The sequence below is a fragment of the Talpa europaea genome (assembly GCF_964194135.1).
Source record: "Talpa europaea genome assembly, chromosome: 9".
NCBI lineage: Eukaryota > Metazoa > Chordata > Mammalia > Eulipotyphla > Talpidae > Talpa > Talpa europaea.
The window spans coordinates 69,076,320-69,203,646 of NC_140076.1; the positions used below are offsets into that span (position 1 = coordinate 69,076,320).

At 51.5% G+C, this 127,327-nt stretch overlaps 2 protein-coding genes across 4 annotated transcripts; one reads left to right on the forward strand and one right to left on the reverse strand.

Annotated features, from left to right (window-relative positions):
• Nucleotides 1-49,069: 49,069 nt before the first annotated feature.
• On the forward strand, nucleotides 49,070-108,859 carry UNC5A (unc-5 netrin receptor A; the record flags this gene model as incomplete). Of its 2 annotated transcripts, XM_084243192.1 has the most annotated exons (16): nucleotides 49,070-49,139; nucleotides 94,386-94,607; nucleotides 99,819-99,962; nucleotides 100,230-100,333; nucleotides 100,468-100,648; nucleotides 101,334-101,501; nucleotides 102,075-102,239; nucleotides 103,223-103,411; nucleotides 103,519-103,821; nucleotides 106,333-106,420; nucleotides 106,610-106,778; nucleotides 106,902-107,135; nucleotides 107,272-107,421; nucleotides 107,500-107,664; nucleotides 108,288-108,466; nucleotides 108,694-108,859. In XM_084243192.1, 16 exons carry the CDS (start codon nucleotides 49,070-49,072, stop codon nucleotides 108,857-108,859), a joined length of 2,697 nt encoding a protein of 898 aa, XP_084099318.1. The 2 variants fall into 2 exon arrangements, with proteins under 2 accessions (XP_084099318.1, XP_084099319.1); XM_084243193.1 differs by lacking the exon at nucleotides 101,334-101,501.
• Nucleotides 108,860-110,019: 1,160 nt separating this feature from the next.
• HK3 (hexokinase 3) lies at nucleotides 110,020-119,401 on the reverse strand (the record flags this gene model as incomplete). 2 transcript variants are annotated; one of them, XM_084243489.1, is made up of 17 exons in its annotated part: nucleotides 119,245-119,401; nucleotides 118,902-119,056; nucleotides 118,691-118,810; nucleotides 118,500-118,595; nucleotides 117,528-117,627; nucleotides 117,253-117,436; nucleotides 116,618-116,773; nucleotides 116,235-116,468; nucleotides 115,612-115,772; nucleotides 115,354-115,493; nucleotides 115,148-115,267; nucleotides 113,212-113,307; nucleotides 112,940-113,039; nucleotides 110,885-111,068; nucleotides 110,656-110,811; nucleotides 110,250-110,483; nucleotides 110,020-110,164 (listed from the first exon to the last, which is right to left on the reverse strand). In XM_084243489.1, the coding sequence occupies exons 1-17, from the start codon at nucleotides 119,330-119,332 to the stop codon at nucleotides 110,020-110,022; spliced, it is 2,469 nt and encodes an 822-aa protein (XP_084099615.1). In that variant the 5' UTR covers nucleotides 119,333-119,401. The 2 variants fall into 2 exon arrangements, with proteins under 2 accessions (XP_084099615.1, XP_084099614.1); XM_084243488.1 differs by having other exon boundaries at nucleotides 115,612-115,907; nucleotides 119,245-119,347.
• Nucleotides 119,402-127,327: the final 7,926 nt, after the last annotated feature.

Genomic DNA, 127,327 nt, shown 5'->3' on the forward strand with positions numbered 1-127,327 from the left:
CTACTTTCTGTCTCTGTGAATTTGACTCTTCCAGGTACCTCATGTACCTGGAATCACACAGTATTTGTTCTTCTGTGACTGGCTTATTTCACTTAACATAATGTCCTCAAGTTCCATCCACGTTTTAGCATATGTCAGTATTTCCTTCCTTGTTAAGTGTGTGGATACGATACTTTTTGTGTCTGTCCGTGATCACTTTGCCTTCCCCATTGGGCTATTGTGAATAATGCTACTATGAATCATGGTCTCTTTGAGACCCAGATTTCAATTCTGTTGGGTATGTAGCCAGAATTGGAATGGTTTGATCATATGATAATTCTATTTTAAATTTTTTGAGGAACCTCCATACTGTTTTCCATAGTGGGGGCACCATTTTCCATTTCCACCAACAGTGCATAAGAGTTCTGATTTCCGGGCCTCCCCTGGTGGCGCAGCTGTTGAACACTGGGTTGCAAAGCTGCCCACAGCCTCTGTAGTGCCAGTTCGAACCCCGGCCACTGGTGAGGACCTCTCCTGATGCGCCCACTGCTCCCCTCAGCAGTGTATTTCCAGTCTGCCTGTTCTGTTGCCCACTCTAGCTCTGGTGAATTCTCTCACCCTCCTGCGCTTCTGACTGTACCCAGTGCTTGTATAAATAAATAAATAAATCTTAAAAAAAAAAAAAGTACTGGGCCTCCCCTGTAGGGCAGTGGTTGAGCGCTGGGTTGTGGGGCTGCCCGCAGCCTCTGCAGTGCTGGTTCGTTTCCCCGCTGCTCCTGGCCATTGGAGGAGGGTCCCACATGGCGCGCAGACCCCTCCTGCCGCCCGCTGCTCCCCTCAGCAGTGTACTTCAGTCCTTCTGCCTGCTCTGCTCCCCGCTCTGGCTCTGGTGAATTCTCTCACCCTCCCGCGCTTCTGACTGTACCCAGTGCTTGTATAAATAATAAATAAATAAATAAATAAATAAATAAATAAATAAATAAATAAAATCTTTAAAAAAACAAACAAAAAAAAGTACTATGGTTTAAAAAAAAAGTTCTGATTTCCCACATTCTCACCAACAATTTTTATTATGTTATTTTTTAAGTAGCCATTTTAATAGATGTAAGGTGATGCCTTAATGGTTTTGATTTGCATTTTCATAAGGATTGAGCACCTTTTTGTGTATTGATTGGCTATTTGTACATTTTCCTTTGGAAAAATACCTATTCAAATCTAAAGAAAAACTGTTTCTCTATTCAGAATACTTCTGACACCAAATGCGTGGGAGTTTTTTCCCCCACACCAACCAATTTTCCAGCTCTCTGGACACCGACTGGGTGTCATAATTTAATTCAATTCTGACACTAACAACCTGGAGTTAGTGTCAGACTCTACAGGTTAAGAACTCAGTCCCTCAGACTGCCCCCACTTAGATGTCAGTTGCAAGTAATGGGTCCTCAGGGCACCCACACTTCTGTCTGACTTGGCTACAAAGTCACTTATTGCCACTTAAGTTTAATAATTTGCTGGAATGGTTCAGACGCTGAGAGAAACATTTATGCACACTTGCTGGTTTACTACAAAGGATATATTATAAAGGTGAAAAAACACATGAAAAAGCAGAAGGTGAGATCCAGCAGGGTCTCAAGCACAGCGGCTTCTGTCATGGAGTTGAGGTGTGCTAACTCCCAGCATACCAATGTGTTCATCCTTCCAGAATCTCTCTGAACCCCACTGTTTAGAGTTTTTCTGGAGGTTCCATTGTTTAGGCATGATTGATGAAACCATAGCCAATTGGTGATGAACTGAAATTCCAGCCCTGATTCTCACCCTGAAGGTTGGGGGTAATGTGGAAAGTTCCAAATCTCTGATCACATGGTTTGTTTCCTTTGACCATCAGCCCCACTCCTGAAACTCTCTAGGGACCCACCAAAAGTCACCTCATTAACATGCAATTAGCATACATTCTAATCGTTTTGGAGATTCCAATTGACTTAGAAGCTTTTGTGTCCAGAAACTAGGATGAAGACCAAGTGCATATCTGTTTCTTTTATCACAAAGACAATGGCTCATTTTTCATTGATTTTTTTATTATTGAGTTATATATAGTTCTTTATACATTCTTAATATTAACAACTTATTAGATATTTGAATTGCAAATACTTCCTGTCATTTTACTCTATTGTGTCCTTGGATGCACAGAAGTTTTTTATTTTGAAAAAGTTCAATATGTAATTTTTTTCTTTTATTACCTGTACTTTTTGTGTCATAGCTAAGAATTTTTTTTAAAGATTTATTTTATTTATACAAGAACTGGGGTATAGGCCAGATGTGTGGGAGGGTGAGAGGATTCACCAGAGACAGAACCGGGAACAGAACAGGCAGACAGACTGAAATACACTGCTGAGGTCTGCTGCACCATGTGGGTTGCTCCCAACCTGCAGGGATCCAACCAGAACTGCAGAGGCTGCGGACAGCTTCACAACGCTGCGCTCAACTGCCTGTGCCACCAGGGAGGCCCATAGCTAAGAAATTATTGCCAAATCTAGTGCCATGAAGTTTGTTTGTTTTTTTTAAACTAACCAAGTTTATTTATTTATTTATTTGTTTGTTTGTTTGTTTGTTTGTTTGTTTGTTTATTTATACAAGCACTGGGCACAGTCAGAAGCGCGGGAGGGTGAGAGAACTCACCAGAGCCAGAGCCAGGAGCAGAGCAGGCAGAAGGACCGAGGTACACTGCTGAGGGGAGCAGGAGAGGTCTGCGCGCCATGTGGGACCCTCTTCCGGTGGTCGGGGAGCAGCCGGGGATCGAACCAGCGCCACAGAGTCTGCGGCAGCCTCGCAGCCCAGCGCTCAACCGCTACGCCACCAGGGAGGCCCCGTGCCATGAAGTTTTCTTCCAAAATTTTTATAGTTTTGATACTGGGCAATAAGGGGCACTAAAACTGGCCAAGAACAGTGCCCAAACTCAGGTCTCTGCCTGAGTTCTTCACCCGTGCGCACGATTGCAAGATCACTCAGGTTCAGAAAATAGCAGCAAAGCTGGGAACAGTTTCAATTGTTCAGCTGCCTGCAAAGCCTCTGAAATTTTCTCCTCTGAGGTTGGTCGCTGGAAGCCTCTCCACGTCCTTTGGAAGATCGGGAGTGGTGAGGGCAGGAATGGATAACCCTGGAATCACTCACTGAATCCTGGAAAACGTTGAGTAATCACCTAAGACCTTGAATCCCAGGGGTTGCTTCTGCAGTCCTTTATATTTCCTACCTGAACTTCCACCCCCACGACACTTTGTCCATATTTCTCCCGGGGCTATTCATCCTCACTAGCACCACTCTTCGGGGGTGCCACTTGTAACAGCCTTTGGCTTCAGCCCCTGACTACAGTTTTAGCTCTTTCAATGAGGTCTTTGATTCTAACCCTTTGAATTAATTTTTGTATATGGTGTGAGGAAAGGGTTCAACTTCATCCTTTTGAATGTGGATATCCAGTCCCCAACACTATTTGTTGAAAAGACTGCCCTTCCTTGATAGAATGGTTTGGCATCCTTGTCAAAAATAATTTGATCACATATGTGAGGGTTTATTTCTGCACTCTATTTCATTTCATTGGCTATATGTTTATCTATTTGTCGGAACCACTCTATTTTAATTACTGTAGCTTTGTCATAAATTTTGAAGTCAGAAAGTGAGACTCCAACTTTGTTTATTAGCTGCTGAGTTTTGCACTGTCTCCATAGTTTTGTCTTTTCTAGAATGTCATATAGTGGGTAGCCTTTTTAGATTGTCTTCTTTCACTTAGTAATTATGCATTTAAGTGTCCTCCATGTCTTTTTCTGGTTTGCTAGTTCATCCCTTTTTAGTGCTGAATAATATCCCATTGTCTCCAAGTATCACAGTTCATTAACCCATCCAGCTCCTGATGGACATCTTAGCTGCTTCCAAATTTTGGCAATCATGAATAAAGCTGCTATACACATTTAAAGTAGTTACTGGCATACTTGGATTAGTGTCAGTCATATTTATTACTGTTTTCTGTTCATTGTCCTTGTTGTCTGTTTCTTGTGTGTGTTAGTGTTCCACTCCTTTTCTGTCTTCTGTGTTTTTATTTTATAATTCCATGTTCTCTCCTTTCTTAACATATCAATTATACTTCTTGTTTTTAATTTTATTTGGTGGTTATCCTAGAGTTTGCAATATACATTTATAGATAATCCAAATCCACTTTCAAATAACAATATATCACCTTATACCACTTTCAAATAACATTATGCCACTTAATGGGAGTGAAACTATCTAATTCCTTCTTCCCATCCATTCTATCATTAGTGTCCTACATTTCACTTACCTATAAGCTATAATCATCAAATACATTGTTGCTATAATTATTATTATTTTGAACAAAGCTGTTATCTGTTAGATCAATTAAGATTAATTCTTTTTCATTTCACCTTCACTTATTACTTCATTAATGTTTTTTTTTCTTTATGTAGACCCAAGTTTCTGACCTATATCATTTTCCTTCTCTCTAAGAACTTCTTTTAACATGTCTTACAAGGCAGATTTAATGCTGACAAATTCTCTCAATTTTTGACTGAGAAACTTCTTATTTTTCCTTCACTTCTGAAAGATGATTTCACAGAGCACAAAATTCCAATCTGGTGAGGATTTTTTTCCCCCTCTCAACACTAAGTATTTTACTACACTTTCTTTTTGTTTGCAAGGTTTCTAGAGAGTTGGATGTAATTCTTAATTTTGTCCCTCTATAGGTAAGATGATTTTTATCACTCTGATTTCTTTCAAGATGTTTTAATTCTTGTTTTGTGAAGTGTGAATACAATATGCCTACATGTCTCTTTTTTGGCTTTTGTTCTGTTTGGTGTTTTCTGAGCTTCTTCAATCTTTGACATGGTGTTTGACATTAATTTGGAAAATTCTCAGTTATTATTGCTTCAAATATTTTTTCTGTTCCTTTCCCTCCTGTCTAATATTCTTATTATGTGTATATGACATCTTTTATAATTATCTCAAAATTTTTGGATATTCTGTTCTGGTTTGTTTGTTTAGTTTTGGAAGTTTCTTTTTCTTTTTTAATTTATATATTTTTTACATCATTTTTCATTTTTGTACAATATCATGTAGTGTTTCGCCTATATTTCCTTCTATGTATTTTATTGTTTCAGGTCTTATGTCTAGTTCTTTAATCCATTTTGAGTTGGTTTTGTGCATGGTGTTAGGTAGTAGTCAAGCTTCATTCTTTTGCATGTAGCAACCCAGTTTTCCCAGTACCATTTACTGAACACACTTTCTTTGCTCCAATGCATATTCTTTGTTCCTTTGTCAAAGATTAGTTGACCATAAATCTGTGGGTTTATTTTTGGATTTTCTATTTGATTCCATTGGTTTGTGTGTCTGTTCTTGTTCCAATACCATGCAGTTTTGATTCTTATGGCTTTGCAGTATAGTTTGAAGTCTGGGAGTGTGATGCCTCCATTCCCTTCTTTTTTTTTTTTCAGAAGAGCTTTGGCTATTTGGGGTTTTTGGTGATTCCATATGAATTTCATCAATAATTGTTCTATTTCTTTGAAGAATGACATTGAAATTTTGATTGGAATAGCATTGAATCTGTACATTGATTTTGGCAGGATGGCCATTTTAATAATGTTTATTCTTCCAATCCATGAGCTAGGGATGTCTTTCCATTTCTTTGTGTCTACTTCTATTTCTTTTAACAGTGTTTTATAGTTTTCTGTGTATAGGTCCTTTACCTCTTTTGTTAGGTATATTCCCAAGTATTTGATTTTTTTGTTTCAATCATAAAAGGAATGGTTATTTTGATTTCTTCTTCTTCAGATTTATTATTGTTTGTGTATAGGAAGGCCACTGACTTTTGTGTGTTGATTTTGTATGCTGCTACTTTACTAAACTAATTGATTATTTTGATTAGTTTTTCTGTGGAGTTTTTGGGGTTCTCTATGTATATTATCATATCATCTATGCATAATGATAGTTTTACTTCCTCCTTCCCTATTTGGATTCCTTGTATGTCTTTCTCTTGTCTTATTGCTTTGGCTAGGACTTCCAGTATTATATTGAAAAGCAGTGGTGAGAGTGGACATCCTTGTCTTGTTCCAGATCCTAATGGAAATGCTTTCAACTTTTCACCATTGAGAATGATATTTGCTATGGGCTTGTCATATACGGCCTTTATGATGTTGAGGTGTGTTCCTTGTATCCTAAGAATTTCAAGGGCCTTTATCAGAAATGGGTGTTTGCTTTGTCAAAAGCTTTCTCAGCATTAGTTTTGGAAATTTCTTTTAACAGGTTTTCAAACTCACTGATTCTTTCCTCAGCAGTGTCCATGTTACTGATGGGACCATCAAAGGCATTCTTCAATTCTCTTACATTATTTTCAGTGTGTAACATTTCTTTTTTTATTCTTTTATTCTTCTATTTCTCTGCTTACGTTCTCTATCCATTCTTGAATATTATCTACTTTCCCCATTAGAGCTCTTAGCATATTGATCTTAGTTATTTTAAATTCCCAATCTGACAATTTCAGCATCTCTGCCATTATCTGAGAGTGGCCTCGTGCTGTTCTTTCTCCTGTGTTTTTGCCTTTCAGTATGTTTTTTAACTTATCTTGAAAGCTGGGCATAATAATAAAAGAACTGTGGTAAATAGGTCTTTAGTGATGTGGTAGTAAGGTGTGGAGTGAAGGAAGGCTTTCTAAATTCCTGATTTATAAGCCTGTGCCCCTGGGCTGTGACCTTCAAAAGTGTCACTCAGTTTTCCACTCACGCACCCCCACCTTAGGTGGGACAGGAAGGCTAGATTGTGTGGCAACAGAATATTTTCCTCCCCCCACAATGAAAGCAAGATGGAACTGGAATTGGGTATTTTTCTTCTACGAGATCAGTTATCATCTGGTAAAATAGCTTCTTTTTGAGGACAGTCGGCTTATTAAGAGAAACAGAATGTTCTGGGAGATTTCAAAATAGCAGCTTCTTCCCTCCATTGCTGGAAGCAAGAGGACTTTTTTTCTAATCTTCACTCTAAGAACATGGTAAAGCTCCTAGAGGAAAAACTCACAAACACTGTGGGGGTTCCCCTAAGACTGTCCCCTCCCTGAGTTTTTAACTCTCAAACTTGTCCACCTTGAGCTTCCAGCAATTCATCAATTACAGCTTAGGCTTTCCTACCCAAAACTGGTTCCCCCAGAGATTTCTGGTCCTGGCTTTCTGCTCTAATAAATTGTGATTCTCTGTGTGCACCTGTCTGCCTTTCTAATTTTGGAGACAACAATTTGCTCTGTGACCTCCGTTCTCTGCTGGGTCTAAGAAGGGTTGTTGCTTTTCAGTTTGTCCAGCTTTTATCTCATCATGTGAATGGAAGAGATGACTTCCAAGCTCCTTACCAGAAGGTCTGGGACTTATCTCCCATCTTTACAAATTTTTATTATGGATATGTTTAAGCATGCACAAGAGTAGAAAAGACAGTATAATGAACTCATGACTCATCAACTTCAATGTTCACCATCATTCCACAGTTCTTGTTTCATCCAATTCTCTTTCACACACATTTTTAGTTTTAGCAAATGTACTTTGTTCTCTCTGTCAGAGGAGGCCCCACCCCGTGAATCCTGGGTTAGGGGTACAGTGGGGCATGACTGGCTCCACTGTGGGGACTCCCTGCTCCCACCATGACATCTGGCACAAGCTGAAACCAGTATGAGTAGATTTTGATGGCTGACCACAGCACAAGCCTTGGGGAGAGAGGTTTGCGGTATACGGGGCCCCAGAGCTCAGCATGCAGCCAGCTGGTGGCTTCTGACAGTGGCAGGGTGCTTGCTCCTGTAGCATCAGCCTGAGTGACTCCACTGAAGCCCAGGCTCCAGCAACTTGGACATGTACATGCCCTGGTTCCACTTGGGGCCCACCCCCAATGCAAGATTGCCAGGTCTGGGTGTGCTGGTGGGATTTCAGCTTTAATCCCGGCCTGGTTTTGAAAACAGACCAATCAGGTTTGAGTGCCCACCTGTGCCATTCAAGGTTTTGAGATCATTCAGGTATTGAAAATGGACCAATCAGGTTTGAAAGGCAGGCTCCTGGAAGGGGTTATAAGCTGGGCTTCAGACAGCTTCAGATACTCTCATCTGGATGCTCTACTTGAAAGCTCTTCCACATAGACCTCCCAGACCTTTGCAGCCCTCTGAGTCCTGAACTTCACATCAAACAGCTGCCTGATTGCTGCTTCTGCCTCCAGCTCTGCTTGCACATCACCTGATGCCTGGTGCTGCTGGCCAATGCCCGCATCTCTGAAAGAGATCTACCGCTGGTGCCTGATCCACGTTGCTGACTGCTGACCTGTGTCAGCACCACCTCCTGTTGCTGCTGCATCCAACACCATCCAGTCTGGCCTCTGGCATTGCCTGACACAGCCTCTGAATAGGTGCTGCTGGCTGCTGCAGCGCCACCTCATCAGCACCACCTGTGACTACCACCATGAGCTGGATCCAGGTCCACCGCTTATCAGTGTGCTACCAGCTCCAGGCTCTCATCTAAGGGACAGTGACATCTTGTATGGGCAGCTTTTGGCTTTGGACTACTGGACATTGTAGAGACTGTCCAGGATAGGAAAGCCAGTCATTTGCGGTCTTACCAATTCTTTCCTTTTCCCAATTTCCCTTTTGTTAATAAACCCCAGTGTCGCTGCACCCTGAGCTTGAGTCATGTCTTACAGTTGTAAGTGCATAGGTGAGGATCCATGAGCAGTGCCATCCCCCAGGCTTTGCACAGTTTCATCATTAGCAATTTCACTTCTAAGAATTTATATTTTTTTATATATATATATATCTACACATACATATATAAGCAGAATTAGAAAAGCAAGAGATTGGAAGTAATATGAAGCAACAAGGGACCGGTTAAATACACAATGGAGCATCCAGCAATGGAGAACCATCCAGATGTAGAAATGACCAAGGAATGGTGTTATACGGCAGCGTAAAACATTTCTCAAAATGTATTGCTAAGTAGGGGGGAAAACAAAATAAACAAAACAAGAGGCCAAAGGATCCATCCAGTACATCACCATTTGTATAACAAAAAGGGGAAAGGTGATGTGAACCTATTTTCTGGTAGGTGCATAAAACATCTCTAGAAGGATAAACAAAATGAGATAAGAGTGATTGCCTTTGCAGGCATTGCTGGTAGCTGGGAACAAAGGTGTGAGGGAGATTTTCATTTTTCTTTTGATTTTTGAATCATGAGAATGCATTACCCTGCTGAATGAATGAGTGCAATTTTTTTTTTTCTGAAGGAAGGAAATTCTCTTGCAGCCTGGAGGCTGGCAAGATGATGGATACGGAGACCCACACATTTATTGAATATTCATGCCATTGGGTTATCACCCCGGTGAGGTGTGCTAGTGAGGTAAGCAGTTCACACCCATTTCACAGATGAGGAAGCTGGGACTCAGAGGCAGAAGGAGCTTGGCCCAGAAACTGCATCCAGGAAGTGGCAGAACCCGCTTGGCACCCAGGTCTGACTCTGGCTGACAACCCAACCCATGCATGACTTCTGCATGACTATGACCAGAGCAGATCTGAATTGCTGGGTCTCCAGACATGAACTCAAGGTCCCTCGTGGGGGAGCCAAATCCACTATGCACGCCAGAGCAGCCACACCTTCAAGTTCATCCACTCCTTCAGCTGCTGAATTAATCCCAACATTCTTACTCCTCTCCCACCCCCCACACCTTTGAAAACAAGATCCAATTTAATTTAGGGAGGAAAAAATGTACAAAAGCCATAACACTCATTTTATCCCTTGAAACACAATCAGGCTGAAGGAAAGAATTAATTTTTAATTCATCTTAATTACTCAGAGAAATAGTCTATTGGCACAGCCTGGCCCGGGGATGCCCCTGCTGGATCTCTGCCTGCTATCAAAAGCACCTGACTCACTCCAGGAGTTGACCAGAAGGAGGAGGCTGGTGGGGTCAGGGCTGGCATTCTTGTACAGGTATCCTATGCATCTGTTATCTTCCTTCATCCCCATCTCAGATTTCTTAAAGCTGAGATTTATTCCTTAGAAATGCACAATGGGGAATGCTGGTTTACAGGAACTGCCAGACCATTTTCGACCTGGGCTAAGTATTGTTGACTACGTCTTCCTCATTGTTTCCCGTTTGTTAAGCAGAGGTTGATTGCACACCTACTATGTGCCAGGCATTTTGTGGGAGCTGGAATCCAGAGCACAGGTCCCTACCCTCATGGAACTGACATTCTAGGTGGAGAGGCTGGGAGAGACAGGGAGTAAACTAGTAAGCAAGTAAATACAATGATTTCAACTGGTGATAAGTAGAGAGCAATGGGTTGGAAAGTGATGGATAAGGGTTTGGCAACAGCAGACAGGGAGTCAGGAAAGATATCTCTAAAAAGGGACTATTTAGGGCTGAGGCCTGGAAAGAGCTTGCCAAGCAGGGGACATGGCAACTAAAAAGGCCCTGAGCCAGGGACAAGACAATGGTCTGGAAGTGAAAAGGCCAGTGCAGCTAGTATGACTGAGGCAGGGAGAGGGTGGGAGTTGATGACTTCGAATTTCATTCTTATACCAGGGAAAGCCATTGTATGCCCTGCATGCATACACTAGGTGCTCAGTCGGTGCTTGCTGATTGGCAGAAATGGCACCCCCTGAACGGAGAGCTTTTGGGAATCCATTTGCTGCCATTTTGTCCCTTCTTTGCTGCCAGGGAAATTCAGACAACTGCTAATGTCCAGGAAACCGCCCTCTGCCAGCCCTCACCAACACTGTTTTGATGTGCTAACAACTCTTAATGAGGATCCTAATGAGTCACTAAAAATGGCATCATTAGGTTGAGAACAGAACAGTCCACACAAGCAAATGTCCAAAACAACTAGATTAGCCAGGGAGCAGATACTGCCCCTTCCAGCCTGCTGGGCAGGCTTTCCCGTCACCCCCTGCTCCCTACTCCCTTACCCCAGCCCCAGATCCCCTGGTCCCAAACAAGCAGGGAACTCATTTTCTCCTTAGGTTATTATTCCCCATCCCAACACCTTTACAGACAGTTTTGTTGCTACCACATGAAGCTGTTATCTAGGAACTGAGAAAAAAGAAAAAAAAAAAAGTATAAGGATTTGCTTGAATGTAAAAGTGGTGAAGCCATTGCTGGAGGCTGGTCAGAGCGTGAAGTGCTAATGCATTAGGGCAGAGGTTCTAAAATGAGGGCTGCAGGCTAAATCTGACACAAGTATGTTTTATTTGGCCTACACAGCAGTTACAAAAAAATTTAAATCAGCTTCCTACATTAAATTACTGGAAGGGTTTACATAAAAAGTTGGATGTTCAGCTTTTCCTGTGTTTATTTTAGTACATAGTGTGGCAGTGCTGGGCTGGGGTTGGGTAATGACTGTCCCTTAGAGAAGGCATGCTCTATCCTCTTTGTCACAGTGCCCACCACCCCCCTAGAGCTCCCCAGTCTGAAGCCAAGTGTCAGTTGCCATTTATCATTAAGTGTGTCCAATTGATTTTCTCTTTGGAGATTTAAGAAGAGAGAAAATGTATGTCTCAGAACTCCTCTTTATCAAATCAAGAGGGAGAAAAGAGAGAGAAAGATCAAGAGAGAGAAAAGATGGGGAAGAGACTACTTCTTGAGGATGCAGAAACAATTCCCACACATTTAATATTCAAGCAAAGTATATCTGCCTCCAAAGAATCCACTAAGATGCCAAGATGCCAGGGGAACATGTCCCCACTCCCAATCCCAGCCTGGCTCTCTCCAACCACAGTTGCAGAAGACTTTGGCTCCTGCTGTAGGGATTGTCCTTTCTACTCTGGGGGCACTTTCTACTGCATGGGCAACAACAGAATCTACGTTTTCATCATGGAGAATTAAAATGATTTGCTTTGAGTACGCTACAATATAATGAATACCTTGAATGAATATTCTTTGTGAACCTGAAATTTACCATTTTTTTCATTTGAATATAGATTTTAAAGCCCAGAAACAGGACCTTCTTAACACCTTCTATGGCCCAGCAATGAAGCCCACTGAAGACATTTAAGACTTTAAACATCTGGGGAAGCTGGACACACTGGCCAGGACCTCACACATGGTCAACAGGCATTCTGGTGACATGCAGAAGACCTTTTTCAAGGTGCTCAAAAAGTGGGTTGGTTGGGCTACTTCTTATTATTTTGTTTTTAAAAGTAAGTCATGGACCTCCCCTGGTGGTGCAGGTGGTTGAGCACAGCACTGTGAAGCTGTCAGCAGCCTCTGCAGTGCTGTTTCGATCCCAGCCGGTGAGGGTCCCACATGGTGCAGCAGACCTCTCCTGTCTCGCCCGCTGCTCCCCTCAGCAGTGTATTTTGTCAGTCTGCCTGTTCTGTTCCCCGCTCTGTCTCTGGTGAATCCTCTCACCCTCCTGCACATCTAGCCTGTATCCCAGTTCTTGTATAAATACATAAATAAATCTTTAAAATAAAGAAACAAAAATCAGTCAAGTGTGCTCATGGAAAAGAAGTCAAATACTGCAAAAAATGTTATCATGAAAATTAGGTATCCCAAAACCCAGACTCTTGTCTCCTGGTTTTCCTTCCAGAGGCCTCTGTGCTCCCATGGAGCAGGAAACTGAAGTGGGTGGAGTTGTGTCTCACCCTGTCAAAAAAAAAAAAGGATATGCTCATGAAAACTGTGATCTTTTTTGGAATAAAGTCTTTACAGATGTAATTAGGTGAGGATCTGGACTTGAGGAAATTGTTGTGAATCATCTAGGTGGGTCCTAAATCCAATGAATCATATCCATATAAAATATCACAGAAAAGAGGAGATAGAGACTGGAGTGATGTGGCCACAAACCAAGGAATGCCAGAAGCCCCCAGAAACTACCAGAGACAACAAATAAGTTACCCCGCAAAGCCTCAGGACAGAGCACAGCCCTGCTGACACCTGGATTTCAGACTTCTGGCTTCCAGAACAACAAAAGAATTCATTCCTATTGTGTTTAAAGCCAGCAAGTTTGGGGTAATTTTTCTGGCAGGCACAGGAAACATATCTAGAGTTCCTGCCATCTCTACATATTTCTTCTCATTTTCTACATTCAGGGAGTGCACTGTGCCCAATGAACTCCCTCTGGCTCTTTTTTTTTTTTGCTGAATAGAATTGCTGGAAAATATGTCTCACAGACAGCTGCATGGTCTTCTGTATGTTACTGTTTTCAAACACATGCTCTATCACATGGAAGGACTGTTGACTGGTCCACCCCATCACTTACTGATGCCACTGAGGTTGTTCCCGGTCTTTCATGACTACAAACAACACTGAGAAGGACATCTTCTCCCACACAGGTGTAGACACCTGCACAAACACCTGTGCAAAAACCTACAGCGGAATTGCTGCAACCAAGAGTGTGTGCATTTCCCATTTTCACAGGTATTGCCAAATTGCCCTCCGAGGAGGTTATACCACAGATTCCTTTTTAAAAGAACATTTTTTTTCTCATTATAAAAGTAATCTTTTAGTAGAATTCTTAAGTGTGATTTGATTATACCCTGTAACCAAAATCTTTTCTAGCAGAACATAGTCAATGGGAAAATAACATCAATTACCTGAAATTTTCTTGCCAGCCTGGCTGGATTGGCCCTCTTCTGTTAAACAGTGGGTTCTTGTATCAGGCGTCTGCTTTTCTCCTGGGGCCTCTGTCGGGGGTGCAGGGCTTGAGGACTGGCTCTCTGAGCCCAGATGGTTGCCTGGGCCCCCTCCCTGTCAATGACTAATCCAGCCTGCCCCAATTTCCAACCCCCATGTTCCCTCTGCATGAAGGGGCAGAAGGGAAACAGAGCATTGCTCCTGCATCTGGACAGTCCTCTTCAATACCAAAGGTCCAACTTATCCTTGTTCTTTGTGTTCTTGGGCCAGGCTTTGACTCAGAGGAAAGTTCCCTGTTCCTTGCTATGATGAAGAAGAGGGTGGCCTGGTGCCCTGAGGCTCCCCCCAAACTCCGTCTTGCAGGCAATGGGGGCCCTCTCTCATCTTCCTAGCCTGGCTCTGTTGTCAACACTGATGGTCAGTCTCCTCTGGTGTACCTACCTCCAGGTCAGACCCTCACAAGGGTTGTGGGATTGTGGAGTGATCCTGAAGATCATAATGTCTGGTCCCTTGTTTAGGGATGGACAAACCAAGGCCCAGGGAATGAATTGACTGGTCCAAGGCCACACCCACAATGGTCCCCAATCACCTATTATTGAAAACCTTGAGCTCTTTCCATGGGATAAAGAAGATATGGGCCCCACCTTCTCCTCCAGCCTCATCAGCTACTTGCTGCCTCACCTAAAAGGCTTGAACAGATCTAAGGTATCTGAAGTGCACCTGCTGCTGCCTTCCATCGCACCTACCCCCAACACACATGAGGCTGTGGCACAAGTCCAGCTCACATTCACACCAACCTCTTCACCCCTTGGATTGGCCTGCTAAATTCCTTGTCATTTATTATGACTCAGCTCAGATACTCCCTTCTCCAGGAAGCCTACCTTTATTTTCCCTGTCTGCATTATATGCCTCTTCTTAAGTACCTGAGTACATCTCTAAGACCTCAGTTACCACATTTATTATGATTTGTTTGGGGTCTGTGTCCACGCCACCACACAGAGCTCTTTGAGGATTGAGAAGAAGCCCAAGTGGTCTATGTCTCTCCTGTGACACATGTTGGAAGAATGAGAGCTCAAGCAGAAGCTAGGTGACTGTGATGGACTAGTAAGAAAGATTCCTAGGGTGGGAATCAGGAGACCTAGATCACTGCTATATATTTATTATTTATCTGTCATTAGGCAAGTCTCTTACCTTGTTGAGACCTTCATTTCCTCATCTGTAAAATGGTGCAATTTGACTGTATTTCAGTCAGCTGTTGTTATGTAACGATTATAGACTCTGAGTGACAATAAGCATTATGCTGTTTCATGCATTCATGGTTGTCTGGGTGTTGGCTGATCCAGCCTGTACTCCACAGAGTGACTGATTGGATTGGGCTCTGCTCTGCATATTTCTCATGTTCTCTGGCTCAGTGGGGTAACCAGGTACTGTCTTCAGATGGGGATGCAGGGGCACCAGAGGACAAGTGGCTTCATGAAGTGGCTTCATAGGCTTGGAAGAGGCATGTTTGCTCATGTTCCACAGCTTGTCATGGTGCTGAATCCAAAGTTAAAGAACCAGGGGGCATTCAGCTTCTGGGGAGAAACTGCTGAGTCACACGAGAAAGGGTGTAGATACAGACAGGGTGCGAAATTGGGACCAACAAACCAGTCTGCCTCGGGCTGCCTGGCCCCTGAAGACCATGCAAGGCCTGGGAGGCCATGATCACTGGGATGGTCCGGTGTCTTCTCCTGTTCCTGCCAGTTCACGCCCTCCTGCCTGCTGAACTGCTTCCCCCCTTCTTCTGTCAGCCTGGGGCCAGGTCCAGTGGAAATTCTATGAGTACAATTCTGTCTTCTCCCCATCTCAGCCTGTGGTTTTCAGCCTGTAAAGAAACCTCTGCTAAAAGCTGCTCCCTCCTTCAGCAAAAGCACAACCGCCCACTTGTTCTCTCAAACCTGAAGCCTGACATTAGCCTCCTTCTCCTCCCCTTCAGACTCACACCAAGCCTGTGCATTTCACCTCTGAGGCCCCTCCAAACCCTGCTACCTCCCCCCATTTCTGTCTGTTCTGCCCTGGCTCTGGCTGGCTCATGTCTACCTCCCAGCCCAGAGTCCAGGCCCTGCCCCCTCAAGAGGCAATGCCATGCTGTCACCTGCGAAATCTTCATAACGGGCAGATCCTACTGTATCAGGAACACTTTGCTGGGTCCTTCCTGCTAACAGTAGGGGCAACCAGGCAGGAAATTAAAGCAATGAAAAGATGGGTGGGTGTTATAATCTGAATTGTGTCCCCCACCAAAAAAAAAAAAAAAAAAAGACATGTTGAAGTACTAACCCCCAGTGCCTTGTAATGTGATCTTATTTGGAGATCAGGTCTTTACAGAGGTAATTAAGTTACAGTGAGGACATTAGGGTGGGCCTTAATCCAATATGACTAGTGTCCTTACACAAAGGGAAAATTTGGACACAGACAGACATGCATGAAAGGTAGATGCAGGGAAAAAGCCATCTGCAAGAATGCCTGAGGCTATTAGAAGTAAGGAGAGAGAAATGGAATAGATTGTCTTTCATAATCCTCTGAAGGAACCGTTCCTGCTGACGTCTTGATCTTGAACTTCTGGTCTCCAGAACTGTGAGACGATTTCTGTTGTCTGAGTCCTTCAGTTTGTGGTACTTTGTTACTAGGCAGCCCTAGGAGAATAACCCAGTGGAGAAAACAAATAAACAAATCAAATGTTAGCACAGCCGGTGGGAAATTATATCTGGGAATCAATAGGGAGTAGTGGGGACTCTGGCAAACCAGGGAGCCCACGATCCAACAAAAGGCGGTTTCTGCAAATACCTGTGATGTAGGATTACAAGCCTGCTATCACTAAAGCAGACTTTTTAAAGGAACCTGGAACTCTAGATTTCTTTATGAAATCGCCTCATCTTTTAATATTGTTAAGAGGTACAAAACAAAATGCTACAGGTCAGAATTGGTCTGAAGGCTGCTAGTTGTGACTTTGGGCTTAGAACAGGGATTGACTGACTACAATCTACTATCCAAATTTAGCCCTACAGCCTGTGATTATAAAGTTTATTGGAACACAAAAGTGCTCATTTATTTACATATTGACTTTGGCCACCATCACGCTAAAGTGGCAATTGAGAAATTGCAAAAGAGCTGTTGGCCCTCAAAGCCTGAGATATTTACTCTCTGGTTCTTTGCAAATGAAGTTTGTCAAACCCATGACTTAGAGAAGAAATCCCAACCCTTCTTCTGGCATAAAATATCCACAGTAGTCAGAAATTCCCTTCCTTGTCTGCCACTACTGCTGCCTCCCCCCAAACACACACAATTACAGTTGACCCTTGACAACATGGGCTTGAACTTCTAGGTCTATAAATCTATAGGTGTTTTTCTACCTGTGGGTCTGCATTCAAGGATTCAATCAACCATAGATGCCAGTGACTGAATCCCTGGATGCAGAATTTGGTGTATTGGAGGATGACTAAAAATTATATTGGATTTTCCACTGTGCAGGGGTTGATGCCCCTCACTATTGTGTTGTTCAGGGTCAGCTGTATTCTTCAGAAGTCGTGGGCTTCTTTGGCTCCTGGAACAGTCCCTGAACTCAGGGGCTGTAAGCTAGTCCACACCATCTGTGCCATTTCAGAGGCCCGTCCTGCTGGTCTGATCCACAGTCTGATATTCTGGTTTCAGTTCCCAGGTTGTTCATAAGCACATGGTGTTCCTGAAGCTGCCTTTCCTTGCTCCCTCTTATGCATTCTTTGTAAGCAGCCATCTTGTTCTCATTTGTTGCACTCTGTGTCTTTGGGAGACTGTAAGCATCTTTTTTTTTTTTTTAGATTTATTTATTTATGCATGCAAGAGCTGGGCTACAGGCCAGAGATATGGAGGGTGAGAGGATTCACCAGAGACAGAGTGGGGAACAGAACAGGCAGACTGACTGAAATACACTGCTGAGGGGAGCAGTGGGCGAGTCAGGAGAGGTCTGCTGCGCCATGTGGGCTGCTCCCTGGTGGGCCGGGGATCGAACTCATGCTGCAGAGGCTGCGGATTGCTTCATAGTGCGGTGCTTAACCCCTTGCGCCACCAGGGAGGCCCCTGTAAGCATCTTGAGGGCAGGTAGAGCCTGCTCAATGAGCCTCAATAGCTACCTTGAGCATTGGGGCCCAGCCTCAGCCCACCCCACAGGCAGGGGCTCAGGCGAGAGGGAGGTACTGGGAGGGAAGAGGAAGAAGAGCTGAGATGGCAGAGAAAGTTTGTCTGTAGGAGCTGTACCCTCCAGGGTACTCAGCAGCCTTCTGATGCCCCCCAGAAAGGGTGCCAGCTCCTTGCATCCTCTCCCTCCAGTGCTCTGTTGGGAGTTCATGCTCCGCCAGTTGCCATCTCCAACAGATAAATGGAGTAAAAGCTGGAGCCCCTCTATACCACAGTGGGGCCCTATTGTCTCCTACTGAAGGGAGCTCATTTATTTATCCCCTCACCCATTCATTCACCTGATACATTTTCATGCAAGACCAACTCAGAAAAGCAATGCTCTGGGACAGTGGAGAAAACAAGAATGATTCACGCAGGGCCCCTGGAGGGAAGTGAATTGTACCAGCATGTTTCACTCCTTCTGCATCAGGTAACAGCCTCAAAGAGAGTTGAGTGCACCCCCCCTCCCGCCTTTGGCTCTAGGTTTGTCCATGAGACTGGCTTTGGGCCAATGGCAGATGGGTGGCAGTAACAGTTCTGATGTAAACCTCAGGAGGCACCTTGTGTCTCCTCCTCACTTTGCTGCACATGTCACTACCTGGGAAGAGCCCACTTGGTTTGTTGATCCAAGGAGATGAGAGATAGGTAAAACAGTAGCCCAAATCAACATAAACCCCACACCCCTGGATCAGTGACAGACACCTAGCAGCCAGCTGCCCAGCTGAACCCAAGCTGACCCCCAGGTCATGGGTGATAATAAACATGTTCCTTTCAGTCATTGAGTCTTCAGTGGATTGTCACACAGCAACAAGTAACCCAAACTGCCTCTGTCCTCAAGACCCTCCACCAGTTAGGAAACAAGCTAGGTCCCCAGGTAACCAGTATTAAAGCAGGAAGGCTGATTAACTTCTGTTTGGCATCTATGGTAGGTAGAATAACAGCCCCCCCAAAGATGTCCAGATGTCTAGATCTAATCCTTAGACTCTAGGAACAGGTTAAATTATTGGGTAAGGGAGATTTAAGATAGCAGATGAAACTAAAATTCTTAATCAGCTGACCTGAATATAAGGAGAGTAGCTTGGGTTAGCTGGGTGGGTCTAACACATATCAGGGGACCCTTATATCAGAGAGAGCAGGAGACCAGCTGGAACCCGAGAGATGGTGCTTGACCTGTCACTGCTGGCTTTGAAGAGAAGGAAGCGGCCACAAGCTTTAGCATGCAGGCAGCCCTAAGAACTGGAAAAAGCATGGGAATAGATTGTCCTTAAAGCCTCCTGAGAGGAAGGCAGCCCTGCTGACTCCTGGATTTTAGCTCACTGACTCATTTTGGAATTCTAATCTCCAGAATTGTGAGTCCCTAACAAGTGACCTTCCATCCCCTGCCAGAACCCTGCCTAATGACGCAGGGTGTGGCCATCAAAGAATATGCCAGTGGATTCTGTGTGGAAGTCAAGGGAATGCTTTGGGAAGGATGGCTCTTGATGTATTGTTTGCAGTTTCTCCACATGTGGGAATGGGAATCCAGGACCCTGGAAGCAGGAAAGGGGCCTGGGGCTATTGACTCTTGTCCCATAATCATGTGAGTGATTAGGTGACTTGCTCACCTCCCTGAGAGCTTTTTTGCCTGCCCCTAGAATGGGCAGTGTTGGGTAGATCTCCCAGGCCGCGTGAGGAGTGAAGCAGCTGGCAACTTTGGAAGCAGGATAGATGGTGGCTCCCGGGCCCAGTGGGACAGTACAGGGACAGAGCATTAGGATCTTGACAAGCGATCATCAATGTGCTTAGGGAGCAGTGAGCAGCTAGCGTGCCTGAACAGTAAGACCTGTGTCTGGAAAGATACATGGGGTCATGGCCCAGAGGCATTTAAAATTAGTGCAAAAACGTTTGGCTTCAATTCAGCTGGCAGTGGGCTGCCCAGAGGGTTTTTGAGCAGGGAAGAGAGACATGATCCAAGTGATCCAGAAGAAAGAGAGACTGAGAGAGACAATAGAGAAAGAGTGGAAGGAAGGGAAGGAGAGAGAATTTAGAAGGATTAGGATCGTTGGCAAGTTCCTTTGGAGAATTTCTCAAAGCCATCTGTGTCTTGTTTTCTTTGTGCAGAAGGGGAAAAGGAGGTAAATAGCACTCTGGAAGCACTGTATTAACAACTTGGGCCCTGAGAATAATTCTTTTCCTAGCAAATGTGTCTTTCAGCTACAACTCCTCTAACCAGAGTGGGCTGGGAATAAGCAGGTCACCGTGTTGAGTATTCTGGGAGGATCATCCCATCAGAGTTTATGGAATGGTGCTCTCTGTGGTTGTGCAAGGCTTAGCTGCTATAGGGACAAGGGAACAGAACAGATAAGTTTAGGGGGCCTGACTCACAGCTCTGCTCAACCTGGAATCCCTAGCCTCTTCCCTTCTAGACATGGAGGTGAAAGGACTTAGTCCTCAGGCTCTGGCTAACTAATATGCTTCCTGTTTTTCCTTTCAACAGGAAAGGGAAAATCTGAGCAGGTAAACACAATTACACAGAGCCACCTGATAAATGAAGTTGGTAGAAGCCATCCATGACTTGGTGACAGCATACTCCAAAAGGGCAGAAAAAAAAAAACAAAACACCATTCTCTTAATTTCTACTACTTAAAACCTGGCCTGCACAGAAAGGCCAGCCCATTAAATGCTGTTTGTTTTTTCTGGTCTACTATAGCAGTGACATCTGACTTTGGCATCTTTTAAATGTTGTCATCATTATTTCCTTAAGATGAATTATTTGGAACTCTTTTCCATACTGTTTGGGAATTTTTGTTTGCAAGAGTCAGAAACCTCATTAAGCTGGCTCAAGAAAAACAAAGGAAGAGAGAAGTTCAAGAGTATGAGCTGCAGCATCAGGCATGGCTGGATCCAGGTACAAAAACACTCTTCATCAGAATTCTGCTCCCTATCCCTAACACAGGTTTGTTTTCTCTGTATTGGTTTCACTCTTCAGTGGCTTCTTTTTCCTGCAGCTCCAGGTTTTTATTTTAGGCTAAGCAACTCCAGAAGAAAGGGAGTAAAGACTTCATTTTTCTTAGATGTGACAAATGTCCCAGAGTGGAGTCCTATTGACTTGTCCAGGGTCATGTGTCCACCCTGACTTCATTGTGTTGGGAATAAAAAGCTCTGAGTGGGTAAATATTAGCCAGGTGCCTGTCCTAGGTGCCTACCCCTAGGAAAGACGGTTTTAGCAGAAAAGTACCCCAGGCACAATGAGTGAGGAAAAAGGTGGATGCTGGGTGTGCCAGGGACCACCACATATTCATTCCTTATTTTCTTTTTCATTTTCAATAGTCCAGTGAACTTTCTAATTCAAGAACATACATGTCAATAAACCTGCAAGTACAATGAATCACCGCTAGACCTGGCCAAACTGACTGAGTTCTTGCTCACCTTCAGCTGGGAAACAGTCATGATGCAGCCCTACAGAGGTTTGGGCAGGAACACTGGCCCCTCCATTTAATGTAGTTGTCCCCAGAGCAACAGACAGAAGAGTCATTGAACACATCAAAAGGGCCCGGCCTTTTGCTTGTATAAGGAGTAATAGGGGCACAGCCCCAGCACAAGCAGGTCCTAAGGCTGGTGTAAGGAAAGGAATGAGGGAGATGCCATTACACTCTAAGATGGGTCCCTAAATAGGGGTCGAGCCATGTTATTCAGAATCACTTGGTTGCAAATGACAAAGATGAAATTCAGACTGATCAAGCAAAATAGTAATAGTAAAATTATTATTCATAATAAGTAAATTCTGGTTGTAGTAGATATAATTAATAACAGTTGATATATAATTGTATTTTAATAACATAATTGTATAATATAATAATTACTAATAATATTATGGATGCTATTATTTCCTGGCTCAGGTATGGCTAGCTCCAGGTGTTCAGCAGGTCTTCAGGAAGCCACAGATCTCATCTCACGTCTGTTTTCCTCTGTTGGCTTCATTCTTAAGTTCTCATCAGTATCAGACTGTAGGTCTCCAGCTCAGCAGTCCCAGTAGAAAGAGCAGACCCCCTTCCAACAGTCCCAGGATTCTCCTGGGTTGGACTTTGGTTCCCTATATAACTGGGGGAATGGGAGACACTGGCCAGAGCAGGGGCATGTGCACCCCACCCTTCCCGAGTGATCAGCTCCTTCCAACTATAAGGACTGAACAAGGGGGAGGGATGGTCCCATGGAGAGGGATGTTCCCTGCAGGAAAAAACAACAGCTGTCCCTCGTTCGGGAGGGGGATGGTGGGGAGCATTTGAAGAACAGAACAGAAGGCGGCAGCATGCCAAGCAGAGAGGAAGGGTGTTGCTGGGGGAGAGTCTGAGTGAGGAATGTGTGATGGGGGTGGGGGAAGAGGGGGGCCGGAGCAGGTGTGAGGGTCACAGATGGCAGAGGTCCTGGGTGGCAGCACCAATGGACAGCCCTGCGGGCAGTGCAGAAGGAGAGAGGAGCTGGGGTCAAAGGCCTGAGGGGCAGTTTGACACAGCTGTGGAGTCCTGTGCTCTCGGCTAGAGTCTGACACCCACACAGAGCAGGTGCCCCCTTCACTCCTGGGACTCTGCTGCCGAGAAGCTTCTGGTCAGTGACATTCCGGGCTGTTCTAAATGGCAGAGGTGAGGATGACACTTGTCCTCTCTCGGGAGGCTCACTGCTGCTACTCTGCAGTGCCCGCAAAGGGCTTCCTGTGCGTCTGGCTTTACTCTGGGGACAAGGACATGGAATGAGGGGAGACCCCAAGGCCCAAGTTCCGAGAACTCACTTCCTAATTGTAGCCAGTGACAGGCCCTTGCTATTTCCACTCAGGCTCTCACCGTGCCTGGCTCGTGGACAGGCGTGAGGAAACGTGTGTGGAATAGACAGCGCTTGGTGGCAATGGCTCTGTCTTGAGAGGAGCTGCTTGTAATCTGCCCCACCTGTAACTGGCTGGGAGGCTGTCACTTAGTCACACACCCTCGCTGGGCCCCCAAGTCCTCATTTGTCACATGAGGGGTAAGAGCAGCCTGTTCCCAAGTCCCCATTCTAACTCTAACATTCCCTGGCTCTCTGACCCGAGACAGCCACACTCGCTCTATCCCGTCTCCCGAGAGCTCCGGCTCCTACTCAAGGGCCCCTTTGTGCCCTGTGCAGAGCCAGCCTGGGCTGGCCTGGGTAGGGGAAGAGGCATTCAAGGCGCTGTAATTATTGTAAAGAGGCAAGTTTAAGTGTTTAGTTTTATGAGGTAGCCGGCCCACTCTGTCAGCAGAAAGCCACGCAGCTCCCTGGGTATGAGTTAATTTCCTCCGTGGCTCGTTTTCTCACCTGCCGTCATTTTTTCTCAGCTGCTTTATGGCTTTCGGAGCAGTGTGTAGTGGCAGTGGCTTCGAGCGCCGGAGCAGGAAGCCTCCCCCATGCAGGAGCCCACAGGCAGCCAGGCCCTGCCGCGGGCAGTGGAGCCAGTGACCTCTGCGCTGGATGGTGCTTGAAGGCAGCAGCCTAGGGGGAAGGCAACAGTGATGCTTCAGAGCCACACTGGCCCCAAGCAGGCCATGGCCCCTGGAACCTCTGGCCGAGCTTGCAAGGAACAAGCCTAAACTAAAACAATGGTCAGGTCAACCTCGAAGCTGTCCCGAGTGCCCTAATTAAAGAGTAAGAGACCTTCCTTACCCTCTGGCTCATAGTGAGCAAGGAGGGGTGTGGGGAGCATGCAAAGCACCAGCTTTGGCCTCAGACAGACCTGGGTTCAAATGCCAACCTTATCATTGCGTGTCACCTGAGCCAGCTGACTTTATCTCCTGGGCTATCATTTCCTCACCTGCACAGTGGGGATGTCTATGGCTTCTGCCCCATGGTGCTGAAGGGATGAAGGTGTGCTGTATATGCAGAGCACTTGACACAGAGTCTGCTCCCCACATGTTAGCTTGCTTTCCTGAACTGCCCTGTTGCTCAGAATGATTCTCCCACCACCCCTGTGGGCTGAGGGGACTTGTCCCCACACTGGGAAGAAGCAGGAGTCCTATGAGCAACTAGACAACCTCTGAAAGATGCCTGTGTCCACCAAAGCCAAGAGCAGCCTTTCAGTGACATCCAGCCCAGCCATGCATGTGGCATTGACATAACGAAGACCTATGGGGTCCCCAAACTAAGGATTGTTAGTCCCTCCCCAGGATGAGGGATTGGAACTCTAGAGAGATGTCCATGTACTGAGACTCTCTGGGTGCTTAGAAAGCCAAGCCAGACACCTGGGAGTCCCCAGAGGGCATCTTAGAGTCACAGCAAAAATGGGCTTGCTTCTTGAGGTTATAGACTGGCAGTTTTGAGACCCCATCACCTGATCTCACATAACTGGTACCTCTAAGGAATAATGGCGATAAAATAAAGGGAGGCAACTGGATATGCTGTAAGGAAGGGCTCTGTGAATTGGACCTGAGCTTGAATCCATTATTGCCCTTGAGCAAATATCAAATAATTTCATCCAAAAACTGGGGGAGGGGGAGAGCAGCTACTTTCCAGGGCATGTGTAGAGGATTAAATTAAATGAGTAGAACGCCTGGGCTGTCTTGCGCACACTGAGAATGCTGGGGGTGATATCCTACTCAGGTGCCTAGCAGCAAGGAGTTGGGACACCCAGGGTTTCTTCAAGATTCTGCTTCTGCTCGTCTTCACCCTTGAGCATATAAGTGCCCCCACCCCTGGCAGTGAATCTCTGTTAACCCCTGTGAGACTTCATTAAAGTTATGAATCCTCTACCCAGAAAAGTACACACATATAGCACCCCATAGATCTGGTGAGTGATTTCAGAGATTCTGGTCCCTCCTTTAATCTATCTACAAATCCTTTGTTAAGACCCCCAAGCAGATGTTTCCTCCAGCACTTTGTCTTCACCTTCTTTGTCTTCATGTGGGGGTGCAGGCTGAAGGTGGGTTCCATGTGGTTTACACTTGTCCTTTTCAGACCCAGAACTACCTGGATTCACAGACTGGCTACAATTAAGCAATGCCCTGCCCATATCTCACACTATAATTGGAAAACTGATTCCATGCCCACCTTCAGTAGCAGACCCTGAGTAACCATTCCGTCTAACCCCTTCTCCCGGCTGTGACTATGGGTTCAGGGATGTTCAGGTAACCCTCGATCAATGAGAAAGGAGAATAGTTGCAGAGTTTCTAGGAGAGCTTTTGGAAGCTCAGAAGACATTATCACCATTCACCTGAAGAATGTGGCATAAGACTGAAATGGCAGCAGTTGTTTTGCTACCAGGAAGGTACAGCCTGCAGCTGCTCCAGGTGGAGGGGTGGAATAGGGTCTGAGCAGGCAAAGGATGAAACTCACAACACAGAAGTCAGACAAGAGAAATGGAGCTGCCAGATCAAGCATACCTCCAGACTTGGAAACTGCGTAGCCCTTATGGTGTGACCAAGTCGCCTGGGGTTTCCTGTCACTTGTAAGCACAGAGTATTCTACTGGAAACCCTGGTAGACTGGATCAGAGAATAGATGAGGGGGGAGAGCTCAAGAGTTAGAAAGGTAATTCTTTCAAAGGCTATGGAAGATTGGAATATCTACGCATGCATCTGCTGCTGGGGAACCAGGAAAACGTCTGGCATGAGAGAGTTGATTTATTTTTCAGTGTTATTTGTCTGGGGAGAAGGACGTATTGGCTCCTTGGGGTTGAATTAATCACCCATTCCATTTAAGTCCGCAAAGTTTTCCTGAAAGCCAGTCATATTGTAAGCTCTCCGGGGAGGGATGAAAGATACACATACAAAAGGACTGTCCCCGGGGGGTGGGGGCATCTCCCAGTCGGATGAGGAAGACATAGATAAGACTTCGTGACACAGGCAAGATGGAATAAGTGCTCAGATCAAGATGGACCAGTGGGTCATGGGAGCCCAGGAAGAGGAAAATACAGGGCCCAGGGAAAAGGGATAGGGTCCCTTTCTCTGCTCACAAAGGCATGGCGCCACTGCCTTCTAGAGAGACCACCGTTTTCCAATTCATAAAATAATGCCTTAGGGGCTATTGCAGCCCCAGGTGCCAGGAGCATTCCAGCAGCTGCCCCTCTACCCTAGTCCTGAATTCTCCGAAATGCTGTGTTCTCCAAAGTGTGCGTTGAGGACCATAGCAGGAAGGGGGTTTTAGGAGGCACAAGGAATAGAGAAAAGTCATACTGTCTCAGTGGGGTGATGAGAAAGTACTTCTTTGCAGTTCTCTCTACAACCTTCTGTGGGGGACGAAGTCTCAGTTTGGTGCTAGCTCGCCCTTTGCGTGTCTCTAGCACCTGCTGACCTCCCTCTTAGCCAAAAGAAGGAGCAGGCCTCAGCCTACTGCCTTCCGCAGGCAACAGGCTTTGCTCAAATTTCCGCAGACTGTTTTGTTTTCATGGCATTTATTTTAGCAGTTGTCTTCTATTTATGGCAAGTGATATTGGCTTTCCATTTATGGCAGTGATAAAAAGCTTCCCTTTACATTTCATTTCTTTTAAGTCTTTTAAAGGGGGCTGATTGAAAGGCAAATATTAAGCAGTACAAGTAGGACACAGATATTACCCAAATTGTGACAGTGGAATGTGAATGATGGGTCTGGAGGGTAGTTATTGCACAAATATGGACTGCCTACTATGTGCCGGGGCTGGGAAAAATAGCAGGAAAGCAAGCAGGCAAAACCTCTGGCCTCATGGTGCTTACGGCCTAACCAGAGCATAAAGAGGGGAGGACATCACCAAGATGAACAAAATGCAGGGTGCGTTGGTGGCAGTCAATGATCTGCATGAACTGAGGCGAGGACAGGGATGGCGCTGCCTGCTGTGGGTGTTGCCCTGCAAACCTGCTGCCTGGAGCTGAAAACCTGTAGCAAGTACAGGTTTGGAGGAGGAGGTGAGGCCTGTGGCTTTGAGGCACCCCAGGAAGTGGCACACGGGCAGAAGGAAACAGAAAAACCCAATCCTATAATCCTCTCCTCCTGGTTTAGAGACTCTGGTCAGTCCTGACATCCGCAGGAAACCCCACAGCTAGGCTCTGTCCTCCTTTCTTCAGTACCAAAGAGCAAAGCAGTACCTGCTTTGAGCAGGACCTACCTGCTCCCAACCTCACTTTGCAGAGCTGAGAGGGGTCACTTGGAAAGCAGCCCCTGTGCACAGCATGGGCTCAGCTTCTCCTGGCCCTGCACTGTGCGCAGGTGCGGCCCCATGCATGAGTTCCAGACCCAGCATGACAGGGCCCTGCCGGGCGCTGCAATCACTGCCTTCTGAGTCATCAAACTGCCATTGACTTATGGTCAATACTGGTACCGGGTGCTAAGTGCACTTTATTATTTCACTTCTTTGAAAATTGGTCATCTATCTGTGGTCCATCTGTAGCCTGGTAGGTAGGAAACTGGGAATGTGAACCCCAGCTCCCCTGTTTACAAGCTATCTGCTTCTGGGCAGATTCTCTTGCTCTCTTGAGATTTTTATTCTCTTGCAAATGAAATGGGAATAACACATGTCTGAGGTCACTTGTGTGTGTTAGGCACCTGCAGCCAGCCAATGGCTGCTGCCCCCATCCACCATAGCTCTAACTCCGAATTGCCCAGGACCCTGCCTTCTCCTTTCACACACGAGTTGGCAGGAGGAGGAGGTGTTTACTACCCCACACCAGGTGCTTTTCCCCTCACTGAAAGTACAATAGCAAACAAAACAATCACCGCTAAGCTTCTCACTCTTGTGGGAACAAATCATCAGAGAAATGCATGAGATTTCAGCAAGTGAGGACAATAAAGAATGTTTAGCCAATTCAGATTGGGAATCCAGAGAGGGCTTTGCTTTGGGGCAAGAAGGGGTGAACTTTGCAAAGGTTTGGGTGCCGGGCACTACGGGTAGAAGGAAGAACAAAGCTAAGTCTCTGTGAATTGTCTGAATGATTAAAAGCAAGCCTCCCCTGCTGGAGGCAGTGGGTGCTGGTGACGTCAGTAGGGGAGGAGGTCATGTGTCAGTCCCTGCTGGAAAAGGAGAGACCTCTTGGGGTTCATCCAGCATGAGAAAGCCAGGGGTTCGCATTCTGTGCTGGGGTCCCTTCAACAGCATCTTTAAGGACCTCCCACTTGACTGGACCCTGGGCTTCCACCCACTACGTCAGACAGTCCCTGCTGCCCCCCCACCCCCCACCTTGCTTCTGGGGTCAGTTTCATTTTGACCAGACCCACAGAGTGCCACGTGCTGGCTGGAGTTCTCTCCCTGAGTCCCAGTTCTCCTCTAGCTTGGAAGAAATCTTTGTAGTTTGCACGAAGGAAGGGACAAGAAGGAGGGGGAGAGAATAACGTGTGTTCGTTGGCAGCAGAACCACAGCAGCAGCCAGTGCTGGAAACCATCCCAAGTATTTAGAAATTAAAATAATAAAAGAAAACTGAGCATATGGAGTTTGTAAAGTGCCGTCCATCTTCAAGAAGGGATGAGATTTATTCTGAATGCATAGAAGGGCTGGGCTCTCGGTGGACATGTCCGAGGACTAAGGATGGACTCTTGTCAGGGGGTCAGGGAAAGGAGCATGCGCTGCTCTGGGCCATGAGGAATGGGGGAACCCCCTTTGTATTGTACTTTCAGAGAAGGAGGAAGAATGTCCTCTATGTCTCCCTAACCGCAGGGGAGACTCCAGTGCTGCTCAGCCCAGGGAGCGCCCCTCCCCCCCAGCTCAACCCCAAGCCCGTCTTTACTTCTTCCTCTCTATATCCAACTCCAGAGATGTCCTGTTGACTCAGCCTTCAAAGAATATCTAAATGCAGCACCTTCTCACCTACTCCCTTCCTCTACTTTATCCCAGCACCCTCCTGTCACCCAGCCACTAACAGCCACCTCTGCCTGGTCTCTCGATGCCTCTTTCCATCCTCCCCGCCCCTCCACTCTATCCTCTGCAACTAGGCCTCTCCCTTAGAAGATATTCATTCCACTTTGGATAAGAGTTCAGCTCCGCCCATGACTTTCAGGTCCTGCATGATCGAGGATCTACCTGCTCCCAACCTCACTGGCTTTCCTTCTTCCCTCAAATAAGTCAAGGTTATTCTGCCTTAGGGTCTTTGCAAGTGCGGTATCCCCTACCAGATACACTCTTTTCGAGTCTTTCTATGCTTGGTTCCTCATTCAGGACTCATCTCAAAGGCCACCTCCTCAGAGAAGCCCTCCCTGCCACCCCATCTAGAAAGCCACTTCTCCAGTTCCTTTTGACATCACTGTTTATTTCTAAATACACCTATCACTATCTAACATTGCCTTGTTCATTTGTTTGACTCTTTTCTCTACCACATAATTGCCATGAGCCCTAGACCCTGTCTGTGCTTTTTCCTGCTATGTCCTCCACACCTGGAACAGTGCTTGACCCAAGTAGATGCTTCACAGGTATCTACTGAATGGGAACTGAATGAATGCCGGGCCACCTGGCTTATTTGAGCATCAACCAGGTGTTGAGCAATACCCACGCATAGCCTTGAGATTGCCAAGTGGCAAACAGCCCCTCTCTTGGGTAGAATTCATGAGGTACTGGTGGCGCTCACATGATCATGAGTCAGGGCACTGCAGAGTGAGCCTGCTTCCAGCCAAATCACTGGATACCCCAGCATATATGGGGGCTCCCTACCCTGACAGTAGGAAATCAGGCAAGAAATCTCAACCTCCCATTCCTAGAGCAGGGTGCCCACTTGGGAAGCACAGGTGCCTGATGTCCCCTGTGCAGACAGCCTGGCTGGCAGAAGCCAAACAGGTGAACTGGCTGGAAGGGAAGGGCAGCAGGGGTAAAGGGACGGCGGGCATCCTGTGAGCACCAATGAAGTAGCAAACTGGCCAGTTCAGGGGCCCAAAGTGTCCTTGAGGGCCCTTAAGTGCCTTGACCTGGGGGTACAGAGGCAGCTATAGGAGCAGAGACATCTGTGGGGACAGGGCAGAGAGGCCCTGGGTAGCTGGGCCTGTGAAGGGGGCAGAGGGTCTCCTCCCGCAGCCCCTCCCCTCTTCCCTTCTCTACCTCCCCCTCCGTCTGGCTGCTCTTCTCCCGCTCTGCTACACACTGGCCTCCGCAAGATGGATTTTCCTGGCTGTGCCAATCTTGATGCCACCTGTTCGCACTGTGCTGGAGCCAGCAAAGTGGCTCAGCTTCAAACCCAGAGCAGCTGGGAAAGCGGTTGCCAAGCCTCCTTGTCCCTCTCGTTCCCCTCCTTTGTTGCAGTGGCAGCAGCTTGGGCCCCAAGACATCCTGTCACCTGCTGTCAATTGGATGGCCCCTTCGCTCCCCTCCACACCCACAGCTGCCCCTCCGGCTTCCCCAGGCCTCAGCCCCTCTTGGGAGGGCTAGAGAGCAGGCCACGGGTGGGGCCTTCACAGGGGTGCTTGCCACCCTGCCTGTCACCTACCCCAGCCTGGACTCTCAATCCCCTTCCCCTCCCTCTTCATGGGATTCCTCAACTTATTGCTCTTTCCCCAGGAACTCCAGATAGAGGACTGAGGCTGGGACAAGGGCCTCAGACAGCCAGGAGGACTCCAGCTTGACCTGCTGAGACTGTGACAGTGCCGGTGGCCTGCAACATTCCCAGACAGAGCCACCCGAAATTCCAAGAGAGAGAGCTTCGAAAAGTCCCTGCACTAGCATTCCAACCCCTGCCAGAGGCTCTAGTCCTAGCCCTGCCCCTAAAGCTCTGACTCCATGACCTTGACAAAGCCCTTCTGAACCTGATTTCTTGCCTGCCAAGGGGCTAGGTTGGTGCCTGCCCATCCTGCAGTGCCAGCGTACAGAACAAACAGAGAACGAGCTCCTTGAACTCCTTAGGGAACAAGGCAGGGATATAATTAAACACATGCGTGGGACAGAGAAATGCAAACTGTAAAGTACTGTGTAGCAGGGGGAGCTGTTTTTGCTCATTCTCTCGGGGTATGGACCAACTCTGGGAGAGATGGCTAGGCCCCCTGGCCAGAGTGCCTGTCTGTACCCTCTCCTCCTCCTGGAAAAAGGTGTGGGTTGTGTCTATCTTCAGAAATACCAGCTCCAGCTGAGGGGGCATCTGATGGCTGAGAGACAGACACATCAGAAGATAGAGCAAGACACAGGCAGACAGACAAATAAACACAGATGAAATAGCCGGTGAGGCCGATGGCTCTCCTGATGGGAACAGACAGGCAGTGGCAGCTGAGCTCCCATAGCCTGGGGCCTTTCTCTGCTCCACTGGGCTCCTTCCCTGCCTCCTACCCTGGGCCATTAGCTCTCCTGCTCCCAGACTTTCAGGCACATGCACATGCAAGCGCGCATGTGTGCGCATGCGCGCGCGCGTGCGTGCACACACACACAGATCCTGGTGCTCACACAGCTGCTCCTGCAGTCACAGAGGGCAGGGCTGGGGGCAGAGACCAGCCTCTCCCAATCCTGAGAGGCTACGTAGAAGGGAAATAGTCATCAGAATGTGTGTGTGGGGGGATCTTCCCATGGTGCCAATGACTTGGGGTCTGAGGAGCTATACCTTTAAACCATTTCTGTGGAGGGGGGACCCTAATCCCTCAAGATGAGTGATCAAGAAGAAACTGAGGAGGCTGGTGGAGGAAACATGGCATCTGTTCAATTTTGTCACCATGCATCTTTCTCTGGGTGCTTGGTGTTGGTCACCAGGATCTTCAGACAAGCAGAGAGCCTAGGGGCTCCTAACACCTTTTGATTGATGGGGAGAGAGTGGGCTGGGATTGCCAGGTCTGGTGAGGTATGGAGAAGGCAGGGGCTCAGGCTGGCATTCGCTACCTCTTTGCCCCAGTCATGCATCTCCCCAGATCTGCTCTTTCTAGAATGAACAAAGGATCAGGCCCATCCCCCCTTACCTTCTCCTCCCCCAATTTCCCTTTGCACATGCAATAAAATTCAAATCTACTTTATGACTTACCAGGGCCTCAAGGTCAGCCCTGATTTCCCTCTCTAACATACTTCTTCTTCACCATCTATCCACTCCTGCCTTTTTGCTCCTCAGGGCCTTTGCACTGGTGGCGCTTTCTGTCTGAGACACTCAGGTTCTGGTTCTTGCCTTGGTTGCCTCTTCTCATGATCTAGATCTCAACAGAGAGAGTTTTCCCCACTGCGCTGAGTGCCCTCCTTCCTCTGGGCACTAATCTCTCTCTGTAGTTTTCATTTGTTTGTGGCATAGCAGATACCCCCGTGTGAAAATACTTCCTTTGCATGTTTTTAGTCTGTGCCCTATAGAAGGCAAGTTCTTGTCTTGTTCATGGCTATATTCCACAGCCTGAACTGTCTTCCACATGTCTGAAGAAGAGCCTGGAACACAGTAGGCATTTAATAAATATTCCCCAGTGAACAAGAGAAAGAACCTAAAGAGTTACCCGAGAAACTGAACAGAACAGAGGAGAATGTGGCTGGAGGACAGACATGATTTTGAGGGGCCAGGACCAGAAAGGCCTCCAAGGGACACACATGCCAATGCCCATCTTACCATGGATTTTGCTTGGCTTGCTCCCTGTAAGGGAAGTAAAAAATTATCAGGCTTTTCTGACCTCCCGCCATAAGTATTAATGATGGATCCCTGCGGTCCTACATGCATGCCTGATGGTGGACACCTGGAGTAGGGTGTGGGGATGCATAGGTGGGCACCCCTGGGCTGAGACTGGGCTTATAAGGGTGGCATCACAGGGAACCAGCAGAAGAGACAGAACCATCAGGAAGGCAGAGACCACCAGAGAATGCCAGCCTCCCAGCTCCCTGAGCCCTCTGCCTATTGTGTACCTGGTAAAATTTCAATAAAAGCCTGAAAAGCCACTGGGGGCTCCAGGACTCTCCTTTACCTGTCTGCCCAGATCATAGAAAACCTGCACTGTGCCTTCCTGCCCCTACATCACCTTTACATCCTTCACCTAAAGACGATACACTAGTAGCTCCATTTTACAAATTAGGAATGTAGGGGCAGGAATGGGCACAGGGCAGGTTTTCTATGATCCAGCAGACCAGGTAAAGGAGGAGAGAGTCCTGGAGCTCTCGGTGGCTTTTGCAGGTTTTTATTGGGATTTACTAGGTACACAGCAGGCAGAGGTGCTGGGGGGCCAGGAGGCTGGCAGGCCTCCCAGACCCCAGCAAGCCTTCACTCTCTCTGGGCTCTCTGGTGTTCTGTGATGATCTTGTTCTCTGCTGTTCTCGTGGTTCTGCTTCTCGTAGTTTTCTGCTTCTCTGCTTTGTTCTGTTTCTCCTGGTTCTTCTGTTCATTCTTACTCTGCTGGCATCCCCGTGATACTGCCATTATAAGCCCATTCTTAGCCCAGGTGAATCCAATCTACATATGCCCACACCCCATCAGGCATGCATTTGGGGCCACAGGGTTCCGTCATCTATCCTAATGGTGGGAGGGCAGAAAAGCCTGATACTTTTTACGTTAGCCTGCAAGGCAGCTGAGGTTCAGAGAGGCTATTCAGGTGTCAAAAAAGACACTGCTTAAAAAAAAAAAAAATAATAAGGTGGTGACTCCACATCCCACACTTCCTCCCCTGTGGCACATGGCCTCCCAGCTGGCTGGAGAAGGGTCTTGGGCTGCCATCTGTCTTCCCAGAGTCACTCACAGTCACAGTTCTGCTTGAAACAATAGCAAAGAGGAGCAGTGTGTGTCAGGATTTCAGGAGCCCAGGCTAAACAGGGCACTGGTCAGAAAAGAGAAGCCAGAAAAGCTAGTCTTGGGTCTTGATGGGCAAAGAAGAATGAACAGAGATCTGACTCATGGCTGAGAAGAATTTCCTGGAGGAGACTTTGCAAGGAGGCCTTGTACTTGGTCTCCAGGACTAAAGGCTTGTGTCTGAATCCTAGACCTGCTTCTAACAACACACCTCATCTTCTGGCATCACTGTCCTCTTCTGTGGAATGAAGATAATAATGCCTCACTCCCAGAGTTACTATAAGATGACCCAAGCCCTGTGTGTGAGTGTTTTTATAAACTTTCAAGGGTTGTATAGATGTACATTGGTGGAGGCCCATTTGGCTTCGAGTTGGAAATCCACTTCAAACTAGCTCAAGAAGAGTATCTTATGAGCCCTTGTATTTGAAAAATCCTTGAGGTAAGGGAGGTTTGGCTTCAGGCATGGCTGAATCAGGGTGCTCCAACAGACTGGATCTCTCTCCCTATCTCCATGTTAGCTATCTTTGATGAGAGACTCCTTTCTTATGCAAGTCATTGCGAATGGGTGGCCACAAGTCACTCCAGGCCCCCTCACTGAAAGAGGACCAACCCCACCTGAAAAGGAGCCTCTCCTGCCTCAGCCTAAGTCCCAAGATTGATTCTTATTGTTGTAAACTGGTGGCCCAACCTGAGCCGATTACTGGAAATCAGGCTACTTAGATCTTTGATTAGCTATCCTTAAAGCCAGGAGAGTGGGGTTGGCACCATATGAACCACAAAGACTAAAGAAAATGGGGTGCTGCTTCCAGGTGAGGAGGGGGCCTGGGAACCCAGCTGGACATTAACAAACTTGCATGGCAAGATAAATGGTGACCTACTGTAGGACTATAGGATAAATGTAAATTGGTCAGGCTTTTATGCCGCTGGCCTCTGCGGCTTTCACCTGTGGCCTTGATGGTGCTAATGCAGAAGGTGCTTGGGATCATGGGCTCAGGACAAGCCCAGTGGTGGACACCTGAAGTATGGAGTGGGCCTATGTAAGTGTGCACACCTGAGCCTGGAGGAGGTGTCACACAGGTGATGATGGAGGATGGCTACGGTGGCAGAATGGCTATGAGAGGATGAGTGACTACAGAGGCAGGACCATGAGGGAATGCCAGAGAAAGCCCAAAGAGTAAAGATTTTATGGGGGCTTGGAACCCTCCCAGCCTCCTGGACCCCCGGTCTTCTTGCTTTGCCAGCCTGCAAGCTTGCCCCACAACAATTGGTGTAGAAAGACCATTAAAGCCTGAAAAAGCCACTGAGGGCTCTGGGGATTCTCCTTTACCCATCTGCCCGAAACCAGAGAGAACCTGCCCCATGCTTGCTGGCGCTACACCTTCACACCTGTTGTGCCAGCAAGCACAGGGCAGGTTCACTATAGATTCCAGCAGATGGATAAAGGAAAGCCCCAGAGCCCTCAGTAGATTTAACAGGCTTTAATGCTCTCTCAGGGAACCATGTACATAGGCATACCAGGCAAGGAGGCTGGCATGCAAAAAAGCAGGCACGGGCCTGGCAGGGATGGGGGTACTGGGAGGCTGGCAGGCAACCGAGCCTCACAGCCCTCCTCCCACCACTTATCTTTATGCTCTTTCTCCAGGCTCTCTCTGTCACACTCTCTCTCCTCATCTTGTGGTCTCACCTCTTTTGTAGTCCTACTTCTTGTCCTCTAGCATTCATCATCTGTCTCTGAGTGATGCTGCCCTTATATCCCTAGCCTCTAGGCTCAGGTGTGCACAATCAGGCACACGTGCCCCACACCCACGGTCCCAAGCACCTCCTGCATTAACACGACGAAGGCCACAGGTGATAGCCACTGAGGCTGGTGGAGAACAAAGCCTGACTAATTCATTTACCCTACACCACCCTCCTTCTGGCACTGCAGAGCAGCTCTCTTTGAAGCTCCAGGTCCCAGGAAGGTCTACTCTAGGGCTGCCCTTCAGGGGCTCAGAGGAAGCCACTTCTTTGGGAAAGTATTAAACAGAGTTGTGAGGGTTAAACACCATTGTTCTATCAATGTGGCTTGTAAATGATGAACATACCCTTCAAAATGCTAGAGATTGTCCTTAATGTTGTTTTAGAATGGGAGAGAGACAGGGAATGAGAGAATTTTGGAACAGGAAGGGGTTTAGAAATCACTGGCCACTTCCCCACCCTCATTTAAAAAAAAATAGTTATCACTGCATGGTAGCCAGCAAAATGAGTTTGAAATGCAGATGGTATCTTGTCACTTCCCTACCTAGACCCTCCACTGGCTTCCCTTTGCTCTTGGCGTAGTCTATCAACAGATTCCACTCCTCCACCTTTGGTCCCTGGGATCCAATCCCCGCGTACCTCTCCAACACCCTGCCTCCTTATCCCTTCCCACCGTCCCTGTGTGCCCCTGCCTTTCCTTTAATTGTGCAAACAAACCAAGAGGGTTTCCTTCTTGGGTGCTTTGCACCTACTATTCCCTCTGGCTGAACCACTGTCCCCCCAGGTCTCCAAATCACTGCGACCTCATCATTTAGGTCTCAGCTGAAACAGCACCTCTCTTCCCTACTTTCTCTCACTTCACCCATTTTATGTTATTCACCATCTGGAATTATCTTGGTGGTTTATGTGTTTGTTTATTTAGTGCCAGTCCTTCTGCTTGCCACCCCCAGTGAGAAAATCAGATTCAAGGAAAAAGAATCTACACAGCACAGGACCTACTATATAGCTGGCGGTCAATAAATATTTGGTGAAAGAGTGTATGATGGACAGATATGGTGATTAGTGGATAGGTAGATGGATGGTGAGTGGATGGGCAGATAGATGGGTGGTAGAATGGAGGGTAGATGATAGTAAGTAGGTAAATGGGTGGATTGGTGAGTGAGTGAGTGGATGGGTGAATTAAGTGAGTGAGTAGGTGAATAGATGGGTAGGTGGGTAAATGCATGGATAAGTGGATGGATGGATGGGAGGATGAGTGGGTGGGTAGATGGGCTGAACCCATGCTCTGCCTAGTCCTGCCTCCACTCTTTATTTTTTTGCTCTTAAAAAAAGTGTGTACTCAAAGAAATGGAGCCAATCCCCTGCTCATAGATAGGAAGAATTAACATAATTAAAATGGCCATCCTACCAAAATCAATATACAGATTCAATGCTATTCCAATAAAAATCTCAATGACATTCTTCAGAGAAATAGAACAAATACTAATGATAGAACAAATACTAATGAAATTCATATGGAACCACAAAGAAACCATGAATAGCCAAAGCCCTACTGATGAAAACAAAGGAGAAAGGAGGTATCACACTTCCAAACTTCAAGCTATACTACAAAGCCATAATAATTAAAACAGTTTGTTATTGGAACAAAAGTAGATACACAGACCAATGGAACCAAATAGTGAGCCCAGAAATAAAGCCACACTTATATGGACAACTGATCTTTGACAAAGGAACAAAGAATATGCAATGGAACACATACAGTTTGTTCAATAAATGGTACTGGGAAAACTGGACCACCACATACAAAAAAATGAAACTAGACCACTACCTCTCATCGTGCACAAAAATCAACTCAAAATGGATAAAAGAACTGGACATAAGACCTGAAACCATAAAATATATAGAAGAAAATATAGCTAAAACTCTACAAGACATACATCGCAATAACATCTTTAAAGACTCTCCACCCAAAGCAAAGATAGTCAAGGAAAAGATAAACACCTGGGATTACATCAAACTGAAAAGCTTCTGTACATCAAACTGAAAAGCTTCTGTAAAGAGACATTAACCAAAACAAAGAGACACCCACTGATTGGGAAAAAATATTTGCACTCCATACAACTGATAAGGGACTGATCATAAAAAGATACAAAGAACTCACATGACTCAACAAAAACAAAGCAAACAATCCAGTCAAGAAATGGGCAGAAGAACTTAAAAGACATTTCTCCAAAGAGGAAATGCAAATGGCCAACAGGTATAAGAAAAAATGTTCAACATCCCTTATAATCAGGGAAATGCAAATCAAAACCACATTGAGATACCACCTTACACCAGTAAGAATGGCACATATCAAAAAAAACCCAAAAAACAAAAAACAAGCAACAACAAATGTTGGTGAGGATATGGTAGAAAAGGAACTCTTCTACATTGCTGGTGGAAGTGCAAACTTGTCCAACCAGTATGGAAAGCTGTCTGTTTCCTTAGTCTAAAAATGGAGCTACCATATAACCTGGCAATTCCACTCCTAGGGATCTACCCAAAAGACACAAAAACATTGATTCAAAAGAACACCTGTACCGCTATGCTTATTGCAACACTATTTACAACAGGTAAAACCTGGAAACAACCCAAATGCCCAAAAATAGATGACTGGATCAAGAAGATGTGGTACATATACACCGTGGAATATTATTCAGCAATCATAAAAGATAAACTCATGCCATTCGCAGCAATGTGGAGTGTAGGGTAAGGTAAAAGCACCAGGCTTTTCTGGCCTCCTGCCATTAGGATAGATGAGGGAACCCTGTGGTCCTGAATGCATGCCTGATGGCGGGCACCTGAAGTGGGTACACCTGGGCTGAGAGACTGAGTTTATAAGGGTGGCATCACGGGGATGCCAGCAGAAGACGAGAAGCAGAGAAGCAGAAGCAGAACCACGAGAGAAGCAAAGAAAACACAAGAGAATGCCGGAGAGCCCAGATAGAGTGAAGACTTGCTGGGGGCAGGGAGGCCTGCCAGCCTCTCGGCCCCCCAGCACCCCTGCCTGCTGTGTACCTGGTAAATCCCAATAAAATCCTGCAAAAGCCACTGAGGGCTCCAGGACTCTCCTCCTTCACCCATCTGCTGGAATCATAGAAAACCTGCTCCGTGTCCTTCCTGCCCTTTACATGGAGCTAGAAGGAATTATGCTCAGTGAAATAAGCCAGAAGGAAAAGAAAAATATCAGATGGTTTCACTTATAGCAGAAATATAGGGGAACCAAATAAGACATCAGTGTAAAAAAAAACAACAGTACAAAACACAACAAAGCAAAAACAGACAATTATAAATCATACTGGGAGGAGGAGGGAGCGGGATCAGAGGGAGGGAGGAGCACAGGGGATTGAGGTGATGGGGCACGGGTGCACTGGGGAAGGAAACTCTGTAGGGACTACACCTGAGGGGGTGGGGGGAAGCAAATATTGTTTAAAAGTGAACAATGATGTAAAAAATGTTTAAAAATTAATTTTAAAAAGTGTGTCCTATTACCCCCTTTAGACTGGAACTGACTTGTAGTTCTGGTAGGAAAAAACCCTCCAGAATCCCCATTTCACGTGGGCTCACACGATGGGGCGTCAGTACCACCTGCCTTAATAGCTGAATTCAGCTGACCTCAAAGCCTAATAAACCAATCATTATAAGATTCACAAAACCCTTTCCCTCCATCTGCCCTCACCTGCAGCTGTTTCTCCTCAGCTGGGTCTGCCTGTCACCATTTCCAGGAGCTGGGAGAGAGACACAGGCAGCCTCCTTACCTAGCAGGTCATGCTGGTGAGCTGAGCACTTTTGTCCTCACAGCAGTTCCCAAGGACCGATGTCACTTAGTCCCTTAGAGCTGCTCCTGGAGGCAGGAAGAGACAGGCTACCTCTTTGAGGATCCTCTGCCTGAGCTTGGAGATCTGGGAGGTTGGCAGGGCTGGTTGCCACCATGGGGCTGTGGCAGCCTCACACACAGCCTTCTATAAACTGCGCTGGCATCTCAGCGACAGAGACTGAAGAAGGGAGGAGGCACTGCTGTGACCCTGGCTCACTCCTATCCCTGAGGGTCCAGGGGGATATGTGGGCTGACAGGACCCTCAGGAAGCAAGGTGGACTAAGAATGCACATCCAGGGGATGCCATGAGTCAGGTCCTAGGCAATTCTTAGCATGAGATTCCGAGGGAAGCGTCCTCCCTATCTGGAAAATTCCATCTTGATGAAATCTGATTGAAGAAAATATCAACTCTTCACGTCACTGATGAGTGGAGGTGGGGGAGTGCCAAGGAACAGCGGTACAGACAGAAGCATATAGTAAGAAACCATATTGTAAAAAAACTAAAAGCAAGCAATACGATATCAGTTATGTCGACATATGTGTGTGTGTACACAGAGCAAAGCCCGGAAGTTTATGCACCAGGTTTTCAGCAGTGGTTCCCTCCCTGGGAAAGTCTGAGATTTGAAGTGGGGTGATTTTTAGTCTTTGTTTGTTTTTAAACAAAAAATAAGGTATTCAGATTTTATATGTGACGTTAAAATTTCATTTTAAAAGATATTCACCAAGTATGTAATTTAGAGTGTGAAGATCAGAACTAGTTCACAAAGAAAGGGGCGGGAACGTCACAAAAGGGGCACAAGAGGGTGCTGGCTGACACAGGCTCCCCTCATGGCAAGCTGGTTGGCCACTGGAGTCAGCCCTGGGCAGTGTTCCCTGTGAGTACCCCTGTCAACTTGGAGCTTCCCTGGGACTGGATACCCCCAAATGCCTCCCCAGACCTGGCATTCCTTACAGCTCCCCCCAAGATCCCATCCTGAGAGAGCTGATACAGACCCAGAAATTAGCTCCAAGGCTTGGGGGACCAGGAAGGCAGGGAGTTGGGCCCAGAGGGAGTGGGGAGCATTCTGCTGGACTGATCTCATAATGTCAGGCCTGCAGCATCTGGTCTTCCGCCCAGCTGAGTGACAAGAACCCACGTGCTCATGCAAGGGGGGTTATTTTATTAACCAGATAGATTAAGCATCTCTCCTTCTAATTACCAGTTTAATTAACCTTGGCACATAGCATGTACCAACCCTCAAGGGACTGAGTCAGAATTGCTGCGCTGGGTGAATGCCGCCCATCTGCTGGTGTTAGATTCAGCTGGCCCTCAAGAGGCCAGGCTGTGGGCTTTAAGGACCTAGAGTCTGGCAGTACCAGGGAGAAACTAAAGAAGAAAGAGGATGGGGGTTGTGAGAAACTCTAAAGAGGAGGGTCTTGCCATGGTGCTGTATTTCAACAGGTTGCCTCTTCAACTACCCTCCTGCACATAACCCTGGACATGGTGACCACAAAGAAGTCAGTCTGGGCCACCTCACTTGGGCCTTCCAGGTATCTGCAAAGTACTTTGGAATCACAAGATTTGTGTTCAACTGCCATTTAGTGAATGGTGCTTGTGCATGTGTTGCCTCAAATTCCCAAGCCTCAGTTTTCTCATCAATAAAATGGTTACAGTGATACTTAGAACACTGGTGAATTTATGAGGTTTGACTTAGCAAATAGAGGTCACAGTGCCTTGTAATTTACATTCATTTATTCATTCACTCAGTACATATTTTGTAGCAAGCACCCCATGTTTTTGACATAAGTAATATAACGATGATCAGGAAGAATTTAGAGACTGAGTGCTCTGGAAAATGACAGGGTTTGGCTAAGAACCTGAGTCACTCGCACATGCATGTGCACACACACACACACAGAGGCAGACATTCCCCTTCACAGCCACGAACAGAGCATGTACATCTCTGCCACATGCCTACATGCATAAAGAAGGCCTCCTGGTTCCCATGTTCTCAAGAAGTGGGAGGCCAGGGATGCCATGTGATAAGAAGCTCATAGGCTGCAGCAAAGGGGTTTTAATACAGTTATTTATTTGTTTAAAAGCTTATTAAAACCCTAACCTAGTCTTCTCTTCACTAATGCAGTGTTATTGGAGCCTCCCGATGTCTGAGTGGGAGGGTGAAGATGAGTGTGTGCATATGCATCTGTGTGAGAGAGAAGATTTTTGATGTAATTGTGTGTAGGGTGTGCCGGTGTATGTGTGTATGAGTGTACATGTATTTGTGTGTGAGTGTGTCTGAGTGTGGGGGGTATGTTTATTTGTGTGTTTGAGTTCTTGCAATGGTGAGCAATGTACCTCAACCTATTTTTCACTATCGCCCTAATAAGGAGCTTAGTAGAAAATTTATTCCCTAATTGCCCCCTCTCTGAAATTGTAATACCACAGATACACTACATATCTGTTTATATGCCTTATATAGGGAGTCAGTTATTTTCACTCACCCACAACTTCAAAGAAACAATTTCCACCCTTGGGGACATTTTTCTGTCCCTGTTGAGAGTTCATGATATAGAGGAAGAGTTTCTGGCTCCCGGGACCTGGGACCTTGACATTGCATGCTGGGATTACCAGCTGCAAACCTCTTAGAATATTCCTGGTCCCCACTTAGGGAAACTGCCATAGGCCTGGGAAAAAGTCAAGAAATCCAGTTTTAGCAAACTCCTGGGGGATTGTGATGCCTCGATTTGGGGTGGGGGAGGACTGGGGCAATCGGGAGTTTAAATCCCTTAAGGGGCCTCCCCGCTGGCGCAGCGGTTGAGCGCTGGGTCGCGAAACTGCGCGCGGCCTCTGCGGCGCCGGTTCGATCCCCGGCTGCTCCCCGGCCACCAGAGGAGGGTCCCACATGGCGTGCAGACCTCTCCTGCCGCCCGCTGCTCCCCTCAGCAGTGTACTTCGGTCCTTCTGCCTGCTCTGCTCCCCGCTCTGGCTCTGGTGAATTCTCTCACCCTCCCGCGCTTCTGACTGTACCCAGTGCATGTATAAACAAAACAAACAAACAAACCAGCAAACAAATAAATAAAGCATGCCTCTATAAAAAAAAATAAATAAAATAAATCCCTTAAGGGTTTTTCTGCATTCCCCATCCAGTCCTAGAGAACAGGGGCTCTCAACCCACAAAGACAGCCTCCGTGCACCAGAGTTGCCCAAATGACGCTGAGGGGAGGTTGGTAACTCTGCCAGAACCCCTCCCACAGGCTCAGAAGTTAGAGAAGACAAGATGAGGTGAATGTCCCCAAGACCAGGACCCTGCAGCTGGAGTCTGGAACAAACACTGACCCAAGTGTCTGGAGTCCCATTTTCCATCTGTTCAATAGAGCCACAATTGCCGCACACACTGACCTGGGCCTCGCTTTTGAAAGCCCCAAATTCCCCCCATCCCAGGGACTCAGTGTACGAGGTGCTGGAGAGGAGGCAGAAGCTTGCCTCAGTCCTGCCCACCAGCCCAGTCAAGGATTGAAATAGGAGCTCCAAGCTGTCAGGGGTGGAACCCCATCTGGGTTTTGTCAAGGAACTGTTTGCAAAATCAGTAAAAAACAAGGACCCCCTACCTGGTCCTGCCCTCTGCGGGTGTCAAAGAAAATCTCTGCCTCTTTGGAGGACGGGACTAGTGCCAAGCCCCAGCCCTGCATGTCTGAGTGATCAGAACACAGGGGACCAGTTGATGCTCTGTGGGCACTGGTCCTGTCTGGGGCTGCCTCAGGGCAGATGGGGGCCTGGAAGGGAGAGGGGGGCTAGTGTGGTGGTTAAGGAGCTGTGTGGGGTAGGGTGCGGTGAGGTAGGATGGGGGCAAAAGTGGCTCAGGGAGGGCTTGATGGCAGCAGAGAGGGAGGTAGGATAAGAATGGATGGGAGAGAGAGAGAGCAAGGAGAAAGTGCAGCGGGGTGGGGGGAGGACACTGCAGTCTGGTGGGGAAGCCAGGAAGGCATCCTTCTCCCTCTCTTAAGCTTTTAAAGGCATCAGAGCATCTTGCTAATTGTTCATCTCCCAGAGACGCTAATGAAATTAACTCTGCAAAATGCTCATCAGGTCATCTGCAGAGGGCACAGTGCCAGGCTTCGGCTTAGTCCAATCCCATCCTCCTTCTCCTCCTCAGCTCCTCCTGTCCTTTCCTGATGATCCTCCCCCTCCTTTTCACACAGGTCCCTCAGCAGGAAACACCTCACCTCTAAACCTGCCAGAGAGTGCCCAGTGGGGAAACTAGGAATGGGGGCTGTGTAGCCAGGGCAACTTCAGAGTCATAGATGTCATGGAGCTCACAAAGAAGGAAATGTCTCTTTGTGTGTGTGTATTTCTATTTTCTGAGAGTACATATGTGTGTGACCACATATCCATCATAGGAGCATGTGTCTCTAAAAGTGAAACCATTTGTTAGACTGAACATGTTTTCAATCACTAAGCAAACATTTTTGGGGCTGTTTCTAGGGTTAAATTCTCATCCCATCCCTTACAAGCTGAATGGTTTTACATCTCCTATTGGGAACTTGGTTGTGCGTCTATACGGTGGGGACAATAATGGCACATACTTCATAAGGATATGAGAATTGAATGAGATAAAACAGGTAAGGAGTTCCATGGTGGGCACGCAGCGAGGTCTCAGGAAATGCCGGGAGCTGTCCGTGGTGCTGAAAGCTCCAAGGCCAGATCTCAGTTCCTGTACCGAGGCACCACCAGGCCAGCCAAGAAGTTCAGGCACAAGTTCTCAGCACCAGGAGGCAGCATGGAAAGTGGGCACATGAATATTCTATGCAGGAAAGGAGCAGAGATATGTCAAAGTGTTTTTATGTGTATGTAGATACATACAGGGAATTTGTTTTAATTGGTTGTGTTGCCAAGCAAGCACATGTGTGAGTTGGGTGTAGGAAGTGCACTTGTGTTAGGAACAGAGACTGAGTGGGTGTTGGCATGATGTGTATGTGTGTGTGTGTGTGTGTGTGTGTGTGTGTGAGAGAGAGAGAGAGAGAGAGAGAGAGAGAGAGAGAGAGAGAGAGAGATTCAGGGCATGGATGGGTCTTGGAGTTCTGTGTGCAGAAAGGACTGGCCTAAATGTTATTGGGGTTCCTCTAATCAGGCTTGTTTTCTAGTACTCTCTCCCCTCTCAATTTCCACACATTGCTCACTTGTCTCATGACCCAATTCTCACTCCACCCTATTTACAACTGAGAGGACACCTATGTCTTCTCCCATAGGCTACAGCTTCCCATAGCACTGAGCACTGCAATCTAATAAACGCTTGCCCTATGTTGGATAACAATCTAGAACAGATGTTTATAAAGTATGGTTGTGTATCATTCTTTCAAATGCAAATGACAGCAACCCAAATGGGCTTAAACAACAAAAAAGGGAATATAGGTAACTGAAAAACCAGGAATGTATCTTGTAGCTTCAGGAGGAGCTGGATCCAGGCTCTCTCTTCTTCAGGCTCCACTCCTCTCTGCCCAGGCTCAGTGCCTGGCATATTCTCCCCACATGGTGGTAGTTCCATTATCATATCTTTCTTGCCCCAAGTCCAGCAAGAAAACAAATTCTTCTTAGTTCTGACAAAAGCCCCAGACCTGAGTCTCAGTGTGTGACATCCCTGAACATATCACTGTGGTTCAGGGAATAGTGAATCTTGAGTGGGGCAGCTCCCTTACAGGGGTGGTCCCTGTAAGGAAAGATGGGAAGATGTGCTTCCAGAAAACAGAAACTGGATGCTGAGAAGTGGGCATATATGAATGCTAGGATCAGGCAGGGACATCAAGAGCCAGTGTAGGCTCCCCAAGAGCAAGTCCTGATTGCTGAGCTCATTTCCTTTTTGATTGGGATATTGACCTGTAGATCTGGGCAATGCTGAAGGCTCATGAGTCTCTGGAGCTCTGCAGATCTTTCTGTTTATTTTGTGGGTACAGCAGTGAGTTGAGGGATGGGTCAGAGGCTTCCTCAGTGGACAAGAGAAGCTAACTTATTGCCCTAGTGCAGTCTCCAGTGGGGAGTCACTAGATTCTGTTCCTGGCCCTGACCTCAGCAAACTGTTTAGTAAGGACGTGGTTGAAGCTGCAGCTTGGTTGAAGGAAAGTATAGAAGACTTCCTGATCTCATTTGAGAATGACAGGAAGCTGAAGAAAATAGCAAGTACTCTGCCTGACAGCCTCCACATCCTGAGAGGGCTCCATATGGGAAAGAGGGATTAGATGGAATATGATGGAATAGAATTGGGATGAATTGAAGTCTCTGCATTTAAATTTAGAAAGCCAGCAATCTAAGAGTAGACAGGAAACACCCAGTTGTTGACAGTACCTATGGTACAGCTCTAGGCACAGTTCCTCAAAGTGTGGGACCAATAGAAATAGTTGGTAGGGAGTGGAGAGGGCTTGGTAAAAACACAGTTTCCTAGACACCTCCCCAGACATACGGAATCAGAACAGGGATAAGGAAAGGCCTGGAGATTTGTATTTGAACCAATATCACAGGAGCTCTGGCCCACCTCCAAGTCAGTGATGGTCTTACCAAGAACTCCCCAATCCAGTGGGCACTAACAGCCCATGTCACTGGCCAGCAGGTGATTTGACTCTTACATGTGTATTGGGCCATGAAGGCAGGAGATGTGCCATGAGGACAGGATTCCCTTCAAGAGGTGCCTTCAGAAGAGCGGCCTTGCTGGAGAGCATCCAAACAGGTAGCATGGACAGGCCTGTGACAGAAGCAGAACTGTCTGGACTGAAAGGAAAAGATTCAGGGATTGACGAAGGTTTTGTCTCCTGAAGTAAAAGAACAAGTCTTCTGAAATAATAGAAGCTAAAAAGGAATTGGACATACTCGATGTAGCCCCAGATGAAGAACCCAAAGAAGGGCAGATTCCTGCTCCCCAGAGAGAAAAATACCTGGCTAGCACGTGCTTAGAGATGAGATCCACACTCTGTTACTGGTATATTGCAAGGGAGACTACAGAAATTTGTTGAAGGTTACCAACCATGTAGGCCAGGTCAGGCCTCTCCCCTCCAAGTCTGGGGCTTAAGGGCAAAGAAGGTTGGAGATGTCAGGAACCCTGCTCCTATCTGGCCATCTACGAAACAAGCCCTTCTTGGCAGCCCCCACTCTGGATTCTTAGGCAAAAATATCTTCCTAAGAACTGAGTGATTGAGGGAACCATTCATGTGAGGATCTGGGGACAGAGTGTTTCTGGAAGAAATGAAAATAAGAAGTCACAGAGATGGGGATGAGCTTGGGTGCTTGAGAAACAAAAAGTCCTATGGGCTCTAAGTCCATGGCCAGGGTGTAGAGAGAAGAGTAGCAGACAACTGATAGAATTACACTGCCTGATCCTCTGGGGCAGGGTAGGGGTTGCTGTATCAGTTCTGGCCAATGAATTGAGTGGAAGCATCACAATGACAAACCTCACTTCTTCTGGACTTAGCCATTGATTGCTGATGGGTGTACCTAGAGTTCCTTTTTCCTCTACCTCACTGATCAACAATATCCCAGAGAGTAGCTGCTTTGTGAGCCTGTGTCTTAGAGTAAGGATGATCTGGAGCAAGCAACCCATTATGGGCAAATGAGAAATAAGCCTTAGTTGATTTTAGCCACTGAGAGGACTGATTGAGGACTGATTGTTACCATATCATAAACTATACTATCCTGACTGCTACACAGGCCATTCCGTTCCACCTCAAGAAAGAGGGTTAGAGAAGTGAATAGAGCAAACAAATTGAACAGAGACCCTTCCTTTCCTGCACTCCAAATTTATCTCCAAATTCTAATCCTACAGCATAAAATGCATGAAGAGGAAATATAAGGTACATGGACATTGAAGTCAAACCTCCCAGGGACCCATCTCAGCTTTTCTCGCAATCATTGAATAAGGCTGGAGCTTGACATATGGCAATACCCCTCTCCAAACCTCAGTTACCTGAGCTGTAGAATGGGGAAAGTCATGTTCATTTAACAGAACTGCATGTGAAGATTAAACCAAATTATAAATATAGTCAAGGACATAGCAGAAAACACCACACTCCATTATATCGTTTTAAACCCCAGTCCCCAACCTTGGAGCATTGTCCTCAACCACTTCCCTCCAGTATCCACACCCCAGCTCTCATCAACCTCACTCCATGGGCCCCAACTGCAGGTCTTACTACTATTTCATCTCTCCCACCACCTCTTTGGGAACAAAGTGGAGAGTGGTGTCAAAGGGAACAGCCTGTTACACATTGCTTCCTCAACACACACACGCTCTCTGCTCTCTTTCCCCAGCAGACCCAGAGTACATACAAACAATCCCTGAAGCATAATTCAAAACCCAGAAGCTGGTGGGTATTTGTGAACATCTTCATTTGGGCTCATATAAGGTTAATTTTGCCTATTTTTTAGTTAAAATTTTAGGTCCAAAGATTTCAATGGCTTCTATTGAAAATTTAAAAGATATTCCATAGTGCCCCTCCCAACTGGCACCTGGAGCAGAAGAGCCAGCTGCCCCTTTAGCTGGGACTCTGTGTCAGTCCCAGCGAAGTCATTGCCTCCTTGGCTCTGCCATCCAGCTCTGTGGATGTGTCTCTGAACACTAGATGCTTTTTTTTTTTTTTTAATGTAGAGTTAAGAGGAAAGCAGAACATTTCTCATCACCCTTCTCTATCAAAAGTGGAAAACAAAAGACAGACCAAGAGAGGGCCTCGTGTTTCAAGAAATATAAGAGAGCTCATATCTCTTTGTGCAAGCGAAGACCATTCTTATCCTGCCCAGCGAGCAGCACCAATTTGTATTATCGACCGTCTGTCCCCTGTAGGCGTTTTAGTTTGCGACCCCGCCGTTACCCTTCTCATCCCTCCAGACCCAGTGTAGGACCCTCTCCCCGCGCGCGCGTTTGTCATTTTCTCCTTCAAGACAACCCTGTTTATTTTAACCCGATTAGGGAATGGGGGTGGGGAACAGAAGACTCCAGCAGCGGTCAATGCGGGAGGATCCAGGAGGCAACGTGACTTGCCCAAGGTCACAGAAGTAGAAGGCGGAGGCGCCTAGACCCTATCCGAGGTCTCTCTAGAGGCCAAAGCCCAGCTCCTTCTCTCACGCCCACGTCTCCCGCGCGCTGCGCTCTCCCGGCGCAAACACCTAGCGCCCAGCAGATGCGCCCTCGGGTTGTTTTCCTTAGGTGCCAGCGCCCTAAGGTTAGGGAAACCTTGGATCACGCTGGATCCACTGGGCTACGTGGTTGTGACTGCGGTTGTCCCCAAGTCTGGCCTGCCGGGTACTGGGGGTCCCGGCATCTCCGCACGCGGCCAGGGCCTGGAAGCTCTCCCGCAGTCCCCTTCCAGCCGCGGGCTAGCGGCGTACCGCGGCGCGGGGACGGCCTCCGAGCGCAGCCGGGAGGAAGGGAGTGGGGTGCTGTGGGGGGAGAGAACTGCAGCGGAACCTGCCCCGACACCCCTGCCCCAGACGGATCTCCGCAGGCTGGCTCCGCGCCGGGGTCGCCGCAGCCTCGGGCCCCTCCCGGGCCACCTGTGCGCCGGCTGGCGGGCCCGGGAGAGCCCGGATCCTGAGACCTAATCCGCTCCGGGTTTCAGGCTCCTGCCCCGGCCCCCGGAGGCCGCGCGGGGCGGTGGACGGCCTCCCCACCCGATACCCCTGTCCTTCCCTGGGGGAGCCTCGGGCATCGCCAGGAGGGATCCCCGGAGCTGGGGGTGGCCCGAGCGTGCGGCGTGGGGCGGCTCAGCCCCTCCTTTCTCCCCCCGCCCCGCCCTGCCGCCGCCCCGCTCCGCAACTCCAGTCCGGGTTTTGCGGCGCCCGCCGGCCCGCTCCCCGGCTGCGGGCTCCGCGCGGCGGCTGGCTCGGTGCGCGGCGCGGCTGGCGCTGCGCTCCGCCCCGGCTGCATTGCTGCTCTCCGGGTGCCCAGGGGAGCCTCGCGCCGCGTGCGCCCTGAAGCCAGCTACCCAGAGGCAGCTCAGTCCGCTGGCATGGGCCCCGGGGGCGCCCCGGGCAGGGGCTCTGGGCTGAGGCGCTGAAAGCCGCCCTCCCGCCCGCGGGGCCCCGCGCGCGGCCGGCCAGCCCGCCTGCCCGCCCGCGGCCATGGCCGTCCGGCCCGGCCTGTGGCCAGCGCTCCTGGGCATAGTCTTCGCCGCCTGGCTCCGCGGCTTGGGTGAGTCACGCGCGCGCTCTGGGGAGGGTTGCGGGGGACCGTGCGCGCGAACGCTCGCTGCACTGGGGGGTCCTCGACCCGAGCTGCTGGACCGGGCTGGGAGCCCCCCGAGGCCAAACTTTGCGAGGCGGGACGTGGGGGCTGCCTCTCACTGCTGTACTGCTTCCCTGCGCGCTTCTCCGGAAGCCTGGGTTGTGCCAAGTCCAGGAGCAGCTGTCAGCGCACGGGGCTCGCGAGTGTAGACGCCCCACGCCTCCGGGCGGGGGAAGTTTGCTGTTTGCCCTGCCTCAGAGAAGGGTCGGGGTTTCGATCAATGCCCCGGAGAGCCTGACTTTGAGGGTCATAGATTGGAGGGTTTTGACCACATCCCAGTGCCCAGGAAATTGAAAAGGGGTATTAAGATACCTCTTGCCGGTAGCATCTGCCCCAAACAGCTACTCACCATCTCCCAGCTTGGCACCTGGCCTCTGCCCACGTCCGGAACACAATGTCCTCCTCTGTCCCTGCCACACACGCTCGCACACGCACACACTCAGGCATGGAGGCACATACAAGGGCCTCTGGCCCTTGCAGCCATCATAGTCAACGCGCCATGGCCCCCGCTGGGGCTAGGGCTCCTCGCCTCCCTGGTGCTTGGGACCAGAGTTGTCTGCAGTGGGTCCACTGCCCATTCCCCTTCTCCTTTCACTCCACAACCTCATCCTCTCTTCACGTCCCTTTGACCACCCTAGCCTACCCCTAACTTGCCCAGGACCTCTACCCTCAACCTACCTCCTTGGGAAGAGGGGGGTTCCCTTGCATCCTTTGTCTGCTCACCCTGAGCTTCAACCTAGGCTGAGCTGTTGGGGTCTCCTGATCTCTGCCTCCCCGCCCCCTGCCCCCCGCCCCCCGCCCCCCCCATGCACTTAGCAGAGCTGAGCTTCTGTGTGTACGTGTGTGGGGGGGGTGTCATCTGTGTGTGTTCAATGGGAGGTATGGGGCTTGCCCTAGCAATTCTTGATTCTTGCTGCATGGAGCACCTGGGGGTGGGGGGAGGTGCCCTCCAGCCTGGTCAGACCACTTTTAATCTCAGGAGTGTCAGAACAGAGCGCTGGGGTGCCTGCAATGTGAAGCCAGACTGATAGGAGATCAATGCGTGAGACTTCAGAGACCAACCCAATGATTGAGCTGATGGCTGTTTCCTTAAAGGGTGTCTGCGTAGCGTCTTGCACCCACCACTGACTGACTGCTCTCCCCATCCTGATCCCCTCAGTCCTTTCTCCACCCCCTCCCTTCCCACCACTCTATCTTCCTTCTCCATCAGTCCCCCCTCTCCCCACTGCCCCATGCCTTCCTGCCCCATAGTCTCCCTTCCTAATCCTGGTCAGGTTCAGGGGCTGTGCTGCCGCTGGGTATGTGTTCATATTGCACACATGTGCATTTTAGGAGTGTGTGTGCAACATTCGGGGGATGTGGGTTGCACCAATGACCATGGTGAACTGGAGGTGTCTATGCTGCACACATGGGGGAGGTGTTGCCAGATACCGAGTCGGTGCCCAGAAAATGTGGATTGAGTTGGATGTGTGTGACAGGGCTGTGTGGTCATATCTGCATGTTGCCCACGTGAGCACATGTGAAGGCCGTGGGGTGGTATGTGTGCCCTGGTGATGGCAGGGGCTGGCGGTGTGGGCAGCATGGGTATGTGTGGCCCGCTGCACGTGTGTGATGGCTGTGAGCAGCGGCCCAGGCGAGCATGTGTAAATAAGGGGACCGTGCTAGTGATTCAGGGTGCCGCAGCCTAGGGAAGTGCCACATCGATTCCTTGGGAGGCCCTAGAGTGGGGGAGCAGCATCCTTGGTTGGTGGGCCACCTGTTGGGGCCTGCTTCAAGGTTGTCCAGGGAGCTGGCAGGTGGGCTCCTGTGCTGCAGGGCAACCATGGAGCAGAACCTGCCTCTGGGCATCAACTGTCAGGCCTGTGGGAGGAGCTGCTGAGGGAATAGGGGGCCCATCTCATCTGGGGCCCCGTGCTGTGGGCACATGTGCCCTGGCAGCCTGGCCCTGCGATGACCCCACTCTTCCTGCACCGCCCATCAGCTCCTCAGCAACAGCAGGCACTGAAAAATGTGTCTGTGAGTGGCTGAGGGAGGGATGGCCAGGCGGGCGGCAGGGGGCGCCGGGGCTAGCATGTCCGCAGCCTCCTGCTCTCCTGGCCAAGCGCCACCCTCTGTCGCCTAACATCACACACCTCCACCTCACAAAAGGTGGGCCCTTACTAGGGTGGACCCCTCTCTGTCCCCACACACAGGGACCTGTCTGTCTCAAGGATCTTCTCATTCACACCCAGTCGCACAGCTGGCACCTGCCTCCCTGCCCTCCGGCCACATACACCTGACCGTCTCCTGGTCACACAGATCTCTGCCCTCCTAGGGGTTCCATGGGGAGCTGGCTTTCCTGAAAGATCTGGCTGAGGGGTAGCGAGCCGTGGCATTGCCCGTCCTTGCCTCAACATTCTGTCCTGGTGACGCCTTGCTCAGGACTGGTCCTGGACCCCTCTGTCCACCCCCACCCCAGCTGGAGCAGCTGTTTGGGAGGAAGGTGTCTTAATTCTTCAGGGCTAAGAGGTACCCTGCTCTCGCCCTGCCTTGGAAATGAAGGGGAGATGGGCTTGGGACACCCCCTACAGGTACTGCTAGGAGAAGGCTGGTCCTCTCACGGTTCAGCCTGCTCCCCCTTGCCCATGTTGGGGGAGGGGGGCTCGCTCAGGAACCAGGGGATTGACATTGGTCCTGGTGCCTGACCCCCAATGAAGAGATACTGACCTGGGCAGTATCTCAGGGGCCTGGGCACCTCCTGTCTTATATCCCTTCTTCCTGTCTGGTGCTGCCCTGGGCCCCAGATCAACAGGCTCAGTCCATGCAATCTGGAAGGCAAGAACCTGCCCTAAACTTGGGGTGGGAGACCCTTTCTCCAGACAGACACCCCAGAGCTGGGCTTGGCTGCCTTCTTAGAACATACCTACATGCTAGGCCTGTCATTCCAGGCCAGCCCTTTCCTCTGCCCACCCGCAGACCCCTTCACTCCCAACCCCAGGGCTGGAAACCTTAGCATCTCAGCCCCCCTTTCTCCTTCACGCTTCATGTCTAACCCATTGCCAAGTCCTCCGGCTCATTCCTACTTGTGACATTGCTTGTATTCCTCTCCTTTGTTGTCGCCCCTTTCTCCTTCACCTTTCTCACCGAGACCAGTGCTGCTCCCCCTCCTGTGCTTCCTCCACTTAAACTATTGTCCCTTGTACCAGGCTAGACCCTTCAGAGGCTCCCCAGTATCTGCAGGTAAAGTCAAACCCCAAACCTGGGGCCCTGGGGGAAGCCCCCCTATCACCATGCTGCCAGCATGCATCGCTTGGCTGATCCCTCATGAAGGTGGGTGTCCTCCTGGCTCTGACTTGCTGGCAGTTGGGCATCTATACCCTCAGACAATCTCTGCCATCCACACTGTAGCTCCCTTGCCTTGAAAAACCCGGCCCTGCCTGCCACGATCCCCACCCTATACCCCAACATCCTCGGCTCTGTCCAGACCCAGGTCTACTGGGCAGGACCCTCCCTGCCCACTGCCACCTCTCCAAGCAGAGATGATCCCAGATGTGTCTTCTGGGACCCAAACCTGCAGACTCAGGACCCTGGGATGTGGGACTGAAGGGCACCAAGCTATGGCACTGCCTATCTCCAGCCTCACAATCTGTGCCGGTGGCCCCTTACTCAGGCCCCTCCTTACTCTGGGCTGGCCTTCACACCAGCACTTCCTTGCTCTATGTAGCACCTACGTGGGGCTCCTGGTTCCTGAGGCTGAGTCCCAAGATACTGTAGCCCCTGGGCCCTGGCCACCCTTTCTGCCCAGATAGACTTAGCTTCCTGTGACCAGTTCTACCAGCCACCCCTTCACTCTGCTGGTTTGCTGCATGAAAGTGGCAGTGAAGGATCCTCTTGCTTCTGGGGAGCGTAGGCCTCATCTTCAGTTAGATGGAATAAAAAAGGCAGGGGCTTTGGAGGCAAACAGAACTAGGATTGAGTCCAAGCCACTTGACCCTGGACAAGTAACTTTTACTCCTTGGCCTATTTCCACATCTATAGAATGGGGTCACATCTACTTCCCGGGATTATAGGGACAGGTTTACGGTGACATGGAGAGAGGATCTCCCTCCTCTATTTCCTCTGGCATTTGAAGGGGCACATATTAGGACAAAACTGGGCTCTTAAGATGTAAAACTGGGGTCTTAAGGGCCCAAGCTGAGAGGTAAGAGAGAAATCATCTGTGAGCTAGATGGGAGAGTCAGTCTTCACCTCTGGCTGCTCCAGCTCCAGGCAAAGCCCCAAGGAGGAATCATTGCTCTGGGTAGAAGATGTCCTCCTATCCCTGACCCTTGCAATCTGTACACACCATCCCCTGCAGGGACTTGGGCCTGATTCAGACACCGATTCCTCCAGTGTGCAAAGAGCTTTGTTTGGGGCTTCTGTGAAGATGATAATTTGAGCCAGCCTGGCCTGGAACTGTGTGCTGATGATCAGCTCTGATACCCAGAACATGGTAACAAAGGAGGGTAGGAGCCCTGGCTGAAACTCACTTTTCATCCTGATTTTGCCTTTTGATTACCGTGTGGTCTTGGACAAATCACTTAACCTCTCTGGCTGTTTGCTTCTTTGTATACAGACTTGATAACTCTTTTGGGACAGAGGCTGCTGCCCAGGGAGGCTGTCTTCAGAGTCTGGGGGAAAGGGGGATTATACATTCAGCACAGTTTCCTCCAAGAACTGCTCACACCTGCCAGCACCTGCCAAAGCCAACAACCACCCAGCAACAGCTGCCCAGGTTGTACTTGTTCAACATAAATTTTGTGCCCTACGCACTTCCCTAATCCATGCCCTGATCCCAACCTAGAAAATCCAGGCGGCTCTAAGGCAAAGATGGGAATTGGGAATCCCAGCACCAAAGTCAGGAGGCAGGGTCCTGCTGTAGCTGGTCATCACCCCCAATGGCAAAAACAGATCTTCCAGGGCACCAAGAAAGTTACAGTATCATTGCCTGAGCTCCACCCTCTTCCCAAGCACTCTGTCAGATGCCACAGGGAGCCTTTGACCCCAGAGCCAGTACTCCAGGTCCATAGAGAAGGTGGTGGAATGGTTGAGTTGACAGGCTCTGGATTTTCTAGGTTGGGATTAGGGCATGGGCTAGGGAGGTGCCTAGGGCACAAAATTTATGTTGAACAAGTACAAGGTCAGGCCCCGAGAGTGAGTACCTCTTGGAATTTTTTGCCCTTGGCACCATCTGGTCTCACCTTAGTCCTAGCCCTGGATCCAGCTACTCCCTGAATGTCTTCAACTTCCTTGTCTGTAAAATGGAGTTGTGCAGATTAGGTGGGATGATGCTTGTCAATCCTGGCGCATAGTAGGTGCTCAGTAAATCTTAGCAATTGACTACAATGAATATGGCAGAGGGTGCTGTTCCTCCTCTCCTTGGGGGAGTCCTTGGTGCCTCCTTGTGGGAAGGGGGAGAGTGGGGTGGGGAACTAGGTGGGAGGGCAGAGGCCTGGGGGACACTTCATGCGGGGAGAGGGGAGACTTTTTCTCTGCCACTGGATGCTCAGGAGCAGAGCAAAAAGAAGTCTCCCCTCCTCCAGGTGTGGGAGCAGAAAGGGTGGAGCCCCAGTTTGAGAAGGGAGCTGGGGAAACTCATAGAATCTGGAAAGATTCAAGGGGTAGCTTCTATCCACAGAATAGCCTGCAAAGGAATAAGTTTTAGGACCCATTTAAACCAAGGGGTTTGGAGGCTGAAGTCCCTAAGTCCAGTGAAGGGCCAGCCCTCCAATGGCTGACTCCCCCTGAGCCAGGCCCCGCCCCACACCTGAATGCTAGCACTGTGTCGTCTAGAAGGCTCAGGGTCACCTTGAGCTCCAGACGAATATGTGGCTGAGATTTGAGGAGGGGGAGTCAGTCTAAATTGATTGACAGAGCCCTGGAGACTGGTTTCAGGGCGTTCTGGGGAAAGGCTGTGGACCCTGTAACCCACCAATGCCCTAGCGCTCCCTAGCCAATGGGGGGGGGGTAGGGAAGAGGGGGCTCCACTGGCCCCACCACAGCAAGTCCAGCAGAGAGCCCCCAGCAGGGCAACACGCCGAATTAGATCCCTACCCCTCTTCCTGGGGTGAAGACTAGATGGAGTTGCTGTTTTTTCCTAAGTCTTTTTAAGACTACCACCCCCCAAAAAAGAGTGCCAAGCCCTGGCAGCTGGGAGTGAATCCTTTGAGCCGGGTCGTGACCCGAGCCGACATCCTCAACCCACCGCGCCCACCCCGCGCAGCCCCGGACTCCGCTGCAGCGGTGGCTCGGGGAGGCGGGCCCGGGGTGGCGGCCGCCCCCGGCCGCGCCATGGAGCGCGTGAGCGGCCGCGGGGCAGCAGGCGCCCGAGCCAATGGGAGCCGAGCGGCGGGGATTCGCAATTAGCAGTTGCGCCCGCCGCCCGCCCGGGTTCCGGGGGAGGGCGCCCTGGCGCGGGGCTGGGGGCGCCGCGCGTGCTGCCCCGACGCCCCTGCCCGGCGCCCGGCATTGAACGCGCGGGAAACTCGGGCTGCTGCGCCGAAGGGGGCGGGATCCGCCCGCCCGCTAGCCCGCCCGCGGCCGCCCGCCGGATTAGCGGCTCTTTGTTCCGGGCCTGTTAACAAGTTCCTGGCTGAGCGCTCGGCTGCCGCCCGGGAAGCAGACGTCCAGCCTCCCAACCTCCAGGCGCGGCGGTTCGGGCCTGCGGGGCTCCGGAGCTGTCAGGCCCAGCTGCAGCCCCCGCCCGGGTCAGCTGAGATGCGGCAGGACGGCGGGCTCCGTGGGCTGTCTGGTGGGGGGTGGGGGTGGGGGTGGGGGGTGGGGGGTGGGGTGGGCCCTCCAGCGCCCCCAGGCTGACCCCACTGCGGAAGAGAGGAGCCTATCCCATTCCCTGAGCGCCTCCTGTAGGCCCGGCGGCTTCAAATACACTTCCATCATTGTCCCCATTTTACAGATGAGGGAGGGCGCAGCTGACCTGAGGGAGGCCCAGCCATCCTAGGTAGGGCTGGGGTTCCAATCTAGGGCTTCGGTACCCAGAATAATTCTGCTAAGAGTGTTACAGGGCAGGGACGGGGCACCCCTGAACCCCCATACCTGCCTGCTCTAAATAGGTTCTGCAATCTTTCACATCAAGACAAAACATATAAGACTTTAATATAATTAGTGTGCAAAACAGAAAAGACAGGATATAATGTCTAAATCAAGCACCCAACGTTACCCATCCCCTCTTGGGTAAATGTCCAGCCAAACAGGGCTGGCCCAAAGCAAAGCCTGAAAGCCTGCCACAAGTCTAACACACCTTCCAGCGGGGACCCGTAGAAAAGGGTCAGAAACAGCCAGACAAGTCTGGGAGGAAAAGAGCAGACTCAAAATCATGATAAAAGCTGCCATTGTTAACCTCCCCACGGGTCCCTCACCCACATATGTTTCACCCAGTCCAGGACCAAGAAGCCAGTGCATCTTCTTCACATGCTTCCTCCAGGTCTCCTTCTGGCTCTCCATCCTGCTTCCTTCTTCTCCAGTCTCCTCTCCAGCTTCTCCTCCCTGCTCAGCTCCACCCTCCCTTGGGTGGGGCAGGAAACCTGGAACCTCCCCTTGTTCCTGGGCACCACCCTGTTACAATAGGAGAGAAGCCTGGAACTGGAAGAGGAACAGCTTTGGTGTCTGTCAGCCGCCACATTATATATATAAATTTGGTGATGGGAATGACCTTTGAGCCCTTGTGGGACTCTGCCTGGAATATCTGAGCTTAACTTCAGGACCATGAAGTAGGTGAGATTAGTCCCATTTATTAGATGAAGATCTTGAGGCTTGATGAAGTGGCCGTGCTCAGTGTGACCACCTCACCTACCCCTGTGGAGCAGAACCCTACCTCATATGGCCACTTGCTGTCAGGGACTTGTCTGGTCGAAACCTCATGGACTTGAAAGACAGGGAGAATCTCTGGGGACCTTGATTTTCTATGTGACCTTAAGTTAATCTCCTCACCTCCCAGACACCATTTGCCCCTCTGCATACTGCTTCCTAAACCCACCAGGATGTGACTGGGTTCTCTAAATCTGGGTTCCTAAATTTGGACAGGAATGTCCAGGCCACAGGACTTTGATTATAAACTTCTCTAGAGGTTGGCTTTCTCATTTGCTGCACTGCATCAGGTGACCAGGACTGCCCAAAGCCACTGTGATAATGAGAGGGAATCCACCCTAGTGACCTCCAGCTCAGCGGTTCTTCATACAGCCTGGTTCCAGGCCTACCCACCCACCTACCTACCTGTGCGCACGCGCCCCCCCCCCACACACACACCCCTTTCATACCTGCCTCTGGATGTCATTCCTAGGAGCTCATCCCACTGTACACAATGTCCCAGCAGAGGATGCTAAGTGTGTCTGTTGCTGATGTTGGAAACCCAAACCCAAACAGATTAAAAAAAAAAAAAAAAAAAGGTGGGGGTGTAGATTTACTGGTACATGTAACTGAAAGGCCAAGGGTTGCTCTAGTTTCAGGCATGGTTGGATCCAGGGAGAACAGTGTGACCAGGATACATCCCTCATCTCTCTCAACAGCACTCTCCAACAATCTCCAGGAATTACTAGTGATCCATCCTTGCAGGTCCAGTCTGGGGGTAGGAGCAGGAGGAGAGCCTCTTTGCCCTCAACCATCCAACAAATGAACCGGTCTTTCCTCATTGGTGTCCCCAAGAGCCAGAGTTTATGCTTATGTACTTTGACTTGGACCCATGCCACCAGGCCATGTCCCGCATGTAAGCTGCTCCACCACTCACAGCTTCTTGTTCACTGAAAAGGAATGGACACAATATCCTTGGATTTAACCATTGTGTCATCAATACAATTTGCCCAAGTATTCAGTAAAAAATGCTGAATAGCACCAAGGATACAGTCAGAGACACGAAGATAAAGACCCAAGTCTAGTTCAAGGTTAGCTATTTAATTGACTGTGTTAGTTAGAAGACAATGGTAGCCATTCAACAGGATTTGCATTCCCTTAATTGTGCTGTCATGTGGTTCCTATCTCAGTTTGCTGATCCTGAGATTTATTTTTAATCAGGTGCCTCACTGAAATTCAGACATGCTGTTTCCAACCTGCCGCTGATCCACTAAAACAGTGACCATATAATAAAGGGTCCTTGGGGTCACAGCGTGTCCCTGTGTCCCTGCTTTTCTGGTCATCTGCAGCTGATTGAGAAGCTCTGTCACACTCATGCCTGGGGTTCACATCAGGTTCACCTCTAGTGGACATGTGTTGGGTTTATATTCTGTCCAGCTTCCATTCCCTGTGCCACCAGGACCACACAACCTCTTCTTTTGTGTAGGGGAGCTGCCTAAGGACATTTCAGTCAATGATGATTCCCTGTTTGTGGAATTATACTCTATGACATTCGCATAGTGAGGAAATCGCCCAATGATGCATTTCTCAGAAGGTACCCCAGTCATTCAGCAATGCATGGAAGTACAGCCTCAGTGGGTGTTTGGGGGTATGGGGCTTCATCTCAGCAGCAGGAACAAAGTGAAACAAGTAAGTGAGTTTCCCTGTCCTGTTTCCTTTCCTGCTTCAGAGCCTACTTTTTACGCCATTTGTTCTATCTCTCAACAACCCAATTTCTTGCCAGTATGTCCCCCTTTATCTTAATTTTGAGACTCACTTTTGATGCTTCCCTTGAAGAACCCTAGTGGATGCATTTACCAAATCAAACCTTATTTTTTTGAAAATGACACCACAGCTCACATATCCACCCCACAACTACTCTTGTGTCCTCTTTCTCAGAGGTCAGCTGTGGCATTCAGCAGGATCCCCCCTGCCAAGACCTAGGGTGTGATTTCCCAGGACCAAGAGACCTGAACTCATTCAAAACAAAGAATCTCAGCTTGCTCTCCCCTTTTGGTTGTCAATGCTTCCTTACTGAAGTTTATCCTGCCTTCCCAGAGTTTGTTCAGTGCCCTGCAAAATCGTAGGTTGTGAGAGCCAGCTTCCCTGTGTCCCCCAGTCAGTAGGCTACCCTTTACCAGTCTCCCTCCCACTCTCCTCCTACCCAGTGTTACTGCGGCATCTCCCACTGCCCTCAGCTGGACCTGAGCTCAGCCTTCCCTGCACGCTTCTCAATCCCTACCTCTCATGTGGCCTCTATCCCTGGCTTTGGCTGTCTTTTCGCACCGGGCACGTCTGGTCAGAATCTGAACCTACCTAAATATCTGACAGCTGTTCCAGCACTTTCCTAGAGACTCCTTTCCCTCCAAATTCTTTGGAATCACAGAGCCAGAGATCCATCTTTGAAACCCGCCTGCTTCTCCCCTTTCCTTCCATTTCAGATCCCTAGCTTCCCAGGGGGCTTGTCTTTGAATTGGCTAAAACCTGGCCTGGGAACCCTTTTAAGCATGGTCAGCATTCCCACCCCAGCAGTGATGTGCTGGTAAGTATTTAAGAGCTGACTCTCTGGGAGAGACATATTTACCTATTTCCATGGTGAAAATATTCCCACCATAGCCTATTTCCAGCTAGCAATGCCAACCAACTTGCAGAATTCCAGAAATTTTAACAATGAGCTTTCCTGAGTCAAGATGAGCTGACCCCAGCACACCGCTCTTTCTGGCTCACCCAGCCCTCTAAAGATGTAGTCACATGAAGGAAGTGGCACAGGATGCTTGGGTCTCTCCCAACAGGACTCCCTGAGCTCCCTAAGCTTATAAGGACCTTTCTCTGCAGCTACCAGGCTCTTTGGAGGGCTGAGGGATGGGAAGTCCATTAAACACTAGGCAGTTGCGTGGTTAAGAGCCAGAACTCTGCAGTTGGTGTGGGTTAGAATCTGAACCAGATGACTTTAGACAGGCAGTTTCAGCTCTTGTGCTAGTTTCCTCATCTGGAAAATGTGGAAAATAGAAGGTTCCTACCTCGTAGGGATGTGAGTGTTCAAAGAGTTCCTCTATGAAAACATTTAGCCCAACACCAGGCCCTCAGTGACTGCTCCACGAATAGGAGCTTCAGCTGATGCTCCGTGGATAGCAGTGGGGAGACTCACTTTTGGCCTCTGTCTATGACTTACCCCTGAATGGGGGAGGAGGGAGGGTCCTTGGTTAACAGAACTGGCAGAGCACATCAAGGGCAAGACCCTTGACTCTTGAATCTTGGCAAAGTGCTCATTCTGGGCAAAGTGAATCTTGGCAAAGTGCGCATTTTCGTAAGAGTGCTTGAGAAGAAAGGTTGACGTGGCCAAGGGCGACTTGCCCAGAGTGACTTGGCCAGTATGTCTCCTAACAGCTGGCGGGTCCTCGGGTTGGGCAGAGGAGAGAAGTGTCAGGGGTTATAGAGACATGTGAAAGTGCAGCTGCACCGAGCAGGGACAATGTCGGGTCTGTTCCCTGGCCACCCTCCTTCCTTTTCTCCTGAGTTCTGGGGGACCTGAGGCCTAAGGAGAGGGGCCCCACTTGGGGCTTTGGCATGGGGTGTGAAGGGAGGAGGAGGAAAGCACGTTCTCCCCTGTGGCAGCACGTGTACAGGGCGGCCAGGAGGCTCAGCGGCTGGAGCAGACAGCGCCTGTGGGGGACCAGCAAGAGAAGGGCTGGCTACATCGCTGAGCCGGGAAGTGACAGGCAGTGAGCGGTGTTTAAGGAAGATTAATCTGGCAGCGTATGGAGGATGGATGGGAGCTGGGAGAGGCTGGAGGCAAGGAGACCAGCCAGGAGACTGCCACGGTCATCCAGGCAAGAAATGACGAGGCCTCTCTTCCCAGCGAGTAGGCAGCGGGATGGAGAGAGGGAGATGGATGTGGGAGACATTGGAAAGGAGGAGCCTCTGGATGTTGCATGTGGGGGTTGAGGGACAGGGAAGAGGCAAACATGATTCAGAGCTTTCAAGCCTGGAGAAGTGATGTCAGAAATGGAAAATGGATGAGGAGCTGCAATGGAGAAGCAGCTGAAAGAGCAGGAAAGCTCCATCCAGGCAACTCACCACTGTGCCCCAGCCCCAGCCTAGCGTAGATGTCAGATAGGGCACTGTGGCCACAAGCCACAGAAACTGACTCTGGGCAAGTCAAACAAAGGGAAGGTAACAATATACTCAGGGCTTACAGGTGCAATAGGTAACCAAGAGACAGGCTCAGAGTCGTGTCCTACAACAGAAGCCCTCAAAGGTCAGGGGGTGGGGTCGGGGGATGGAGCTGTCCCCTTTAAGTCAAGGCACTGAAGACAGGAGAGTAAAGTGGACCTACTTTGGGTGAGGGTCCGCAAGAAAGCAACACAGGAAACTGAGAGATGACCTTGGCAGGCAGCAAGCTCCTTGCTGGTGGGGCTGACGAAACAAACCTATCAGCATCAGGTGGCCTTGGGGAGGCTCTGGGGTAAAGGAGGGACTTAACTTCAGAATTGACCTGGGCCCCACTCTCTTTACCAGTTGTCCTTGAGAAATTCCTTACCCATTGGCAAGTGGGCTTTCCGGAAGGATGAACCCATCTCATGAGATTTTGTCATTTCCCCAGTACCTCTTTTTTTGACTACTCGCTGGTTCTCCCCTGGCACAGCAACCCCACACTTCCTTAGGTGACCTCTTCCCAACACCACATGGTCCTGGTGGGATTGTCAATAATGGGGCCCCACCTCATGGCAAAGCTCCTGACAAGGCTGGCAAATCCTGGTAGAGATCCTGAACACTATGTTTGGTCCAGGGTGGCCACATGACCTGGACTAAGCCAATCAGGATCTCCCTCATAACGTTTCCTGCCTGAAGGCAGTAACCCTCTCTGCCTCTGGGGTTCCGATTGCTATCTGTGCAGATGTAGGCAGCGATGCTGTGTCTATGGCAGCTACTTCCTCTTTGTGTGGAGGGAGCCTGACTAGTGAGGCCAGAGGATCAGAGCCCTACAGAGGGGAGATAGCCTAGTAGCCCCAAAGTCCCAGAGACATCCCTGGGTGGGCAGGGGTAGGGACCTGGCAGCCACTTATAAGTGTGTACCCCATCTCCCAAGCATCCCCACTGCCAGTGCACCCCAGGCATCACCACTGCTTGTGCATCCCCATCACCCCTGCATTCTTCACCCTGTGCACTGTGCTCGGCACTCCACCCCTTCCTCCGTCCCAGCTCTAAGAGGCTGTGTTCAGGGCCTTCAGACTTTACCTATTCAGTGTGAGGTGACAACCCGTAGACAGGTGGGAATATGTAAAAGCTCGTTGGAAGCCCAGGACTGGCACTTGGAGATGCAGTAAGGGCAGGCAGTGGAGATGAGAGGCCACTTCCTAAAGAGTTGCCTGTGGGCTCCCTGAGCTCAGATCCCATCCTAAGAGGCGATTGGGGAATGACTATGGCTGAGACAGAAAAGGAGGATTTGGAGGGGGGGTCAATTTCAGGGGAGCCAGAGAGACAAGTGAGAGCCTGGAGAGAAGTTTGAAATTTGGAGAACAGGGAGGTGGCCTCGAGGCAGCTGCAGGGAAGGCCAGTGGGTGAGGTCTGGAGACGTGCCCAGGCAGGACGTCTGGAGGAGCACTCGGCAGCCTGTGCTCACGTGCTGTGGTGGGTGGGCAGGGCGTAGAGGCTGCTTGGGCTGTGTAGACCTGGGAGAAAAAGATCTTAGAGCCTGGAATTCAGTCAAGTCTTCAGAGGAGGAGCCTGAGCAGAAGAAGCAGGGGAAAGACAAGCAAGGTTGCTTAGTGTCTGCAAAGCACTTGCACAGAAGCTCTGCTGGTAGGCTGAGGGAGAGTGGCCGCCGATGTCACAGGGCAGCCACTGCAGAGCCAGGTCTCAGTCCCTCTGGTGCCATCTAAGGACGGCCCGGAGCTGGTGAGCTTTGGAGAGAAGCAATGAGGATGGACTGAGGGGCAGGACTAGGTAAATAGGCGCCTTCCATCCTAAGTAAACATTAATGCAGTGCCTACTGTGTGGCCAGCACTGCATTCAGTCAAGACCAGGGTGGAAGAGTTGAAGGCAGCAATTGAAGGCAGGCAGAGGGCCAAGTGCCCTTGAATGAGTTAGATATGGCACATTGGGTGGCAAGTTAGATGGTATGGTCAGGCCTCTCTGAGGAGGTGACAGATGAGCTGAGATCTGAATGACAGGAAGGGGCCAACTATGGGTGCATGGGCTGGAGGTGGGAATGAACTTGGTTACTATAAGGAACACTGTGGTCTGGACCCAGGGAAGTGTGGAGTTGGAGGAGGAGAAAGCATAAGAATTGGTATCTATCTGTGTTCATATATGCTATATGCCCCTTTGCTTCCAGAAAGGCACAGAGTTGCTGAGGTAGCTCTAATAGAGCACATGGGGGTGAAGAGGGAAACTCGGAGATGGGGGTGCTGGAGCAGAAAGCCCAGATCTGGGATGGCTAGAAATGGCCCTAGCCTGGACCCTGGCATGCATGTTCAGAGGGTGAGCCCCCAGCCAGACATACTCTTCGGCCTCTTTGGGGAAACAGTGAGAATGACCTGGGCCTGGGCCATCATGGAGATGACCTGAGGCATTGGAATGGAGAGCAGGGGTGAGGGTGAAGGAGGGTATGGGGTGAAGGCAAGAGACCGTTGCTGCACCTGTAGCCCAGCCCCTGCCCCTCCATCACCTCCTATAACAAATATTCACTGTAACATAAGCTGAAGGAAGTCCAGTGAAGTGGAGATTCATCCCATTCTTGAGCACATGCGTGTACACACACAAACATTTAATTAAAATGAAAATCACATCACAGAATTAGCCTTTTAGAGTACACAGTTCAGTAACATTTAAACCATTCACAGTGTTGCATAACCATCACTTCTGACTAGTTCTGAAACATCAGCTCTCAAGGAGACCCCGTTAGGCAGTCACTCCCAATTCCCCCCTCTCTTCCTGTCTGCCTGGGGGAGGCTATTCTTGGTATTTCATGTCAGTGCAGCCACACATCATTTTTTTCTCCGATGACGGACGTCTTCCACTTGGCATAATGTTTTCGAGTTTCCTCCTAGGGGTAGCATGTATCAGTACTTCGTTCCTTTTGATGGCTGTGTAATGTTCCAGTATTTGGCTTGAGCACATTTTGTTTATCCAATATCATCAACTGATGGTCTTGAGGGTGTTTCCACCCTTTGGCATTTCTGAGTAACACTGCTTTGAATGTTCATGTGCAAATATCTGTTTAATCACCTGATTTCAGTTCTCTTGCATACATACCTAGAAGTGAAATTGCTGGGTCCTACAGTGACTAGGTTTAATTTTAAAACAAACTGTTTTTCTTGACAGTGGTGCCATTCTCTCTTCCCACCAGCAATGCATGAGCTCTCCACATCCTATGCTTATTTTTGAAATATTAAATTCTTGGAAAAATTGTCTTTCCCCTGTCTTGGTGTCCAGCTTTGCTTAGTGCTGGGGTCCATGTAGAACCTGCCGGCCAGGTCAGCCTCCCTGCCTGGAGTGGGTGTCATGGTCTGGAATGGATATCAAAGGGCAGCTTGGGGCCTAAGGCAGCTGGGCGCATGAGGATCTACAGGCTGCCTGTCAGGGAGGGGACTGGGCCTCTCTCCACGCTCTCCAGACCCTCCACCCCCTCCTTCCTCTGAGACACCCCCAGCCCAGAGCTGCCCGCTCCATCCTCTGCTCCATTCTGTGTGTGTCTCGTCACCAGGATAAATGTAGCTACAAACAATGCAGCGGGCTGGGTGCTAATTTGTCAGACGCAGTGCACGCCTGTGATTCCGAATACATTAACATTTTCACATGAAATCATTTCAATTTTTAGTGATTAAGAAGTATTTGTTTTAAAAGCATCAGGGTGATTTACTGCAGGCCTGGGGGCGGTGGGGGTGGGGGAGCCCCCCAGATGTGATGTCATTCACGGGCACCAGCGCAAGCAAAACTCATGCCAGTCACCGCCCACCCCTCCGAAGGCTGAGGATTTCCTAGGCATGGGCTGGCAGAGGCAAGGAGTAGGCGAGTCACAGGACCCCGGGGGTGGAGACCTGGGGTCTGAAGGTCCCTTGAGGGCCCTGAGGCCCAGAAACTTTGGTCCTTCTATTTTCTCCCCTCTTTTCCATGTAATTTCAGCCTCACTCAAAGTCACCTCCTCAGAGAAGCTCCCTCTGACCCCCTAACCTCAAGTAACAGTCTATTACTGTTTTAGCTTCTTTGTGGCACTTGTGCTTGGAGAGGACCTTCTTAATTGACTTATTTACCCTTATATTTTATACCCCCAGTAGAACTTAAGCTGCTTTTGTTTTTGTTTTTGTTTTTTAAAGATTTGTTTATTTATGCATATAAGAGCTGGGGTACAGGCCAGCAGTGTGGGGGGTTGAGAGGATTCATCAGAGACAGAGTGGGGAACAGAACAGGCAGACTGACCAAAGCACGCTGCTGAGGGGAGCAGCGGGGGAGTCAGGAGAGGTCTGCTGTGCCATGTGGGTTGTTCCCTGGTGGGGGGATCGAACTCATGCTACAGAGGCTACGTACAGCTTCATAGGTTGTGTCTTAACCCCTTGCGCCACCAGGGAGGCCCAGAACATTAGTTTCTTGAGGTTGGTGGTCTGTTATGTCCCTCATGCCTAGAACAATACCTGGCACTAAGGAGACACTACATATTTATTGGATGGATGGATGGATGGATGGATGGATGGATGGATGGATGGATGGACAGGCGGCTCAGTGGTTGAATGGGGAGGGGAGAGAAGATGATTGTTCCAAAGATCCTTCACCATATCATGTAACCTGTCATCCTTGAGTCAAATTTCCTCTGTGACTTGAGGGACGCTAACCTTCTCCAGACAAACGCCCTCTAGGGTCCCAGAAAATTATAAGCTCATTATCACTGGGACTAGGGCTCACAGGCCTCCCTTCCTCCAGTTTTTAGAGCCTGCCTTTGCCTCTCTCTCTCCAGATGGCTGGACATCGCTATGAGGGGTCTCTAGGACTTTGGACAGACCATGTCCCAGCTGCTGCTGGCCCTCTCCTCCCCTCCCAGGGCTCTTACGCAGCATGGCCCTCTCAGAGCAGCTCACGGAGCAGCTAAGTTCTGGGAACAAAGGACATGCCTGCAGGGGGCACGCTGTGGCCTATGTAAGACAGGATGTGCTCAGAGCTTTGTCGAGTAAGAATCAGTTTCCTGCAGGCTCCTTTCTTTCTGTGGTAGCCGCACGGGAGGCCCTTCCTCATCCTTCTGTGCCTCCCAAACTCCTGTGGCCCCACACCCGACCCCTAGTCCCGGGGATCAGACGCCTCCCCCACCTACCCCAGTGAAAGGAAAATAACTGGAAGCTTTTATCGTTCAGCAGAAGCAACATCAGAAAACAATTATTGTTTTAATTACCTGCTGTCGCCGTACAAGACAGGGAGGTTGTAAAGTACGATAAAATCTTTCATGTTAATGGACTGCCAGCCTGGGCCAGGGCACGATTTATGGGACTGCAGCTGGCAACTCCAGGCAGCTGGTATGGAGCCCCTACCCGTCCCTGGGGCCAGGTCTCCCACGCCAGGGGCTTGGCACCCCTTTCGTCCATCACACTTGTCCCAACATGGCAGGGACACTTGCCTTCTGGGCCCAACAGTGCTAAAGACAGCACATACACAGGAGTGTCCTGGAGGCCCTGTCCCCTGTGGAGCATTGGATCAACCTTTTTTCTGCTCCTAGGAAGAGGTACCTGGGTCAGGCTGGGGCAGGCATGTGAGCCTGTCTCCCTACAGGTCATGTCTCCCTACGACTCCACTCTGCTCTGGCCGCCCATCCTCCAGCAATATAGATGAGTGTTCCAGGTACCTCTATGGGCTCCTGTGCCACCTGGAGCTGGTCCTCCCCATCAGCCCTCTAATCTTGAACCTGTCTCCTCCTCCCCCACCATCTTCCCCTTCCAGAACCTGAGTGCTAGCCCCCCCTTCCCCCAGGAGAGCTCTTCAGCTGTCCTCATGCCCAACCAGCCTAGCCCCGATCCTGTTCCTGCCTCTTCCTAAAGCCCCTAGTGGCTCATCCCTGATCGGGAACCAGCCCAATCTTCTCCTAAATATTTTACACACTGTCTCACAATAGAACTTTGAGAAGGTACTATCCTTGAGTCCCCCATTTTATAGAATTGGAAACTGAGGCATGAAGAAGTCAAGTGTTTGGTAGACAGTCTGACTTCAGAGGGCTGGTATGAAGCTAAGTGGGATAACAGTTGTGAGATGTTTGGAACAGTGCTAGGAAGGGAGCTCATCCCCACTACATCTGGCTCTAATAATAAGGCTCATTTTTATTGCTGTTCAACCTAGAGCTTATCAGCTGCTTTCATTATGCCTCATTTTCCTCATCTATAAAATGGGGACAGGGATCCCCTGTTCTATGGGATAAAAGGATCACATAAGACCATGTCATGGTGCAGGGCTTAGTGCAGGACATGTCATAGTGCAGGGCTTAGTGCAGGACATGTCATAGTGCAGGACAGGGTATGTGGTGAGAATTCAGGACTCATTAGCTGCTGTCCTTGCTGTTGCCATGGTAATGTTGGCAGAAGTTGAGACTGTGAAGCTTAAGTTGAGTCTACTTTATGCAAAGTCATTACTGCCACACCAACGAGTTTCAAGTTTCAAGCCAGTGCAGAGACAGGGAGGAGTGCTGAAGATTTTAAATGTGATCAGATCTGACTTTTAGAAGGATCATAATGGCCCAGTGGTAGATTGATGGGTGAGAGTATCAAGGATTCATACCAGAATGACCCAGATGAGGGCTGACGTGGCCTGCTCTGTGATCACAGCTGGGAGAATACCAGCCATGTGAAGGTGGATGGGCAGGGCTTGGGCAGAGGCAAGTCAAGGGTTTGCATCCTGCTAGTCTCTACCAAACTTAAACCTTTTAAAATCATCCTTCCCTTCCTGTTGCCAAGCATGGGACTGACCACCCTCATCTCCAGGACATGGATCATTGGCTAAAACCCAAGGCACAGCAGGCTACTGGGGTGCAGCTTCTTGAATGTCCTCAGGAGCTTGGGTTTGTCTCCAGACAGGCTAGTGTGCAGTCTGCTAGTCAGCCCCAGATAGTGTTCAAGAATTCATTTGTTCACCCACTCATGCACTCATTCCTCAACACATGTCTCCAACAATTGTTGGTTGAGCGCCCTCTCTGTACCAGGCTCCTGGCTGGACCCTGGGGATGCTGGGAGGTTACGGTAGCTCTGGGAGCTGATGTTCTAGTGGAGGAGATGGGCAACGAGCCAGTGAACAAATGAAGAAATGAAATAATTGCATGCTGTCGAAGTGCAGAGGAGAACAAAGAAGGAGCAGAGACAGGGTCTTCCCTCCTCTCTCTTCCGCTCAGCCTCTGTCCTGTCTGCCTGTGAGAAGTGGCTCTCAGCTCCCCAACCCTGCAGAGATGCATGGTTGGCATTAGCTGCCCAGCCTGCCAGATATGTCTCCCTGTCTTCCCTGGATTACTTCTCCCATTTTGGCCATCACTTCAGAACTCTAATATATTCCCCTGAGCCCAGGAGGGGCCATTCATTTAAAAATCTTTCTACGGTGCCTTCTCCTCTGAGGATCCTGAGGGGAAAGAAAAATGCCAGGAGAAGATGAAAAAGAGAGAAAGAGGAATCTGATTTCAGAACTCCCAAACAGCAGGACAGATGCAGAGGATACAGGACCCTGCTTGCTCAGAGATGGATTTCTCCAGTGTTCATCCTCCCTCTTACTATGGGAACCTGAACCCCCTTCCCACCTTGCCCTCCCAGGGAGAAGCTACACCTAGGTCCTGGGAGACGGTGTCCCTGATTACGATTCCATTTGCCAGTGTCCTTCCCTCTCTCCTCCAGGAGTGAGGAGCCAGGTGTGCACTGTGGACCACACCCCAGCCTCAGCAAGCTCCTGCCCAGTAGGTGGGCCAGAGTAGCTGGCAGGCTGGGCCCACTCTGTGCCAGGTGGTTAGGGTAGGCACGTGCCAGTGTGTCAGCCTCAAGCAGAATGGAGTGTGAGGAGTTAATGGGAGTGCTGTGAGCCCTGTTTGGTGCTCACATGCCTCTCTAGGCTGGGAGTCATCACCCCTCTGGGGTTTTGGGGCAGCTGCTTCTCATAAATGCACTCAGAAATTCCAGGCCCCTGCTCACACAGAGGGTGATCCCTATGCTTTTCAGTCAGCATGACCAGGGAGAGAGGTGGTCTCAGGGTGGTTTGGTGGGGTGACAGGTGTTCTCATGCATCACAGAAACCTGGGAATGGGGCCTCTGACCAAGGCCTGGCTTGTATACCTGGGGGTGGACATTGGCCCTGGTGTCACTGAGGAAGTATGTGCCCATGGGTGAAGGTGATCTCTCTACATCTTGGAAAGCAGGGATGTCTGCCTTTCCAGGCCAGCCCCTGGAGGTTCAGGGCCACCTGCCAGAACTGCTTCTCTCTAAGTGTGAACAGAAGCTGCCCGCTGAGTCCAGTGCACACCGAGTGTGTAACACACGTGAATTCTCCCAGGTGGGGGCAGCTGGGCAGCTAGCTGGGCTCCCTGCCCATGGCTGAGCAAGTTCTCATCCAGGATTCTGTAACTACTCCAGTCCAAATTTCAGGAAATTCCCTGATCTCCTCCCAACAATTCCAGATGCTCCAGAGCCTCCGATACATTTCTCTCATGCTGGCATTTCCCTGCCTGGCTCCGTTCTGTCCCACCTGTCAAACATGAAAACACTGGGTTCTCCTCAAAAGGCAACACCGAGTCCCTTCTCAATATGCAGATATGTTGAGCAAGTGTGTGGGGAAGTGTAGAGTGGAGTGCACTGGTGTGTCTGAACATGTGTGTAGAGATAACATGCTTTGCGTAAATGGATGCTTTGATAAAGAGAGTGTGTGTTTGTGTGTATGTGGCCTCCTACTGTGTGTATCCTAAGTGCTCTGGGATGTGGGGTCCATGTGTAAGTTTGTCTTAAATTTTGCAGCAACTCTTTCATCACTGATAAGGGGCTGACAAAAAAAAAAAGAAAGAAAGAAAGAAAGAAACAAAAGGTCTGAACAAATAAACAGTCTTCTGGATAGAGAAGTGTAAATGTGAGCTCAGCCAAGAATTGGAGCTAATCTTTTTTTTAACATTTAAATAAAAGATCTGGAAGAGGATGTGTACAGTGAAATTACCAAGTTTGCAGTTAAATCTAAACTCTCCTGGGTGGTAGTAAAATACCAAGCTGGTGAGGGATAAGCTTTAGGAAAATCTTGTCTTCAAAGGCAGTGGGCTGGCAGAGACTGGCCAGTGAATTTTAGCTGGGGAAAATGATGTGGTTGGTCTCTGTGAAAGGGTATTTGGAGCTTCTTCTCTAGCGGGGGAGCCAGAAGGGCAATAGAAAGCTGAACATGGTTGGGAAGGGAATTTGAAACCAGCCATAAATGATCCCGTCTCCCCACACAAGTGAAGGGACTTGCATCCTGCAGTCTGGTGAGCTTGTGGCCATGCCTCCTTAAGGAACCACCAGTCTGAGAACCTAGATTTTATTAGACTTGACATGATCTGGGTAATTCATTTCCCTTCCTTTACACTCAGTTTATACATCTGTGAAATGGAGGTAATAATCCCTGGGGGCCTACTTCACAGGGGTGTGAGAGAGATCAAGATCTCACATAGATGACAATGTGCAGGTAACTGTTGAAGTTCAGTACAACTGGGAGTGGTTGTTACAGAGAGTTGTGATGAGAAAGGTACCATCATATAAAATCAAACTAGCTCACCTGGGACAGCTTCAGTGTACAGACAGAGGCTGAGAGGGGATATGGTAGAAATTTATAAAACCAGAAAGAGCAAAGAGAAGGGAACTTGGGCTCCTTCGCTAAATCCCAGGCTGACAGAATGAACTCTTCCCCGTTCCTGGCCCCCACCAAAGCTCAGGAGAGGTAAGTTTAAACCCAGTAATAGGAAACCCTGCTGCACTCAGCAGGGAATAAACTTTGAAAATCATTTCCCCTAGAGGTAATACAGGCTGGAAATATAAATTACTTCCAGAAAGGTTTACATAAGTTCACGGATGGCAGAGTCAGAGTGGCTCCTGGGCAAAATTGGAATGTTAGGAGGCCTCTGCCCTGTCAGGATAATGTCAGAGGGGAAGTCCCCATCAGAGCCAAGTGCCAGGGCTAGATCTAGCAACCTGTAACCCTGTCTCTTTATGTGAGTCTATTTGTAGGGCTTGTGTATTCCTAGATGATGAAGATGACTCCCCTCTCATCAGTCCACCTTTGTTCTGAAACTCTCTTTTTTTTAGAAAGATTTTATTTATTTTTGCATAGAACTGGGGTGCAGGCCAGAGGTGTGGGGAGTGAGAGGATTCACCAGAGACAGGGTGGGGGACAGAACAGGCAGATCTGCTGAAGTCTGCTGCGCCATGTGTGTAGCTCCCTGGCCGGGCATTGAGCTCAAGCTGTTGTGGTAAGAGCTCTGAGACTTAACCCCTAGGCTGCCAGGGAGCCCTGAAACTCTCTTTACCTTCTCCCCCAGTCCACCACCCCCATTGCTCTTCTCATGTGCCTCCTTAAACTCCACAGAGTTCCCTAAGTCCTGCTCCCAGGTTTCCACACTTGCAGTGCTGATCGCTGTCTCCAGTTCCCCCAAAATCTCACACGCTATAACAGAGAAGCAGCTATTTCCTCCCTCCAGGCAGTGTCTTCTACCGCAGGCACCTAGCCTGGCAGTGCTCGTGAGCCAGTGAGGACTCAGATCTCCTGCCAGGCCCTCCAATTAATGCTGTTGGCATGCAGTCTCTCTCTCCGGCTGCCTGCCCAGAGCCTTTCTCTGTCTGGCTGATTCTCCCAGGGTCCCCAGCAGAGACTGGCCAAAGGTAGAGTGATGTTTAAGCCCCTCAGGGACCCACAAGCCTGGAGAGCTTGGGTACCTGAGGATGCCACAGGGAAACAGGTCTGCTTGAGTCTGGGCCAGACTATCTGTCTCAGGCAGAGGGTCTTGGGGAACTGAGATTAGCTGGAGAAGCAAGGTTATGTAATCTGCTTCCCCACTATGGTTCCCAAGATGCTTTCAGCCTTTACAAAGTCACCATGGATGGACTGTATTTAGCTTTGGGCTCTGTTGTAGCACCACGGACAGCGGGCCTGGGCACGTGTGTTTTCAGAACCAAGGACAGCTCCCTAAGGGTCTGCTGCCAGCTCTTGGGGCTGTGCCTTTCCAAACTCTGCTACCTCCCCCAGGAAGGTCCCCACCACCACCTCCGTATAATTCATTTATTCATTCACCGAGATTTTTGAGCACCACCTACTATGTGCCAGTCACTGTTTTAGGTGCTTGGAGCACATTGTTAAATGAAACGAAAGCTTGCCTCATGGAGTGTCCATTTTCTGGAGCGTGGACTCCCACTCCCTCGGCTTCCACTCAAGTTCCCCGAGCTTGTTCCAGACAAGGTGGCCTTGCCTGCCTTTGAAGAAAGAACATAGTATGCCTTCTTGCATTCCTAACTCTGCTGCTGAAATCTAGTGGGAGGAAACTGGAGAGGTAGGAGTAGAGATTGGTGAGATCAAATTCAAATGGTATTTTAGAAATCAAGGAACCCGGTATGATCCGATCATGACCCTTCTGGAAAACCTTCCATGGTTCCCCGGTGTCTATGAAAATTAATAGCAGTTCCTCAGCCTGTCATTCAAGCCCCTTTGTAAAATGTTTCTGATCCACCTTGCCAGCCTTATCTTCTTACCTCTGATCTCATGTTTCCTACACTTCAACCAAACTAGATTCTCAGTTAAGGATCTTTGGGTTGCAATATGGCAGAAATTCAACTCAAATAGACATAAACAGTAAGTGGATGTTATTGACTCTTGTAACCGAAAAGCCCAAAGGTATGCTGACTTCAGCGGAGGCTCCATCCACTGGCTGAAACAATGTCACACGAACTGCTTTCTCTTTTGCTCTAGTCTGCCTTCTCTGGTGTTGGCTGGGTCCTTGGCCTCCTCAGGACAGGCCCTGGCAACCCTCCCTGTCTTAGAAATTAAGCGACTACAGCAGCCCAGCCCCGACATCCCCACCCCACACCATTCAGGAGAGCACATGTCTCCATGGAGCCCTTGTCTCTCCCAAACCAATCACCACAGCCAGGGAAGGAAGTAGAATAAGTCTAAGTCAATCAGGCCCACTCCCAGAACTAATAGGGAGTCATTTCCATCCAAACACTGACTGAACGTGGAAGAGCAAGGGGTTCCCTGCAAAGGAGACTGCTCTGGAGGGAAGCGGGGCTGGGGAGGCAGTCACCTGGTCCAAGTATCAGTGTGCTGTTCTCTTTTCTGCGTCTGTGATTTGGCACCTGTTCCTCCCCTGCAGCCCCAACCTACTGATACCCCAGACGGCCTTCAAAGCGCTTCTCAGACACCATTGCCTTCCTGACACCACTCTTGTCGTTCCCGTTGGGGAGTCACATCTGCCTCCTCTGGTCTCTCACAGTACTTTGCTTTCTTCTCCCTGGTGTCTGCTCATACGTCCCTGACCTGCCGGCACTGGAGGGGGTGGGCACACCTCCCAGGGCACGTGTGCTGGAGCTGGGTGAGGGGTGGCCGCTGTCACGTTGGCTCGCCGGGCTGCAGGCAGGCCAGGAGGGCTGTCTGGCCAGGCAGATCCAAGGCTGTCCCTGCTGCCCAGGTCTGCCCCCAACTTTCACTGAAAGTTTGAACTTCCCAGTCTGTGGGGAGAGTCCTTGTCTGAAGCTGCCCTGGCTCAATGTGATGGGAAGGCAGAGGAAGTGTGTGGAGGAGGCACCCCTACCTGAGAGCAAAGGCACTCAGGGGAGGGTCCAGGGGATTCCCAGGAGAGTGGATGCTACCGCACAGGCAACACCGTGTGTCCCACTTCCCACTGTGGCATCACTGCCGCCACCTCCTCAGAGTGCTAACCTTTCCCTGTCTCTGGCATTGGGTGAGGGGCCTGGGGTGGGGGAGGATTTGTAAGGAAAATGCACATCTGAGAAGAGACGGATACTAAATGGCCGAGGGAGGAGGGAAGAAACTCAGAGATGCTGGGGGCTCAGATGTGAGGGGTGTCGTGACAGACTGAACTGTAAGTCTGGGCAAGGGCCTGGTGGCAGAGCTATCATTCATCCACCACCAGTGCACTAACGCTCACAGCAGCACATCTCTCTTCCATGCTTTTGTTTTAATAACAAGTTGGGCTCAACAAGGCGGGAGATGACATCTCCTGATCTCTTTCTCCATTTTGTCCAGGAGCCACCCCCAACACACACACCATTGAAAATACATGTGTAGGGCCTCCCCGGTGGCGCAGTGGTTGAGCGCTGGCTTGAGAAGCTGCCCGCGGCCTCTGTGGTGCCAGTTCGATCCCCGGCTGCTCCCTGGCCACCAGAGGAGGGTCCCGCATGGCGCGCAGACCTCTCCTGCCGCCCGCTGCTCCCCTCAGCAGTGTACTTTGGTCCTTCTGCTTGCTCTGCTCCCCGCTCTGGCTCTGGTGAATTCTCTCACCCTCCCGCGCTTCTGACTGTACCCAGTGCATGTATAAACAAACAAACAAACAATAAATAAATAAATAATAAAACATGCCTCTATAAGAAAATAAAAAAAAAAATTAAGAAAATACATGTGTAACTTTTGACTCCCTGAAAAATAACCACTGGTAGCCTGCTGTTGACTAGAAGTCTTACTGATAACAAAAAGTCAGCTAATACATATTTGTATATTAAATGTATTCTATGCTGTATCCTCATGTTGAAGTAAGCTAGAGAAAAGAAAATAATGTTAAGAAAATCACAAGGATGGGAAATACATTGACTTGGCACTACTGTTCTGGATTTGCCAGTACAGTGAGCTTATATCATCTGTTTACAAGAAAATTCATGTATAAGTCCACCCATGTAGTTTAAACCCATGTTGTTCAAAGATCACCTTTAGTTTCTAACTCATCAACTCGAGAGAATTAATTGAGATATTGAATATAAATATGCATATCGTGTAAAACAAAGATGGAATGTCTTATCAAGTTAAACACATGCTTACCGTATGCCCCGGCATTCCTGTTCCCACGAGAAATGAAGATGTCCACCAAAATGCTGTGTGTGAGAGTCACAGCAGTTTGTAATCCCCCAGATCTAGAAGCGGCACCGGTGAATGGATAAACAAGCTGGGGGAATTCAGACAATAGAATACTGCTCAGCGAGAAAAAAGAACCAATGGCAGATTAAAGCAATACCATCGATGAACCTCAAAGGCATGTGACAGACACAAAAGACCACATACTCTATGATTCCATTTCAGTAACAGTCTAGTAAAAGCAAAACTATAGTGACAGAAAGCGTGTCAGTGGCCCTGGGGCGTTGGGAGAAGGACTTGATAGCAAAGGGCCTTGAGGGAACATATTTGGGGGAACGAATCTATTCTCAATCTTCATTGTCAAAACTCATTGGACCATAGATTTAAAGGGAGTGGATTTTATCTTATATATCAAAGACAATCCTAATTTTTAAAACCCATAGCCAGGGCCACAGTAAACACTATGTTCGCTGCTGTTGTGATGATTACTGTGACCATCGTAATTTCCCCTGGAGGGGTCTCTGGATTGGTTGGTCACATTTGGATCTGCCCTGGCCATACCTGGTGCTCACCTAAGCTCAAGGTGGAGGAAGAGCCTCCCATCCTCTTATGGGTGACCCTTCCTGCCAGGAGTGACTGTCCTCTCTGCCCACCTCTCTGGTGGGTGTAGACAGACATGCAGGACACATGGGGAGAGTGCTCAGCTGCTTCCTGCATCTGCCTTCCTTCCTGCTGATCCTGTGAGGCACTCGGCAACGTGTTAGTGAGAAGGATGCCACAAGAAATAAAGTTTGTTATGAATTATTCTACTTGGGACTAATTATAGGCACAAAGGAGAGAATTATTTACAGAGGCAGGAGGCATTGGGGAGGGAGAGGGACCCAGAGGCGTAGAAACAAGGTGGAGAGCTGGAGAGAGTTAAGTAAAGGGGGCTGTGTTTGGGGGGAGTAAAATAAATATTAAATAAAAACTGTAACTAAACTCAGGTCCAAACTGATGAAAGTGTCCCAGCACAGATCAGCAGCCTGAGCCTTTGTTGTCAGGTCCTCCAGATAAAATGCAATTTCTTGGGGACCAGGGTTCTCTGGAAAGAGTGGGGGCAGACATAGGATGGCTCCCCCCTGAAACTGCAGAGCGCCTGTGGGGGTATCTGTATTGCTGGCAACTGTTTTCCAAGTTCCCAGCCTGTCCCAGGGAAGGAGAGGCCAGGGGAGGTGGGAGTGGAGGGAGACTGAACCAAATGCAGGTGCCCACTGGTTCTAGCAGGCCAGTGAGGCAAGAGGCAGGAGGGGACTAGGTGAAATGCACCAGGCCTAAAGAGGAGGGCCAATTGTGGCTCAGGAGAAGGAGAGAGATAGGGTATGGTGTGGCCCCAGTTTCCAGTTCTCTAACAGGAGGTAGGGAGTGTGTCTGTGTGAAAGTGGCCTGGCTTCCTGTTGTTTCAGTTGGTTCCAGCTAGGTCCAGCCATAGGCTCCCTACCCAGTGCTCTCCATTGTCAGCAGTCATGACACCCTCAAGTCTGCAGGTGAGCAGGTTGGTGGCTCTACCAGCTTGGTGGAAGCGCCCTACCTGGCCAAAGGGCACAGATCTTACCCATTCCTGAGAGTGAAAAGTAAGATGAGGTTTTTCAGTTTTTATACCTGGTAGCACACCATCTACCCACTCAACCAGGCAAGAAATGATGGTCATCTTCTGGCCCCACCTTGCCTCCCTTCTGGCCAAGTGGGTCACTCTCCACACCCTGCCCTCTGGATGCTTCTCACATGCATTCCCTGTCTCCAACAGCCTGTTCCTGGTTAGGCAGCTCCCTATATTCTGTGACAATGACCTTTACTCTCCCACCCCCTCCCACAGCAGCGCTCTCTAAAGCTCACTGATCCCTTCTGCTCTATTCCAGAACCTTCCCCACTCTCTTCACGCCTTGAATCTGAGGCACAGATTCAAAGCCTCACTAATCCACCCCAGGTTGCCATCAGATAGCCCTGGCTTAAATTCTTTGCTTCTGCTGTTCCCCCAGCCGAATGTCCTTCCCTGCAGCTCCTTCCAGTCCTTTACCTTTTCCCCAGGGCAGAGCGTACCCCCTTTTCAGGCCCCTGTTCCTACAGTGGGGCACAGCCAACTTCCTCTGCCACATGGTGAGCACCCCAGTCTGCAGCCCAGGGCTCAGTGCCTGCCACAGTGCAGGTACTCCAGAAACGTGCTCATTCCTCCACTCAGAAATATAAATTGAGAGCCTCCAGTGTGCAAGGCCCTGTTCCAGGTGAATAAGAGAGACAAATGAAAGCAAAGAAACAAGTCAAATGGGGAACCTGTCAGAGGGGATGAGCACTGCAGACAGACAGGCTGCTCTTTTGGATAGGGTGCTCAGGGAAGACCTCTCTAAGGAAGTGCCATGAGCCAAGATCTGGAAAAGGAGGAGTGAGCTGCAGCATCAGTGGGAACAGCATCCCATGCAGGGGGAACAGCAGGTATAAAGGCTGCCAGGTAGGCCCAAGTATGAAGTAGTAGAAAAACAGATAAAAGGTGCTAGGTAGTGAGTTGAGAGGATATCTGGTGAGGGGCTGGAGAAAAAGAGGCAGATCCAGCAGGCTTCCAGCTGCATCAGTGACAGTGTTAGGGGGAAAGGATGTCCTGAGCTAATTCCATACAGGCTTTGTGGACTCCACCCCCACTCCAGACCAAAGCCATCAAGACATTGGGAAAGACAAATCCCATCACCACCAAAGGGAAGGTTGCTGGGACCTGAGGGTGGAGTTAAGAAGCCAGGTTTGGTATAAAAACCAGACACGTGGGCCTTTGGGGTCTCTCTCTCCTCTTGGCTTCACGGCTCATGGCTTGCAGCCAGCTCTCAGCATGCCATTTGGGATTCCAGGGCAGCAGAAAGGGTAGGACGCATTTAAGACTTTATTTCCCTCTTTTCTCCCTGAGTTGTACATGTCCTCATTTCCCCTTCCCTTGTAAATAAACCTTTTATTAACCTTTTGTGTATGCCTGTAGTGGAGTATTAATAAGTCCTTTTAAGTGTGCGGGTGAGGACCCACAGTTAGACAGCCCGTTTTATATCGGGGCTGCCCCGTAACAGTTTGGCGCCCAACATGGTTTCCAAGTTACACCCGTGGCTGACCAGCCCAAAGTAACTTTCCTTGCGTTGGTCACCATAAGCACACTAGGTCTGCAGGACTTGCAGTGTAATCTTTGTCTCAAGTCTTCAAAAGTCTGCTTTTTTTTCCTACTGTCCACATGGGGAGCTATGGTTTGGATGGCCATGCAGGATGGTTGAGAAGCAGCAGCCTGCAATTAGAAGCTTGGAGTCTTCTGCCCTGAGATCTTCACTGAATCTCATGTTATCCAGGATCAAGGAGAAAGCAGATCAAAAGAACAGGAGGGAGAGAATATCCTGGGCAGAGCCCTAAAGGTGAATACCAGGAGGAGCTCTTGGAGTCAAATATGTCCTTCTCAACATGAAGGTGGAGGTGACAGCCCAACTGTAGGGGCTAAGTCAGGAACAGGATTAAGGGGTAGAACTATGTGACCCAGAGCAGGGGAATGAGAGAGGGGACCTAGACTAGAATGAAATCAAAGGGCTACAAAGGTGATCTTCTTGTCCTTGATAGAGGATTGTTGAACAATCACTGACACTACCTCCGGGAAGCACTCCTGAATGCCTCAGATCAAACCCCTCAGTTAAAGTGTTTCTCTGACAGAACTCATGATAAGTTGTGACCTTGGAATCATATCTGGTTCTGACACGTAACTAATGTTTCCTCTAGGAATGGTGAGGTCCTCAGGGAGAAGCCTAGGTTTTGCCCTCCATGGTAAATCCAGGCTGCTGCCCAGGGCCTGGCAGGAGAGGCGGAGGACACCAGGAAGAGCAGGCGCAGTCCTGGTGTGGAGGCCCCAGAGGAAGCCTTGGCTGCTGGGAGGTGAATTGGCCCAGAAGGAAGTCATGCTGACCTTGAAGCCAGGCAGACTGTGGGCTGCTCCAAGTGTCTCAACAGGGGGTGGATGTGCTAGGGAACAGGGTGGATGCAGCCACTGCACAAAAGCTCCACCCTTCCACCGGGAGCTTCCTCGGGGGCACCCCCACCCCTTTCTCCTGGTAGAATGAAAGAAGCAGCCGCCCCCTTGGGCCTCACACCTATTTGTGCCCCTCTGGTGGCAGTGTTCAGAAAGGGCAGATAAAGGTCTGCCTGGTCCACATCTCCTGCTGATTCTCCACACGCAGCAGCTGGGACCTTTCCTCCTGGAGTCTTTGTTACATGAGAGGATGCTTGGTAACCCCCCACCCCAGTCCCCTTCTCAGAAACAGGATAGAGGGAGACAGACAGGGCAACTGTAGGGTAAGGAAAAAATGTCAGGCTTTTCTGCCCTCCCACCATGAGGATAGATGATGGATCCTTGCGGTCCTGAATGCATGCCTGATGGCGGGCACCTGGAGTAGGGTATGGGCATAGGTAAATGGGATTCACCTGGGCTAAGACTGGGCTTTTAAGGGCAGCGTCACAGGGATGCCAGCAGCAGCAGAAGCCAAAAGAGAAGCCGAGAAGCAGCAGAACGAACGGAAGAGAAGAGAAGCAGAGAGAATGCCAGAGAGCCCAGAAAGAGTGAAGATTTGCTGGGGGCTGGGAGGACTGCCAGCCTCCCGGCTCCCTAGCACCCCTGCCTGCCGTATGCCTGGTGAACCCCAATAAAAGACCTGCAAAAACCACTGTGGGCTCCAGGACTCCTCCTTTACCCTGGATTATAGAAAACTTGCTCAGTGTCCATTCCTGCCTCTACAGCAACCTAGGGGACTGGCCAACTCTCCCAGCTGGTCCAGGTGGGAGAGCAGGCACCTTAACCCTTGAGCCCTCCTCTGGGGCCTCCTTGGCTGGGGGCCCCAGCTGGCAACAAGCCTATGAGGGTCTCGGGGAGAGTGCCTTTGGGGCTGAGATGGGGGGCCTCAGCAGTCTCTTACTTCCCTCAATTCATTAAGAACTGTAAATTTTCTCATTAATATACTTAAAGTTCGCTTTAAGGGGAACAAGCGCAGAGATAATTGATAATAAACCCTCCATTAATGCCCTTGGTTTACTGTATGTAATTTATATCCGCTGATAGCGTCTCTCACTCCCAATTACCCATTTAGCCGTGGCGATAACAGCAGTTCAATCAGACCAATACCAACTTTTATATATTCCAACCCAATAGCAATAAATACCCACTCAGAGTGACTCACTGGGCCCACTGTCTTTTTTTATTAAGATTTAAATATTCATGCAATTATTAGTGATTTATTAAGAGCTAATGACCCCTTCAAGAGGTTCTAAATCTTCACCCAAAGAGGCCCTGGCCTTTCTCTCTCCCTTCACCCCCATCTCTCCTTAATTTGCGCCCCCCCCCCACAATCGGGAAGATAAGCTGCTCTTCCACAGCCCTGATGACATCACAGCATCACCTATGTTACCCTGGCGATGGAAGGCAGGTGCAGCGAAGGCCAAGGATGGAGGTCAGGTCCAGGGAGGGGTGGGGGGTTTGAAGGTGGAGACCCTTGCTCCCTCCCCCACCAGGCCTGGGGGACACTGTAACAGGAAGGCCACACTCTGGCACCGCCACCCCTGCTGACCAAAGGCCCCACATTGTAGCCTCCTCTGGTCTGGCTGGTCTCCAGGAGCCCCTCCTCCCCATGCTCTTCTCCGCATTCTCCCCCTCCCCACCTCACATGTCCAAGTCTCTGCCCATCTCTTTATCGGCCCTTGTGAAGGAGATCCACCAGTTTCCCTCTCCTCTGCTACCCTGTCCCCCCTTTCTTTCATTTACAAATGTTCCACTCTGATTGCATCAAAGATAAGAGGGGGTGCAGAGACCTGGGGCTGGAATTCCAGCCCAGAGAGGGCAACAGCTTGCCTCAGGCCTCGCAGCAGGGCCCAGGCCACCTTTCTCTCCCTCCACATTCTCTCCCGCCCCTTCCCCACCTTCTTCAGCCTTCTCTCCTCCACCTGCAAGACCTCAGAGCCCATTAAAGGGGCAGGAAAGATAATGAACAAACCAGGAAAACATGAAATCAATATCAGGAGAAAAAAGTACAACTGCCATTAAGTGAAATAAACAAGCTGGTAATTATTTGGACAGCGAGTAATTAAAATAGGGTGAGGGCTCAGTACTGTCTCATCAGATGTATAATGGGCACTGCCAGACACCCTCTTCCCAGCTGGAAAGTTGCTTTTGCTCACCCAAATTGGGGGGTGGGGGGTCATTGAAGGGCCATGAAGGGATGGGAGGCGTCTCTTCTGTGTAGTGCTCCCCCAGCCTGTCTCTTCCCCTGTCTCCAGCAGCCTCTTGGCTCACTCTGGGTCAAACTCTGAGACCAAGACCTGAAGTAGAGTCACTCCCCAAGCCCTCTTCTCCGGCACCCCACTACTTCCTAAGCACTACTCTTTCTTGGACCCTCAACCCCTGGAAAAGGAGAAGTGTCCTCAGACCACAGCTAAGTGTGAACACTTGTGTTGACAAATTCTGGCCACCTGGGGTTCTGGACCAATGACCCCTCAGCTTCTGCCTAGACCCCAAGGCACTCCTTTGAGAAGCCACGATGAGGGGTCCCAAGGAAACCCCTCCTTGGGTGATGGGATCCTGAAAGGTATAGGAAGAGTGCAAGAGGGGAGAACAGATAGGAAGAGCTGTGATGGAAGTGGGGGTGGGGAAAGAGGGTGTTTTCTTGTCTTCTGTGACCCCAATTCTTGGATTTGTAAAGTCGAAGGAAGTTTTGGACACTGTCCAGTCCAGCTTTGGACGGCCAACTTGCTTGGCCCACTGTAGGGTAAGGTAAAAGGTATCAGGCTTTTCTGCCCTCCCGCCATCAGGATAGATGATGGATCCCTGCGGTCCTGAATGCATGCCTGATGGCGGGCACCTGGAGTAGGGTGTGGGCATAAGTAGTTGGGATTCACCTGGACTAAATCTGGGCTTTTAAGGGCGGCGTCACAGGGACGCCAGCAGAAGCCGAGAAAGAAGCCGAGAAAGAAGCAGCAGAAGCCGAGAGAGAAGCAAGAGAAGCAGAAGCTGAGAGAAGGCCGGAGAGCCCAGAGTGAAGACCTGCTGGGGGTTGGGAGGCCTGCCAGCCTCCTGGCCCTCCAGCACCCCTGCCTGCCATATGCCTGGTGAACCCCAATAAAAGACCTGCAAAAGCCACTGAGGACACTGACTCCTCCTTTACCTGGTCTGCTGGATATTAGAAAACCTGCACTGTGTCATTCCTGATCCTACACCCACATAACATTTAAATATTTAAATTAGTTGTCAACATTTTAAATGGGAAATTTCACAAAAAAACTGAATTTCCATCTTCTCTTGGAAGAAAAAAATCCAAATCTCGTTGGCCTCTTGTCTGACTTGCCCAAGGAGCAGCACTTGGCTGGCCTGAGAGCATCCCCTGGGCAGCCTGGAGGACCTCTGCAATCCGGGCCCCCCAGCTCAGCCTCTGACGCCACCTCAGTTTGCCACCCCTGGTCCTTCTGAGGTCCAGAGAGTACAGTGACTTGCCAAAGCCACACAGCCAGGTAGAAGCAGGTGGAGGCTGGGGACTCCATCTCCTGATGCCCACCCGAGGGCCGCTCTGTGATTGTGGGTCCTGAAGCAGTCCTGGCAGAGCCAGTGCCCCGCTTCAGAGCTTGCAGTGAGCTGTTGGGAGGCGTGGGACTCCAGTTCAGCCACTTCCCTGACCCCCAACCTGCCAGGTCCTGAGCAGAACCCAACTGAGAAGCGGTGACTCAAGTCTGCCCTTGAGGGGGTAAGGGTTCATGGAGGAGGCAGTCATAGCAAAACCAGAGTATAGTTTTCTCTGCCAGGGAGCTGGGAAAGCAGTCATGCATCCCCTGTGCAAAAAGCAGCTGGGGAGGACATCCTGAGGAGGTGACACCTTGAATTATGAATTAATAGGACTGGGAGGCATTGGTAATGGGTGGGGTGCCCTGCAGGTACCTGGGGAAGTTGGGATGAGGGAAGGGGGCCAGAAGTGCAGAAAGAGAGGTGGATGCAATGAGTGGAAGAAGACCTGGCTACTGTGAGACTCCCCTGAGGCTCCTTGGCCCGCTGCCCGGGAGCAGCTTTGGGGAGCCACCAAGCTCAACTTGGGATGTGCCCAGTGTGAGGTTCCAGGAGGAGGTGTCTAGAGGCAGAAGTGTCAGAATAGAACCCAGCAGTGAGGGGACATGGAGGCCCTACTTGGGGAGCCATGGCAGGAGGTGGGCAGGGACCGTGGTAGCAGAGACCCTAGGAGAGGGCAGAGCACAGCCAGGTGGCTACCGGACAAGGAACAGAGGAGGAGCTGGGTGTGGGCCTGGTCACACAGCTACCAGGGGCTGGTGGGACCCCCGAGTACAAGCTGGATATGTGGGGTAGTGGCAGAGTTTCCATGTATGAGGAGGGATCCGGACAGACTTAGCTACTGAGATTGCAGTTCCAGGATGCCCCGTGACCTGAGACGGCAGGTTCACCATCCTGGTGAGGGCATCAGACTCCCTGGCCAGATCTAGTGCAGAGCACGGCCAGCGGGCCATGGTGGTGGGCCCACTGTGTGCCCAGGAATGCCAGAGAACATGCGCACCACACGATCCTGGGCGCTATGTGTCCAGGCTTTCCCGGTGGAGCAGTGGCAGCTGGACGCTGGACGAGGCAGGGATACAAGCCCATGCTGCACCCTGCCCTGTGGCCACGCCTCGCACAGCATCTGGCACCTGCATCAACCCCTATTTGTTGAATGCGGTGGCCTGGCGAGGTGCCTGGGGCACGGTGGCCAGCCTGCCTGGGCGGGAATCCATCACTGGCTACTTCGCTTCTCCCTGCCTCCGTTTCACGCCTGGCAGTTGGAGATTACAAATTGTTGTTTGGCTTCTAGAAGTGTTGTGAGGGCAAATAAGAAAATGCACGGGAAGTTAGGCATGGTGGCTGTGACGGCGTGTGTGGGGCGCAAGGCCGCGCCGTGGTACTGCTCCCGCTTGCCCCTGGGCTCCCTGCCCTGCATGCAGAGCCGGGCTGGGGGAGCAAAGCTGCCACTCCTGAACCACCCCAGCCCCCGCTCTGGCCAGGTTCGCATTAAACTAGTGAGATATGTAATGCCGCCATATTTGAGACAGGGTCTTTAATTAAATTAATTGCCGGCAACGTTGTAAAAATGCTGATGGGTCATAAACAGTGTGCCTGTGAGGCCATTCGTCATCTCCTCGGACTTGCAAGGCCAGCTGGGGGCAGGGGCGGTCCTGCCAGGCTGAGGCCACCAGGGAGCTCTGCTGCCACCAGGGCCACAGACAAGAGAGGGGAATGCAACCTGGTGTGGGGAAGCTTGTCTTATGGGTGCAGGAGGAGATTAGCAGTGCTGGTCTTAGCCTGGAGGTTTGTCTGGTGAAAGACATGGATGAAAATTGAGACAGGAGTTGGCAGGAGAGGCAGCAGGGGCATCCTGCTGACCATTCAGAATGACCCTCGATCCATGGGCAATCTGAGAGTCAGGCCCAGCCCAGCCACTGATGGCTGTGTGACCTTGAGTAAGTCCTTCCCTCTCTGAGCTCTAGATTTCTCATTAGGAGGACAGGCAGACCTTCTCTCAGCTTCTGTGCCCAGCGCCCTCCTGGCCACCCTAACTCTCCCTCTTGCCTTGCAGGGAACTGAGCCAGGGGTCCCTTTATGTCTCTTACATCTCTTTCAGCTGGGGCTGCCACAGGCCCTGGCAGCACTGAGAGCCTGTGTGCAACCTCCCGCTGTGTGCTGGTGAGGGGGCTGGGCCGGTGCCCACTGACCCTGTGCCAGGCAAAATGTAAAGGACACACACACACACACACACACCCCCAGAAACGTGCCTACAACAACACACTGCACCAGCAAAAGATTCCAAAGCAGTAGAAGAAAACCTTCCTTCCCCAGTTCTCTCTGGGCTGTGTGACCACATAATTACCCTGGATTCCATTCTATTTAATTGCAGCTTATTAAATTCTAACCAGCCAATTATCAGCCACAATTACAGCTTAATTCAGGGACACAATAGCTATTTTATCGTTTGTTAATCAAATGCTTATTTAGACCTCAGCTTTATTAACTATTTCTCTGGCCCAAAGCAAGACCCTGGGACAGGAAGGAGGCCCTGGGAAGGGGTCCCTGCAGGCCTGTACCCCCATCACTACACTCCCTCCCTGGGCAAAGTCCCTTTTACAAGCAGGTTTGTTGACTTAGAGATGGCAAGGGAGAGGCATTGGATCAGGCACTGGACGTAGAGTTGGCAGACCTGAGTGTGTTCATTCATGCACATAGTTATCAAACACCTACTGTGTGCCAGTCCCTGTGCAAAGTTCTGGATGTTTTGACAATAGCTGTGAACAAGACAAGAACCATGACACACTTCAGCAGGAGGGGGCACAGATAATAACAAACAAACAAGTACTTAACCAAGATGGCTTCAGATAGTGGTGTTATGAGGAAAATAGACTGGCAAAGAGGCTGGGGGTTCTAGAAGGGGTGATTTCAGGCTCAGCAGCCAGGATGGGTGGGGGTGCTTTCAGAGGAGGTGAAGTTGGAACTGAGACCTGAGGGATAAAAGGGGGGCAACTGTGGAAGATCAGCCAGTAGCATGCTGCAGGCAGAAGAGTAAGTGCAAAGGCCCTGTGGTAGGATTTGCTTGAGTGGTTTAAGAAACAGAGAGGGACAGCATGTAAATGGAGTGGTCAGAGGGTGGCATAGTAGAGAGTAGAGCCCAGGAAATGCCCTGAGCCTGGCCTGACTGGGAGTGTGGAGAGCAATTCTGCCCTTTTGTGCCGTGTGACCTTAGGCCATCCAGTGCTTCATGATCCTCATCTGTCAAACGAGGGAAGGTAGAAGGCACCCAAGTACAACTGCCTGATGACAAGGTCTGGTCTGCGGCAGCTGGCAGGCAGCGTGGTCTGGTCACGCACCCCGCTCTGTGTGACTGACCTCTGAGCTGAAGTGGTGCCTTCCCCACCCCCGCAGCCACTCTGTGCTCTGCCGTTCAGCTTGCCTGCGTGTCCTCCTCGTGGTGCCTGTGTCTGTCCTTGTGACCAGGCCCCTGGAGCCCCCTGGGGAAGAGGGTGACTTTCGTCCAATCTTAGGGATGTGGCTGCTGCGTCTGTGATACTTTCACGCACGAGTTACCATGGAAACTGGAGTACCTCACACATGTGTGCACCCGCATGCGTGTGACTCTGGAGAACAACCCTCCATTCCAAGGGACACAGTGAGGGGCTGTTACCACCACCCAGTCACCTCCACTGCCTGACGCTCACAGACAGGACAGACTGCCAGTCGTCCTCCCTCCCTTGCTGAGCACACCAGGGCCAGACCTGCCCTGCCCTCAGGGAAGCCCTTGCTGTGGGAGCCACAGGCAGGGAGGCAGATGACTGAGGGCTGGACCAAGGGAATGGATGAGAAATAAGACAGGCCTTGGTGGATGCTTCCTGTGCTGGGGCAAGTGTGGCTGTCCTGACCCACCACGGCCTGGTTCCAGGCCAGAAGGGTGTGCTCCAAGGAGAAAACAAAGGCTAAAGAAATAGGGGGCTGGTGTGGGAGTCTGGGTAGCTGAGTGAGTCCTGAGGCAGCTGGTGGGCAGCACAGACGGGTTTGTCAGTGTTGGCTTTGAAGAATTCTGGAGCATGCACCTCCACCTGTGCTTTACTCTGGTCCCGTTTCTATCCATCCTCGCCTCCAGGCAGGTCCACTCTGCTGACTTGCCTCCTGGAGCCTCAAGTTTCTTTGTGTGGCCCCCAAATCTGTCATCTTGGAGCCTCCTGGTCCCCAACCCCCAACTGCCCAGGGTCTCTGACAGCAAGTGCAAGTTTGTCCCTGCTTATCAGTTTCATAGAGAGGCTCCCTCATCACAGAACTGCCCATGTTTGAAAAAGAATCACTCCTGAAGCATCTCAGGCCACGGGGTGGGGGGGGGGCAGACAGGCAGGAGAGCACAAATCCCCGTTGCTCTCCATTGTTGCCCCTCTACCCTCCACTACTGTGGTCTTAGCTCCCAGTCCCACCTGCCTCCCCTGGATCCTGTACATCTGCCTCTGCCTGCCAGGGTCTAGCTTGAGCATTTCTGGGGTGGATGGATGGATGGATGGATGGACGAATGGGAAGGTGAGCAGAGGTGGCTCCTGGCCAGACATGAGCCCTCCACTCCTAGCCGTCCTTTCTGGGCTCTGGTCCTGTTTGAGGGAATAATATCTAACATTCATTCAGCAAACATTGTATATTTACTGTGTGTCAGGTGGGGCTGCATGAGGGGTGGGGGCTGTCACCAATCCTGCCCTCAAGGCATTGAGAGTGGGGAGGCAGACTCAGGAATGGTGATGATATGATGTACAAGGTGCTAGGGTGGGTTCTGGGGCTCAGGAGGTATGAGTGACCCTAGCTCAGTCTGGGGTCCAGGAAAGCTTCCCAGCAGAGGAGATATTTAAGCTAGCCTTGAAGGATGAGTAGCAGTCACCTGGGCAGATGGCAGATGGGCATTGGGTCCGAGTGAGAAAGTACCCATACTCCAACTGACTTCATCCAGAACAAGGAATCCAGAGGTAGCTCTGACTTCCCCCTTGGGGCCCCAAGCCTCAAATGCTGCCAGGACAAGTTGGCCCCTGTTCCCTGAGGTCTTCATTCTCTGAGTCCCTGCTTCAGACCAGTGGTTGGGCCTATAAGGCCTGCAGAACTGGTTCAGCAGAAGAGGGGGGTCTCTCTTCCCAACAAGCCAACCCAAACCTGGAATCCCATCTGTTGGGATGGTACAACCTGCCCGTGTTGGAACCTGTCTGTCATATGCGCACCTCTGGGTCCAGAGGTGGGGTCAACCCAGCCCACCTGGACCATATCACCACATTGCCTAAATAGGGTAGGGATGGGGCCCTCTCTGCAGAAAAGCAGGTGCTGTTAGCCAGAGCAGGAGGGAGGCAGGGCCTAGAACTAACAGAATGTGCACATTCCCTTAAAGAATCACAGGTAGTCAAGATGCTGCCCCACAGGGGTGGAGGCGCAAGAGGGGTGAGCAAGTGACAGCTCAGGCCCTGGGCCAGCAGGGCCTCTGACGCCAGGTGACGGGCAGGCGTGAAGGGTTCAGGGCTCTATCTTGAGGCACTCTCTTCTTCCCCACCTAAGTGGGCCTACCAAATGAAAACCCCCAGGCAAGGCCAGCTGGGAGCAGAGATGCAGGGGCTTGGGGGTGCAGCTCTGCATCCAGAACAATAAAAGCAGGGCCTTGCCAACCCTGCCCTCTTGCCATATCCCTCCACCTCCTGGACTGTTGGGAGGATGACAGGAGCTGGTGTTGGACAGGGACTGGGCAAGCCTGCTCTTGGGAAGCAGTGCTCACATCTCCCGCCTGAGAGGGGCCAGGTGACACCCTGCCCCCACCCCTCCTTCCTTTTCCCAGAGTCTTCATTCAGTAAATATAAGTTCATTAATAGCTTGATTAATCACACCTCATATTTTCATGGTGCTTTTAAAAATAAAACATTTGAAAGCATTTTCACACTCACCCTGGGACTCAGAGCTGCATGGCAGATCTTATCATCCCAGACTGCAGGTGAGAAAAGAGGGGCTCTACCTTACAGCAGAAGCACTTTGGGGTGTGGCAGAGGGCATCCCGGAACTTGAAGCTCTCTCTTTGCCTGTGGGCCACTGCACTCTCCAGGTCTCCCTACAGGACAAGAATGAAGGGGCTGGGGCCTCCCTGGTGGTGCAAGGGGTTGAGCATCAGCACTATGGAGCAGTCTGCAGCTACTGCAGCACGAGTTTGATCCCCAGCCAGGGAGGTGACCCACAAAGCACAGCAGACCTCTCCTATCTCACCCACTGCTCCCCTCAGCAGTGTATTTCAGTCAGTCTGTCTGTTCTGCTCCCCATTCTGTCTCTGGTGAATCCTCTCACCTCCTGCACCTCTGGCCTGTACCCGAGCTCTTGTATGCATAAATAAATAAATCTTTAAAAAAAAAAAAAAGAGAGTGAAGGGGCTGTTTTTGGGTAGATATAAAATTCAAGAGCGAGGAAGGGGTAGTCATTGAGTCACTCAACAAACACTCCATCAGTATCCAGATCACACCTGGGCTCCTGCCCAAGCAGGTTCATGGTCTGGTGAGCATGCAAAGAGATCCAGTCCAGAATGTGGTGTGCATCCTGGAGGGAGGCTCAGGGGACAGTGTGGCCACTCAGGTGAGTGACAGAGTGTGGATTCAGGAAGACTTCCCAGAAGAAGTGGCACAATTATTGACACTTAAAGACTGAGTGGGAGTTCCCAGAGGGACTCGTGAGGGAGTCCATTACGGTGCACTCCACTGGATGCCTCTCATCTGGCCATGCACTGCCACTCCTGCCTCCCTCCCCCCTTTCCTCATACAGGGGATTCGCATCATTATTCTGCAGACAGAGGATTCCATTGTCCTTGCAATAAAATCCCAACTCCTTTTAGGACCCTAAAAGTCTCCAGGTTGGGGATTCACCTCCTAGGAGCCTCCCACCTCCCAGTTCCCCACACTGGCCTCCTGGCTGACCTCACCAGGGCAGCTGCTACCCGCTGAGAACCTCTGCTATTCTCTTCTCCTAAAACCCTCTTCTGCTTGAACTTGGCTCCATTCAGATGTCATTCCCACAGAGACCTCCTGTACCCACACTGTTTCGGAAATAGCTTGCCTTACTTGAGAACCCTCAGCAATGTCTAGAATCCTCTATGTTGTTTTATTTCTGTGATTTAAATGAAAATTTTAAATTGAAGCAGGGGTTGTGTCTTTCTTGCTTACTGTGCAATATTCCAGAAGGGTTCCTGGCTCCCCATAAGCAAATTGGGGGGATGAGGGAGGGGGGAGGGAAGGAAGGAAGGAAACACTTCAGGTCATGGGAGCACAGTGGGAGAGGACGGAGGAAGTGGCACCTATCCTAGGTTCAGCTCCGACCATTACCCAAGTGTCATCCCCCTTTGACCCCCAGCATCCCTACACACACATGGACACCCACACATGACATCATCTCTCAAATCCCTTCTCCCTCACTGCCCCTGAGAAGATGCTGGGAGTGGAAACCTCTAGGATCTTTGCCTCCACCCTTGGGGGGTGACCAGAGCAGGGGCCCCAGATGGACTGACTTGGGCAGCCTGTGCCCTCCTAAGACAAGAGGGAGCCAGCTGGCCAGTTTTGGGGCTCACCAGAACTGGGGTTCCTGTTTCAGGGCTGAACAATGACTGCAGCCCCACCTGCAGTTCCCAGTGGCCAAAAGCCTATTGGGGATCCCCTAGATAGTGAAAAGAGGTCTTTGAACTGAATTGTAAGGAAGAGATTGGGCCTTATTTTGCAGGTGGGCCACAGTGGACAAAACGTTGGGGAACCTGGGCAGTGGGTCCTGGACGTCTGGGCCTGTATCCGCCAGCCCTCCTGCAGCACCCATGTATCCTTCATGTTGGTGGCCTCAGCACCCCACTCTGAGTCCCCAGTCACAAACACCAGCACCAGGCAGCCTTGAGCTGGGTGACAGGGGCTGGGGTAGACAGGCTAACAGTGGCTTTGGACACCCACTTTCTTCTCCTGAGCTAAGAGCTGTGGTGCCAGTGAGGTTGGACCTCCATGCGGAGAGGTGAAACACTATGTTTGGTTTCGGGGAAAGTGAGGTGGGGGACCTCTTTCCAGAGTGACAGTGGAGCCAGAACCTGAGGAAAAGGTAGGAAAGTTCTGGAAGAGGAAAGGGTGGGTGTTTTAGACAGAAGTGCATAGACAATGACCTGGAGGTGGGAAGGCAGTGTTTTGGAGACATCAGTGGGTGTTTCTGCATCGGAAGTCTGGAGAGTTGAAGAGAACCCTCTCAATGGGCCAGCACAGAAGACTTAGGGATGCCAGCCAAAGACACTCGGCCCCATCCTGAAATACCCACAGGAGCTGAGCAGACAATAGTAATAGGCACGATTGTTTAATGATGAGGATATGTTCTGAGAAACATGACATTGGATGTTTTTGGTACCGTGCAAACATCATAGGGTATAATTACACAAACCAAGATGGTCTGTCATACTACATACCCATCCTGTATGGTACAGCCTGTGGGGACCACCACTGCATAGGCCTCCCCTCATTGACCAAAACACCATTAAGCAATGCATGGCTGTAGTAGAAGCAGGTCCAAAGTGAGGAGGGAGTTGTGAGGACTGTTATAAGAATCATAGATCATCTGGCACAAGCTTGGTGTTATCTTTGATAGGCAAGTACAGGATCAGGTCAAAGAGAAAGAATGCTCATTTTAAGTAACTGATGGGAAGGGAAAGAGCTGAGGCTCACGCTGTGCCTTAGTTCAGACATGAGGTGTGACTAGGACAGTAAGAGGGGTCTGGCAGATTGCAGGTGCTAATCGCAAGGGTGGAGGTCACAGCCTGGAGGAGACATGGTGGTGGGGGGGCGGGGGGGAAGCTCACTCTGACTGTGAAGAAAGCTTTGAGTAGCCCCAACAGCCTGTCTGGGGGGAGCCTGAATTTACTCCCACTCATGGCCTTAGAGTGTCCTTGCCAGAGGGCAGAGCTGCAACCTGGAGGGTGCCCCCTGGGTCCACATGATAAAGCCTCCCCTCCCCCAGGATGGGGAGGGGAGGCCACCAGCCTCGCGTGACGGAGGCCCCGGAGAAGTGAGCTATGTCCCTTATTGGTCACAGTACATTTATTTTTCATTAGCAGTTAAATGCAGACATGAGGGATTGTGCTGGGTTCAACGGGCAGCTGACGTGAGCAGTGCTTGGCGCAGTGATCGATAGGGAGGCTGGGGGCCCACATTTGCCTACTCTCCGCCCCCATGTCCCCAGCCCAGACCCCTGCCCACCAGTCCCAAGCCATAGGCAGGCACAGGCCACAACATTGGCCCATGGGGGCTCCCACCTCTTGTAAGCCTGTGATGTCTACCTATCACCTCTCAGCCCCCTGCAGGCTGCTCAAGATTCAAGTTTGGCCCGGGCATCTGTGAGATGCTGCAGCTTCCTCATACAAGTCTAGAAAGACCACGGATCAACCAGTTCCCCGCTCCAGGCCAGCCTCTGGAGCCCGACCTCCCATTCATTTGCAGGTGCTGACACAAAGGTGGAGGTCGCATAGCCAGGCTTTGGGAGACCTGAGTCAGGTTTAGTTCTGCCCAGGCTGAGCCAGATGCCTGGGTCAGGGGCTGGCAAGCAGCTGTTGAGTGACAGTGAGTAGACGTAATAACAAAAAGTGAGTCCAGGTGAAAGCTGGAGGGTCTAGAGGGTGTCACTTGTCCCTGTGCCCTGAGATTCCCCATCTGTAAGATGTCTACATAGTTTTGCCCCAAAACCTACACCCTCACTTCCCTCAACCTAATGGGAAGACCTGAGGGTGCTGGCAGGGCCCCGTGGTGGTTCAGGATGGGGCAGGGTTGGGCAAGATGAGCTTTCCCCAGCTGCCAGCGTGGTCCCCGGGCAGCCTGCCCTTCATCATGTCGCTGCAGGAAAGCTCCCTGCCAAAGAGCCATTCCAAGAGGCAGAAGGACAAGCTGCAGTGAAGCCAGGGGGTGGTCAGGGAGTGGAGGTGGGGAGGGGAGGAGTGGGTGACACCCCCAGCACCACCGCTGCTGCCAGTCCCTGCCTTGCTGTGTCAGAAATGCTCCCACCTCCCTGCATCCTTCCCACAGGGAGTATTCCTGGGAAAAGGCACCTGCCAACTCTGTGCCTCCGTTTCCTCATCAGCCCCCACCCTGAAGAGATTGCTGTGAGGGTTACTGAGGCAAGGGAGAGGAGGCCCTTGGCATTAGTGATAGCAGCCTCAAAAATGCCTTTTTCATTTCATCTTCACAGCAGCCCTAAGAATTTGGTACCATCTCCCCATTTTGCAGGCGAGGAAACAGGCTCAAGGTGGGGTGCCTTTCCTGAAGTCACACAGTTTCTTTGCATCACTCAAGCCTGCCAAACTCATCCACTCTGAGCTGCCCTGAGCCAGCCCAGGATGCCTGCAGGACAAGATGCAGATCCCCTCCTCAAAGTCACAGTCTTGGGGTGGAGGTGCAGATGGAGAGGGTAGAGAGTCCCCGTGCAATAGGAAAAGAGGGCAGCATGGATGCCCCTGGGGTGGGCGGGGTGTGCAGTCTAGGCCCAAGGAACCAGGCCTCAGGGTTTGAAGTCCTGGGGTAGGGGTGGGGAAGTGCCCTTGGGGAGAACAGAGGAGCCAGGAGGCCTCTGTGTTGAGCCCCAGGAGACTTCTCCATGGGGCAGATGACAAGATATGTGACTGGCTCAAGGTCACCACTAGCAGGGAGCAGCAGAGGCCCCTGAAGCCCTGAAGCAGCAGAAACTCTGAAGCCCAAGTTTCTCCCTCTTTATGCTCAGAGGCCCCTGCTGATTGTAAATGTAGGTTGGCGCAGAAATCACAGCAGCCCTAGAGGGGAACTTTTTGAGTGGAAGAAGCTGAGGATGCGCCCCCATCCCCAATCCCCATGGCTTCTCAGGGGTCCTGCCGGTTGGAGCAGACGGTCAGACGGCTGTGGGGTTTACTTTCACCAAAGCCACAGAGCCAATTACCTGTGTAATTAGCAACAAATGACTTGTGGGATGCTTGTGGTTTTCAGTTAAAATTAGAAGAAAACCCATATCCAGTTCTCCTTGAAGGGTAGGGCATGCCCGCGTCCCTCAGGCTCCGAGACACTCTCCTGGTTACACCCAGCCCAGGTTTGCTTGCCCCAGCTCCTCCCTGGGGCCTCTGTCCTACAAGACTGTCACCGGCACCCCAGGGGCCCCTCAGAGCTGCACCCCGACACTGCCTGCTCCTCTCCTTCGTTTACTCAGTGTGTTCTGAGCACCTGCTATGTACAGGGACCAGGAGTGAGGATTGGCTCACAAGCTGTCCCAGGGGCAGCGAGGGCACCGAGCAAACTATCCCTCCCCTGCCCTGCCCTCAGCTGTTCACCTGCCTTGCTAGGGTCCCCTCCTCCCCTCTAGCTTTCCCTTGGGCCTCCCTGGGCTGCTGGCTGCTCACCAGATCCCCAGACCACTACCAGAATACTAATAAACCCTGACCACAGCCACATGGGGAGAGCCCCCTACATTTTGGGCTTCTACCCCATCTCATTTCACCCCCCACACACACTCTGCAGAGGCTGGTAGGCCCCCATTTGTCAGAGGGATACACTGAGGCTCAGGAAGGGCCATGTGGATTGCTGGGTGGAAGTGGCAATGTCTGGCTTCACTCTGCCCATCGGCCCCACCGCCTGCATCCCAGTCGCCTTGGCCGTAGGGCCCCAGCTCACTGTCCCCCTTCACCCCTGCTGCAGGTGCTCAGCAGAGTGCCACGGTGGCCAACCCGGTGCCTGGCTCCAACCCAGACCTGCTGCCCCACTTCCTGGTGGAGCCTGAGGATGTGTACATCGTCAAGAACAAGCCAGTGCTGCTGGTGTGCAAGGCCACGCCCGCCACGCAGATCTTCTTCAAGTGCAATGGCGAGTGGGTGCGCCAGGTGGACCACGTGATCGAGCGCAGCACAGACGGGAGCAATGGTGAGGGGGCTGGGCAGGAGGTGGGGCACTCTAGGGGTGCAGGAGCAGGCTCCCACCTTGAAGAGAGAGTCCCTGTGCAAGCAGGAGAGAAGGAGCAGCATGATGCCCGCCTCGGGGGTGGGCCAGGACCAAGGAAACTGGCCTCCCGCTTGGAGTCCTTAGTGAGTTTGGAGCTGCCTACAGGAGGGGTCTAAGCCTCAGAGGACACAGAGGACTTGCAGGTGCCCCAGCTACATGCCCTTGAGTGCAAGGCCAGGATGGCACCAGCTCTGTGCCCTCCACCCCAAGCCCCCAGAAGAGGCAGGACCCATAACTAGGACCCTTGGTATCTACACCTCACATTTGGTGATTTCTTTGTGTGCCCATTTGTTCATTCATTCCCTGAGCACCCCCTCCCATGCTGGGGACACAGTCCCACCAGAGGTGGACTTGACTGAGTCCTGGGGGTGAGGCAGCAAGAGGAAAGTAGGACGGAGGCTACTCAGGGGAGGTGACATGTAAACTGAGGAGCATAAGAACTGGTCAGGGAGGAAAGAATGAAGGGATGGCCCAGGCAAGGGACATGGCACAGCAGAGGCCTTGAGAGAGACCAGCAGGGAGGATGTAGGATGTGTGCAGGAGGCAGTGGTGCCATCTGGGAACCTCACCCTTTGGACTCTGGAGTGAGGTCACCATCCTGTGGGATTTCAAATGACAAGTGATGGGGCCAGCGTGGGGGACAGGGTAGATCCAGAGACGCTGAAAGGGGAACCTTTCAGTGGTACTTGGTGCAGGCAGGAGGGAAGGGTTCTGGGGGAATGGGCCTCTCATAAGACACCCCACCTCTCTTCTTAGACAGCAAGTAGGCAGTGGACCCATGGCCAGAGACCTTTGTTTGGATTCCAGTGCTCCCTAAGAGCAGGCCCTGCAGAGCTGAAAACAGACTCTTCTTGTGCCCCTGACTAACTGAATCCCAGTTAAACTTATTTTCTCTCCCTTCTATTTGGTGCTTTGGGGAGCCCCATACACACATGATGAGCCCTCAAATTCAGTCCTGAGCCCCTTCCCATCTTGGCAGATGGGCATCAACTAGCCTGAGACACACATACACACCCATAGGGTCCAGTTGCCAACATGAAATCCCAGCCTCAGTGCAGCCGGGACAGGAGGACAAGGCCCAGGACCACTCATGCTATTGGCAAGGGCAGCAGGAGGGCTTGGGGTGCTCATCCTTCTAGGCAGGAGGGACTGAGTGGCCCAGGAAGGACTTCTGGAGGAGGCATCCAAGCACAATTCTTAAAACCCTCCAGCATTTCCCAAGCCAAAGGACCAAAAGGCATAGGTACAAACACAAGAATGGCAGCTGCTACCAGGGCCTCAGACTTAGGGAGGGAAAGAAGGGACAGGGAGGAGCTCAGGGAGTGCTGCAGCTAGATTTGCACTGTGGGATGTTGGGCTGAGCAGAGGAAGACTGGAGTGGGGCAAGGGGGGCTTACCTGGGAGAAGATCGAACAACCCAGGAGTGAGCAGAGAGTTGAGCAGAGTTTAGGCATCTTGTCCTGTTCAGGAGGGGAGGGTATGGAGGCCTCTCCTCTGACTCATCTGGCCTACCAGGCTCAGCAGAGGCTGCTGTCCTTCCCCCAAGTCCTAGCCCTCCCCCTCTTAGTGATTCCTGCCCTGGCCTGCACATCGTCTGACATGCAGTCCTCAGGTGTTAATTGGCAGATGCTTGGATTCAGCCCCCAAGTCTCTCTAGGCAGGTGATCCAGCTCTGCCCCCACTTTCAGGAGGAAATGTTGAGGTCGGTGACCTCTGTGGCCCAGAAGAGACCTGGGTGCCGTCAGCCCCTTCCCATCTTGGCAGAGGTACCAGAAGCCTCCCTGCCTTGCCTTCCCAGGCAGCTTTAGAGCCCACCTTGTCCCAGCGGGAGGGTCTGCCTCCCTCGGGCAAATTCCCTCCCTCCCTGGGCTTCAATTGCCTCCTCTGTAAAATGGGCATGAGGAGAGTCCCATGCACAGCCAGTGTGAGCCCAGCTTTTCTTTCTCCCCGTCCTACTCTCCCATCTTCTCCCAGGGTCCACAGCCACTTTGGGACATGGTAAGCCCCCTCCCCCCGCCCCCGCGCCCACCACTGCTATGGCTGTGCAGGGAGAGAAAGGACACGTGAGGAGAAGAAGGAAGCCACAACCAGAAACCGCCCTCCTGCCGCGGTGAGGACCCTCTTGGAAGGCCCCAGGCCAGCCCCGTGCTACTCCCAGCCTCCCCGTCCAGGTCCCACACACACACCCCTCTTTTCTCCTGCCTGGAAGTCTGGGATCCATGGCTTGGCTGAGACCCAGGCCCCCACCTCCCTCACAGTCACAGGCTAGGCCAACCCACATACCAGAGTCCCCAACAGACTTGCAAGGCTTGGCTTCCTTCAAGCTTGGCAGGGAGCAGAGCTCCTGGGGACACACTCCCCTGGGTGGGCTCCTGCCCTGAACCCCCAACCCAGACCTCCTGTGTCCAGTACATCTGAATTGTCTTTGATTATGTTGCTTTCTCAACCAAAGGCCACTGTGCAATTTGAGGTAAAGAGATCTCTTTCCCTTTCTCTCAAGCAGATGCCAGGGTATGGCTGGTAGCACTGTGCAGACACACAGAATGCAGACCTTGACCCAGAAATGTTCTGTGGCAAGATCAGAAGTCACCCCATAGCTGCAGCTCCACCCATTCTTCGGTGGGGTTGGGGATGGCTGGGCAGATACCCCAGGAGAGAGCACCACCATGTTCCCCTCAATTGCCCTCATTCCCCATCAAGTAGGTTAGCAGTTAGGGAACAAAGCCTGAAAAGCCCTCAAACCCAAATCTGCTGATGCTATTAAGGCCCAAAGTTAACAAAACCAAGCTTTGGAGTCCTGTCTAAGAGCATAATTCATTATTTGTTAAACAAAATGATTGATTACTAGAAGCAAATCTGTAAGAAGGAGAACCTAAGTCCCAGCTTGACCTCAGAGGGCCCCCCCTCCACTCCTCACCCAACTCTCCACCTCCCCACACACTCAACTCACCCACCCAGGGTCTCCCCACATGGCCATGGCATTCACACGCCTACTTACACCCCACATGCTCCCGGGCCAGCAGGGGCCCCTCCTCCTTCCTCCCCATCCCTCCCCAAGGCTGGCATCTGCTCACATTTACCAGGTTGGTGCAGACAGCAGTGCCCAGGAACTGCTCCCAGGAGCCAGGCTGCTCTGTGACCTGCAGGGAGGAGGGCACAGCCTTTCACATCAAACACCGGGCAGGGCAAGGTCTGGGTGTCCCCATCAATCCACTACCCTCCCGGAGTTTGTGGAATTCAAGGGCATCTTTTGCTGAGCCCCTGCCTGAAGCTGGGACATTGTGGACAAACTTGGCCCTCATTCATAGCAGCAGGAAGAAGAGGAGGTGGTAGGACAGAAGGGGGAGGAGAGAGGGAGAGAGAAATAGGAGCTTAAATTTAGTGCTGTTCTTCCCAAGCTGAGTTGCCTGGGCGGTATGTGAGGTCCTCCCATCCCCCCTCCCAAAAGACTGGAGCTGTCCATCCCTAGACCCATCCATCCGGGAGACAGAAAAGCACCTAGTTTAGAATTTTCTGGAGGTGTCCCACCACTAAGCCCAGAGTCCAGAGGAAAGTGGTCTTATTTCTACCCCTGGGTATACATGGCTCCTTCTTAGATACCCCAGGACTTGGTGTTCCTCAAAGTTCACTGGTGCCCAGGTCCCCTCTACAATACACAGACCTTGTGAGGGAACCTTGGTGCTCATCCCTTACCCCAGCCCCACAGAACTCACACATCCGGGGCCCTAGAGAACAGGAGAGAAAAGGGGCGGCAGGCAGTACCTAGAACAGATGGATCAAGCCCAGCTATAGTGACCTCAGCTGGAGGTGACACCCCCACCTTCTGTGAGAACTCACTGGAGGACAGGAGTGAGTGATAGGAAAATCTGGAGACCCACGGTGGGAGCTGGAGAAACTTGTGGAGAGGGGCCTGGGCAGGGGTCAGGGAAAGACACGTTAGAGAAATTAAGAGAGAAAACAGCCTCCCGGGCTGGCTGCTAGCTGGACTGCCTCGCCTCCCGCAATGCAGCCCTAATTGAATTTCTCTGTTAACAATGGAAACACCTCGGCAGTCCAGCTCTCTCCCTCTTTCTGATAAGCCAGTGACCCGAGGGAAATTGAGGTCAGGAGGAGGAGAAATTGGAAACAAACAGTCTTTTCTCACTCCTGGGGACACTGGTTTTGGCTGGGGCCCCCAAGGAGCTGGAGGAGAGCTGACAACTCCCCTCTGTGTCCTCAGAGGCGCAGATCCTCCCCTGAACGGCCTCATCCCAGGTCCTGGTGTGGCCCAGGGCAGGAGACTGAAAGCATCCATCTCCTTGAGAGGGGTCCCCCCATGCAGATTAACCCAATCAGGGGTAGAGCAGGCCCCAGACACCCATCTCAGCCAGCTTCCTCTCTGTGGGTCTCCCTCTCTCCACCACTATAGTCTCTCCCTGTGGCAGGAGCACCCCGGCCCACCCTAAGGTGACTGCAGAGTACCCAGAGTGCTCTTTGGATCCAGACAGCCCGGGTGCCTATGACAAGCTGCTCCTCTCTGGGCCTCTATTTCCCCATCCATCAACTGGGAGCAATACGATCTAGGGGTATAACTTGAGGAAGCAGGGATGCTGTGGTGTGGAAAACCCTTGCTAAGCCCTAGGGGTCTATTATCATGCTCCATAACTGCAGTAATTATATTGTTAATAGCTGTTATTATATTATCACAGCCAGAATCTACCTGCTAACCCCCACGGAGGTGAGCCAGATCCTTCTTCACCCATTTTTACCCACAAAGCCCCCAAAGCGGGCCTGTCTGCCCACCCCCTCTGCCCGAGTGGTGGGAGGCCAGCCCTTACCCAAGCTTCCCCATGCTGTTGTCTCTGAACAACAGGAACCCCCTTTGGAGATATTTCTTTAAGTGACTCCAGGGAGACAAGACTTAGATAACAAAGTGTAATGAATGGAAGTTCTGAGGCCTCCTGGCCTTCAGGAGCTATCAGCTCCTGGGACCCTTCTATGCTCCCTCTGGGCTGATGGGCGCACCCAGTCTCCTGTCCAGCAGAGGGAGTGCAAGGACCTCACACACACACACACACACACACACACACCCTGGTTGCACACATGGACCCCGTGAGAGGCCCAGCATGGCCCCAGTACGCTCTCTCCCACCAGGGCTGCCAGCCATGGAGGTCCGCATCAACGTCTCGAGGCAGCAGGTGGAGAAGGTGTTTGGGCTGGAGGAGTACTGGTGCCAGTGCGTGGCCTGGAGCTCCTCGGGCACCACTAAGAGTCAGAAGGCCTACATCCGCATCGCCTGTGAGTCCAGGGCCCGGGTCTCGGGTGGGGGGTGGCCCAAGCGTGTCACCCGGGAAGATCCCATCAGAAAGCCTCAGGTCCTGTTTTGATGGGTGGAGGAAGAGCCTGTGCATGCTGCCTAGTCACCTGTAGGTCCCCTGGGCACGTGGTACTTCTTCACCTCTTCCTGCCGTGTGCTTTGGCCCCTGTGGGACTGGGAAACAGGCCCAGCCAGGCGGAGCTGACTTGAGGCTCTTGGGCTGGAGGACATGCTTGTTCTTCTCCCAGATTTGCGCAAGAATTTCGAGCTGGAGCCATTGGCCAAAGAAGTATCCCTGGAGCAGGGCATCGTGCTGCCCTGTCGCCCACCAGAGGGCATTCCCCCTGCTGAGGTGAGAGGGGCTCCCCTCCACAGGTGGGCAGGGCTCCCAGGTCTCCTTTCCACCTGCCCAACCCCCCAGACTGAGCCCCTCCCCACTAGGGGTCACTCGCTCCATCAGGCAGCAGAGGCATGCCTCTCCCCCAGGTGGAGTGGCTCCGGAATGAGGACCTGGTGGACCCAGCCCTGGACCCCAATGTGTACATCACCCGGGAGCACAGCCTGGTGGTGCGACAGGCCCGCCTGGCCGACACAGCCAACTACACCTGTGTGGCCAAGAACATCGTGGCACGTCGCCGCAGTGCCTCGGCCGCTGTCATCGTCTACGGTGGGCATCCACGATGGCGGGCAGAGGGCCTCCAGCCTGGGAGAGGCCCTAGAGGGGCTGGCAGAAAGCAGTGAGGTGTGGCTGGCAGGGTGAGAGAGCCATGGCGACAGAGCCAGGCGGACAGACAGTGGCCTGACCAGGAAGGAAAGGGAGAGGGCTGGCTGTGGCTGTGGGGGGCCAAGGGGCGTGTCTGAGGGGGTGGGGCAGTTGGGGTCATATGTGGCCAGACCGTGGCCTGGCTTACTAGAAGGCTGTGGGAAGGGGGAGATGAGGGTCCAGGATGGGAGTCTAGGAAAGGCAACAACACACCCTGTGCTCTGTGCCCTGGCCCCCCACGGTAGGAAGTAGTTTCATGGGCACCCCCAGAAACAGGCAGAGGGAGGGTGCAGGAGTGGCCTTTATGAAAGGCCATGGGTCTGTGCCAGAGGAGCATGGGAACTGCAGTTAGGGCTGGCGGCCCCGAGTGTCCACAGCACCCACTGGGAGAAGGGGCTGTGAAGTGGGTGCTGCTGGGCCCTAGGGCAGTGGGCACAAGCATGGCCTCCCCTGGGGGGCTTCTCTTCCGGCACAGCCCCAGCCAGCCCGTTTCCAGCTCAAGCCCCCCTGCCCTCCTGCCCTGGTCCCTGGGCCAGCGTGTCCGAGGAAGCCCCCGCTCCCTGACCCCAGTCCTTCTCTGTCCGGCCAGTGAACGGTGGGTGGTCGACGTGGACCGAGTGGTCCGTCTGCAGCGCCAGCTGTGGGCGCGGCTGGCAGAAACGGAGCCGGAGCTGCACCAACCCGGCACCTCTCAACGGGGGCGCCTTCTGTGAGGGGCAGAATGTCCAGAAAACAGCCTGCGCCACCCTGTGCCCAGGTACCAGTGGCCACCACCTCCCGCATCGCTCCTCACCACACCATCTCCGTGTCCTGGCTTCATCTCGCCCACCAGCCTGCCCCCCATGGCTCCATCCCACCTGCCCACACGCAGAGCCAGGCTCAGTCCAAGGCCAGGATGGGGTTCAGTGTGATCGGAGGCAGGACTTGTTCTTGGTCCCGCCTGAGTCACAGAGTCTGAGGTGTAGTCGGGACAGATGCAGTCAGTGCAGGACAGGGCCCAGCCCAGGGGCTGCAGAGCCACTTGTGCTGGGACTCATAGGGTCCTCTGTGACTAAGCGCTCTCACTGCCCCAGGGCCAGGACGGCCCCTCTGGCGTGGGTAGAGCCAAGCAGGTCCGGCCTCATTGTGCCTCCCGCCATTAGCATGCGTCATCCAGACCAGCTGGACACCCAAGGACATGGAGACCTGTCAACTGGGCCCTGGCCCCAGCGTTGTATCGGGTCCAGATGTCCAGCAGGGCCGCATCAGCGGTCCAGACGTCCAGCAGGGCCACATCAGCAGTCCACCAGGGCTGGCTTCCCAGCTGACCAACTGTCTGTTTTGTGTCTAGTGGATGGCAGCTGGAGCCCATGGAGCAAGTGGTCAGCCTGTGGGCTTGACTGCACTCATTGGCGAAGTCGGGAGTGCTCAGACCCAGCACCCCGAAATGGAGGCGAGGAATGCCAGGGCGCTGACCTGGACACCCGCAATTGTACCAGTGACCTTTGTGTGCACAGTGAGTCCTTTCTTTCCTGGGAGTCCACTTTGCTTCACCAGGATTGGCCCTGCCCAGTCCAGGGAGGTGGTGGCCAAGGAAATAACCAACCCTTGCAAAACAGCACCTCAAGAACCGCCCCCACCCCGCCCTGCCGGATCTCCAACACACACGCCCACACACTCCCCAATAGCAGCCACACTTCCCCTGAGAGAAACACATTTAAACCTTTACCAGGCACACCCATTCCCCAGGAAATCAACTCCCAAACACCACCCCTGCAGATTTACCTCCGCAGGGACCCCACGTACACAGCAAGTCCTATCGGGACTCCAGACTTGTGAGGCCTGTTAATTACAAGGCCATAACTAACAATTAAAGATCTCCGTTGGATTTTTTTCTTTAGAACACACCCTCCCCCATTCTTTCAATTAAAAACCTAATTATCTGTGTCAATTCCTTTCTGATGGACATTTCTTCCATTATGCAAAGCCCTTCTCAAATCAATATAGTTTCCTCCAGGAAGTCAATCACCCCCTACAGACCTTTCCCAGGCCTCAGGGAGGCAGCCAAGGAGAAGAGGCCTTGAACCCCAGCACCTGGACCAGTGCCCAGATTGTCAGCCCTCCTGCCCCCAAGAAAGCAGATGTTCTGTTTTGAGGATCCAAGGAGCTCACCCTAGCCCCAGCTGCCCTGAGCCCCAGAAAAGCAGGTTTAGCCCACACCAAGCCTCCCTGGGAAGTGGCTCTTAGCATCCTCCATTATTTGGCAGCAACCTCAATCTGAATCGAGCCCTCAATTCTCAGAGTGACCTGGCAAGGTGGTAGCAGATGCAGGGCTTGGATGCACATGGACTGGCTCCGTGCTCCTCATCACCTGCATCAACCGCCCCAAGTGCCGATGCCCAAGGAATGGAGGCCTCACCCTTCTGGGTATAGACTGCTGACCTCTCCTTCCCGGCCTCCCATACCTTTCCCCTCCCAAGGCCACACTCTCTCCCGCAGCTGCTTCCGGCCCCGAGGACGTGGCCCTCTACGTGGGCCTCATTGCCGTAGCCGTGTGCCTGCTCCTGCTGCTGCTTGTCCTTATCCTCGTTTATTGCCGAAAGAAGGAGGGACTGGACTCGGACGTGGCTGACTCGTCCATCCTCACCTCAGGCTTCCAGCCAGTTAGCATCAAGCCTAGCAAAGCAGGTGAAGGGCCCCTTATCCCCAGCACTCGTGCGCAAGCCCCATGCCAAGGATGGTCCTGATGGGGCCACCCCTAGTCCCACTCCCTGAGTCTGTCTCTATCCTTGCAGACAATCCCCATCTGCTCACCATCCAACCAGACCTCAGCACCACCACCACTACCTACCAGGGCAGTCTGTGTCCCCGGCAGGATGGACCCAGTTCCAAGTTCCAGCTCACCAACGGGCATCTGCTCAGCCCACTGGGTGGTGGCCGCCACACACTGCACCACAGCTCACCCACCTCTGAGGCTGAGGACTTTGTCTCCCGACTTTCCACCCAGAACTACTTCCGCTCCCTGCCCCGCGGTTCCAGCAACATGGCCTACGGGACCTTCAACTTCCTCGGGGGCCGGCTGATGATCCCTAATACAGGTGGGAAGGACCCCAGAATGCCCTGGGGAGCTCTGAGAGGCAAGCCCAGAGAACAAGACAGCCCCGATGACCCTTCTATGCTTCTCAGCCGCAGCCCAAGTCACTGAGCCAGACCAGCAAGGAAGGGGGATGGAGTTAGGAGAATGCAGTGGTGACTGGCATGAGGTTGTGATCTCTTCTACTGGGACTACTGCCCACTCATTTACTCAGCCAGCTTGCATGGGCCAGCCCTTGGGCCCAAAGGGAGAGAGCATGTGGCCACCCCAATGACCTGGTAGAGCAGTGAAGAGAAAGCAGGTAGAGTAGCCCCTTATGCCTAAATAAGGGACCCCTCCACCTACCACCTCACAGAAACACATGTGTCTGGGTTGCCAAGAGAATGGGAGTCACCTTGGCCTCCTGCTCTTCTTCACTTGCCCACTCACACCCTGATGAAGAATCCACAGGCCCTTTTTGTGCTCATTTTTCCTGGAAGTACCTCAGCCTCTAGTGTGGCTGCCCACTCCCACCATGAAATTCTCTATTCCCTCAGTTTAGAGGATCCTGAGCGCCCTTGACTTTTTGCCCCTCCAGCTGCCCCTGGTGTCTGCTCCCTAAGTGTAGGTATTTCTCAGGGCTCCCTCATGGCCCCTCCCGAGCCAGTCATCTCACCCACTTCATGGCGTTAGCCCGTGACTGTGCAGCTCCCTCCCACTGCTCCATCCCCAGCTACAGCTCTCCTGGGCAACAGAGCTGCACACCCAGCTGCCTCCTGGGCAGCTCCATCTGGATGTCTCACAGCACCTCAGATTCCTCGTGCCTAAAACAGCACCGTCTCCCACCCTCCCCCAGAACCTCTTGCTTCCCTCTTTCCCTCCTCAGGGACAGTACTGTCTCTCGAACCAGAAACTGGGGTCACCTTGACCTGCTCATCTTCACTGGCCCGCTCACCTCCACGCCAACTCGGACAATACCAATCCCATCATTCTTCCTCCTCAGTGGTCCTGCAGCCTCCTGCTCCTCATCTTCCCCGAGGCCTGAGCCACTGTCCACCTCCCACTTGGTTCATGGGTCCCAGCATTCATCCAGGAAGCCATACGTGATCATGTACCACAGCCCCCAACAAAGCCTGCAGGACCTGTCCCTGCCAACTGTGGAGGCCTCTCCCCTCCCACAAACCTTCACTGGCACATGGAGGCCACAATGGGCTCCCAGCACCACAGACACACTGTGCTGCACTGTGGCCCCATTCATCAACCCATCTGCTATTTCTCCTTGGGTTTGACCGGCAGCTCTGTGCCTCATGCCCCTCCGCGTGGTGATATCGTGCCCCTATCCCCATTGGCTGCTGGAATGATGTCAGATGGCTGATACCAAGCCCTTAGAAAGGGGCGCAGTAGATACTCAGTGACCATCAGCCCTTTATTCCTCAGGCAGGGTGAGTGACCTGCTTGCATCTGGTGCCCAGCACCCTTGGCTTCCGCCCACTTGCCTCTCCCATTGGCTGAGCACTTCGTGAGCGCAGGGCCTGTGGTTTCCCTGCCTGTCTGAGAATGGGCATTAGCTTTCATTGAATGAGTATGCAAGTGAGTGTGCCTGTCACACTTAGATCTCGGGGACTGTCACCAACACTGGCAGCCAGCACCAGGAGGCAGCGCGGGCTAGCGAAGGAAACAGCAACCATAAATGTGCCATCAGTGGCTTCAGTTCCAGGAAGCAGTGGCACTCCACCTGGCCACCAAAGTTGCCCACCCCAGAGAGTGTGTGCACTTTCAGAGTTGGTAGGATGGAGTCATTGAACTTCTTCCCCCTCCCCACTATGTAGGGACTCCCAGTACTAAAAATGCAGGAAGATGGGACAGGATCACCCCCATATCGGATCCTGCCCACTGCCCCTCCCCTTGAATCACTCCCTTCCTCAGCAGGCACTTTTGATGCTGCCCCTACAAGACAGTTGGATGATTCTGCTAGACAGGGTGATTCGTGTGCCCTGGCTCCCAGACTGGGGGGACAAGAGGGGCAAGCTCCATCTGCAGGGGACCACTTGCCCTTCAGGAACCAAAATCACCCAGAGGTGACCAGGAACGACAGAGAGGGTGGGAGGACAGAGTACCCAGGCAGAGCATGCCTAGGGCAGTAGTTCCAGAATTGGCAGGATGTGAGACATGGGCTGGACTGAAGATGCTGCTGCAAAGGCCATTGGGGCCAGAGGCAAAGGGCTTTACATACCAGGCCAGGGAACCAAACCTTCCCTGAAGGCAAGGAACGTTTTGAGCTGAGAGGGCCCTGGTGATGGGGAAGGTAGGTACAGACCTGGCATCTTGGGTTCTGGAGATTCTGAGCCAAAGCTAACTGGGCATGCTTTCCCCCCTGTGCTCCTCAGTTACTCTTGGGCCACCCTGACAGAGGAGACACCTCGGCCCCCACCCCAGGCTGGGGTCAGTCCCCAAAGAGAAGCTCCTGGAGGGGCTGTCGAATTGGTGTTTGGTATCTCTGCAGCCCTGGTAAACCTCTCCTTCTGCTCTTTCCCAGGCATCAGCCTCCTCATCCCTCCAGATGCCATCCCCCGAGGAAAGATCTACGAGATCTATCTCACGCTGCACAAGCCAGAGGACGTGAGGTGTGGGTATAGGCCCCGCCGCTGGGCCGGGTAGATCCTGTTCGCTGCTTCAGTCTCTATGATGGCCCTGTCAACCCACCCTGGGGGTTGGTTGGTGGGGAGGGGAGGGGTGCGCTGCTCTGCCCAGAGCCCCACTCCAGGATGGCCCGCTGACGCCTTTCCCTCCCCACCCATATTTCCCCACTTGAGGTTGCCCCTAGCTGGCTGTCAGACCCTGCTGAGTCCCATCGTTAGCTGCGGGCCCCCTGGAGTTCTGCTCACCAGGCCTGTCATCCTGGCCATGGACCACTGTGGGGAGCCCAGCCCCGACAGCTGGAGCCTGCGCCTCAAAAAGCAGTCCTGCGAGGGCAGCTGGGAGGTGAGTTCAAGCCCACCCACCCCAGCTTGGGCTCAGCTGGAACTAGGCAACCCATCCCTGAGTCTCTGGCTGCTCCTGGAAGCTGCAGTGGGCCTTGAGCTGACCCATGGGCCCTGCCTGTAGGACGTGCTGCACCTGGGCGAGGAGGCACCCTCTCACCTCTACTACTGCCAGCTGGATGCCGGCGCCTGCTATGTCTTCACCGAGCAGCTAGGCCGCTTTGCCCTGGTGGGTGAGGCCCTCAGCGTGGCCGCAGCAAAGCGCCTCAAACTGCTTCTGTTTGCCCCCTTGGCCTGCACCTCCCTGGAGTACAACATCCGCGTCTACTGCCTGCATGACACCCATGACGCGCTCAAGGTACCACCGCCCATCCCTGCCACAGGGGGCCTACAGGCTCCTGCCCTGGGGTGGGCAGGGGGTGGGGGTAGAGGCGGGGTGCAGTGGGGAGGGGCTGCCTGGTCCCCAGGCTCTACTGACCACCATGGTGCTGCAGGAGGTGGTGCAGCTGGAGAAGCAGCTGGGAGGACAGCTGATCCAGGAGCCTCGCACACTGCACTTCAAGGACAGTTACCACAACCTGCGCCTGTCCATCCATGATGTGCCCAGCTCCCTGTGGAAGAGCAAGCTCCTCGTCAGCTACCAGGTAAGAGTGTTCAAGGTGCCTGGGGCTGGGCATATCTGGAGCTGGGCACGCCTAAACCTGCCTCTCCATCCCTCCCAGGAGATCCCCTTTTATCACATCTGGAATGGCACGCAGCAGTACCTGCACTGTACCTTCACCTTGGAGCGCGTCAGCCCCAGCACCAGTGACCTGGCCTGCAAGGTGTGGGTGTGGCAGGTGGAGGGCGACGGGCAGAGCTTCAACATCAACTTCAACATCACCAAGGTGGGCAGGAGAGGCATCAGCAGTGCTGTAATGTGCTCCACCCTATCACCCTGCTCTGTCACCCAGCCCACCTGCTCCTAGAAACCACTTGGCAGCTTACTGGAGTCTCCAGGGAAGGAGGTGTAGATGCAAACACAGACAGTTGGGGACAGACGCAATCAGACTTGGGGGACAGCATTGAAGGGGAATGTGGGAGCAGTGGGAAAGGGAAAGAAGGCAGCCCAGGTACCCTTGGGGGCTTTCTGAGAAGGAAGTTTGTACTAGGCCTCTAAGGATGAGTAAGAGGCAGGCAGGCAACAGATAGGGAAAGGGTATGTCTGGCAATGGGAACTGAGAGGGAGAACAAAGGCCACTAGTGAGAGGAGAGCTGTGAGTCCTGAGAGGTGAGCAGAGGATAGGCAGGTGACTAGGGGGTGGGAGAATGAGGCGCTGGGTTCCCCTGCTCACTGGCTGTGTGACTTTGGGCAGGTCTCTGCACCACTGAGCCTTGGGTCCCTCTGAGCTCCATTGAGTGCCCATGCCCCCCACCTGTTCTGGGGTGATCTGGGTCACCCCCAGTGGGAGGCACCCATGGACCTGGGCTGGAAGTTCTAAGAGGCACCTCTACCCTTCCCTTCCCCCAGGACACGAGATTTGCTGAGTTGCTGGCTCCAGAGAGTGAAGGGGGGGTCCCAGCCCTAGTGGGCCCCAGTGCCTTCAAGATCCCCTTCCTCATTCGGCAGAAGATCATTACCAGCCTGGACCCACCCTGCAGCCGGAGTGCCGACTGGCGGACTCTGGCGCAGAAACTCCACCTGGACAGGTGGGTGGGAGATGGGTGAGGAGGAGCTGCAAAAGTCATCTGCTGTCCAGCCTGGGTGGGTGGGGTGGACAGGATGCCCTGTGAGGCCTGTGCCTCACCCACCAGCAATTGGGGCATCTGGGGTACCAGGGTGGAGGGGTTTCCCTGCCCTCGGGTAAGCACAGGGGTGGAGGGGACAGCCTGAGTTGCGGGCAGGCTGGTGACAAGCTCCTCTACTTCCTTTGCAGCCATCTCAGCTTCTTTGCCTCCAAGCCCAGTCCCACAGCCATGATCCTCAACCTATGGGAGGCGCGGCACTTCCCCAATGGCAACCTCAGTCAGCTGGCTGCAGCAGTGGCCGGACTGGGCCAGCCAGACGCTGGCCTCTTCACAGTATCCGAGGCCGAATGCTGAGGCCGGCCAGGCCCACAACGTCTACACTTCACCAGCTTTGGCACCCGCCAGGGACAGGCAGAAGCCAGATGGGGCCCTTTCCCCACACCGGGAGAGCTGCGTGAACAGGCCCCTGCCTGACGGACACTGTCCCTTAACACTGGTCCTTCAGGCCCGGCCTTCACTCCCACCCCACCATGGCCTGCCTGGCCAGGCTGGGACTGCCGCCTGCTCTGACTCTGCTCCGGCCCCCGGGGCCCAGGGTGGACAGTGCCTCAGCCTCAGCTGGGCCCAGCCTGTCTGTGTGTGTGTCTGTGCGTGTGATGCTACCTCTCCTCTTGCCCCTGGCCCGGGGGCCGCATACACACGGGCATGCACGCACACCCTGGGCTTGGGACATGGCCCTCAGAGCTCCTGTCTGAGCTGGACCTTATGCAAACATTTCTGTGCCTGCCGGGAGGGGGCACGTCTGAGAGGCCCGGCTCCAAGCCTGCAGGACCAAGGGGCCACAGCCGACAGGGGGAGGCCCCTGGATTCAGGCACATGACCACCACACGGGTATGTGCCCACGCATGTCTCGTGTGCTCATCTTACACGCATCCCCTCCACACACACGCATCTCATGCTGTACACCGGAGGCTGCTCACGTCTCTCATGCCTGGTGTCGGTCTACATCTGCCTCTCACATGCTGCCCTTCTCCCACCCACCCAGGGACACCCAACAGCTCCTCCCTTTCCTCCCCCAGCCCCCAGCTTCGAGGAGCCCTGCCCAGTGGGGCATGTGAATATGCAATGGGAGCCCCGGGCTGGTCAATGGCAAGTGTGCATGCCGTGGCGTGCCGTTCCTGGGGCTGGCCGGTAACCCCATGTGGGGCCTGTCATGTGAAGTTCGTGCCCTGACTCTGTCTCAAGTGCATTCACGCACTTACACTTGGCCTTATGTACACAGCCTTGCCCGGCCGCCGGGGCGCGTAGGGATTTTAGCGGACGTGAATGTAAATAAATTATATATATATATTGCTAACCCAAGTGCTACTTCTCTCGGGGAAAGCCAGGGGTTGAGATCAATAGCCACAGAAGGGACACACAGGCTGTTCTGGGAGTCCTGAGTTACTAGACCTGACTGGGGAAACAGTCGGGTCTAGAACCTGGTCCAACAAGGCTGGTTCCTGGCGACTTCCTCAGACATGGGTCTTCTGGGCAAGGCGGCAGGCAACGGCAGTGACCAGCGCTGCACCTTTGCCGGATCCGTCCTCTGACTGCAGGAAAGTGACCACACAGCGAGGGGCCAGCTCCTGCACTGTGGCCGCCACCAGAGTGGAAAAGCTGTGAGGGGGAGGGGCTAAAGTAAGCCCAGGTTAACCAGGCCCCCTTGGCCAGGCCCCCTCCCCAGCCCAGCACCCAAACTCACTGGGGGTGCAATTTGTAGAGGGTCCCATCCACCCCCACAGACACGGTCAGCTCTTCCAGGCCCCGGTTCTCACGAATCTTCTCCACCACGGCAGCCACACCTGCCCCACAAAGCTGGGCAGCCCGCTGGGACACAGCCTGGCACACCTCCAGGACCATCAGGGCATCATCTGTGTTCAGGGGCAGCCCCAGATCCTCCAGGATGGCTCGGACCTGCCTCAGGGCCAGGCTGTCGCTGGGGATAGGAAAGAACAGAGCACAGAGAACCAGGGTCCTGCAGTCACTACCCACTTCTCTCACGGCTTCTCCATCCTCTGGGGTGAACCTCCCACCAACAAGCACTTCACCCAAAGTGGACAAAGAGACTCCTTTGGGAGGCTGGAGGAGGTAATGTAGGTCTCATGCACCTTTCAATCTCAGAGAGAAACTTGGTTTTGAAGATGTCCCTGGTCTGAAGATGCTGGGTCTGCTGGCCCCGGAAGAGAACTCCAAGACTGGTCAAATGCAAGAGAACATGGCGGACGATCTCCCCCAGGTACATGCCACTGATCATCTTCTCAAACCTGCACAAAATCATGTCTTTGCATAGGGCAGGAGACCTAGCCAGCCAGCCATCCTGCTAGGGCCAGCCCATACCTCTGCTTGCCGGGATTGATGGATGCCTGGTCAACACGTGCATCGAAGCAGGTGCTGAGCATGTCCAGAGAGCCATCATCCCCAAAGGCACCCCACTCCATGTTGATACACATGTTGCCAGAATCCCCGGGCACACTTGCCACATTCTGGAGTTCCTCCATGTAGCAGGCATTGGTGCCAGTTCCTGCAGAGAGATCCGATGGGGTAGGAGCCACTGACTGAGGCAGACAAGGCCCTGTTGAGCCCTTCCCATACTGAGAGGGCAAAATTTGGGCTCATTCCCTGCCTCTCAGTTACCCCATGCTCACAACCTGTCCAAGGTGCTGGTCCTGCCACCTTTCTGACATCTCTGCCACAGACCTCTGCCGCTGACCCTCCAGCATCAGCTCCTCCAGGTTTCCACTACTTTGAAGCCCCACCAGCACCGCCATCAGTGCATGTGTCATGCGAGCCCACGTGCTGCTAAAATGTCATTCCATTAGGAGGTATATGACAGGCCTCTTCCTGCGGGTGAGAGCCCACGCTTCCCAAACTGGCCATCAAGGCCTTTAATCAAACTAGCAGGTGTGAGCCAGGAGCTGAAGACTAAGAGAGGACTCAGACAAAACGAGGCCCACAGTGGCCACAGGTTGGGCAATGAGCAGCCAACTCTGATAGTGTGTTGTCTAAATAGACATGCAGGGCCTCCCAGGTGGCGCAGCGGTTGAGTGCTGGGTTGCGAAGCTGCCCGCGGCCTCTGCGGCGCCGGTTCGATCCCCGGCTGCTCCCCGGCCACCGGAGGAGGGTCCCACATGGCGCGCAGACCTCTCCTGCCGCCCGCTGCTCCCCTCAGCAGTGTACTTCGGTCCTTCTGCCTGCTCTGCTCCCCGCTCTGGCTCTGGTGAATTCTCTCGCCCTCCCGCGCTTCTGACTGTACCCAGTGCATGTATAAACCAAACAAACAAACAAATAGATAAATAAATAAGACATGCCTCTAGAAAATTAAAAAAAATAAATAAAAAAAAAAAATAGACATGCAAAGAAGAGCACTGTGGGGACCCTGATGACTGGTGAGTCTTCCAAGGCTACAGAGAGGAAGTGACATTTGTATTTGAGGTCAAGAAGCACAGAAAGGAAAGGCATTCCAAGCAGAGGGCATACCCTGGGTAAAGGCATCTCCCTCCTCCCCAACACTCAGTCAGCTCTAGGCAGGTGGTCTCCTGAACAGGCCCACCCAAAATTTCTCCATCCAGTTGTTTATTCTCACAGCATCTCTCAAGAAGACCCAGGTCTCGCAGGAGGCCAGAGCGGACCTTGTATTCTAAGAGACCAGTGCCCAGGGATCAGTGGAAGTCCTCCCTCACCTAACTGGATCCTTTCTTCCTAAGTCCCACTCATACTGCTTTCTCAACCTCATCACTCTGGCCTGCAGAACCAGATTCATCTCTCTGTGAATGCCATGTGATGTTCTGGGCTTAGCCACTGGCAGATGGTCAGTTCTGAGAAGGCAGGGAGTTCTCCTTCTTCTTGTCTTCCTGTCCCTTCATCCATCCCTCAGTTGGCCACAGGATAAGTGATTAATATAGACTTAAAATTTTGGAATACCTGGAGGACTCTCAGCCCTCCATCTCTATCCCCTGCCCCACAGTTCCTAGCACTGGTTGGGACCATGGCACCAGGAGCCAGGCATCATGCCAGGCATTGCCCCCTCTCGTTACATCCTCATGTCCCTTTGAGACAGGCATTATGACTCTCCATCTCAGAGACAGAGAAATGGAGGCTCTGGGACTTGCCCATGGTCCCGCAGGTACACGTGGCAGAGCCCGTATTTCCACCCAAATCTGTATGACTCCAAAACTCAGATCCATTGAACAGTGACCAAACGGAGTCTTTGAGAGCTTAAGTGACTGTGAGACAGCAGCTGAGCTGAGCTAGACCCCCCTTACCTGATAGAGGGTTCCAGTTCCCTATTGGGTAGAGGGGGATAATCCCATATCCCCCAAGCCAGGGAACATCTAACTCAAGAAACCACCAGGAGGCAGTGAATTATCATCAAACAGTAGGGCCCCTCCTCACCGACAATGAGGCCGACCTCGCAGCAGGGATCCTCATAGCCACAGGACATCATGGTCCCCACTGTGTCATTGACAATGGCAACCACATTCAACTCCACTCCCTGCACACAAAAGGATGCTGCTAGTTGCTGGGCAACGAGGTCGTCACGGCAACTGGTGCTGGACCCAAAGGTCTCTACAGCAGAGGGCCCCCCTGTCACAAAGCAGGGGACCCTTTGCTCCCCTCAAGGTCTGCTGAAAGCCCCAAAGCAACTATGGAGGCAGACCCCTTACCTGTTTACGCCCAATGGCTTCCCGCAGCAGACAAACAACATCTTGGCCCTCACAGTCTGATGCTTTAAAGCCTTTCGTCCAGTTCAGGAGGATGCCCTGCAATGGGGCCAAGGTGGGGCAGGAAGCTGTAGATGTATCTTACTCTGTTTCTCCAAAGCTTGGATCCCTTCAGTGTACACAATATCTCCCTCCCTGGCAGGATTCCCTGTCCACTCTGCCATAAGGCTGAGTACTCTGCCGTCTGCCCCCTCCCAACTCCCTGGGAGGCTTCTGGTATGAAGGGACCTATTAATAAGCCACAGATCTACGCATTCTATTATTAGAAGCCTCAATGGATCTGAGGGTCTGGCCATCTTAAGACATTTGCCCAGAAGGAATGGCCCTTTGTAATTGGGTTAGGAATGAACAGAGCTGATAAAGTGAGTGCTGCGTAGGTATGAGAAAGGGGCAGACCACAGATTCTAGTCTTTCAGAAAGAACTAGCAAGAGCTATGGGAATGGAAGGAATTTCTCCCAGTATTATTTCCTTTTATCCCTTTAGCCATGTAACAACAGATATTCTACACTCATTGTCTCAAAAATAGAAACCAGAGAGAGGAAGAGAAGAGATAGTCTAGAGGAGACCAGATCATGAGTAATAGCAAAGCTTCCCTGCTCCCAGACAAGGGAAGACCCCCCCACACACCAGCTTGGAGAAGGGGGGCAGGTGTAGAGGGGAGATCCGGCCAAGCCGAATTTTGGATGACTTCCGAGAAAGGAGTCCTATGTCCTTTTCTGTGGGGGAGGGAGGAGACAGAGGGATTTGGGTGATTTGAGAGCAGAGGAGGCCTCTCTCCTTCCCTATTTATGGACCACGGAGATGCCAAGACCCACAAGAGGAAGCAGCAGAGTCTAGACCACTGGAGTCTGGGTGACTCCCTGAGTCCCCCATGTCTGCCCATTCTGTACACAAGTGCAGCCAAGATGGGCCCCTCTGTGGAGAAGAGATCCAAATTGACTAACATGATGTTCTCCCCCCAAAAAACATTGTGGACTCAATAAAGTGATAGGAAATGCGGAAGACTGTGTTTCTTGCATGCTTCACTATGCATACTGAGTCCCACATGCTCTTCCCACTTGAAAAAGAATAATCAGGTGTGTGCATTTAGCTTAGCCTAGAGTGGAGCAGACCCACAAGAAGGCCCTGATGATTACTTGACTCAAAGGATCACCATGTAAAAGAAAGCTGAGGACAGTGTCTGAAAGGTGACAGTGGGAGCAGAGTGCGAGGACTGTGAAGATGGTGGAGTGGATGAGCACAGGCAAGAACACAATGGCACCCTTAGTGAGCTCCTGGTCACAAGAGCCTTTTTGACAGAAGAGATGCCTGAGCACCTGGCTCAGAGTTCTTGGAGGAGTTGTCCCCACGACAGGCCCCAGGTAGGGAGTTGAGTACTCTCATGAGGACACCCAGTCCCCAGCCAGGCCCTGAGAAGACACAGCAAAGGCAGGAAGGGGAGAGAAAGCTAGCAGCCCCTTCAAGAGAGCGGAACAAATGTGGTTCCCCTGGGTGTCATTGGTCCATGAACCAACGCTGGAGGTGACATAGCCCCTATGTCCCTCATGTAGTCCCTATCCGAGCATACACTGATTCTGAGGAGCCCAGACATCACCCGACTCTCCTGCTCATTACCAGCCCCAGAGGAGTCCACAGCCTGATCCTAGGCCTCTTTAGAGTCCTGCATTCCAGGCCACTTCACCACACCCCCTCCACCTAGGCACACCACACCTGGGGGAACTGAGACCGAGTTCAAACCCAACCAACCAGGGCCTCTACCTGCTCCCCCAGCTGGCCCAGGGCACTTGAAGCCCTCTCACTGGCCTCCTACCCACTCCAGGAAGGGTATGTAGGGGTCGAGCTCCCAGGGATGACTTCTCCTGGTCCTCCCTTCCTTACCTGGTCCAGGCCAATCTGCTTGCAAGGGAAGGAGAAGGTAAAACCCAGGGGGAGGCTCTGCCCACTCAGGCCCTGCTTCTGCTGGAAGTCCACAATGCAGTCCACGATGTGGTCGAAGAGCTGAGGGATAGGGCAAGCCAATGTATGGGGCCACCTCTTGCCTCAATCCTTCCCCACTCCTTACATCAGGCCCAGGCTGTGGGTACCTGCTGTCCAGAGCCCTGGGCTACACTCTCAGGGATGGAGTAGACCTGGTTGGTGATCTGCACACCTCCTGTAGCCACACGCACCAGAAGGACCCGAAAGTTGGTGCCCCCAAGGTCCAGGGCCAGGAAGTCCCCTCGTTCTGTGGGTACAGAGACCTTCAGTGCCAGGACAGAGCTGGACAGAGCTGGCTCCATCACAGCACACTGGGTAACTCCCTGAGCCTGTGTCCCAGCCCCACCCTCAGTCCAGGTCCTCACCGCTGCCATCAGGTGTGGCCCGGACGTAAGTGGGCAGCATGCGGAGGGAGGAGACTTCCCCTCGGAGCCCCTTGGCCATGGCCTCTCGCATCTGTGTCTGCACCGCTGCTAGCTGCTGTTGGCTCAACCGGAATGGTGCCAGGGTCTCCTCCAACAGGCGCCGGTGGGCAGCCAAGCGGGCAGCCACAGCGGTCACCATTGCCACACCCCGGCCACCCCCATCCACCGTTGGGATGAAGGACACATCACATTCTGGGGCCAGGAGCATCACTGTGTCCTGTAGAATGCTGAGGAACCTATACAGACACATACCAGGCACACCCTGGCTTGGTACCCAGTCCTGAAGCCCCAGGCCCCATTACTTAAAATCAGTTTAATTCTAAATCCATCTGTGCAACAATCATATGCCCAGCACCCCAGAAAACTCCTCCTTTGCACAGCCAAGGAAAAGCATCCTTTCTCTCCTCTGACTTCATTGGCCGCCCCCCACCTCCGGGTCCCACCTGGCCCTCACACTGTTTGGGTACCATTCGTACCCACTGCCCCACACCCTCCAGGTGCTACCACAAGCATACTGGTGTTCCTGCTACCTGCTGTTACAAGCTCGTGTGTATTCCCAGTACCTGGGGTGCCGCTCAAACACGCCACCTCCGGTGGCCACAGCAATCTGAAGCGTCTGCTGCTCCCGGCTGTGCTGGAGGCGGGTGAGGACAGCGGCCAGGGCAGCAGCACAGAGCCGGGCAGCCCGAGTGCACACAGCCACACACACCTGCTGCACGAGCTTGGCATCCGAGGCCCCGACGCTCAGGCCCAGGTCCTGCAGGACAGCCTGCACACGGGCTGCCCCGGCTGAGAAGCTGGGGGGACAGGGTGCGGCTTTGGGGCTCAAGTAGCCCAGAAGCTCCCAGCCTGGCCGAAAACCCCATGGCTATGCTATGGGCAGAGCCATACCCCCTCTCCCAAGATGAGATCCCTTTGTCCAAGTCCGCTCCCCTCTCCCACTCACCTCTCCATTTCAGCCACATGCTGCAGGAGGATGCTGCCCTGGCTCAGCAGGGAGGAGGAGACACAGCCTCCAAAGAGGACCCCACGCTCAACCAAGTGAACTAGCACCAAGCGCACCAATTCACCCAGGTACAGACCCCCAATCATCTTCTCAAACCTGCAAGTGGGAAGGGTTGCTAGCCAGAGCCTCTCCGAAACCCTCAGTTCACCCTGTCCTGCCTCCAACTTACTTTGGGGTCCCTAGACTAGAGGTTCCAGAAGCAGGTGGTCTCCCAGGAAATAGGTGTTTTACCCAGAACCTGCTGCATCCTTTTCCAGCTTAGGTGGGATTCAGGGGGCTCCTGAGGTTGGCATAACCCACAGGAAGACAGTAGACACTTTACTCAGCTTCCTCCACTGCCCTATCTGTCAGGGTTGTCCAGAGTCAAGAATAAGGGAAGAGAAGGAAAGGCTGAAAACTCTGGATTCTAGAACCTCAAACCCTTCCTTCTTTGAGTCTGTCTAGGCCCTCCCAAGGGGTAACCTGGAGACCCTTCAAGTGAGAGAGAGAGAATGGCTGGAGGGCTCAAACAGAGGGATAGCAGAGGGAGAGAAAAGCAGAGCAGGGATGGGGCCTGGAACAAAAGTTTGGCTCACCTCTGAGCACCAGGATTCAGGGACTGGTGGTCCAGGGCATGGTCAAAGGTGGTCAGCACTGGCCCCAGGGCCTTGTCATCGCTGAAGGAGCCCCACTCAACACTGACACAGACACGGCCCCGGTCCTCATCCAGTACTGCCACATGCCGTGCCTCCTCCATGTAACATGCATTGGTGCCAGTGTCTGGCAGGGAAGACCCCATCAGGGCCTGCCCACCAGGCAGCCATGCACAAATCCACCCACCACCCACCATCACAAATGGTCCGCAGCTCACCTACAACGAGACCGATCTCACATGGCCCAACCCCCGGTTCACAGCCCATCATGGTGCCCACCGTGTCATTCACCACGGCAACCACATCGATGCTATAGGCCTGGACAATGGAGAGGGCAGAGGTCATAGTCAGCCTGCATGGGCAAAGCAGAGAACCTGGGGAATGGGCAGGACTGGGGCTTCAATGGAGATACCCAGAGCCCATTAAACATGTGCGTCCCCATGCCTGCACTCTTGGGTACCATATGCTCCAGGATCTCCCACCCTATAGAGAGTTTTCCTCCCATTCCACACCCACCCTGCCTCCTCCACCCCCAACTCAGGCCCTGGAGGGCTCCACTTCCCACCTCAGTCATCACCTCCAGAATATCTGTGCTCCCCACAGGACCCAGGTGAGATGAGCAAGCATGGCACCTTGAAGACTGCACCCTAGACACCTCCTCGAGAGGGCCTCCTCCTGGCCTCCTCCTTCCCAAGCCTGTTCCTTCCAGCCTTGACTTCTGCCACTCACACACCATAGCAGTGAGTCCAGACAGAACCCTTTCTCACACATCCAGACTTGTGTTCATGACCTTCTCTGAAAGGACATACCTGCCCAATGCCAGCATGATACGCCTGGCAAACGGATTGTTCAAGGCCCTGTTCTGTCTTGGTGGCCCTCCCCAGCACACCCAGTGTCACTGGGCTCCTCAGCAGGGATGAGCTGTCATTGGAATGCTTTCCCCACTAGATGACAGTATCAAGTCATTTCACCTGTTTCCACAAGAGTCCTAAACATTTATTTGACTTTTCTTAGTCTCAGTCTCCTAACCTATAACATGGGAATGGATGCAGCATTTAACCCAGGGTTAAACACAATAAAGAATATAAACAGGAAAGGAAAGCAGGTCTTTTCAGAAGCATTGGCATTGCCTGTGGGTAGCTGGTGTGGTCTGCACAGGCAGCCCTCCCAGCATCCCTGCCTCCACTCACCCCCTGCCTCTGGATGGCTTCTCGCAGCATCTGGACCACATCCTGGCCTTCCACACCACTGCACTTAAAACCTTTTGTCCAGGAAATGAGGGTGCTCTGGGGGCAGAAATGCTGGGTCACTCTTCCAACAATCTTCACGGGGCTGCCCATCACAGCCTCCACCCTCCATCCCCATGCCCACTCTGCCTTACCTTGTCCAGGCCCGTCTGGTGACAAGGGAAGGGGAAGTTGAACCCAAGCTGCAGACTCTGTTTGTCCAAGGGGAGCATATCCAGGAATTCCGACAGACAGCGGGAGGCAAAATCAAAGAGCTGTGGGACAGGAGACAGGTGGGGGCTCAGCTCTGCACACTGGAGCCCCAACTGCCCAGCAAGCTCCAGGGATTAAGCACTGAGCACTCACCTGCTCACCGGGACCCAACATCACCTCTTGGGGAATCACAAACTCCTGGCTTTGGGGCTCCATCCTAGGCCCAGCAGTGCCCATCAGGGTCACCCACAGAACACGTAGTGAGGCCCCTGTGGCCCCCAGCTCCAGCACCACAAAGTCTCCTTGCTCTGGGGGCAAGAAGATCATAGGCACACAGCTGGCAAGACAGCCTTCTGCCTGCCTGAAACACCCCCAAAGCCCACAGAATCTGGGCAAGGGACCTTAGAAATAGGGATGGGAATAAGGAACGTGCCCCATTTCCAGATCAAAATACTTTCCCCAGGGCTGGCCCCCTGTCTTAGTCTATGCCACCCACCAGTGCCATGTGGGGTAGACCCCACAAAGGTGGGCAGCATCCGGACAGCAGAGGCGGAGCTGGCCTGCCCCTTCAGTGCCTGCTCCATGGAGGCCAGGAGGCTAGCTTGGATCTGCCGCAGCTGCGCCTCCGTCACCTTGAACTTCTGTAGACACTCCTGCACCTGGGGAGAAACAGAATGACATCTGGATCTGCTTGACCTAGCCCTGTTTCCCGATTCTAGCCAAAACAGAGTCTAGTCCTGCTCAGCTCATCCCCACAACCCCTCACCAGTCCAGACCAGAACTCATCCCTTGGTTTCCCCAAGAGATGGTGTGTGCCGTGCCTGAGCCCTCTGGAGCCTGGCTTGTCTCCCGGTACATGTCTGCCTCCTGGCCTCTTCACACAAGCACAACTCTCTTTAGCTCACATCCTCAGAACACTCCTTTCTAGAAGGAGGACCCACCTGCCTCCGCCTCCTACTCCATTCTCTCCTGGCTCCTGCTCAGCTCCCTACATTCCCCTTCACTTCTTTGAATTTGAAGTTTGACGAGGCCTTTCCAGCCACATACATTACAGATCCACTCTGGCTTGCCAGAACCTAGGCAGTTGTTTTTAGTGAGCAAATGAACAAGGGCGTGAATGAACTTCAAGTTCAGGTGCTTCCCTCTCCCAATCCACTCAGGAGGAGCCTAAGCAAGCCCAGCACAGGAGAGCCTGGAGCCATCCCTCCCATCAGCCGGCCGTACTTCCCACAGACACTGGCTGCCCACTGTTCCAAGCCCTGTGCACTGCGTGACCCACCCAGCCCTACACTGGGGAGCTAGGACTCCATTGTAGGGGAAGAAAATAAGCAAAGAAACATGTAATATAGTTCTGGTAGTGATGGTAGAAAAGAAAGGCAGGAACTGAATTTAGAGAGTGGGCAGGAGAAGAGGGATTTTGGGATTTTGGTCAGGGCAGGTCTCCCTGAGGAGGTAGCCTAAATGAAGGAAGGGAACAAGTCATTTGAAGATCTAAGGAAAGAGTGTAAAGGGTTTTTCTTCAGAAGAAGAGGATGAATTTGGGGTAAGGCAGGGCCAGGCGGGTACCAGAGTAGGTAGGCCGGGATGCAGAGGGTGGGACACCATGTTCTTATCCAATGGAAGACTGAGATGAGGAAGCTTCCATCTCTGGATGGAGAACTCCCCTAAGGGCCCTCTGGCCCATTCATCAAAGAAGCCCCAAGGGCCTCCCTGGGTTTCTTGGGGACTCACGGCCCTGTGATTGCATTCTCCAAGGCCTAACCTTTCCCCGGCCCCCACCTGCTGTTGCCCAGGGATACCATTCCTCAGATGCCACGGGACTTGTACCTGAAAAGTAACTACTCAGGCACGCAGAGAGAACCAGCTAAAAGAGCTGCCCATGGAGGGAGAGAAGGGAGACTCGGTTGTACCCCTGCTTTAGGGAGGGAATGGGAACACCTCTGAGGCAAGTGATCCTAAGTGGCGTCAGATGTTTCCTTCCAAGTTTATGTTACAGCAGATGCTTTTTGCAGTCATGTGCACTAGGAGGGATGAGTCCTGTGTTATAAATGAGGAAACTGAGGCACAGAGAGGGAACATCATTTGCCTGGCCCACTGATTGTAGAGATGTTTCCACACACATGTGAAATGAAGTCTTATAAAAATTAGCAATTTCCTGAAAAGAACCCAAAGCTGATGAAGTCTGCAAGTGAAGAAATCCCATGGGTCCTGGAATAAGAAAATTTATATCTGAGTCTTCACCCACCACTTCCTGGCTATGTGGCCTGGCCTGTGACAAATCAAACTGAGAGAATAATAATACTCAGAAGGCCTGCACACCAAGAGCTGGGTCTTGTCCTCAGCTCAGATCCACACAAAGCAGCTGGCTCCAGGCAGGCACTCATGAAGGATTTGTTGATTGAGTGGTTGTGGTGACAAAAGAACTAAAGGGGATAATGTATGTGAAAGTGTAAAGTGCTGTTCAGATATAAGGGGTGTTTTATCACAGTTTAATGACAATAGCAGTTCTGGGGAAGTCTATGACTTGAGCAAATGGATGTTTTTCTTCCTTTTCCTCCTGGGTACAGTGAGAGGAGCAAGAAATAACTGGGAGATGGGCAGAGGCCACAAAAGATTATGGAGGACTTCCCTGACCGAATCTGATGGGTGTGAAGTAGCCAGGAGCAGCTACTGAAGTCCTCCCTGCAGGAAGAGTAGGAAGAGGCCACAGCCAGGAGAGCGAGGGCAAAGCCTCAGACAGGGTCAATTCAATATGGCTACACTGGTGGCTCCTTTGAGCAACTTGCTGCACCGGTCAGTCTGACCCTATCACTCACCTCTCTGAGCAGGTTTTCTCCTCTATGAAGTAGGAACAAATATAGCACCCACTTCTCAGAGGGTCATGAGGCTGAGAAGACCGTAGCTGTTAAAGGGTGGAATAATGGCCAGCCAGGAAGACATATTCAATGAAATGTGGGTTCCTTTTCCTCTGTGCGGGAGAGTCTGGTTCCAAGCAGAGCCCAGGGTAACACGTTCAGTAAGGGACTCTGAGACAGGGCTGGGCTCTCACCACACAGCCACATGAGCCTGGTCCTCAGATCATCGTGGGAAGGGGAGTTGAAGTAGAGGCCTGTGGAGCTGATGGGGACCAAGGTCACAGGAAATTAAGCATCTGTGAAGTCTCCCAAAACCAAAGGAAATTATCTTTAAACTACAGATGTGTGTGTTGGTGCCAGCAGGGGAAATGTGGGACTGGCACAGGGAGGAGAGGGTGGTGGTGACAGACCCTAGAGAAAGCCCAGTCATGGCTCAGTCCTGTGGCCCAGTTATGGGTTGGGCCCAGAGGAAATGCTTACAGCAGGGCCTGGGGCAGTGTTGGATTGAGGTGAAGTGGGAGCATAAAATGCAGTAAGCAGTGATGCCCCCACCATTTGTGCAGTAAGACAAGCCTAGCAAAGCAAACCAGTACCTAAAGAAATGACAGGAACCAATTCAAAAGCCCTTTCCTGGGGCCCTCCTCTATGCAAGTTCTTTTTCTCCATTAGCTCGCTTCATCCTACAGGGGTCACGGGGAAGACTAGATCTTATTTTCCTCCATTTGCTGATGAAGAAACAGAGAGTAAGAGGTCTGAAATGACTTACACAAGTATTTCCTGCTTGAGGGTGTGGTAGGCAAGGGCAAGATGACAGAAAAAAAGAGAAACTCACTTCTGAGTTAACCCAAGGCGTGTGGCCTCTGCTACAGAATCACTTCTGAGTTAAGTTCACCCTGAAATCACCTGTGGGCCTGTGAGGACTGTGCTGAGGGGGTAGGGGGAGGCATGCAGGAGTGACTGGAGCTGTAGGGAAAGGAAGGGTCCTAAGAACACAGGAAGGAGGAGAGGGCACTAAGCAAGGAAGTGTTGAAAACCCCTAAGACTCCTTTCTAGACAGTGCCAATCCATTCCCCGTGTGGCAAGGTGGCAAAAAGAGTATATTTATAACTGAGACACACCAGCTCAAGGTCCTGTCAGGCCTTAAACTCAAGCCACTTCATCTCTTCATGAGCCTCCTCTTCATATGCTCCAAAATGAGATCACCCCCTCCTGGCAGTCATGTGGAGTCTCCAAGGAGGTGGAAGGCTCAGCTGTACCATGGGATCTCCAGCCCATGCTGCCTTTGACAGCCTTGCACAGTCAGGAGATGGGAGCCCCCTGCTGAACTTACCAGCTCAGAGCTGTCTGAAAGGCAGGGCAAATCCTTCTGGGGGCAACCTGGGACTCTGTTCCCCCTCAATGCTCCAGGCCCCATGGCGTCCATGTGATTCCACATTGTAGGGTGGCCACCTACGGGAGCAAAGGGGCAGCAGGGTGAACCATTTACTCTGCAAGCCCTAGGAAGCCATAATCCAGACCCTGAACTTTCTTCCTTGTGAAGGTCACCAGGAACGAAGTTGTGGACACAGCTCAGAAACTCTGACCATCAGAGAGCCTTTAGTAATCAACCAGAAGGCCCCCAGAAACATGTGGAAGAAGAGAACACTGGGAAGGCTGATTTTTCAATCCAAAGCCATTCATCCATTGTTGTTCATTCATATTTACTGGTTCCTGATGCTGTGTCAGATGCTGGGGTACAGATGAAGCAGACCTACATCCTCCATCTAGACCTACCCAGCCTCACCAACAATCACAGTACACAGATGGTGATAAAGATGGACATGCTGTTGTGTTTAAAGATTTGGAACACAGGACATGGTGTTAGAAGTTGCCAAAGATATGCTGGAGAAGCAGGCAGGACTATGGAGGGACTTCATGCCAAGCTACACTGTGTAAGTTTCATCCTGATGATGATAGGGAGCTGTGGACAGGGGTGCTTCAGAAAGGAGTTCTACTAATGTTGGGACTTTGGGCAAGGCATTCACCACTTATTCGAATTTCAGTTTCTTCATCTGCAGCACAGAAGGAAAAACTTACCTTCACAAAATGGAATAACACCTGGGATAATACTTTAGGAAATTTAATGCACAACACAAATGTTAGCTCAAGGGTGGGTTTTGGAAGATGCAGTGATGCCAAGCTAAAAGACCCCTGCGCTCAGAGTCAAGGTCTCAGCTCTCTGCAAAGCAGCTGCCCTGGGTCTCTCAATTCCAAGGTCTCAATTTCTTTATCTCCAAATGAGGAGATACTGAAAGAGCGCCTTGCTCAGAGTGTGTCTCCTCATTTGCTTAGCTGAATCTGAATGGAAAGTGAATGAGCCTCAATTTTCACTGCCATCACAGGACAAAAATTCAGTTCTTGTAACAATTCATGGAGTTAATGGTTCTCAAAGCCCTTTGCACACAGTAAAGAACATATGAAATGTCAGGTGTTTTGCTCACTCAAGCTAGAGGTGGTGTGGCTGTCCCTGGAAGATTCCAAGGGAGCCTTCAGTGAGTCAGGTGTCCTTCAGGGGTGGAGGAAGAGGGAGATGCAGGGGGAAAATAGTGCAAAACTTTATATTATGGCATTGCAGCCCTTTACAGTGTCTACAACCTGTTCCTTCTCGCCGTTCCCCTCTACACTCTAGGTGCAGTGACTGCCTGGTCTCCTGCCACTGAGACTTCATCCACAGTGCTCCCCAAGTCTGGAACTGCTGTGTCTGACTCATTCATGCACCTTCAATACCCAGCTCGGGTTTTGGCACAAGTAGGTGTTAATACAGCTTTGAAAAACTGAGCGCAAGGGATCAGTATTACCAAGAAATATAACAAATCTTCCCAAAGATGCATTTACCTAGACTCAGTTTCTACATCTGCCAGTGGGAAAGTTAATTTCACCCATGTTACAGGTCTGTTTCAAGGATGAATGGGGTAAATGAAGCATTTACCTTTGGAAAGGGCCAAGGGCTGCACATGTGGTGAACTTTCATGTTCAAGGCTCAGCTGGCTCCCTCATTCACTCACTCTCTTACTCATTCCCTCTTCCATTCATTATTTAGTCAGCACTTCTATATGCCAGATTCTGCAGCTTCTCCCAAGAAATCCTGGTGTTTACCTTCTCAGTAAATGTATTCATTTCTGTCTCTTCCAGATGACAACCCCTGTGGGGAGGAACAAGTCCCCCATATCACTAGGCCTGCCTGCCCCCAAGAATCCAGCCCAGGATCTGCATATGTTTAAGTGTGGCCCCTTGGTTTTTAACTCAGTGAATCAACTACATGGAGTGAGTCTTCCTTCTGAAAAGTATCCAGGGACTGCTGCTAAGACTAGGAGCCACCCAGGAGGACCAGCTGGCTTAGTCTTTCCAGACTCCTCTAGTACAGGCCAAGCAGAGGACATGAGGGCGAGAGGCAGGAGCAGCACAGGCAGGAGTCTCTTACCAGGGAGAAGCAGCAGTTGGTTGCTCTCCTCGCATCCAAGCTCTTTTCTCTCAACTTGAGACATCCCACTGTCCTGGTTTGCACCCCAAAATAAACCTCACGACCTGAGTTACAATGTTTCCAAGTCCCACCCTGTTCTTCTGCAACAGCTAATTGAGGAAGTTGCATTTCCTTTTCAATCTGCCTGAGGTAGGCAGGGCCATGATGCAAATAAGCAAGATGACCTCGGGAAGCAGGAGCCCTAAACTGGCCCAGGGACTCTGAACTGGGATATCCCTTCTGTGATGCTGGGGATTTTGTCCATTTACATCCAGTATGAATTTTGAGGTAGTGGCTCACCCCTGCAAAGGAGATGTAGGGACCGAGCCTGGGAAAGGTGCTGTAAACTGCTTGTCCAAAATGTGGAAGTACTAATGAGCCCAAGGCAATGTGGGAACACAAGAGTAAGAGACTAACTCTGCCCTAAGTTGGTCAGGGCAAGTTGAGGAGGCTGAGTCTTGAAGAATGGCATTATATTGGCAGAAATGGTGCTGGACTGAGAGAACATGTAAAAAATCATGGAGCACAAAGCACCTTCATGAAATGGGGTACAGATTCAAGGGCCTAAAGTGGATACGTGTGGGTGGGTCTATAGGGTGGGAGAGGTGACAGGCAGACTTTAGTCTATAGACCAAGTGGGGAGAGTAGGGTCTTCCCTACTGGAAAGAGAGAGTTTCAGGCTGCAGTGCCATTGTTGGTCAACTTGGTTTTCCCTGACCAACTTGAATGGGTGTTCCTCTAAATCTATATTCCTCAAAAAGTTCCCCAAGGTCATGGCATTAGGAAGTGGGCCCTTTGGGAGGTAAAGAGGTAGGGAGGGCAGAGCCCTAACAGTTGGGATGTCCTCATAAAAGAGGTCCAGTCCTCCACGTGAAGATGAGAAGTTGGCTGTCTGCCACTCAGATGAAGGCCCTCACCTAACCAGGCTGGCATCCTAATATTAGACTTCCAGTCTCCAGAACTGTGAGAAATAAATGCTTTTTGTTTATAAGGCACTTGTGGTATTTTGTTAGAGCAACTTGACCAGACTAAGACATCATCATGGTAGGAAATTAGACATACTGCACCAATTTTCATTTCAGGGGAATTGGTAGGCAGATACTTTAAAACTCTGGACCACCTCATCATCAGTAACCCTGTCATTATCCAGATTGTAGTGGCCCCCACTCAACAGCAGAATGGAGGCCAGGAATGACGGGTCTTATCTCACTTTTGGTATGACCAGGCCTGGAAACATGTCAGATACAAGCCCTGCTGCACAGTTCACTAAGTACCAATCAGGCACCAGGCTCTGAAGGGTAAGAAGTCAGGGTAAGAGCAGAGAAGACAGACTGGCTATCACCTACAGCATCTTGTCCAGTCTGAGTTCCAGTCTCAACCTAGCTGAGTTGGGAGAAACTTTGGAACTGAAAGTAACAGGCCCATGCCGAGAGTACCAGGGTATGCAGTCTTCTGAGTCAGGGTGAGGGCACGCACCTAACAAGCAATACCAGGACTCTTCATCTGCATTTCTGGAGGCCATTTCCCCAGTAGTCAGGGTGTCATTTCCCCAGCAGTCAAGCTCTGTCAGAACCTTTGAAAGGAGGGGTGGGCTGGGGTTTTGGTCTGTGAGCAGCTGTGGCAGGCGTGGCTCTAGTGGGGGCACAGCAGAGGCCCAGAGTTCTCTTCCAACACCAAATGCCCAACAAGGGAAGGACAAGTCCTGACAAGGCTGCCTCATAGCCCCTTAAGGCCAGACTCCAGCTGTCCAAAGGAACTAAGGAATGGGGAGAGGCAGTCAGCTGGGGAAAGGTAGGCTACAGCTAGAGCCCCACTGCTAGGCTGGGAGCCAGGCCCTCTCTGCTTGGAGCTGCTCAGACTTGCTTCTCACAGCACAGTGCCTTGGAGCCAGGCACATAGGCGCCCTTTAAGCTGGCCCACCAAGCCCTCCATACCCTTGTTCTGCTAATGCGCTTCCTCCAGCCATCAAACTGCTTCTTGCCATTAGGACTTTGTTCATGCTAATCTGTCTGGAATGACCCCTCCTTTGCCCTCTCTAGCCTTTTTACCTAATTTTTCTTCATTCTCTAAATGACACTTCAGTCATCATCAATGCTGGGGAGCCTTCCCCAACGAGTTACCTCTGGCCCTGACCCCTGCTGTGTGTGGCCTATTGAAATACTCTGGTTTCCACTGTTAAGTCTATAAAATCATCTGTTTAGGTGTTTGTCTTCCCCCACTGTAGT